We start from the raw sequence: 137539 nt of genomic DNA, 5'->3' as shown, positions 1-137539 counted from the left end.
ATACGCTAAACAGACCAACTCATCAGCATGTTGTGCTGTTGAGACATGACTTCCAGCGAGCGCAGACACGTTCGCTTCCAAAGACATCTTGCAACGGCGCACATTTCTCTGGAGAGTTTCACACGAGTCTCCATCCCATGAGATGTGCAGAGTAGAGCTCTCTCAGAGCAGAGCTCTCTGCTCTGTCAGAGCAGAGCTGAGCAGAGCTCTCTCAGAGCAGAGAACAGCTCTTTCAGAGCAGAGCTGTCTGCTCTCTCAGAGCAGAGCTCTCTCAGAGCAGAGCTCTCTGCTCTCTCAGAGCAGAGCTCACTGCTCTATCAGAGCAGAGCTCTCTGCTCTCTCAGAGCAGAGCTCACTGCTCTATCAGAGCAGAGCTCTCTCAGAGCAGAGCTCACTGCTCTATCAGAGCAGAGCTCTCTCAGAGCAGAGCTCTCTGCTCTCTCAGAGCAGAGCTCTCTCAGAGCAGCGCTCTCTGCTCTCTCAGAGCAGAGCTGAGCAGAGCTCTCTCAGAGCAGAGAAGAGCTCTCTCAGAGCAGAGCTCTCTGCTCTCTCAGAGCAGAGCTCTCTCAGAGCAGCGCTCTCTGCTCTCTCAGAGTAGAGCTCTCTCAGAGCAGCGCTCTCTGCTCTCTCAGAGTAGAGCTCTCTCAGAGCAGCGCTCTCTGCTCTCTCAGAGCAGAGCTGTCTGCTCTCTCAGAGCACAGCTCTCTCAGAGCAGAGAAGAGCTCTCTCAGAGCAGAGCTCTCTCAGAGCAGAGAAGAGCTCTCTCAGAGCAGAGCTCTCTGCTCTCTCAGAGCAGAGAAGAGCTCTCTCAGAGCAGAGAAGAGCTCTCTCAGAGCAGAGCTCTCTGCTCTCTCAGAGCAGAGCTCTCCCAGAGCAGAGCTCTCCAGGGAACAGATCCTACAGCTGTACGTTTCCGGGCCGGGACAGAGCACCGGGTAACCTGACCTGGGAGCCGGCCCACCTCAACCTGCCGTGTGCGTGTGCATCATAACCACAGCCGGTGGCAGTGTTGGAGGGGAGGGGGGGTCAGGTTTCTCATGGGAGGGGCAGGCATCTTTCACAACACCCCCTCATTGGTCTCGTAGGGGTCTGAGGTAAGGTGACACCCTGAGAGCCATCCATTCTGGTCTTCTCTCCTGTCTCGGAGAGCACACTGGCAGATCTGTGGCCGCCCCCCACCCTTTCCCCTCCTCCTCCCTCCCTCCCTCCCTCCCTCCATCTGGTCACATCCCCAGCCCTTGCCGTGCAACGTAGCGTAGAAGACAGGGCGGTATTGTCTCACTGCAACGCCATGCTTTGTTGACGTGCCACAGTGAGATCCCTTCACAAAATGGCTGTGTGTGATTATGTCAACTGACGTTTGGTACGAGCAGAATGGCAAAGCAGAGGCAGTGTTCCAACATGACTCCCTAGCATCGCGGCGTCGTTAGATAACCGGATCCACCAGACCTAGTATATTCATTACACGGATACACACAGTCAAGCCAGTTCCTCATGTCCAAGCAACAAAGCAGATGCGTTTGTGGACAAGGGGTAGACGCGTGCTTGACGCGCTCTTACCCTCACAAATATTCACAGAACACACACCACACACACACAGAACATCCATTCGTGCCTTCCACCCACATTTCTCTAAGTGGTTGTAGAGACAGCTGACCTGAGCCAAGCCCTTCACCAGACACCAGCACACGCAAACACACACGCAAGCACACACACACGCAAGCGCACACACACACAGCTGCTACGCTGAGCTCGTGTCGCACAATAGCCCACGGACACGCCAGCCTCAGGTCAGCCACAAGCTAAGTACCATGTTAATACTTTGGGAGCGTTTGATTAGAGCCTCCAGCTGCATTCAAAACCAGCCGATTGGCCTCAGAAGTACGGCCACGCGCCAATCACGTTTGAATACCTCTGTGATGTTACCGATGTGAGTATCGAACCCAGGTGTGGTGAACACACACACACATCTCATCTTCTCTCTCACATACAGCGTACTGACACTAATGCCCCTAATCACCATCACTAACACACAGTCTGGAAACTAACTTGTTCTACTGTAACAAAGGTCCACTGTGGCAGTGCAGCTGTGTACACAGAGGCGTATTTGCATACAAGAGCTGAAGGTTTACTACAGGCCTACTGTCCGAGACCACAGCTTCATCTGCTAACTTAGACACACCGGTGTAGAGATGACTCTGTTAACCCAGCCCCATGTTTAACTGTCTGTTTCATATCTGTCTACTGGAAAGGAAGGTGTTAAAAGGTCTATAAGGAGCGCCCCAGTGAGGTATCTCACTGGATTATTGTGCACACCTTGTAGGGCGGGTTCGAATCCTGCCTGGGTCCTTGGCTGCATGCCCTCTCCTTTCCTGTCCCGTAACACTTCACTTATAAACTGTCCAATAAAGCGTGAAAAATGCCGCCCCCCCAAAAAAACAAAAGGTCTATATTGTTTTTTGGTGATAATTGGAAAATGTTCTACATTTACATTTAGTCATTTAGCAGGCGCTCTTATCCAGAGCAACTTACAGTAAGTACAGGGAAAATCCCCTGAGGCAAGTAGGGTGAAGTGCCTTGCCCAAGGACACAACGTCATTTGGCACGGCCAGGAATCGAACCAGCAACTTTCTGTTCTAAATAACTGAAAGACCAGGCAGGTGTTGCTCTGCGTTTTAGATCTGCCTGTGAACAAGTCACTACATCTGAAGGAGTCCTTTTCAATTATCTCCCCTCTCAGATTGAGAAAATATAAACTCAGCATATGTGCCCCTGCCAGGCCCCTCCTACTCCCCTCCCCCTTATTCTCCATCTCTTACCCTAATCTGTGTGATTAAATAATTTTTCTTCTGCAGAGATTTTGCCTCCCGACTTGCTAGCTCGGAGCTGAGCGTACTTCCTATTGATTGCCATGTTGAGAAGATTACCCTAATAGCTGGGATTACTCCCCCACATGTTGTCCACACGCGGGGGGTTGGGGATACTGCAACTCGCAGTGTCTGTGTGCTCGTGCGTGTGTGTCTGTTTGTGTGTGTGTGTGTTGCACTGTGTGTATGTGTAAGTGTTTATGTTAATATGTGTGAGCGTGCTTGTGTGTTTTTCCAATGTGAGTGCATACGTGTGTGTTTGTGAGTGTTAGTGTGTGTGGTGACGATATTTTGATAAAACACTCACATATGAATGCAGGCCTATTGTTGTTGTTATTCATCAGATGTACAGCACACGTACAGTATCCGCTTGCTTGTATTTGCTGTCACTTCATCCATCAACAGACTTTTTACAGACATCAATAAATCTGTTCGCAATTCACCTCAGGTACCTGGCATCTCTGGTGGAGAAAAGTAAACATGATTCACTCAATTCTTGGCTAAACACGCTAATTGGGGTCTTTTCTTTCAACTAGGTTATTTTGGCCAGACCTGTGACACTGTCAACTCAACTTGTGATGACCCCTGGATGACCTTTGTTGTACCTTGCTCTGCCTCATGACTCATCAACTTTTGTACATCTTTACAGTCTTTACAATCGTCTGCCAAGCTTGATGTTTAGTACACTAGCTGGTTCTGTTTACCGAGAAGCAGCCGTCCAAATGCACCACTGTCCAAGTTAGTTATCCGATAACTATCAAAGTTAAACATCAGTTTAGATTTTTGGAAAAACACTGTCAGTAGGGTAAAGGCTTCTCCTTTGGGATGATCACACACACCAGTAGCATACCACAAGGAGGACGGGGGGGCTCATTTACATGTCCAGCCCCCCTGGATTTCTGATTGGTTACAATTAAAATTAAGGAATTTTCAATGTTTTTTTGTGGCCCCCTTATTTTATGATGCGGTCCCCTAAAAATAAAATTCAGGCTATGCTACTGACACACACCCAACACACACTCTGAACTGCCATGGTGAATGGTAAACAAACCTCTACATGTGTGATTGATTCAACAGCTTCATTAGAAATGAACATGGCCGCTGTCACTGTTTCCTCTGACCCAACAGTGTCAGCTCTGTTACTAGCTCCCAGCCTAGTGATATGCTCTACGGAGAGATCTCCTGGCCAAACAAAGAGAGTTCGAAGCCAACTGCTGAACAAGATGTGCTTGAACCAACACATAGCTGCCTAACAGAGTGAACATGCTAATAAGACTCATATTAACTATGTACCGTTATTGCATGTCAGAAGTACATGAAGGAACCAAGTTGACAGTTGTGGCTGATAAAAGGTATCTTAACTAAAGTAATTATCCAAACAAAATATAAGCAGGAACTGTTAATGTGTCCATTAGCAATACAACAGCACACATTATTAAGGTATTCAGGTTATTAAAGTTGCAAATGCGGGTTTTTAGACAAGGCAGATGGAGAGACTAAAGGGGTCATTCAGAGTAGACAGAAAAGGAATTCTAGTAATCTGCTGCTGATCCGATACAATAGCAGCCTTGTCGCTTGTGCTAGGGCCACTCACAAACACAAGTTTCTGTACGTGCCTTGACAAGGATAGCTCCGATAGTACGGTTTGGATAGATGAATAGAGGAGCACAAAATAGTGGAACCTGATTGAGACCGGTTAAATGTTTCTGTGAATCGGTGTAGGTCATATAACAAATCAAACGGGAAGGTATCCTTGGAGTAGACTATTGCTGATTGGTGTAGACATACTTGCCAGAACTACACAAACCTAATACGCAATGTCTATTAACACACACAATGCCATCCAATCTAAAGGAAGTAATGCAATCATTGAATGAGCAAATTGAGCACATTTCGAATAATAGTCTCCACATCGTCCTCTGAATCTGATCCGCTGTTTAAACCCCTTACCTCATAACTAAGGCAAGTGTGCTCTAATGGTCGAGTGGGGGAATTAATTTTCCGTCGTTAACGATTGGCACAACTCTGAAAACATCCAATGAAAGTTGTCAAATGGTTTAAAAAACGACAGTTCCTATTGTGTAGTTCCTTATTACTCCGTTGCGCAAAGTGCAAAGTTTTCTTTGGGTCTTTTTATCCCGGTCCCATGTCGTCCACTTACGATTAGATACCCTTGAAAAAGAATCGGCTTATAGTTTTCGTCAGACAAGCGAATGCTCCCAGATGAAGAAAAAAGCATCAAAACAAAAAGTGGCAATTAGCTCCGCCCTATGCTTCCATCAGACCTACAGTTGTTATGCATCGCAATTATCTTTTATAATTATCTTCCTTCCTTCCCAAGGAATGATCTGTTAGCATTAATCCTCTCCTCCATCCACCCCCTCCCCCGTCCCCCACAAAACAACAACGGTGCCGGGCTAGAAGCTATGCAAATAAATACATCAAAAGCTATTATCAAAGTGAGAATAATGGACATTATTGTTAGATCACTCACCGTAACGTTCTTCGGAGTGAATACGGGCAAGGTGGGCTCCGGTACACATCGATGGCATGCGACAAAGTGAAGATGTCTCTGTCTGACGCGCCACCTACACAGTGGATGGATGTGCGAAGTGGCTATCCCAGGGGTCGGCAACCTTTTTGCTGTCAGGAGCCGTTGCAACTAAAATAGGGGGCATTGGGAGCCAACATGGGTGAAAAGCTTGATTTGAGATAGAGAGATTAAACACTGATACATAGGCTATAGCTTGTCAAAAGTGTTTTTTAATGCTATCCATTTTCAAAACAAAAATGTATCATAATGTTTTTTATTCCGGACGAACTTTTTACTGCAAATCAAACAACCCAGCCCAGTTAGTTATGAGTCGGTTCTGCATTTAAATGTCTGCATTAGTCTTGACTTTTCCTCTTGTCTTTGGCCATTTAAACATTTAATTATTAAACATTATTCACAAATCTTCTCATTTACTTCTACGCAGGGTGGGCTAGCCTCCACTGTTAGATGGCACTTTACCAAATTAACGGTTGGTTTTAAAAACAATAGGCCCCATGTTCTTATAGTCTTATTATCCATTTCCCAAATTGAATTAAAATATGCATGTTCTTAAAGGTCCATGATATGCGTTAGACATGCTATGGTTGCATTCCAAATTCCTATTTACGACCCTATTAAGTTTTATGCTTTTTACTATAATTTTATAGCCTATAACTTAACCTAAAATTGCATGAAGCCACATGTGGCTTCGGTGTGTTTTAAATATGGCGCCCCCTCGTGTCGACCACATGCAATAACCGTCGACATAAACTACACTTTTCAAGTGTCAAGTATACACATCTGTATAACGGTTGAATGACGTGTAAATCAGTAGTGTACGGAGTGGATGTGTGATCAGTGGATGTGTAGAGTGTACGGTGTAAAACAAATGTTAATGGATGCCAAAAAGTGTTAAAGAAGTAGGCTGCTATTAATGGAAAGGTCCAGTTCATTAAGGACCGAGGCACAGATGCAGGTAGGGCCTATTCCCCATCAGCAACCACGGCTCCTCCCCCTGCCAGCCATCCTGCACCTGAAAGAGACACAGAAACCGCAGACAGGGAAAATAGGCCATGCTCAGAGCCACCATCAGAACACGGACAACTTCTTTATTCTAGTCATACAGATATTGTTGATGTGGTATTGACTCAGCCTACAGCCATGACCAGTGTCATGTGTATACACACTAGCCGTGGGCAGCGTCTGATAAAGCACACAGATTGAGGAGTTAGGAGGCTAATAGTGGTCCTACCAATAATTGGATGAGGAAATAATCTGTAAGGGGGGAAAAAAAAGAAAAAAAGATTTCCGTTTTTTCAACCCTAACAATTAAATTTAGCGGTCCTGGAGTAATTTACATAAAACAAGACACATGAATGAGCCAGTGACAATCCATTTCCGTATGCCTTCATAGCACGTGACCCAATTCAAAATGAGACACTAAAGACGGCGACGCAGCGTCCAATATAGACTGTTATTACACGTGGCCGCCACAAGGTGGCGCCATATTCACACAACCGCCGCATGTTTGAGCATAGCAAACAAACAAGACGAGCGCCTTAGAGTGTTTTATTTCTTAATCAATGGGTTTTAACTTTCAGTTTGCTGAATGTCTCTCTGGTACATTCGTTTGACAAGCTGTTTGCCGGCTTTTCCCTTTTATCAGGGGTCTCTGTTGATAACAATTAGGTTACATCCCAAATCAAATCGTATATCTTTTGACTGTCAGTACTTTAGAAGTACTCTTGAATGCAGTATGTCGTCGTCGTCGTCGTCCCCGTCCCCCCCCCCATACACACACCTGTATTACAGTTATCGTAAATATGTGTTTTACATTACAGCATTGTCAGCAGATGGCGCTCTGTGCATACTATGTACTACTGAGAAAAAAAACTAATGGCATTCACTAGCATGACTGGCCAACAACAAAACAAAAACCGTTACCTTGAATTCAAAGGCAACACTGTAAGACATTTATCTCCTCTCTCCCTCCCTCTCTCTTCTCCCTCTCTCTCTCCTTTCTCTCTCTCCTTTCTCTCTCTCCTTTCTCTCTCTCCTTTCTCTCTCTCCTTTCTCTCTCTCCTTTCTCTCTGATAGTGGACAAAATTAGACCAGCGACTGTATGTTACCTTGGTCATGGTGCTTTAGAACCCCTACCCCTTACGTGTGTGGGGGGGGGGGGGGGTAAAACGAAACTCAACTGGCATGCCCTCTCAAAAGGGCCCGATTAGCAAGCAGCTAACCATCCAGCCTGGAGATTAGATTCCCAACACATAGCTTCTATTGTACTTTCCCTGGAAATCCATGGATCAGTCATCTCAGCAACAGTCTTAACTCGAACCCCACGCGACCTGGATTCTGGGATAGAGTTCTGGAATGAGCGTGTGCCAATTAGAGAGAAGAGAGAGAGAGAGAGAGAGAGAGAGAGAGAGAGAGAGAGAGAGAGAGAGAGAGGGTTGTGGTGGAGGCTCCTTACAACATATTTCAGATAAGAGATATAGAGCTGGAATGTTCAATGGAAGATTGTGAAACAACTGCAGCTTTTTTCCATGAACGCTCCTTCAATTTTGCCAGGTTTTAATCTGTCAGTGAAGATTTTCAGGTTTGAACACACACAAATAAACTGTACAAATACACACCCACCCACCCACCCACACACCCACACACACACACACACACACACCTTGTTTAGTCTGCCTTGAGGCTGGCAACAACAGCAATCCCTCTAGAACCATCTTTCTCTACTTTAATACCCAGTTCAGTTCTCTACAGCATATTGCAGTGTATGAGAGAAAAGCAGAACCACAGAGCCACACAAGGCAGCACTCTAATAGGGCTTAAGTCTTGATCACACACACTTTCACAATGGCTTCGCCCCCTTTTCTGCTGTTTAGCTATAGACCCCCCCTTGGAGAAGGCAGGTGAACAGAGGAACAGTGAAAGGGCCTTTTCTTTCAGCCTTGCTCTTTTTCATAGCGCAAAAGGCTTAAGCAGCAGACCTTCATAAGCTCCTCAAAAGGTCTCCCGTACACAAGGCGTGTGTGTAATGTTAGCCACTGTTCTTCTTACTGGAGTGTGCAGTCATGTCGTTGGAAAGACAGTGAGGACTTCAATCTAAGTTCCAGAATGAGCAAATGCTGCGTGCACACACAACTAAAGTATGTGTTTTTGAAGAGGTGGAAAACGGGGCTAAGGAAAACAAAACTTATTTAGTTGGAAGGTTAATATGATGCTGTCAAAGAGAGAGAGAGAGAGAGAGAGAGAGAGAGAGAGAGAGAGAGAGAGAGAGCCAAGAAGTCGCTGGAGAGAGGAGGCATGGGGACAAAGAAAAGGAAGGAGATTTGCGAAACAAAGACAGTTACTAAGAGAGGAAGAGAGTGTTTAAACATGCCTACTTTTACACTAAAGGGGCGACGGCTGATTTTAATTGCATTTCAACGTTGCCCACGTTCATCATGAGCTGTAGTGCTGATCATTCGAAGATGATTGTTGGCCCTTTGTACTTGGGTTCAGTGTGTGCGTTGTCAGGTCGTAATTACACCACCAGAACTGCTAAGGACCTTATCATGTCAAGAACTACACGTGCTTTGTAAGAGGAAAACTAGCATTGGGTGAACCACCATAAGCACATGTAAATTATATAGAGAAAATATAACTCCAAGGTATATTTTAAAGTTAGCATTGGTTCTTAGATTTGAATCTGTGGACACTTAGTTTTACTATGTAAAAGACTTGTTTCTATCCGTGGGAAGTATACTGTATAATACAGTTTGTCCGTTTAGATAAAATTTTGAAAAGAAACCTCTACCGCGACACCACATAATTCCTTCTGTGCATAAACTGCAGCTCAGCACCATGAACTGTTAGCTCAGCCTGCGAGGACCTGGGGACCTGGCCCCTTAAATCCTACAGGTATGACCCACCTGGAGGCCTGGGTTCCCTAGGTTACATAGTCTGTTACAGGAGTGGAAAAAACAGCAGCCCTGGATTGGCCTGCTGGATACCCATGGGGGTTGGTCTCCTAGGTGCTTCTGTGTTTGTAATGTCCAACCTTTCTCACCTCTCTCTCACACACACTTATTTTTTCAGTCTTGCTGTAACCCTCTTTCATCCCAGTCTCTCACTCCTCTCCCGAGTCTTTTTCTGTCCATCGATTTATCCCCTCTTCCTCTCACCCTCCTCTTCCACCCCCTCCCACACAACCCGACACACATTTACATTACATTTACATTTAGTCATTTAGCAGACGCTCTTATCCAGAGCGACTTACAGTAAGTACAGGGACATTCCCCCCGAGGCAAGTAGGGTGAAGTGCCTTACCCAAGGACACAACATCATTTGGCACGGCCGGGGAATCAAACCAGCAAACTTCTAATTACTAGCCCGATTCCCTAACCGCTCAGCCACCTGACACACACACACACACTCTCAGTCTGTCTTCCCTTCCATCACTGCTGTCTCCCACTAATCCCTAGAGAAGAATAGACAGGAAGAGCATTGGAAACCTCCAGGTGTCTATTGAAATCGAGTCCTGGCAGCCCGCGTACAGAGGCATATCCAACAATAACCAGTGTGCCGTTGCACTCTGAAGGTCGCTCCTGTCCTCTGGAATAGCCGGGGGCTACCCCATCACACAGCAGCCAACCCCCCCCCCAACACACACCCACCCACCCCCCACCACCACCACCCTCCAAACCATCAAAATTCAAGTTTCGCAAACACCTCACAGCCACTTGTCGCACAGCCAATATATGAAACCAGAACGGGCCTTCGAACTAATCGCACACCTATGTGTGCTCGATTGTCTTCCTGCCAGCACTCACGCTGTGAGGTGAAAGTTACCCTTCTGTCGCTACGCTAATACCCACCCTGCAGTGGAAATGAAGAACAGACGTATGTTTATTTTCCCTTGCTTGTCTTACACTTTTCTGGATGTGTAAATGTTTGACAGAGAACGAAACACAGGATGTAGCATGAGAGAGAGAAAGAGAGAGAATGTATAATGGGAGTCAGGTGGCTGAGCGGTTAGGGAATCGGGCTAGTAATCTGAAGGTTGCCAGTTCGATTCCCGGCCGTGCCAAATGACGTTGTGTCCTTGGGAAAGGCACTTCACCCTACTTGCCTCGGGGGGAATGTCCCTGTACTTACTGTAAGTCGCTCTGGATAAGAGCGTCTGCTAAATGACTAAATGTAAATAATGTGTCACCCTTCTGGAGCTCCAGTGTTCTTGGCCTAACTGATTAAACGCCCCTTGAAGGATTGCCGTTTGGTTGTAATTACTGTAGACTTATTTTTATGTCACTGGTTCAGAAAATCTGCGAATGAAAGTAGTCAACAATTAGTTACTTCAAAAATGCAGCCGGGGGGGGTTGTTGGGAATGATTTTAAGTCTGAAAGCAACGTTTGCAACCTTTTCAGTCAGATAAGTCACCTACCTCGGGCGCCTGGTCCTGTGTGTCAAACCAGCTTCAACCTGGGATTTGGGTTGCTCAACATTTCTCTGCAGGTCCAAACTCAGCTGAGTCAATTGCTTGCGCTCCTGAAGCCTAGAGAATGAGTCACTCATTGTGTCCGCTGAGGAGAAAATGGGATGAAGGTGATTGACGCAGACAACCCTTCCATTTTCCCGCTTGCCAGGCATAGCCGGCTGGGCCAGCGAGCCACCCCGCTGCGAGGCAGTGATTTTGCTCGCTGTAATTGAGGGAGATATGATTCATGGGGTTGTTGGCAGCTCTGGTACAGGGGTCTGGGGAATGAGGAGTGGTTCTCCACAGGATGAAAAAGGACACTCAGAGGTGGTCCTTAAAAAAAGCTGCACCAAGGTTTTCATCTTGGGTCAGGTTTTCCGATATTGTCGCTAAAACAGGTGAGGTTTAGGATTTGTGGCATGGTGATGTTATAGGCCTTGTGGTTTAGTCCAAGAGTATGCCTTTAAAGCCTATTCTTTTACTGTAGTACTTTTGGGTTGCATTTATATAAATGATTCTTAGATCTTAGAGAATATAATCAATTTAGTTTAACATGATTTACATTGTTTCCACAGACGTTGTAATGCAAACATGGGTGTATTGAGTTTACCAGTGTGTTAGCAACCATGACACACTTGCGGTAATAACTAGGCCTATTGGAGAAATTGCCTATTTAACAATAGCCTAGCCTGCTTTTTTCCTTCTCAAGTAGGCCTGGGCTACCTTGTTATCATTTATTATGCGTGCGCGCAGGCGTGCATGCGCGTGTGTTCATGTCCTATCTCAACATCTATTTTCCAACCGTATGTCTATGAATATGTGATGCGTCCCGGCATTGTCATGCAGAGAGAGAAGAGGAAGCTCTCAACCTTGTTTGATTGTTATCGTGCCTAAGCGTAGCTGCACGCCTCTTTCATGTGTCTCGCGCCCAGCGTGAGTGCTCCCCACCCGCCAGCCCTCGCCCCCCATCAGAGGCGCGGCGGCAACCAACAGTTCTTAACTCGCACTGTTCTCCCGACTCCCAAGTGCAGAGCGATATTTTTCCAGCACCCCCCAGAACGCAGTCATCCTACCAATTACATTCCAGCGAGCCTGGCAGCAGTCTCTTTTTCTTGACAGATGACTTTTACCCGCTACGAACATCAGGTGCTTCGCACCGTGGCAGACGGGAACCATTACGTGAAGTGGAAAGAGGGGAGGGAAGGAGAGGAGCGAGGAAGGAGAGTTCAAATACTTAGCCTCATATTCCATCAGTCGTGAGTCACAGACCAAAAGATGAGCAACTCGCATTTATAGCTGGCCTTATAGCTCCACATTTCACATTGAGCCTCCCGTAGACCTTGGTTGAACCTTTAGACTGCACAGAGACTCAAGGTAATGGGCCTATATGGGGATGTAACGTCAGAACGCTCAGGTGACTCAACGGTGATCGAATGTACATTTGCTAGCAGTGATAGTGAAGCCACGAGAATAAACTGCATGTTATCTGAATTACCTGGTCTGACTTTGACCCCCCTTTCCCTAAATGTCTACTAACAAGAAACATTTATACGTCAATACATATACGTCAATACAAAACAGCCGTGTATTTTACCACCGAGCTAAGAGAACGGAGTTGAGGGAACTTTAGCCTACAGCCCTGTTTGACTACGGTAGATTATGCCCCTCCAGTAAAAACACAAATTATATTCTAAGATCATAAATATACAGTTCAAAACTCAGGCCCCCTGGTCAACAATAACATGAATTACCAACTGTGATGAAAATAGGCTCGGTTAAATTCAAACCAACAGGGGTACCGTTCTTCTGGCAGTTGGACAACAACACTAAACTTCACCTTCCCGCTCTTTTGTTCTCTATGTGATATTATTCTCGGCTTGATCTAATAAAAAAACACCCTGTGTTAATCAAGTTAGAATAAGGCACTCAGCTGTTGCTCTCCCCACGCAGTGACTCTCCTTTGTCCTCGCTCCCCGTGTTATTACAACCTCCTGACATTGCAATCAGGCCTCTTGAAGCACTGGAATTTCCACTGCTTTGATTGACCCAGCATGCTCGCACTCTGGGTAAGAGTGATCAAAATATGCCTCGTGCGGTGTTAGCTCACTGTCGGAGGATGGATCCATAGAAATATGATGGAACGCAGAAATCAAAGTGCTTTGAAAGCGGCAAACAAGGGGTGAATAACAACATTATTCGTTGTGCGAACTTTTTGTCAACTGTTCAAACAGCTATTGAGATGACTTAAAGAAACGCGGGTATACAAACGGAAAAAAAAACATTGTTTTCCGACCATACTGTTGGAGACGTCCTGCTCTTGGTTTCTTTGAAGTTATTACGAGATTCAAGATACCTTTTAAAAGCACCGAGAGACGCATCTTGAATTTGGTGAGTGCGTCATCATACGCATGCTTCTCCCATGTTTCTTAATGATAGCTTTCATCCCTGTAATCAAATGGGCTTTTTGCTTTCAAGAATAGATAAACAAGATCAAGCGGCCCTTCATGTTTCAAATGTCGACTTTGGATGTTCAAAAGAAGACAAAAGCGAACATGAAGTGAAACATTACCGTTCTGTCAGAAGCAGTTTGTGAAGCAATAATGTTGTGGCTTTCATTTGTTCGTGTGTAGGGGTTTAGGTAATAAAAAAACGCTTAAAAATAATTAAACCCAACATTTTACTTTTCTGGGACAGTTTCTGCCATATACCTCAGCATGTGACTCACTTCACTGTGTGCCTATCAGCGATATCACTCATCCATTCAGTCATTAGAATGGGGGATCGTTCTGACATGTATTTTGTGCACTGTAGAGTACAGTCACGAGCCAAAGGCTCCAAACTCAATCCCAGAGAGGTGAACGGTAGAGTGGCCGAACTCTTGACAACTGACAGGCACAAAAGGGGCAGCCCTGCCAAGTGCCCGTTATAATTCTACAGATTAAACAGAGAGACACTGTAGGGCCTACGCAGGGATCACGTTCAAATCTACTTCCGGTTTGAAGTTAAATTTAAAACACGGATCTCTAATCACCTTACTCTTCCACCCATAAAACCACTTTAACACGAATGGAGAGATAGGAACCTAATTTATGAGTTAGAGGTGACTTCCTCTCCTATTTTTCCAAAGCCTTGGTGAGAACAGTGACACAGATACAGTTCGCAACTCCCTGGTTCCCTGATCACCAGACAGATGGCATGTGCCAGTTACGAGTCTGAGCACGGCTGTCGGCTGTCACGAGATTAACTACCAGACACCATCAAAATTACATGACCAGTATGCTCCTATGCAACAGTGCATTGGCAAAAGACACCCTCAAAGCCTATGTAAATCATATGTCGTTCATATTCAATCAAGGGGTCTGAGCCAAACAGCGGAAGAGTTTGGTAAGAGAAGAGAAAAGGCTCTGCAAATACAAGCATGTCACGGATACATCCCTAAGTATTTAGACCAAATGTATTTTCCTTGATAGCAGTTGGAAAAATTATGAATAATTGGACTTAAGGACCTAGACAAGATAGTGTGGGAGGACACAATGAAGGGTCATGCAAATCTTGTATTGGCAATCGCACACCTCCCACTTAACATCCCCAATATTCAATAACAGAAATGGCAAGAAAAATAAATGTGTTCTGTTGTAGATTACACAACTGGTGAAACACCGATTTCAAAAGGACCCTCAAACATGAAAATCATGTCTGGGAGAAAGAAACCTATGTTTTACAAATTATTTAAAGAAATGTTGGATAACGAATAAAACGCTTTGACACGTTTCACTTTCCCCTGCAGTCGTACCTAATATGCAGATTGGCAATAAGTGTGGTGTGACCTGATGGTGCTTAGAACATCACACTTTAAAAACAAGCAATTATCCACTCTGTTTCATGACGGCTGTTTTCCGTGTTTGGCAAGTAACAGGAAGTCTTTACAGTACGAGGAACTAGGAATGCAAATCGAACATTACAAATAGGCCTACTGCCTTTGTGCTTACATACTATAATTTCCCAACATCTATAAGCTGCTTCTGAGAAGCTCAGAGATATAAACAGCATGTTTATTTAACCCTTGTGTTATCTTCGGGTCATTCTGACCCATCAGTCATTGTGACCCACCGTCGTATTGCGACAGATTTACCGCATACAAAGACAAAGTGAAGCATTTTCTTTTAACCGTTGGGCTGTCTCAGACCCCCCACATTGCAAAGGTTAAAAGAAAATTATTTTAATTTGTTTTTGTATTGGGTAAAATTGGGTAAACACAACGATGGTTCGTTATGAACCTTTGGGTCATGTGACCCGAAGGCAGCACGAGGGTTAATAAAAAAAGTGTACTCATGATACATACGGACGTTTTACATGAGCCTTACCTGCACACTCAATCTCAGTCTTTATTACATCCCCTTTAACCTTCATGGAGCACAGCACAACCGTGTTGATGACTTTAAGCTGATTCAAGCAGCACGCAATGCTAATTCTCTTTCGACTCACATTGTAGGCTATAGCTTATCCGTGATAAGTGCAGATGTTAAATACAAAACAACCAACTAATCTTCTGGAATATTTGCATAATTTTACACATGGCTTCACAGAATTAAGGAGTTTTTAGTCCTCTGGCCTTGAGAGTACACCGGGAGGGAACATTGTGACCAGAAAAAAATAAACAAACAGGAGAGTTGTGCACAGGTATTAACAGGACATCATTATTTTCTATAAAAATAAATAAATAAAACGCTTTAAGCAATAAGGCATATTACCACAAAATTAAATGAAATAACCCTCCAGGTGTTTGTGTAAGCGACACTAATTGGATTGATGAAAGAAAAGTTTGGTGTCCTCATAAAATATGCAAATGAGAACAACACAAGTTGATAAAGTTTGGGTTCACATTGAAAACTCCAATGCTGCTGGACTTGATTAAGCACAACACAAAACCAGTCCCATGGAACACTGCCCGGACATGCAGATGCACAAACAGGTGCGTCTTGCAACAGAGCAATAGGAAGAAATTGTAGGGCTGACATGTCGAAATCAACGCTTGCGTCCTCCAATCTAGCTGGTTAATAGTCCAACAACTTATAATTGGAAAACACAGCATCTAACTTTGACAGTAGACCAAATATCCCTAAATATAACATCATACTTGTCGCTGCCTCCCCTCACTAGAGAGCCACTGTCACCCTTCTACCTGAAATGACGCACAAAAGAGGGGCCGAGTTGCCATTGTGAGCGACCATTACTCACCCTCTGCATGTCAGGTGCAATCACTGCCTTTCCTCCCCGCCACCGTCTGTTTGCCCAGTGTGGTCTCTGGGAAGAGGAGATTGAGGTTGAATCATAAAACACTCGCGTGGTGACAGTGCTCTCTTTGTTTTCAGTGGCTTTAAAGACAGGCCTGGCAGGCTTTGTGTCTGTTTTCAAGGGTGATTCACTTTTCGTGGGTCTCTAGGAGACAGTTCCTAGAGTTCTTTTGTTTTTTTTTTGTGTATTTTGAGAGATATTTTAGTCTAGTTAACGTTTGATTGGCTGTTAATCACCAGAGCACAGCGCTGCAGGTTTTCTCATAGGTGAACCTTGTGATTACGCTCTAAATTGCAGCTCCACTAGTCTTGGACAAATACTTGTTTCTGAAAATTGACTGTGTGCGCGTGTGGTTAACCTGCAGTTTCTGCACCATATGTCATCCTTCAACCCACTCTCAAGGAGTTTATCATTTGGCAACAACCTGCTCTCTCGTAATAGAGCCATCTTACTCCATCTGCATCCCATGGATGAGAAACACACGCATATACCTGTAGGCAAGAATAGACAATTGCGTACATTTGGGTCTGCTCTGGAATATTGATTGACTCCGCGCTTTAATTTCCAACCATTTGAGAAGGAGGGGAGGAGTTAATATCTGATGATTGTGGTTTCTAACTGAGCCAGATAGCGGGTGGACATAGAGCTCGGTGTCTGAAGAGAACTGGAAGAGCTGCTGTGCCGACCGTTACATGGCCTCGCTGGGCGAGAGGGGAAAGAAATCCTTTCGTTTTCTGCATTCTCCATTTTGGATCCTTGAGAGCAGTAACATCACATGCAACCTTTTCTGATGCCATATGCTCCTACCAATTAAGAGAGAGCCTGATGACCCGGTGCTAGCGTGCGTGAGACACATACACACACAGAGCATAAGTTTTCACACACAAATTCTTAATAAATACACCAAAAGAAAGTGTTCGTACACACACACAGTCCAATCTTTGAAACTTTCCGCATTGTCCTCTTCTAGATCAGATAAAAAAGAGGGTAGGGAGGGGGAAGTTAACTGTGAAGACTGGTCTACGAAGGCATAGCAACTATAGAGGCAGGACTCATACAAAACATTGCTTCACTTAATCCAATGTCGATGGCCTCGACAAGCTTGGCACAGTAAATTTCATACATGAAAAAATGTTGCTTGAAACTATGAATTGATGAAATTGTAGCCAGTGAGGAAGCCAGAGAGAGTGAATGAGTGAACCAAGGCCACACATACAACTAACTGCCTACCCATCTCCAGTTGTAGAGCTATTGAGGGAATAATGAACACGAAAGGTAAAAGAGTCGGCCAAGCCGAGAAGTCAATGTTAACCCTTGTGCTGCCTTCGGATCACATGACCCAAAGGTTCATAACGAACCATCGTTGTGTTTACCCAATTTTACCCAATACAAAAACAAATATATTTTTTTTTATTTTAACCTTCGCAATGTGGGGGGTCTGAGACAGCCCAACGGTTAAAAGAAAATGCTTCACTTTGTTTTTGTATGCGGTAAAGTTGTCGCAAGACAACGGTGGGTCACAATGACTGATGGGTCAGAATGACCCGAAGATAACACAAGGGTTAATAATTCAAGCCCTTGAATTTGACACTGAAACACAACGTGCATCTCACAAGAGGATGTGGAGTGGTTCTGGGAGGAGAGACAAGATGACCAGGTAACAAGCAGGCAGGCAGGCTTCCAGCCTCTTAAGGTGGTGAGATGGTGTAGGAACAGAAATTCAAATATGAGACGTAATTTACTTGATTTGAACAGTTGGTACATTCAATTTGATTAACCTCGTCCGACATCACAAAATTATTTCATATACTGATATGACTTTAAAAGGCTCAATTCCTATTTTCAACAGCTATCTTAAGAGATATTTTGTACTAACAGATGGACTAGTAAAATTGAATTTGTATTTGTACTGTCATGGGATGATGGCTATTGTTGGCTAGTAAGATATCAACTTAAAAGGCATTTTTATTCAAAGGTTAATGCAACAGCAGCATGGATTTCTAACGGTTGAACCTTTAAGGCTAAAGTAACTTGGTCCAGTGCATTAAAAATATTTAGTCAAGACTATTATGACACATGATTCATTTCAATCACCTAGCACTTAAGGCTTGCTTGCATTAAATGCACCTTGAAATTTGTCCATTTAAACATTTTTGTATAAAAATCACAAAGAGATACCCTGCACAGCCACGATTTCAAAGTCATCAAATCATCAACTTCACAGCGGGTTCTGAAATGTTTCACTGGGAGCAGTATCATTTTTGATCTCCACAACACTTTTCAAATGATTGGCAAGCTCCTGGATCACAGACGTCCTGCCGACCTGGTCGTTTCTCCTCTTCTCCATAATCAAGTCCTCCAGACTCTGAAATTCGAGCACGTGTGTCTGTTTGTCTGACATGAATATTTTCAACCTGTATGGTTGTTTTCCTATTCGTATTTCTCCGCCCATTTTGAACTCGCGCTTACCGAATCGACACCAAGCGGCGAAGCACTCCGAATTTCTCCAACTCAGCTCTCGTTCCTTTGAACCAACCTGTTCCATCGCGTTCTGCACAACCATATCAGGACCAAATGGTTTGAACTTGTACAGTTCGTTAACAATCCTGCATCTTCTGCCTTGGCTAGCATCTATCAAAAAGCTGTTCTTGACTTCAGCGCGGTGCAAGTGCACGACCTGTAAGTCTCCTACATAAACAGCCCAGTGTGGGTACTGACCGGTTGCCACAAACTCCACCAAGTCACCTGCTTTGCATATGTTGAGTACATTCTCTGGAGAGTGTGTTTCGAGGTCTGAACTCTTGATGCTTTTATCATAAATGCATTCGTCTCGATTGTAAACGGCACACTCGACCTCGTTGTACTTGTCGTAGTGTTTTTCTTCCTGATTTTGGTTTCCTGTTCCTTCGACATTTTCCTCCAATTCATCGTCATCATTCGAAAAAATGTATGACACTCCGATCCGTGGACCTTCTTCGGTGTCCAACCCGTTTGGGTCCACTGTCGGAACTTCAGCATAACTTAAATGTGACAGCTTGTCCACTTGATTTCCCATGCCACTTCTGCTTTGAAACGTGATAGATGCTGGTGGAGGACACGGCTCCACCTGTTACCACTGGGAGAACGCTGCCATCTGCCAAACCGTAGGCACGACCGCACAAAAGTCACTAAAACCTTGCCAATAGGCTCGAATCCATCGAGAGCTGCAGGTCTCTCGAAATACGCACAGTATCTTAAATTTCCAAGTGGATCTGTTTCCCACGCTGATGAGGGGAAAATTAGGCTTTTATTTCACAAAGTCGTATCTTCATCCAGGTGTAGCTTGGTTCTCAAGCCTCACTTGATTCCTCACGCGAAAGTTAAAACGTTTCCTGCTACTCAATATGTAAAAGAAGGCAGGACATGAGTTACCCTTGGTTGAAAACGATGAACTGGTCCAAATATTACTTCCGAACTGTAGTCTGCATCAAGATCCCGACAGTGAACTGCGTGCGCGAACACGACTGCAGATCTCGCGCTTGGCACAGCTACAGCTGCTCTTACAAACTGGTTCCCATTTAAAGTGGAAGTGTGCAATTTCAGCATGGCACAATCAGATGTCATGTCAATCAGTCATGAAAATCTATGTAAAGTCAGACGCTGTAGCCTTCTGTGAAAATGTAATTCCAACCTAGGTAAAACACAAAACGCTATTATACAAAATGGTCATAGTGTGTTCTAATGGATCTGCACAGTACTGAATTCCATGCATGCAGTATATATTGAGATATATTGAGAGAATTGTGCCCATGGAGAGGATACAGAGAAATACAAATGTGGAGTAATTTGAATAACCATTAGCACAGAGAAAGAATGGTAGATTGACATACTAAAACTAAAATTTTGTATGAACATTGGAATATGTCTGAATAAGTTCAGGTAAGTTTGTTGTACAGAGGTTTATGATATAGCAGGCTGAGGCGACAGCTCTCTGCTACAAGGATTCAAACATCAGAGATAAACCGAAACCAATCAAACCCGCGATTGCATCATGGCTATCAGGTTGGTTTATGATTGGATGCAGTTTATCTTTGATTCACACATTCTCGGATGCAGACATTGACTTCCTGTTGCTTTCGTATTCGTATTCCACTGGAACATTGGTCAGACAGAAACTATCACAGCCACCACTCCTCCATCTAACAAAGTCAAGATGACAAACTGAGATATGTCGTGTCATACTCTGCCACTATCAATTTCTCGCCCAATTTCCTTAAGTTCCACAGTCCTCCATTGTGGGGGCATCTTTCCATGTGACCTCCTTGTCTGACACACCAACCAAACCATCTCAGGTGACTTATTTGTCCTTGCCATGTATAAACAAAAGACAATCACCCATCTGGTCAACAACTGAACGACCTGGGCACGAGAGGTCACATATTTTGATAGCTGTCGTTGAAAATATTCTTCTTACTGTATTTTGAGGGGATGAGTAACCACAGTAGGTTTCAGGCTTCTGGCACTTTCCTAGTAAAAGTTGGCAGGGGGTGCATTTCGTTGCAAGGCCCAAAACAGCCCTGCTTGGAAATATATATATTTTTAAAAGTTTTCGAAAGGTAGAAAATATTTTTGGGGAAGAAAGTTGAGACAGTTTTGAAAGGTTTCAAAATATTTTTGAAAAAAAGTTTCAAAGCTTTCTTCAAAACTGCGGTCTGTGTCTTGGCACAAGAGGTCACATATTTTGATAGCTGTCGTCAGATTGACATTCTATTTTGTTTTTTTGTTTGTTTAAAAAGGTAGATTTTTTTGGGGGGGGGAAGATGGTTGACACAAAACAGTTCATTTGAATCTTCCTTTTTCTTGCCTATCGTCCTTAAATCATCTACATCAATGCGTCATTTCAGTTGGAAGTTTGCGTCACTCATTTATTAAGTTATTTCAGATGTCCTAGTTACTTAAGAGGAATTGACAGGGTGTTGACACCCAGCCCCTGCCTGTGCCTATGATTGTCAGGCCCCAGCATCCTCAAATGAACTGACCCAGTTTGTCAGTGGCCCCTGGTGATACTGTATAATTTGCAGCGCTGGGAAATTGCGGGAACAGAAGGATGTAGTCAATTAGGCTGGCTACATGTGCCTGATGGAGGCACAGCTGGGGGCATCCCGACCCTGCAATCACAATTCTTCACTCCTCTACCAGGAGTTAATGCTTCACTCCATACATTTAAAAGTTCCTGGCTGGTTGAAAAAAACAGGAGATGGAGCAAAATACCAGCAATTTCTTCTTTTCTTTAATCAAGGAAAGGAGGTGTGTTTGTATGCACAATTTGTGCAAAAGAATAGACAATGATAAGCTCCTAGCACTTGAGTCTCTACTCTTTATCTACATGACGCACACAAGAAATCCATCTTACCAAGCTTGAAGTTTTTCATTTGTGCCCAAAACAAAGTGGTTCGAACCGAACAACGTCCTATGAAGAACTACTGGTAGCAACGGGCATGGTTGAAGCTAGCCCTCGATAAACAATGATTGAAAGATGGTTTATCCAATCGACCTGCCAAGTATTTTTGTAATGTATTTATGAAAATGCCTGCCCTTTTCCGAAGTTTCCAAGGATGACTTCCCAGGTTGAATATCGGTTACAAACCAGGAGGGTCAGGTTAGTTTTCAAGAGCCCAAGACAAGGAAAAATAACCGCCCAAAACCAGTGTATTACTGGCTGCGAGGCAAAAGCATTCCACACTTCACAGCCATAGCGACCAGGAAATGAAAACGACCACTGCACACACATTCTGGCAGGGAGGGAATATTTTTGTCTTATTACATATTTATTTATATATTCATATACTTTTTACACATTTGATTTTTTTGTTGTCATTTGAACAAATATCAGGGAATGGGGCGATGGAGGATGTGGTGAAGGAATGTCACCTGTTTTTGAACCTGTTGAATTACAGGATTCTTAATTATTATTATTATTCACACAGTCCCATCAAACAAGCTACAACAAAGAACTTCCTACAATGCAAGGTAACGTTATATAAAACTAGCAGGTTTTTTTTCTCCTAACACTGATGTAGAAGGTGAGAAGAGTCACTGAGTGGATCCGCCAGACCTTCATGGTAGAATGATTGTTGTTTAGGAAGGAGGATACAGGCATGTAGGAGTGTATTGAGTTTTGGGGTAGGTAAAGGTGTGAACATTGCACTATATACACACGCACACAATACATACATACAATGATCTCTACATACACATCATGCTTTGACTGGACTTCATGTTAGGGTTTTTCCTTTTTCTTCCTATTTCATTATTACTATAAACAACCACTACAGGGCTCAAAACAGGCAAAAAAAAAAAAGTCCTTCTGCTTCATTGAAACGAGTGGAATTCTCTGAGCACCATTTCTGACAGACATCACAGGAAACTCTTCTAGCATCAAGCTAAAACTCTAGACAGTAACTGACGCTCCTGTGACTTTGTCCAGTCTGGTGTTCTGGACTAGCGTCTCTATAGGAGACGTGTATTGGAAGTCTGTTTGATTTAGCTCAGAACTGTCTCTTTTCGGACGAGCACCATCGCTTTCGTTTACAACGTAAATGAAACCAAGGGCACCTCCCCTGCGTCTGACAGTGTTTGCGACTCGCGCAGGTGACCCGGCTCTACAGTCTAGATTAGAGCAAAATATTTTTTTTTGCACAACACAGTTGTGAACAAACCCCTTGGAGAGCAGGGGGATCAGGCCAAGACAGCCCCCAGCGGTGCACCGCACATCGCTGGGAACAGGAGAGGAACCATTCTGCTACTTTAGATGCACTTGATTAAAACTTGCCCTGCTTGCAGAGATGGCAAAGGTGTGCCCTTGGATATTGGTTTCATTGTGCTGGGAAAGATAAATGTAACACACTTGAATGTGTTTTAGTACATATTCTTCCCAGGAGGAACTGTCCCAATACAAGATATGGGGCTAATGACGTTATAAGGCATTAAAATAAAAGATAAATAAAAAAAAATAAAACACAAAAAAACAATATATTTGGTCTTTGGTGTTCCCTCAAACAGAGAGAGACATGTTTGATTGCAGTGATTATACAGATGTTCATCAGGGTCACACCGTAACCTATCACTGCTGTGTTCTAGAACAAAACACCACCTACTGGCAGACTAGATCTTCGGAAACCATGCACATAACATTGTAAAAATTAAAACTCCTAATATTGGTACATACTGGTTCTCTATTAAGAAATGGTAGGCCTGCATATTCATATGCAGTATATTCTCTTCAGGCTGGTATGTTACGTACTGTACACGTTATATTTATCCACAGGGTAGGGCACCACAAAGTGAAAATAAAAGAAAAAAACCGATGTTGTCTTTGCTAGAACTTGTGTAACAATGTGTAAACAAGGCAGTTCGTTAAATAGTTGTGCAAAGGAATCATGCAGCAGATCACTGAATGGGTGTGTGTGTGGGGGCAGAGAGTTAGAGGCCTGGTCCAGTTACAGGATTGGTCCTATACATCTTTTAACCAGGTTTCCCAAAAGAGTCTGTCAACACTGGTCAGTGTGAAGGTTTCTTTTTTGTTGTCGAGAACATCAAACAAATTGAGTATTTAGGCAAAATACGGAAAACATCCACTGATATCGTACACTTGGTGGTACTGTGTGACATCTGCCAAAAACACTGCTCGTTTCAGTTGGGGGTTGTTGTTTTTTTTACGTTGTCAGGTTCGGTTGTTACACCAGTACCACTTGAACAGACCATCACAGACTGGGCTAGCAACGCCACAGCAAAGTTCACACAGGCTTTATATAAACACAAGCAATCACATACTGTAGTGGCTTGAGGGGGGTTGGTGTTGATGAGGGTCTGTTCCTTCGGGGAAAGCATGGACAGGACTAGCGGAGGGGCGCGTGGCGGTCATAGCCAGGAGGGCGGCGGGTGTGGTCTAACAGGCAGGCGTGGAAGCGGAGGGGGGGGGGGGTTCGTGTGGGCAGGAGTTCCTTTCTGATGTGCAGGTGTGGGGAGGCAGAGCTTAGGCTGGTTGGTCCTTCTGCAGGGCGGAGATGTGTAGAGGGGGCGGGGCCCGGCCTGACCACTCCCTCAGCGTGCCGTCCTTGAAGAGCAGGTTGAGGGCAGGCAGGGGCACGCCGCTCTCTGCAGGCGGCTGGCTGAGAGGGCCCGACACCCCGCTGTCTGGGTCTGCTGCTGGCTGACTGCCGTCCTGGGGGGGGTGGGGAGAGGGGGAGGGGCGCGTAGGAGGGAAGGAATAATGGGAGGATGGGGGATACACAGTACAAGGTCAACGTCACTAGTCAGGATACCCCAAAATAAATTCTGTGGTATTTAGATGTTGCCTTAGTGAGGAAGTAAGCTATTCTAAGTATAAGTGAAAAATGCAGTCAGTGCCATTGTGCAAAAATGTTCTGTTTCCAGGCGGTCATTCTGTAAGATGGAACTTCAAAGCAAAGAAAGCTCTCACCTGGAACGACTGAACAAAACTCAGGACCTTCAGCGACAGCTTCCGGCTAGAGTAAAGTAACTCTTGAAGGCTGAAATAAATGCATTAAAAAAATATATATCAAACTTGTAGACAGAATCCATTTTTTGTTTTTGCTTGTGCCATTTCTTCCCTAGACAGAAAGCGTCCAGTCTGAAGTTATTTAGCCACCTGTCTCTGCCGCAGAGCTTGTGGGAGGCAATCTTCCGACACACTTTGCGGTTGAGTTCCGAGCTGAAGAGAGGCATCCCAAAACACAACTCCAGAGGGACCCACTCGTCCTCGCTGAATGACCCTGTGTGTGTGTGTGTGTGTGTGTGTGTATATGAGAGAAAGAGAGAGAGACAGAGAAAGATGGAGGGATCAAAGCACACATTTCCAAAACCGGCAATTCATACAGTCATGTAAGAGAATGCTGCGTAAGGCACAGTAAGTCCATAGATGAGCCTTCTTTCAGGTAGAGGCGATCACCCCAGACCATGTGACTCTCCCTGACCCCAGACATCAACCTGACCTACCTTCTGACCCCTTCCCTTTGCCCTCTCCGTTCTCCTCTGTGACCAGCTCAAACGACTCGGTGCTCCCGTTGGTGTCAAAGCCCCCACCCAGGTGAGTGTCCCCTGAACCCGGGGAGGAGACAGAGAGAGAAGGGTAAAGTTAAGTCACAAATAGTGGCTGTGTTTCCAAAGCCGAGATTAGACCAAGCCATTCTCCATTCTTCTTATTTTATTTTTTTAAGTATTCACATCGAGATCTCTCCCTTTTAATGAGACAATTGGTGGCGATAGTTTTGCCCCATGAATGGACAGCTGATTAGGACTTGTTGATCCTCGGTTGTCGGGTGTGTGTGTCTCTCTCTCTCTTTCTGTACCCATGAGCATGCCAATATGAGCAAATGTGTGTTTCAATGCATATATTATTGTGTCTGTGTGTGTGTGTGTGCGTGAGCGGTCCCCCACCCCTGCAGTCGTTGGCGTCGCTGCCCCTCCGACGGTGCCTGTTGTTGGGGTTGAGCATGGTGACGTAGCCACACTGGTGCTCCAGGTCCACCTGCTCCCTCAGAGTCAGCAGGGCCTTGTGAACGCACATGTTGGAGCTGGAGTACTCTGCACAGACGAGACACCCAGTTACTCAGACATACGTTCCCCCTCACCAAGTCATCTCCCTTCACTTCTCATGTCGTTTGTTTTGTTTCTCTTCTTCTTCCCTTGCCGCATTTAAAGGGGTTGGACATCTCTCTCCCTGGAGTTGACATCTGTGAAGCCCTTTGTGCTGGAAAGCGGTGTGCGACAACAAGCCTTTATGCGCTTCTAAAAAAGGTCTATACAAATCGAATACACTTTGATGGTACATTTTGTTGGTGACAAGCCAGACAGCCTTGCTGAAGTCGATGAACTGAGGAACGACAGATGGGACACGCACGCGTGCAGCCGACCTGCATCCCAGCCCTGAGACGCAAATCAAGTGCGCCTAGGCATCAGCATTTGCACTAAGTATTCGAGTTTGTTATAACTGTTTGGTTAAACCAATAGCCTTACACCTGAGTAGTAATTAACTTAAATCTGTCTGGGAGCGAAGTTAGCTCTCCTGGGGATTGTTCACTTGCTTGAGTCATGGCACTGCCAGCACCCTGTGCTGCACAGACAGCCTCAACGGAATCGCTTGAAGAGAATCGATTCAGATCGATTCACAAATTTATGTGAATCTAATCAATCTGAATCGCGTTTCAAATGTGAATCGATTTTTCCCCCCACCCCTAGCATAAAACATCTGATATAGACCATGACAGCCTGTGGTTTCCTCACGGAGAACGTACCTCCTTTCAGGTCGTCTTCGTCGAAGGGAAAGGGAATGTGGAGAGTGTCTCCGTGACCCTGTATGCCGTGACCCTAGACCCACGGAGAAATCGACTTCATTGAGGGAGATTAAGATGTAAACATTGGCAAAAAAGTGCTTACTTGCATTCAATCCTCCTATATTTGTGTGTGTGTGTGTGTGTCCGTACCTGGATGAGGACAGCAGAGTGGGTCAGGGCGTCATTAAGCATAGCTAGAACGTTGGAGGTTGAGACCACGCCAGGGTCATGACCCCAGGAAGTGATCAGCAGCCTGTCGTAAACCTACAACACACCGACCGCATAACTTTCACTTACTGTACATACTGCGTACAAGTAAATGGACAAATATCTTAAAACCATCTTAGATCTCAAATCTATGAGCCATGTGTTTGCAAAGTGTAAAACACACACAACCTTTTTTTATTAAATTGTAATTAATCCCTTGTACCACACATAGCATCTCTTACGTGAGTCTGACACAGAGACATGGATCTTTGACTGCGGACATCAAACACAAACCTGGAAGATGTCTGGAAGCTTCCGGAGGCGAGAGCCCTTGGACAGCAGCAGAGAGGGCGGGCCCTGGCCAGTCACATGGTACAGGTAGAGTTTGAACCAGATGGAGCCGACCTCAGGGATGGCTGGGCCGATGTGCTGGAGGAACACACACACACACACACACACATCAATTGGTTAGATAAATAAAACACCAGACACACACACCACAGGTCTGTGGAATGACTGTTTTGTTGACCCCAGAGGGAGGGGCTGTTGGCTCCAGTATGTTAGTTTGCATTAGAGGAAAAACAAACCAAAACACAAACAACAGGACCAGGAGGCGCAGCGAGGGAACACCGGAGAGAAGAAGAGAGAGAATCGTTTTCTTTTGTTTGTTTTTTTTTTCCAGGTCCTGAATCTCTCTCTTTCTTTCCCTTCAAAGGCTGCCTCCTGACGGGAGGGGCTTAGAGGCTGGCCTGGTGCTGGGGGAGCCTGTGGAGTCTCGGGTGTGTGGAGGAGGAGGAGGTATCTCAGACTGTGCGTTCACGCAGCGCACATGCACACAACTCAGACACGAAGCAAGTAAACACTCATGCACCCGCACACACACACACGCGCACACACACACAGAACTTGTAAAGGGATAGGGACACAAAGCAACCCAACACACAGCCACACACACTCGTTAGACAGGTGTGCGTGACGGGGAGGTGGGGTAACGTGGGTTTACCTGGGGCGTGCAGCTGCTGATTGGCCGGATTTCGTTGCTGAGCGGTGCCATGGAGACCAGCAGTTTGTAGTTCTTGTTGAGGACTCGGCTGCAGGTAGCCGGATCCAGACCCAGTAGACTTTCACAGCGAAGCAGGTCCAGGGGAAGCCCTGGAGAAGGGAAACATGACATTCAGATGTTTTGTTTCCACAAACAACAAGGGAGAGGGTTGTAACAGGGGGGAGGTTAGGACCCTGCACGCTAAAGGCCCAACGCTGTGATTTCAGCGTGGAAGTGGTGAACGATTCTGGGAAGTGTCTACTTCCTACTAGTTATTCAAATCCAACCCGGGTCATTCCCTGCATGACCTCCCCTCTCTCCCTCACATTTTCTGTCTCTCACTTTTTAAAATAAAGTTTGGACTTTATTGCATCACATTACAGGCTGTCCAAAATCAACATCCAGTCTGGTACCAGGGGGTGTGAGTGAGGGCAGAGGCCGGGATAGTTTACCGATGTTGGGCAGGTCAGGCCCCTGGTCGAAGGTGAGCTCCTTGTTGTATCGCAGGAAGAGGATGGTGTTCCTGAGGGTCAGCGCGTGGTCGAAGTATCTCTGGGCCTCCCCCTCTGCTGTACTCTCCACCTGACCCGGAGAGAGAGGGCTTCCTGGTCAAACTGTGTGTGTGTGTTGGTTGCATCTTGGTCTGCTGCCTCTGGCAAAGTGACATCCAACATCCACACAGCATGCTTTCCTTTGCAGAGCTACATAAGGGTTCACAGTGCTTCATAAGGGTTCACAGTGCTTCATAAGGGTTCATAAGGACACACCTTCTCCAGCTCGGCCAGGAAACTGTCCAGGGTCTCGTCTGACAGCTTCCCCACCTCGAACATGGTCACCGCATGGCTCTTTAGGTTCTGAGAAACACAAACACGGGGAGGGGGGTATTACAGAGAGGTTGTACCCAAAGCATATAATGGATCAAATTATAGTAACAGGACTGTGGTTTCTACCAGCAAAGAAACCAGTACACACACACACACACACCCTTCTCCCTGCAGACACTCACAGGCGACAGGTTGCCCATCATGAGGAAGGCGGTGAGGGTGGAGTCGAACAGGAAGGCGATTCTCTTGGTGGGCGGAGCCGGGGCGCTTAGGCTGCCCACGCTGGCTGTGTCTGTGGCAGAGAGAAAACTACATGTCCCATAATGCCTCTGGGCTGGCCCTCAGGGCTACCCATGGGGTTCCATTAGGCAGCATGTGCCTGGGATTACAGTGTACGCTAAAGAGTGACAAAAATAGGGTTCGCACATGCTCACACGCACACATTTATATCCATGTATGTCACTGCAGTAACCCATTACTAGTATAATCATATACAGTGACTGTTATAACATTTAAGATATTATCAACACAACAATAATACATTTAACTGTTAATATTTCACTATCTTGGCCATGTTCAACTTGCTGTAAAGTAGGTGTTGTATTTAAACACCAGGGTGGGGCGGAGGTACCTTGGTCCTCCAGGCTGGTTGTATCCGTGTCTGTGGCCGAGGACCCACCCTCCATGACCGGGCTGCCCTGCTCCCACGACAGCAGCATTTTCTGGGGGTCCATGGTTGTCCTACGACACCCACACAACACAGCATGGTGTTCAGTCTGTCTGCGTGGAAGTCCTCTTTCAGATGCAACCAATCTGTTCTAGACATGTCTGATAACACATCAAGAATGTAACGCAACTAGAGGTTGAAGTTCTTGGCTGACTAGACAGGAAGGACTGAAATATATATATCTCTGTGAAAATGGCTGGTGTTAGACAGTTTGAGTGGGATGTGTGGGGTAACTGCAGGTGTCTGAAAGGAGAACTGACTGCGGTGATAATGGTGCATTTTGCCTCCAAGTACATAAGTGCAAATATTTGATGCACTCAATTGTTTTGTTTTTTTACTTGGGGATGAAGTACACGTAAATGCTTAGTGTCTGGACGCAAGAACGAGCCTTGAGAAAGGATGGATGGAAGAACGAGCCTTGAGAAAGGATGGATGGACAGATAAACGAACAAAGAAAGCATGTGATTATTATTATTATTGGCAGATATGCTTTGAGTAAAAAAAGAAAAGAGCTCAAATTGCTGTGGAAATGTCTTAAGCTTTGCTCTCGTCACTGTGCAAATGTACCAAGACCATCTCCTGAGGGGGTAAAAGGTTGTTGGGCAAGATATGGCCAGACGGTTGGAAACCGCTTGAGGAAAACAACATTTGTCTATCGCAACAAAGTCAAGACCGCCCTGAAATACCTGAACCTGCACAATGTCCTTCAACCACCTCTGCTAACATCGTGCAACAGACGTGATCACGCTAGCCTGCTAACACGCATCCTCGTGCAACAGACATGGTCACGCTAGAATGCTAACACGCATCCTCGTGAAACAGACGTGGTCACGCTAGTCTGCTAACACGCATCCTCGTGCAACAGACGTGGTCACGCTAGTCTGCTAACACGCATCCTCGTGCAACAGACATGGTCACGCTAGAATGCTAACAAACATACTTGTGCAAATGACGTGGTCACGCTAGTCTGCTAACAAACATCCTTGTGCAACAGACTTGGTCCCGCTAACCTGCTAACACGCATCCTCGTGCAGTGATTTAGCAGACGCTCTTATCCAGAGCGACCTACAGTAAGTACAGGGACATTCCCCCCGAGGCAAGTATGGTGAAGTGCCTTGCCCAAGGACACAACGTCATTTTGCATGGCCGGGAATCAAACCGGCAACCTTCTGATTAATAGCCCGATTCCCTAACCACTCAGCCATCTGACCCCTGCCAGCGACGACAACGAAAGCTGGCGCGGGTGGTGTGGATACATACATACTTAAGGAGTGGGTTCAGCAAATTCACATCGGCTACACTCACCTATGAGAGAGGAAGTCACTGAGCTGTACCTCAGAGACTTGGTTAGAGTCTCTCTCCGCTTGAAATTATAAGACATTCTGATTGTTGTAAATTTTTTTCGTCTCTTGGTTCCACCTTCTTCTGAATTCAACAGGTGTAAATACTTCATCGTCAGACGGAAGTATGTAGGCAATCACAAGCAAATCAACGAAAGTAAGGTGGAAAAACGTTAAGACGGAGATGAAATAACAGCATATGGTCAAAATGCCTACTTTAGTCTGTTGACAGAGGGGGCACTTTTCCAGGTGGGGTGGAGCAGGTCCGAACTGAACGCATGACCCTTCTTCAGGGCAAAGCCCAGTCGACAGTACATGGACACTGCATTCTGATGGAACAGAGTAGAAATCACATTAACGGAACATCCAGTCGAGCCCAGTCGAAACTTGCTAAATGTCACTTGTAACTGGACAAAGCATTATCAAAGTTAGCGGTTTTAATAGACTTTGAGTCCCTTGTATCATTGCACTGTATTCATGAAGGTGAATGAACCTTTCATTCACAATGCCCGTTATACAAATGCTAATCCAATTTAAACTGAATATTTTTGAGAGTTTGAGAAAAGAGAAAGGGACATTTTGAGTGGCAGTTTACTCGTCATAGCAGGACTGAATGGTCTTAGAACATTCCTGCTTTGCATGGATCGTTTTGAAAAAGCGTTCAGGAACATTTCTGACACCCAAACAATTAAAGTTCAAGGTACTACCCCCGCTGTGTCACATCTCATCTCAACGTTACTATTAAAGACTAAAAGAACATTTCACCAAATATCCCTGAAGTACAGCACTTAAATAAACAGGAAGTGACATTCAAGGAGGAGAGTGCGTCTCAACCTCTCACTGCTGAGTCCATTTCCCCTGAGGTGGTTCGCTGTCTCGCAGCACAGTGAAAGGAACTGTGGCAAAACTAGGTCGGAGATGGGATTTGACTCAAACGCGTGCTTCAACCTCATAGTTGCCTCTGTAGTCAGGATGTGAAGCCGTGGCCAGTGGAGGTTTTAGACTAATTGGGGGGCCAATGGGGGGACCAGTGTTTGATCAGAGGGGCACATTAGTTCCGCTTTTGGCGCTAGCGCATAAAATCGTAATAACTTGATCAATTTATTTCATTTTCTTATTCAGTCAGCTCAGGGGGGCCACAGGGGGGGCCAGGGACATTTTTACAGGGGCACCGGCCCCTGTAGGCCCCCGTGTAGAACCGCCACTGGCCGTGGCACTCATGTAATGCTTTGAGTGCTCCGTGTGTGTTTCTCATACATGTATATTCCTTTGTACATGATAGAATGGCCACGACATCTGTTTGTCATCCGTTTTGTCTTACGTGATAAGACAGCAATTTATACAGAAACTCACTTTCACTCTGTGTGCAATAGCAAACTGCCCCATAAAACCTACTGCGAGTTCTGTTCTAGAACCTCTTTAGATGGCAGTGGAACCCTTTCAAATTGCCTCACTGTTTTGTTGGCATCAATTTAAGAGTCAGATTCGCCACAGATTCAAATTGTGTCACCAAATATTGCAACTTCAAACAGGGTTCTGCCCGGATACCCTCTTACCACACCCTGCAAGGAGAACCCACCTTCACTAGACCCAAGTCAATCTCCAGCACGTTTGCAAGCTGCATGGAGACAGAGGGATAGTGGGAAGGAGAGAGAGAGAGACAGAGAGAGAGAGAGCCAGACAGAGAGAAAGAGAGACAGGGAGAGAAAGAGAGGGGTGAAAGACAAACAAGAGAAGGTCAAAAGAAGCTGGCGAGACCGTTGTGACATCACTTCTCTTTGTATCAAAGGTAAACGATAATACGAATGATTGTTTACAGGTACTGGACCGAAATCAAGCGTGTTGTGCAAAACCCAACCCACCTCTGATACGTTTGTCTGCTCGTCAATGGAGACAAATATTTTGTAGAGGAGAGTCTCAAAATAATCGCCCTGAACTCTGTTCATCACAAACCCTTCAAGAGGGGGCACTGAAATATTAGATGACATAAGTATGGAGGGGTTAGGCAATGGAAACAGCCAGACAAATGTAGGTACAAAATAAATAAATATTTCAATGGTGTCAGAATGGATTTGGAGCCCTTAACTTTTGCCCAAAATGTTGTTTGCGATTTTTTTGTAATTGGATCAAATTGCCATTTCCCCCCCATTCAGCTACACTTACTTATAGTTAAAGTGAAAACATGTTTTTAGGAATGTTTGCAAATTTATGGAAAATCAAAAACTGATCTCATTTACATAAGTATTCAGACTCTTGTTGTGACAAATTGTGGTCAGATGCATCTAATTTTCTTCACTTATCCTTGAAACGTGTACAAATGACTGAAGTAAAGCACTGAATAAGTATGTAAGTAAACGTTTATATTTTTGACTTTTTCTAAAATTGCAAACATTTCTTAAAAAAATGTGTGTAGCTGAATAGTTACAAAAACAACACTTATCCTTTTACACTTAAATCTACAACACAGTAAATAGTGCGAAAACGGAAGCTACCTTAGGGATCTAAATGGCATCCACATTTTCTTTACCCTGTTCACAGCCAAATGGATCTGTAATGATGCCATTCTCATTGACAATCATTAGGCACTCATTTACCCATAATCCTCATCCATCGGGGCCCTGGACTCCGCCGTGAAATAAAGACTGATTGCTTTTCTATCTAGAACTCTTGGCGGGACATTGATAGAAAACAAGATAGGTCGTATATACACACACACCTGAGATGCAGCTGTCATCAGATATGGGCACATCTAAGTAGATGTAGCCTCTGTTGTATAGACCTGAAGAACACAGGAGAGTCACACTTTGGATGTTTTGAACTGTCAGTCAAATGGTAATTAACAAAAGAAAAAGTGATCAGTTTGTAATGTACCTAGCTTAATTTCATTTCACAACAGAGCAACAACTTCCAAATGAAAGTTTGAACGCCCAGTACAATGGATTCAACAACTACCTACTGTATCTTTTAAACTTCTAAAATTCCCACAAAAAAAGCAATGTTTCATTTTAATGGAAAGAAGCAACCTTCCCTTCTCTCAAACTACTTCTGTTAGTGATTGCAGCCTGTGGCCTGATATGGCCCGCAAGTCTCAATCTCATAAACCCCAAGCACAGCTGCAGTGCCAGTAAATGTAATGCCAGAGACAGCTATTCACTGGAAATTGTTCTTCAATAAAACTCAGTTTAACAGTACAGCCAGGCAGATACAGATAAATACACTAATGCCTTTTTTTGCAAGAAGGAGAGTTGGGTGGAGGAGAAAGCACTTACTAAGAACTACGTTGTACTCCATTGATCCGGCCAGCTGAGGTCCAGAATCTATCATCTTATCGATGGCCTTTCTTTCTGCCGTGGAGCAGATCTGTAATCAAACACAACACACACAGCTGCTGGCATTTTAAGTGTTTGTGTGTGTGTGTGTGTGTGTGTGTGTGTGTGTGTGTGGCAGATGGACAGTGGAGGGAAGAAAAGCACCACGTGAAATCAATCAGAAAGAAGCAGGGTCGAAATCTGACCAGTTTGGATAGTCGTAGTGGTGGCATATAGACGTTTAATAGACGAAAAGCAACAACAAGTACAAGATGTATGCTCAATTTCTCAGTGTTGCTTTTGGTACTTTGCAATTGTGCAACTTTATCAATTTACTTTAAGGTTTGTACCAATTCTTTTCAAATTTATTTTTATTTTTCAAAATTAGCTTGTGGAGCTTGAAAACAACACAAGCATGCTGGTAAGCCGCTTCGTCTTCAAGAAGCAGAGCCAATCACAGAAGGCCCTTGGTACGCGTCTATCACACCAGGAAGCATCTTTGCACATCTCCAAACAGTGCTGTGTGCTCTGGGCTGGTCAGAGTGGACTAGGACTGTGACAGTACCCTGATGTCGTCCTCGGTGATGTATCCTGTCTGCGCCACCCACCAGGGCTCCACAGAGATTTCCACAGGCTTGGAGGGAAGCAGGTCTCGAGCCGATTTCCTACGGAAGAATTTCTGATGGGAAAAAACGAAGGGCAGGTGGTGTGGGCGAGGTCATGGGGAAATTAAAATATTATAATATATGTATATAACTAGTTTGAGGGCAAACATTTTATATTTCTAGTGCTTTCTACAACAAAGTTCAAATTCTATAATGGGTATGAAAGATTTTATGGAAAATATATACATATAAAATGTGTCCTTTTACTACACGTCTCATGAGTTCATTCAAGTAAATAATTTGGTTTATTGTTGAACTTCTGTATAATCCTTGTGTCTAGAGGCAGTGATGAAATACGGTACAGGAAACAGAAGGCGAGTTGTTGACAAATGTCGTTCTTACTTTGGAGGACCTGCACTGGTTCATCAAGTCAATGTACTGGTTTCTTCCTATGCCCATCAGCCTTAGACCTGAGGTGGGAAGGGAACATGAGTTCAGCCTCATTTTCAATCGACAACTCAACAGTTGTAGTCATTAGAGAATTGTTTCTCTGATGGTTAACTTAGTTCAGAAGAAGTTCAAAATTGTTAGTCTTGATTTAACAGAAGGAACTCTTTTGCAGTCAAGGTGTCTCCACAAACTTCTGTCTCACGTTTTGTCAACTTCCTGCAAGTTGTGATATATTCTACCTTGGTCACACGTTACTTTTTACAGATTTGACCATTTTGCGGCAGCAAATGGCAGGGGGAGATATCCTGATTAGTGCCTGCCTACCCAGGCTCAGCTAAGCAAAAGGTAAATTGGAAAAGAATTGCTTTTCCTGAAACTCGAAGAGTCTGATGCACATCTAAACCCTGCCCCCACCCACACACTAAATCACCCTCCATTCCCTGTCCTTGGGAACCTGCGGTGTGATAATGTGTGCGCCGTGGTGAAAACTGGGCAGGGAATCTGCAATCAAGGTTCGAGATTCAAAGAGAAGTTCAAAACAGTGATGTCCATTGCTGCCCTTAATACAGGTCTAAGTGAGTTGCAAAAAGACCACTGAAGCTCCATTCTTTCCAGAGATCAGAGCAGAGAAGCCCTCCGATCCCAGGTTTGGCTGCCTGATGACGGCCCTGATGGCGTCTTTCTGTCAGGCAGTCACAGCGGACAGATCTCTATCTGCCCGCTGCCAAAACCTAGTTAATCTGACGGCTATAAGTTAAATAACCCTGCAAAACTACCACGTTTGAAATTGCAGTTTTGCAACAGTGACTTGGGTCCGTTCAAAGCAAAATGCTGGCTAACTACTACTGTAACTATGAGACACATAGGTTGTGTATGCACAGGGTTAATCAGATAAAGAGAATTGGAGAACGAGAGACTTACAGTCAGCAGCAGTGAAGTTAGGCAGGGAGTCGTAACTTTTCTCGCTGTTCATGATGTCCTAGAAGTGGGAAGCAATCACAGAGGAAAAAAAAAAACATTCAACCAATTTCCCTCCTTGTGTTACCATTTCCTTAGCTTTGATTAATTGTGAACAGATAAAGTCGCAGAGCTAATTTCCAACTTCCCATTTTCACCAAGCACATAAAAGGGATTATCAAAGTATGTCATATCCCTCCTTCAGTCATGTAGATGGTTTGGCAGAATGTGACTTTGCGAGCAAGAAAGCAAATTTCTACATTTTTCCACACAGAACAAAAATCAGGCGGTTTTGAGTTCAGAGCAGCATGACAATGAAAACAGATTCCGAATGTTTAATCAGTCTGTTATTCACTTGAGGTAGAACAATCGCAAAATCAACCTCAACCTCCAATGAGTCACAATCTAGACCTTGGAACTCATTACTAATGCGTTTACCATTTAAGATATGACAGTGGGTCTGGCTTAATAACACTCCTTATGTATTCAGTTACAGTACACTAAGGCACACACACACACACACACACACACACACACACAGAGAACTTGGATAGACAAAGTCCACCCAGTTGTCACATGACATGAGCTGAGGTGGTTGGTCGAGTGTAACCATGACTTCCAGAATCTTGTTAGCGGGGGAATGGTAGACATTAAGTTACAATGCTAAAAACAACCGCATAGTGAGCACACGTGAATAATATTTAGAGGAAAAACTTTTGACCACCTGATACTATAGGTTCAATTCTGCCAAAAGGCCTTTTTGTTACACCAATTTTTTTTACTAATGGTCTTTCTCCTGGGGCTCAAAAGATTGTGTTGACTAAGCAGACTAGCCCTGAAACATTTTTTTCCACACCTGCTTTGTGCCAGCAGCACTTGGCACAGCTTGAGAGTGCCGGTGTTTTTGTTAGTTTTTTTTTTTATAAGACACAAAAACAACATATGTACAAGGGGGGAGGAAAGCACATAAGGGGATTGAAATTAGAAATTACAACCCATGCCAGATTGATTATCTCCATGATGTTGATCATCGCCACAATGTTGTGCATGATCCTCCACAATGTCAGTTTCAATTCAACCGTGTCACAATCTCACTATTACATTTTTTAGCACAAGGCAGTCGCAAGTCTGGCATCGTACCTCCATGATTCCTATGTAGTAGGAGAAAGGGGTGATCCTCAGGCCTTTCACCATGATGTCAGACAGATGGTAGGGGTACAGCATCAGGTGATCCCGGCTGTACTTGAGCAGTTCTTCATAATACTTTCTCTCATCCTTCCTCACGTGTCGCACTGCGCAGACGGGACACATCCAAGGGGAAAAAAAATCAGTTCAAGAGGGAAAATGTACAAGAGGGTACAAATGAATTAGCTAAACAATTATCTGATCAAAAAGGTGCATCTAGGCCTTGAAACTCAATGTGGGACTTCACATGTTGCATTTTTGGAGACAGCTATAATATGACTTGATAAAAATGCATAAAGACATGTATGGCAATTACGTGTGACATCATGCATGTACAACATTACAAGTCATGAGTGTGGATATTATTTATCTCGGTGTTAATTAAGTAGGTATAGTGCAGCTTTGTGTTGAACATAAGCTACTGGTAGGCTATACGAGAATATCTTGTGCTGACATCAATTAATTAGTAGAAGCAATGAGGAGAGCTGATATCTAGGATGCTCACCTAGGTTATTGCGGAATCGTAGTTGATTCCGAATACTGTACAGCAAAACATGCTTCTCATATTCTCGCTGCGAATTTCCCAGGCTCTGTAAAACAATACAGGATACTGCAATGGACAGAGATAATGCAAAAGGACACTCGAGTGCCGCATTTACTATTACTTACTAGCTTGACATTGACAGTGTGCAGTCAAGCACTGGCATGCACCCGCCTCCAGTTAAACACGACATCTTGGCATAATAGCTCGGTGTTGGTGGGATCAGGTGAGATTTACACAAGGAAATCTAGAGGCTATATAGCTTGCAGCAACACTTTTAGCTTGGCAATATCAAAGAAAATACTAACAATATTCCTTCGCTATTATAGCTAGCTAGTTTACGTAAATACAGTTGGTATGCATACGGTATCATCGTATCACTCGTCGAGTCATGTGATGGAGATTAGCTTCAGCTAGCATAGCTAATGTACTAGTGCTTTGAAGATGGTCCGTTGTGGCTTTCGACTGAATGACAAACTCAGTGCCAATGCAGGTGCATATGGTTACACAAACGACGCTCGTGGGGACGCTTACTTCTCACCGTATAAATACAGATTCCATGAATGACAAATCGCTCAAGCGATGGCTTACCTGTTTGACATTTGCTGGTAGCTTGTTCCACGGATAATTCTGCCTAATGTGAAATTCCACGTCAGTGTTCATTGCTTATGGAATCGGGACTCACAATAACAGCAACGGGCTTCTGGGCAAGTCCAAGATGACTATACCCCCCGACACTTGACAAATGAACAAAATAACTTTAAAGTTGGCGATGTTTGCAATCTGTATAGGTTTCCTTTTCAGTAAATGTCCACTTCCTTGTTGTATTTTCGTGCCACCGTTCGTCACGCTTTTAGTTGTGTTCGTCACTTCCGTCGAGGCGTGACCAATAAGGTGTTGCAAACGGAGGGGGTCGTTAACGATCGACCCATTGCGATGACGGGTTGATTGATTTGATTAATGGATGTTTAAGGCACACACATTTTATATCGCCAGAGAAAACCATATAAACTCATTATTCAAATACTGGGAAATGGGAGAGGGATATACGTTCTCAAGTGCCGTACAATCATACTTCTTAAAGCTGAAAACAAATATCCCTTGCAATATTTTAATGCAATTGAATTGTATTACATTTTTGTAGTGTGAGCTTAAAAGTGTACAAGTATATAACGTGTAATGTGAATTTGGCCAAATCCACAGGTTCGGTCGTAGAGAAGCTGTTGTGCGTACACGCAACCTACCAGTAAATTAGGCTGTCACTTGGTAACCATAATAAACAGTATAGAGTTACACTTCAACAGTTGACCAAACCAAAACTGTATGCCCAGACGAATGACGAGGCCTAACCAGCAGACGTCTTACTCATGTAAGACATGTCTTGCTGTGTTATTCAATCTATCCCGCTGCATCTCTGATTCCATCATATGCAGTTAAACAAACACGGTAACTCATCTCATCTCCTCCGGAAAAGAGAGCGCTAAAGGACGGGTGCGTTGCCAGATCAGTAGTCTGCAGTCTGGAGTTATGTTGGAAGATATAGCAGAACTTTTTGTCAGATTACTGTTATTGGAAATAGCCACAAACACTGTACGTTCTAAAGACACCCTTCTAAGCACGTGTGAGGTGAGGAAATGTATTGCTGTAAATACAGTATAACTACCTCTAAGAGATTATGTTTGTACGGTAGGTTCCTTGGTCTTTCTCTTAATTACATGCCTTTGTGGGTGCATCAGTCATTTCAAGTAATTAATCAACATTAATAATTATAATTATTATATTAATCGGCCCCAGAACTAGCCCACTCCAGGTTCACTGGCGAAGCCCCAAAGGCCTCAGAGAGCACTCTCTCTCTCCCTCTCTCCCTCTCTCCCTCTCTCCCTCTCTCCCTCTCTCCCTCTCTCTCTCTCTCTCTCTCTCTCTCTCTCTCTCTCTCTCTCTCTCTCTCTCTCTCCCTCTCTCTCCCTCTCTCCCTCTCTCTCTCCCTCTCTCACTCTCTCCCTCCCTCCCTCCCTCACCTACCACCACCTCTCCAGCCCCTCCACAGGCCCACCTCGAGGCAAACCGAGGCAACTGGTTCTGGAGGCTTCAGCTGTTGCCCTGCCTCAGGACGGGCCATCAGCGCCAGCCTATATTTACCCACTTCCTGGATTGCACAAACTGACAAACTGAGGCAGGGTGGCAACTGGGGGGCAGGGCAGAGGCGGGTGGAGGAGGTGTGTTGGGGGGGTAAGGGTCGGGGGCAGCGGCAGAATCAAACGCCTCCCTGGGTGGGCTTTCAGGGGCTGATCCAGGACCCCATAGTCTTCCTGCCATAGTAAACATAGAGCTGTGATGGATCTGTGCTGAAGCGTTTGCCCTGGAAGTTCGCTATCAAACAGGGGGGGGGGGGTGTCACATGAGAACCCGGGACAGGAGGAGTGTGTCCCGGAAGCTATTATTAGCAGCAGGAATGTACACAGTGGCCTCATGGCAAACGCTGAACTGCAGACCTCATAGTACCTTTCTCTCTCCACACACTGCGCAGTCCCTCGCATGTCATCTCATTAGCTTCGTGAAAGTTTAGTCTCACTGGCTTTTTGCGCAATGTTTTGGCTTTTCGGGGTTCTCTGAGTGTTTCCTGATTCCAGACAGACTTGTGGGAGATTGTGGATGTCATCACTTCACAGTTAAGAGGTAAGAAGACCCATACAAACCTTTGGTAGTTATGAGTTATCAGTCGTAAGTAATTGTTAACTTTAGTCATAACTAGTCTTTGATTTAGTTCTACTGAGTTTATTATGGCATTGTTGGGTTTAGTGAAGGTTACTAAATTGGTCAAAGACAGTGTGTTATGCTCCTCTTTGGTGGGGTCTAGATGCGTTGATCCAGCCCTACCTCATGCCCGTAACCACATTTCTAAGGGTCCTTGTAGTACCAGCTATGTACAGCACCCAGTGATGGGTTTGTCTCAGCGCCAAGAAGAAATGCATCTTCATGGCTGTCATTAATTACCGTAATCATCATAAACATTTCAAATGGAATGGAATTTTCGATTGTCAAATTTAATCGGACTCGATAAAAACATTGAAAGCTACCAGCATGTATCCAAGATTCATAAAAAAAGGTCAAATGCCGAACAACGTGCAAAAAAAATTGATGTTTTATTCATGTATTCTAGAACAGTCCCTAACAAGGCTGGATGAATTTCAGGCTGTGTTCCACAAAGTCTGGGGAATACCACCACTGGTGGGGTGTCACTCATGAGCAACAGCAGTTAATAATAAAGAATAATGATTATGTGCCAAATATAGCTCTGGCTGGGTGGGCCCCATGTTTACCAGTAGCTGTCTCGGGGGTGATTAGAAGACTTAGTGTTGATAATAGCCCTATGAAATGCCCCTGGTCTAAGTGCCAGGGCTGTCAAGGGCAAACCCACTGAGAGGGGGGGAAAAAGACAGAGAGAGAAACAGCTGGGACTGTGACACATCAACTCCGATAAAGTCAGCCGTGATGAGGACTGAGATTGAGATGTGGCTTAGTCCTATATGGAATGCATTAAGATGATTTAGGAGACAGAGTGGAAATAGAAAGCTGTGTCGGCAGCCGTAACAATTCCCATGAAAAGAGTTGTAGTTTAATTGGGAAAGGTTTGCCATTGTGACTCTTCTGTGGCTAGGACAGGAAGGGACTACAATTTCATTTATTTTAGGGCAAAGGTGAAATTCGGGTCATGTAGAAACAAGTTGGCTGCGCTCCCCTTTGACTGAAATGCGTTGCTCCTGGATTCCTTTCTTTCCTTACTTCCTTCCTTTGGATGTGGAAGAATATAGGCCAGAGAGATTTTACGAAGAGATTTTGAGCTCAGTTGATCTAAAACATCTGCAGGATTTCATAAAGTATTACAACGTTGTTCCTGTGAATTTAATATGTTCACCGTCTTAACAACCCTCACATGAATCCTTTCTCTGTTTGCTTCTCGCTCTGTTCTCCTTCGATCCGATAACACATATAGAATGGCCTGCACATCGCATGAGGTCTTCCCGTTTAAAGACCCGGAGCTGTCGAGCCTCCTGCTCTCCCAGCTGAACGTCCTCCGTCTGGAGAGGATCCTCACGGATGTTCTTCTGTGCAGCGAGCACCAGGAGATCCCCTGCCACCGAAACGTCTTGGTCTCCAGCAGTCCCTACTTCCGGGCCATGTTCTGCAGCAACTTCCTGGAGAGCAGCCAGACCCGCGTCGACCTGAAGGGCGTTTCCCCCGACGTGCTGAGCGGCATCGTGGATTACATCTACACGGGCGCCATCACCATCACCATGGAGCTCGTGCTGCCGCTGATGCAGGCGGCGTCCATGCTGCATTACGGACGTCTCTTCGAGGCCTGCTCGGCGTTCCTCCAGGAGCAGCTGAGCCCGGAGAACTGCCTGAGCATGGTACGTCTGTCTGAGATCCTTCACTGCGCCAGCCTGAAGGAGAAGGCCAAGGAGATGGCGGTGCGGAGTTTCTCGGACGTGGCGGCTTCGGAAGACTTCTGCGAGCTATCCCTGCCCGAGCTCATGTGCTACCTCGAGGACGACCGACTGTGCGCCGAGGAGGAGCAGGTCTTCGAGACTCTCTTGGCCTGGATCCACCATGACCCGTTCTCGCGGCGAGGCGCCATCCACGACCTCTTCAAGAAGGTGCGCCTGCGCCACATCCACCCAACCTACCTGTTCCAGTTCATCGCCAACGACCCTCTCGTGCAGTCCTCCACCCTTTGCACCGAGATCATCGACTCGGTCCGGCGCCTCATGCTCTCCGTCAGCGCCAAGTGCGGCCGCGAGCTCAAGCCGCTGTGGACCACGCCACGCCGCTACACCTGCCGGGAGACTCTGGTGGTGGTCGGCGGGCGCAAAAACAACGAGCAGACGTCTCGCGAGGCCCTGCTCTACGACGAACGGACCCAGCGGTGGCAGTGGTTGGCCAAGCTGCCGTTGCGACTCTACAAGGCGGCATACGTCTGCATCCACAGCATCCTCTACGTGGTCGGAGGGCTCAGCCTCAGCATGGCGTCCGGAGACAGCTCCGTCAGTTCCACCGTCTACACCCTCTCCCTGAAGACCAACCAATGGCGGACGGCCGAGCCCATGTTGGAGCCTCGCTACGCCCACCAGAGTGTCTCCTACTTGCACTTTATCTTCGTTCTAGGAGGCATTGGGCCGGACAAACAGATCTCCAACTCAGTGGAGAGGTACAACAGCATGTTTAACCAATGGGAGGCCATGGCGCCCTTACCCACGGCAGTACTCCACCCGGCTGTGGCAGCTAACGACCAGAGGATCTACGTGTTTGGAGGAGAGGACGCCATGCAGAATCCTGTCCGACTGATACAGGTTAGAGAAGTTTCGTGGATGTGTTTTGTGTGTTTTCGGTGTCTACAGTACGTTATGGGCCGATGGGTAATCTATAAGCTTTGATGGCAGCTGATATAATGTGGGTTTCCTTTGCTCAGGTGTATCACATCTCTCGTAACTTGTGGTCCCGACTGGAGACCAGGACGGTAAAGAATGTGTGTGCACCTGCTGCTGTCATCGAAGACAAGATCTACATCATAGGAGGTGAGTCTAGATGGTGATCCTTGTTTTTCATGCTGTATGTATTAAACCTTAAGTTATTGAGCTTCAGTTTCATTGTTTTTGGTGGATTTTGTTTTTTCTTTTCAGGGTACACTCGACGAATGATAGCCTATGACACCAAAGCCAACAAGTTTGTGAAATGTGAGAACCTGAAGGAGCGAAGAATGCACCACAGCGCCACGGTTATCAACAACAAGATCTACGTGACAGGTGGACGTTTCCTCAACAGTCAAGACGTCATTGAGGACTCTGACTGCTTTGAGTGTTACGACCCAAAGACAGATCTTTGGACCTCGAGGGGGACACTTCCCTACAAGCTGTTCGACCACGGCTCCCTACCCTTGGTTTGTGTCTCAAATAGGCCAAATCCACCCTGACCCCTAACTCCTCCTAGGGGCCCCTGCCCATTTATAACACAACCCCACCTACAAACCCCTCAACCCTGACCCCCATGCCAAAGTTATTGGCCTCCCCCAAGCCAGGACGGCAAACCATCTCAAATTGGCGGCGTTCCGTCACGGCTCAGTGATGTCTTTGGTGGTATGTTAGGTTGCAAAGCTAGCAGGCATGCTAGGCTAACTGGCATGCTAGGGCTACAAGGCATGGTAGGCTAGCTAGCATCTGCAGTGTTCTAAATCAAAGAAGACCTCAGGTGGCGAACAGAGGTGTCACACTAGCCTTGGGAGTAAACTATGGACCCCACAAAGAACAGGCAAAGGACACCAAAGACTTACGCAACGCACAGCTGTTCAGACTCAAGCTTGATCCAAAACTATCCACAAGCAGATGGCTGTATTCCTTAGTCAACCTTACAATTATGGATCAATGCCCTGTAATTATTTAGAGGCCTACTGTTGTTGAATTGTACGATTTTTCCCTTGTTCCAATTACCACAAACAGGCTGAGACTTTCAGCCATGTCAATAGCCACTTTATATAGAAATTACATTCCTCCTAAACCCTGATAAAACGTCTAACAATTTACTGAAAAATGGTCAACACTTGGATATGTTTACCCCAAGTCCTGAGAGAAATTTAAAAAATGTGTTGTGTGCAATATTGTTCTTTTCTTGTAGGTGTCTTGACTATTTATTTAAATTAAATAACATTACCAATACATTGCAATCAGCTGAGAAATGCATGGTGTGCCTGTGTTTTCATTAAGAGGTGTTTTGTAATGGGTAGGCCTAAACATTTAAAAGAAAATATATTTTGAGACCTCTTATATTCTGTGGGGCTCAACTTGCAAAACAATTACAAAACCAAAATAAGTAACCTGTATTGCAAACATGCTCTTTCTTTTTGTGTTATCATATCACCAACTTAGAACTCCTGTAGTGAACATGATACAGCTGTTTTTTCAAAGCTGTAAGGCCACTCAATGTTCTACAGTTGCCATATGCTGCTATAGGTGTACTACTTTACATAAAGTATGGCTTCCATATACAGTATTTTAGAAAAATACTTCAAGGTTAAGGCAGCTCATTTGATCTGTTAACAGTAGACTGTTCACAATTCAAAAATTCTTAAAAACACCCATTTTAAAATGGACTTCCCTTACCTTTAGGGAGAATAATAAATATAGGAAACATGCATCTGTGGAGAACGTTAGTAAAATACACCTTTTACCGCCATGTTGAGACTACAAATAACTATTTTACTGACATAATTAATGCTACACTCTTTAACTAATACTACACCTGTTGCACAGTCACTTGTCACTTACAACCGTTGTCACGGGAACCACAAGTTGTGTGGTGAGTAACTTCCTTCTGTTTCACATCTCCATTTAGCATATCGGTTTACGTCTACTGCAGCTAGCCAACCCGAAACGTTATATGTTTATCTTTATTTACTAAACGTGTTAAATTGTTCATATTTATTATTCTTTGTGTTTTATAAAAGAATGAAGTCTTATTTCTATGTGGCTATTATTAAAGAGCATTTTTTGCAAAATGAAACCTTTTCTTCATTGTGTCCTTGGACAGTTCAGCATTAAACCTTGCAATCTGTGCCATGATGAGTAGGCTAAAAGAGTTTCACATTGAGGATTGTCTTTGTAGGTCTCTAAAGCAGGTTAAGTCACATTCTGCGTATAGTTTGACCGCTGTCAACACACAGGTCACGGACATATCCGGTTACAAAACCACAAAGGTCAATTTGTCAGTGAATCTGCAGTTTCCGATCTGTTGCACAACATTAAAGACCACGAAACATTGGAAACAAAGTTAAATTATATTACACAGGGGGATTCGGTTTTCGTTTTGCGCTTTCTGAGAAATTTGTTTTCTATAAAGGATCAACCACTTCACACAGTCGTTGTGCATTTAGCTGTGTGACATGGTATATTTCTTCTATGAAGTGTTTGGCCACATGCTTCACAACACTGGTTTCCATTGCCCCCATGAGAAATGTTCTGGTGAATGGTAACCCTAGAAGCTCCACCCTTTTCTTGTATTTGAATCACCAGCGTAGCAACCAAGGGCTAAAGATTGAACCATTAACATATTTTCCAGTCATTTGTCTCCCACCCCAAACTGCTGGTGTTTGGTATGTCTACGCACGTCCTACACATGCCCTGTTAGTGAACGGAATTAACCAAGTCGACTGACATCAGTCACCTGTTTCTCCTTTGGTTCTGTTAGCCTGTACAGTATTACCTCCGTTGACAAGAACACGCTATCAAATTTTTATTGAGGTATTGCTAAATGCACAGCCTCTTTACTGACGTGTGTCTGTCCACCATGGAACCCTGTGGGTCACCCTGAGGGGAGGCAGAACCAGGCTATTTTGGGCCTTGTCTGTTCTAACCCCCGGGTGTAGCATTACGGTGATGATAGCTCACACACACGCACACACACACACACCTAAACACATACTCTAAAGCCTCAATAATAGAAACTCCATTCCCAAACGACCCTTCTAATGAGGGTCGGCCATGGATCCATAAATACAAGGGTTATCATTAGAAGAGCTTTCTGGTAGGGATGCATTTGGATATTATCATACCAATTAGCATTACCACATCATGTGATGATTATTGGATATTTTTGATCATTTGTGTACTTTAATAGCATGGTTTACTCTGTTGATTTACCATGATTTGAAGATACCTCAATACATTTCTAGCATTGACTGTCAATTACTGTATATGTGCTGTCAAAAGTTTTTTGTTGTTGTTGTGGTGCGCTGAAATCTAAACACATTAAATTAGATTTTAGTTTACGCAAACAAGAATGCCACCGCTGCGATCTTCAAATCACTTTGTTTTGTTCAGGGGGGTCTGGTTTGTTATGAAAGAACCCAGTGCCCCCCTGTAATTCCAGCCTTGTGTAAGTGTGTCAGACAGGGGGATTACAGAGGGTTTACACCTGTATAACTGGCCCAACTCTGGGTCATTAGGATCCGACAGGTGCTGAAAGCCTGTCACTCTAGGAACTGGACCTGGTTAACCAGTGTTTTGTTTTTCTCCCATGTGACATGTTCTGGTTAGGGTGTTTTCTCAAGTTCTAGTTTAGTGACAAGCCTACAATCACTTTACTGAGACTAAAATACTTTTTGTCTAAATGTTTTGGGCACTACATTTCAGTAAACATCTTGTATGCCAACTTAATACTCACCTGAGTAGCATCGGTTTGAATCTGACCTGCCCTGGTTTGATCTTCTGTCCTGTAGAATCAGAATCAGAAGTGTTAAATCACCAAGTGGTCCCAAACAAGGAATTTACTTTGGTGGGCAGGTCCATACAGTGAACATTTAAACATAATGAACAAAATAAAAATGTAGAAAATGTACAACAAAATAAAATACTAGGGATATATAATATAAAATACGATAAAATAATATAGAAAAATAAAAAATAGGTGTCCACTACAGTCCTCATCTGGGATGTTTTAAATAATAAGCTTGTAAGTTGAAAAGCCAATTACAACAGGAGGGTTGCTCTCCAGAGTTTGAGTTGGAAAGCCTATCAAACTTCCCAGCACTTAACACATGGCGCCATCTGGTGGAAGAAATCATTTGATACAAGTCCAGGAATTACCAGCAGGTGGCGCTGCCTGCATATGAGAATCTCACAGTATTGAGAACAGACTATTATCAAGTGTGTTTCTCAATGTCTAGTTGGTCGACTTTTCCATGGTCATTTTTTGGGGGTAAATCTGGTACATGAGTCTAACATGAGATGCATTAAATACTTCAAAGGGTAGACTGTTTCTACACAGACACTGAAGTTCTATATTTGTCTAACAATTTTATTTTATTATTTGAAAAATAACAGATGTACCATCAATGGAATAATGAAAAATCGTTTGAAAGAATTGGATCATTTTATTGTCATTCGTTCATTAAAAAAAAATTACATGGATAGAATTCACACCATTCCTGCCTTACTGGTATCAAAACAAACAAGGTCAGACAAAATATAAAATATGACATCATGATCTTCAAACTGGAAAATTTTGTTCTGGTCAATGTGGACATTGTTCATAGTACCACGGGAATCACCAAGCAATCAACTGATTAGAAAATAAAACTGTCTAAGGTTGTGTGTGTTTTTATACTAGTAAGTAAGGAAGTGTGCAAGCACAGTGTCTGTGCATCAGTCAAAATATTTGTCTGAAAGACACAGTAAAAAAAAAAAAAAAAAATCAGAGGCAATAACACTCTGAAAAACACACAATACCCTGTTACCTACATTCAAATCAGTGTGGTGTGTTTTAATCTAAACCCGTCTCCAGAATGTGTTCACACAATCAACCCTTGTCCGAGAGGAACCCTAGAAATTTTCACTGTGAAACAAACAAATACATGAAGACATTTACTTAATTAAGACAGGAACTTGACAAACAATTTGATCACTCCAGAAACTTATTCCAGATATATAGCTGAGTCAATAACTTAATACTAAGACATAATAAAATAATTTTGAAGAATATCAATAATAGAAACGATGACAATATTAGAATACACAATAAATAATAACAATAATTATAATTATAATAATGACATTGACTTGAGTATTAGAAATAATTCTCTATTTTTGAAGGATTTGGATGTACAGCATTTACAAGGACACAGTCAACAGCCGCTGTGCGCTAGCTAAGAATAGGGCAAAACCTTCCAGTTCAGTTTCCAGCTCCATCACTATTTACAATGTACAACTAGTCAACATAATTACAGATCATTCAGAAGGAGGAATGTAAATGTAATGTAAGGAGGAGCGCTTTTTGGCACCAGGCACATTATTTAAAATACATCATACACACAAGTGGCTAAAACCCACATGAACTCATCCCAGACTTGCACTTCCCAACACACATCTTCAGTTGATCGACGACCTGTAATCAAATCTCCAATTTGCAAAACAAGTTGTGTTATATTTATCATGCCACTTATTAAAGGGTAGGAAAAGAGTGTTGGGGAATGGTAGAGAATCCAGAACCGTGTCAGACCTAACTGACGGATCAACAGTGCATCTGTCAGATAGACGATCGGCTAGTTCTTCCTGAGGGCTAGGGCGTAAACAGGACCTGGGTATTTATTTACATCCAAGATCTGGCAAGGGATCCTTCGCTCAACTATTTACACACAGTAGACTTCCTTCCATGTGACTATTACAAATATACATTCTCTGGTTGGATTCTTCTCCATGACCACAGCAGCTATGCGTGAAACCTACTCACCCCCCAGATAGCTAGAGCCATTCAAATACGTCAGATAAAAATAGATACAAATGGAATATAGTTGTACCTCCATACTGAACTGGGGGAGGAATGTCTTTTACTGGGCACTTTTTAGAAAGGTTTGGTATTTAGAACCTGCCAAAGACGACCACCATTTTGAATATCATCAAAGAAACCAAGTCAGTCAGCTGCAAAGGAGATGCAGTTGAGTGGACCACTGACCAGCTTTTCCAAACTGGATTCTTGGGAATTACTTTGGAATACTCTAGTTACTGGCACCGTCGGTCAGAACAACCGTTACATATCCTACCATCATCGCTCAGAGGACGTTCTCTTACAGACTTGACCTGATAGCCCCTCACGTTCCATCTACAAAAGCCACCACTTCACATACAGTGTTTTAAAGAGGTTTAAGGAGATGTTTCCCCCCCCCCGGAGTAGTGTCTACCATCCACGCGAAGGTTTCACACTTCGTTGATGGTCCTCTCAGAGGGCCGGTAGTCCCTGGCGTTGGCGGAGGACACGTAGAAGGACTGGGTCTTGCGGTTGAGGCGTGCCCGCTTGGTGGCCACGGTCAGGCTGCGCTTGCTGGAGGAGATGATCTCCGAGATGAACTTCTTGCAGTCCACGCACACCTCCATGGTGCACCAGTCCTCCGTAAGCTCCTTGGGGAGTTCTGCCAGGTCCCGTGAGCCGGTATCGCTGCTGTTGTGTTTGGACAGCCTGGGGGTTAGGGGGAGGGATCAGATAGAAATGTTCAATGTTATGTCCTTATATACATCCATCCTTGAACACTGTAGACCAAAGGTGGTGAGGAGATGAGAGACAACATACTTGCGCCGCAGGCTGTTCCGGTGGTGTCCGGATACGGAGGAAGGAGTATCCGGCTGAGCCGAAGCCGCAGTGGTGCCGGCCTCCTCCTTGGCGGGGGTGCTGGGGCCGAGGGAGTAGATGGGCAGGTTGGCGTAGGGCTTGGAAGGCAGCCGCATCTGGAACGACAGCGGAGGATGTGATTGGATGCGTCGGATGAATCTAGAGACCGGTTCTGGGGGTGTGGGAATGGCTTTGCAGGCTAGGAAGCACTCATGTATGAGTTGTGTTGAGTGAAAGGGAAGAGTTAGGAAAGGGAGGGAGTCAGGTGGCTGAGCGGTTAGGGAATCGGGCTAGTAATGTGAAGGTTGCCAGTTCGATTCCCGGCTGTGCAAAATGAGGTTGTGTCCTTGGGCAAGGCACTTCACCCTACTTGCTTCGGGGGGAATGTCCCTGTACTTACTGTAAGTCACTCTGGATAAGAGCGCCTGCTAAATGACTAAATGTAAATGTAAGAAAGGAAGAATTCCTCGTACCTTTTTACAGCATTGAGAGCAAACCGGCCTAAAGGGAAAACAGAAATCTCTCATCATCTCAGAATCGAATATCCTTAATTCGAATACAGATTAACGCAACACTGAATTGAACATAATCTCAACTGTGATGGGCTTTTACCTTTTGCAGAATTGGCAGGTGTAGGACCAGGTGAAGAGGGAAAACCTCTTGGTGCGACAGGAGAAGCAAAGCTGAGGAGTGGGAAGTGTCGTCATGTTAGCAACCACATCCTCCTTTCTTAGTGGGAACAGATTGTCAAACCAAGTCGATGACATTTGTCTTGATTTCAATCTCAAGAAAGATTTGCTAAACTAAATGGAAAATGTGGGGTCAGGGATCGATTTGTGATTTAGTGAGTGAATGTGTGCATGAGTGTGTGTGTGCATGAGTGTGTGTGTGCATGAGTGTGTGTGTGTGTGTGTGTGGACAGACTATATTCCCGACAACTCTGCAGAGCCCAACCCTCATCTTCACACTATTCTTATAAATGTCAAAGTTTCTAAATTACCCATGTCACGTAACTGACTCTTAGTTTTCAATAATTTTTATTTTTAATTTGTTTTGTCTCAATCTGTGTTCTTCTGTCTGTAACTGTGTTTTTATGTTGCTGCCTGTCTTGGTCAGGTCTCCCTTGAAAAATAGATTTTTAATCTCAATGGGACTCTCAAAATACAAAATAAAAATGGTGGTGAAGCCTCCAGAGATCCGGATGTAGCTATGGAGGCTCGGAGGTGGCGTTCTCACCTTTCCTTTCTTCAGGGCGTTGTAGACATCCTTGTACTGTTGAAACTTCTCCAGCTCTGCTTTCACCAGCACCTGTCTGATGTGCATCACCTCCTCCACGGTGAGGGTCAGGCACTCGACAGGATAGCAGAACTCCTCCTGTGAAACACACACACACATTTATTAAACCCGCCCTGATGCATGTGCGCGTGTGCGAGACCAACTTCCCGATCCCACCGTTGAGATGATTGAAAAAGACGGTTGCCATGGAGATGGTTGACCAATGCAGCGTGCGTAGAGTGCATCCCACACATGAACACCACATTCGTGGGACATTCGAGACCGACTGTCAGAGTGAGACACCCATCCACAGCATGAGCCCACATTCCCATTACAGCACACATTCCCATTACAGCACACATTCCCATTACAGCACACATTCCCATTACAGCACACATTCCCATTACAGCACACATTCCCATTACAGCACACATTGCCATTACAGCACACATTCCCAAACAGGAGTACGTAACGGATGATGTGCTCAGTGAGGACAATGACTGGAGTGTTGGATCATGGGAGCGAATGACTCTGAACCAAGCACGAGTCAAGAGTCATTTAATTCCCAGGAACACAGGAAGATAAGGACACGTTATGGTGAAACTATTCAGATTCAGACCTATTCACCTATTCACCCATTTAATATTTGGGTTCTCATCACAGAGAGGTAAGGGTTTGATTATGGATTGTCCATTTTCTCATGTATTTTTTACATTGTAAAATCCTCTCCGATCTACGGAGAGGAGACTAGGCCTGGTTAGTCGGAGATTATTAGTGCTGAAACCTGGTTCCCCCAAAGCAGAGTTAGTATAGGTTCAGAGTTGCTGATGTTTGATGAAGGTGCTGGTGTCGCAGGATGATGATGTCATCACTAGGACCTACCCCGTGAGCACTGCCATCGGCCGCCACCTGATGTTTGGAGGGAACAGAATGATGCTGTGTTCATTTAAGCACAACCAAAGAAGAAGAAAGAAAAGAGGCTTTTTTCAGCCTAATTTGATGTTCCCAGGCACAGAAACACTTACAATGAAGTACTCTGACTGTACCAAGCAAACACGCACACCAAACACAATATACCGTACACAATACACTCATTTCAACAGCCTGGTGTGGTTTTTGACATCATGCCAGCTTATTAAATCTCAGTCCGTCTCCTGATGCTTCGACAGGTATCGATGCGACAGCTCCAGATCACATTCCCATTAACCGCTGTCGTTTACAATCAAAAACCATCAGGAGACATGCACAGAACACGTCCACCTAAAGACAAGCAGACGGACAGCGTGACCAAGTTACCTTGGCACTCGCCTCCGCTGGCATCTGCAGCAGTACGTAACAGCAAAGAAAAATAGTTGTTTTAGATCTATATTCTCAGCAGAGCGGTCAGGCGGGGCCCTAGTCTGTGTGTGGGGGGGGGGGGGGGGAGACCAAGGGGACAAAGGAGTCCCAGTTCTTCTGCACATCGCCACGCTCAGGCAGCCATTGAACGTCATTAACAGATGCGGCGCTCGCCGGATTCCACGAGAGGTAAGAACGTGCCGCGTCAGGAGAGTGAGAGAGGCATCAACTTCAGTTACTCAGAAAAGCTTTTCAGCCGGAGGTTAAAGAAGAGCTGCAAGACTTACGCAAGATTCAACTTAGAGGATCAGAGGCCCAGCACTCATTCCTGGTCCCCTATCACGTGTAGTTGCTGACTAAATTAAAGACAGTAGCCAGACAGGGTGGGGTTAATGATCTTATTAGTTAAGACTCTATTCTGTGAAGAAGCCTGGTCTACTGGATTCACAGGAAGTCAATAATAAGTCAAGAGGCAGATGAATGATAAGCTAGTACCCCCCCCCCCCCCGCCTGTTTCAACTGCAGGTCATGAGGTTTCAATTACGGCTCTCCATTTCTCCTTTTCTCCCACTCCTCACGTGTGCCCTCACATGACCAGTACCAGGTTCATTCAGTCACCCGCTGGCCTCAAGACTGAGGAGTTTGAGAGAGAGGTGGTGGTGAGGGGAGGTTACTGTTATTTATTCATTGTCATCCTCTGGGAATGTCATGTAAATGTCCCCACTTAGATTTTTTTGTATTTATAACCCGATTAAATGATGCTGGGGGATTCTTAATACAAATTATATATAATTCTGAATTAAATGACCAGACTTTAGAATTGGTTGTAAATCATTTTAGATCTTAGGTTTCCCTAGTCAGCTATATCTTTGTTGATGCATAAAACCAGCTAACTATACCCGACAAGTGTTGAAATTCAAAAGACCAGTTCCCCCCCAGTGTTGAGGAGGGGAGGCGGGTTGTGGTAGAGGGGAGTGTTGTCATGGAAACGCACCAGTGATTTGGAGCTTTGCCTGGACGAGGCGACGATGGGCCGCATGCCGATGGGGGCCTCCTCCTCGATGGAGTGCCGGCGCTGGGGGGACCGACGCTTGTCTGTCTGGGGGGTGAAGGACCTGGACATGGGCAGGAACCTGGGGGGGGCTGGGGGGGGAGGAGGAGAGGGAGATGTGGGGGGAGGAGGAGGAGGAGAGGGAGATGTGGGGGGAGGAGGAGGAGGAGAGGGAGATGTGGGGGGAGGAGGAGGAGGAGAGGGAGATGTGGGGGGAGGAGGAGGAGGAGAGGGAGATGTGGGGGGAGGAGGAGGAGGAGAGGGAGATGTGGGGGGGAGGAGGAGGAGGAGAGGGAGATGTGGGGGGGAGGAGGAGAGGGAGATGTGGGGGGGAGGAGGAGAGGGAGATGTGGGGGGGAGGAGGAGGAGGAGAGGGAGATGTGGGGGGAGAAGGAGGAGGAGAGGGAGATGTGGGGGGAGGAGGAGGAGAGGGAGATGTGGGGGGGAGGAGGAGAGGGAGATGTGGGGGGGAGGAGGAGAGGGAGATGTGGGGGGGAGGAGGAGGAGGAGAGGGAGATGTGGGGGGAGGAGGAGGAGGAGAGGGAGATGTGGGGGGAGGAGGAGAGGGAGATGTGGGGGGAGGAGGAGAGGGAGATGTGGGGGGGAGGAGGAGGAGGAGAGGGAGATGTGGGGGGAGGAGGAGGAGATGTGGGGGGGAGGAGGAGGAGGAGAGGGAGATGTGGGGGGAGGAGGAGGAGGAGAGGGAGATGTGGGGGGAGGAGGAGAGGGAGATGTGGGGGGAGGAGGAGGAGATGTGGGGGGGAGGAGGAGGAGGAGAGGGAGATGTGGGGGGGGGAGGAGAGGGGGTGGAGGAGGAGGAGAGGGAGATGTGGGGTAGAGGAGGAGATGTGGGGGGGAGGAGGGGGAGATGTGGGGGGGGAGGAGGGGGAGATGTGGGGGGGGAGGAGGAGGAGAGGGAGATGTGGGGGAGAGGAGGAGGAGATGTGGGGGGGAGGAGGAGGAGATGTGGGGTGGAGGAGGAGGAGATGTGGGGTGGAGGAGGAGGAGAGGGAGATGTGGGGGAGGAGGAGGAGGAGAGGGAGATGTGGGGGGAGGAGGAGGAGGAGAGGGAGATGTGGGGGGGAGGAGGAGGAGATGTGGGGGGGAGGAGGAGAGGGAGATGTGGGGGGAGGAGGAGGAGGAGAGGGAGATGTGGGGGGAGGAGGAGAGGGGGTGGAGGAGGAGGAGAGGGAGATGTGGGGTAGAGGAGGAGATGTGGGGGGGAGGAGGGGGAGATGTGGGGGGGGAGGAGGAGGGGGAGATGTGGGGGAGGAGGAGGAGAGGGAGATGTGGGGTGGAGGAGGAGGAGATGTGGGGTGGAGGAGGAGGTGGAGGAGGAGGAGATGTGGGGTGGAGGAGGAGGAGATGTGGGGTGGAGGAGGAGGAGAGGGAGATGTGGGGGGGAGGAGGAGGAGGAGAGGGAGATGTGGGGGGGGAGGAGGAGGAGAGGGAGATGTGGGGGGGAGGAGGAGGAGAGGGAGATGTGGGGGGGAGGAGGAGGAGAGGGAGATGTGGGGGGGAGGAGGAGGAGAGGGAGATGGGGTGGAGAGGTAGATGTTGGGGGGGGAGGAGGAGGGGGGGAGGAGGAGAGGGGAGTAGGGAGAGCATGACATTAGACTGAGGCTTTGTCGAGGTCCAGAAAAGTCTGGAAGGAGAGTGAAACAGAACGTAACTGATCTTACCCTTCTTTCCGATGAGGGAGTCTGGGGACACGCTGGAGCTGCTCGCTGATTGGTGGCTGGACGACTCCTGTGATTGGACAGCAGATCAGACACAATACAACCAGACACCGAGGGGCTCGGATACACCCACAGAACCAGGAAGCTGCAAAACTCGGATCCAAGGGTTACAAACGTTGTAGCTAAGGTGGATGTGTTTTATCAGACTAGAACAGGCCTCAAAACAGACCCGGATGGGCACTTATACTTTGGCGATCTCTTTCGCCTCAGCCGCAAGATCTGTCGGAGGGGCTAGGGGCTGGACCCGTGGACGTACACCAGCCAGTAAGGCTTGAAAGGGGGTGAAGAGAGAGGAGGATGTGAGGGGAGAGGAGAGCGCTGGTCTTACGTCAGAGTCTGAGCTGTCCAGCTCAGCCAGGGTCGGAGCCTTCAGCAGCCTCTTCCTCTGAGACAGAGGCAGGCCGCTGCTTCCTGGTGTGTGAGTCGGCGTCGCGCCATTGGCCAGAGCCAGCGTGCTGACTGCCAACTTCCTGGGGGCGTCGTGGACATTCATGTCTGCGAGTGGAGGAGGGACGCCACAGAGTCAGACAGGCGTCGCTTTCATACACAATTTTATATTTTGTATATTTTAGATATTTTATATCTAGCATTTTCTCTGGCCTGGACATGCCATTTCCTCTTTTCCTCTGAGCTTCCTTGCATTTGTTTAACCAGACAGCATAAAATATCTGCACCACCCCACATACTGGATGAAGACGTTACAGCAACAGCTTCTCAATGCTGACTGAACGAGGGTGGAAGTTCTTTGTAAAAATCGACCAAAGCCACTTCAGAAGCCACATAAATTAAAACGCATGTCCTGGACAATGCCAACTCGGAGGTGGGCAACATTAATTATTGCTTCGGCCGTGCTTCAAAGTGGCCGAGTTGCTGATTAAATATTGATGTGCCTTAAGTACAGAGATGAAGGAGAGACAGGAAGATTTAAACAGGAGTCAAGGGAGCCCTTTATAGAGCGTTAACCCAACACACACACATACACACACACACACGCCTCATAAACGAGGTTGCTATACTTCACCTGAGCTGCGGAACAAGTCCTGAGGGGTGCTGATGCTTTTCCCAGCACCTACGGAGGAAAACAACCCTCAGTTACCACACGGACGTCACATGACATGTCACATGACCACACGGACGTCACATGACGTGTCACATGACCACACGGACGTCACATGAGCAGACCGCCCCCCCCCCCCCCCCCGCCTGCTGCTACGAGCCAGGTGCCCCTGAGCCAGGTGAAGTCAAGCAGAAGCACCCTCATGTGAGCCACACAGCAAGGGGGAGGGGGGGGGGGGGGTTGGCACGGTGTTAGGCTGTGCAAGCACACACACACACACACGTCTGCACAGGTAGGGGTGTGGGGGGCATAGCTGTTGTATATATGAACTTGACACAGTGTGAAACACAGGGCAACCACCACCAAACTAGTACAAACAGACAGTAACTTAGTGATTTTACCTGAGGAGTCAAAACTGATAGACATGGTTAGAGGTCGAATGACTGAACAGTGTCAGTGTTAGGAGGGGGAATAAAGCAGAAGGAAATAAATGAATAAATGAGAATCTAAAAAGAAACAATAAAGACCAGAAAGTATAGTGATTTCTTAACACCCCCCTTTCACCATTTAAACAAACTAAGCTGTGGTGACATCACACTAATCGGGATCTGAGTTTGAGTGTTCAGACGTATACAATTCGTTGAGGTATTTCACAAATTACGCAACAGTGAAGCACCAGACAATACAAACACTGAAAACATTTACTAGGAGTACAAGCAACTCCATGATTACAACAAACAAAGGAATGTTGTGAGGTATTGTATAGTACACCGCTAAATAAATTGCATTGATCCTCTCAGGGCCTTACAAATATGAAGGTATTACGCTGAAGAAAACAATACAAGCTTAGCAGAGCTCTGTGCTCTCTGTATCACTCAAGTCCTTAATCCCCTTTAACAAGGTTGTTTAGGAAAGATCTATGCTCTCCTTAACTCCTACCCAGACCGACAGAAACTCAAAAGCGAAGAAAAACAACCTCAGCCCTCTTCCTTAAAGTTTGAGAAATTCAAGGTCAAACGGAAAACACCTGACCACGCCCCCCCTGCAGCTGTGACATCACTACTCATCTTGTTCACCAACATAGAAACTACAGTATGAAAGAGCACGGCCAACAGAGATGACAAGTCATGTTTATGTGTGATGGCGGGGTTCACGTTACGAGATTCGGTCTAGAGATTATGAGGGGAGAGAGTTCACTGCGGGTCGAATATAAGGATCTGTGTCATGCAGGGGACAGAGTACATCAGACCGGTTTAGGTTAGGGGCGTTTGATAGGGCTGTCCTGGCTTGACACCAGCTTTCTAAAAGTAGGGTTATCACATGCACACCCTGTAAAGCTGGGCAACTGCCAATGTTTGTTATGTAACAGAGTATTGTTTTTGGCGCAGACAACAAATGGATAAATGTAATCAATCGCTGTCCTGTCAAGAACCTGTAATGTGTGTGTGCGGCGCGCATGTGCATATGTGGCGCTCACCCAATCGGCTGCGGCGGATCATGTCAGGTGACACGGGCCTCAGCTTCCTCTCTGCCTTGATGTCCTCCAACAGGCGCTCGTGGAGGCTCCGGGGCCGCGGGGGGTGGGGCTTCAGCTTGCGGGACGCCACCTGTCGCCATAGAGACGCCGAGGGCTCAGGGGTTGGACTACCCCGGCAGCAGAGTGCTAACTAAGTCTTAACCAACACTGGTCAACTACTGGATTACTACTGGTGGTGATTCTAGTGTCACTAAATTAAATGTTACTTTTGGCCGACATTAATACAATTATTAACAGATGCATTGGCTTTCCTATCAATGAAAAAATGGGCACCATTTTTCTCAGTATTCAGATCCATTTCAACAGCTAGCGAAAGCTAGGATCAAGAGAATCCATGACATGGTATTTGAAAGGAACTAAGGTGTGTTTGTTTTGCCTTGTGAGATGGGTGTGTTGGTTTTATGACACTGGGCAGGACCAACATCAACGCGGGTATGTGTATGTACTTACGGGTTTGAGGGGTGGCCTGGATCGGATGAAGTCCAGGATGACCTCGTGGGCGCTTTTCTTTAACCTGGGAGGGAGGTCTCCGTTCACCTGAAGGACCAGAGGTTGAAGGGGTGGGGGTTAATGTTCAAAGGTGCTTTATGAGTGATGTTGAGATGACCCAAGGACATGGTTAAATAACTTTAGGGATGCCTTTGACAGGACTCAGTAATGTGATTTTATCGTTATCGACTATTGCTTATCTTGTAATTATGTGAAGCTCTGAAGCACACTGCTGCCCTGTTCAAACCAGGAGCCTAAGATACGACTGTGGAGTGAACAAAGGTCAGGCTGTTGTCTGATACGGCACACTTTTTCAGATCTGCCCAGGTGCTTGATGTGGCATTTCTCTGAGAAAGAGGGAGAGCGAGAGCCCTTTGATAGCTTGAAAATGGCTTCTCGAATTTCATCCTACTGGTGGGAACACTGATGAGTCATCTTATTTACTATAAAAGACTTACTACTACTATAGCAATATGTGATAAAAGGTGCCAGTATTCAGCGCTGTCAATATTTCCGCAAACAACACTACAAGTCAAACATGAACAGCACTGTGAAGCAAAAGGAACACAACTCATGCAAACTGTTAGATGTCAAAACAGTGTCATTGATATACAGTAGCTTTAAGGTCTTAAATGATGATTAAAGGCCGTCTCCTGTGGTGTAAAAGCGCAGGCGAGATGACTCACCAAGACCTTGCGCAGCTTGTAGCGTTGGGAGCGGATGTCGTCCATGAGCATCTCGTAGGGCGTGAACTGGAACTCGATGGCGAGGGGGTTGTACTGACGCTCCTGCACCTTCTTCAGCTTGACGCCGTGACGCAGGTCTCGCATCACCTGCACCCAGAACCGGGCCTGGGGGGGAGGGGGAGGGGGAGCGGGAGAGGGGGAGCGCGAGAGGGGGGGGAGGGGTATTTGTTTAGATTAGTTTGTTCAAATGTGGGTGGGACAGCTCTTCTATTTTATTACACAATGTTTTCATGTATAATGAAAGCCACACTCCTAGGGGCGGGAGTCGTGTGTTTTGCTGCATTTAGTTGATTGCTTTGCTGTCTGAACGATCGTTATGTTGGCCGACGTTGGGTCATTTTCGCAGCATGCCATTCTTCTCTTACCCAATCTGCATTCTGCAGCTCGTTCAGGTCTTTGACAGGCTCGCCGTGGGTCTCCCCCTCCATCTTACGCAGGTTCTAGTCAGACAGACAGACAGACAGAGACAGAAAGAGTAAGTGAAATGAAGGAAAGAAGTTGAGGACCATCTAGTTTAAAGAGGACTGTTACAGTGTAGATCACCATCTCCATTGTAGCTCTGGACCAAACCACAACAAAGCCCAGGTTGGTTTAGACCAGTGGTTCTCAATCCTGGTCCTCGGGACCCCCTGCCCTGCATGAATGGTCGTTATCAGGCTTGGATAACGACCGTTCATTTGAATCAGGTGTGTTGGAGCAGGGAAACATCTAAAACATGCAGGACAGGGGTGCCCGAGGACCAGGATTGAGAACCACTGGTTTAGACATCGCACTTCCTGTCTGGCACGCACTTCCTGTCTGGCACGCACTTCCTGTCTGGCACGCACTTCCTGTCTGGCACGATAGTCAGTTGATGGCTACTTCTCGTGTGGAACTATCAGGTCAAATATCTGACCTGTTCGATCCCCATCAGACTGGCACCATCACCCTGCCTACCCAGTGAGCTAGAATCAATGGGCCACTAACGACGCCTTTTAAATATCTGGTGTTCTGCCAAAGACCTCTCTGTGCAGACAGCCATAGACTAAGATTCCACAAAGCTGACAAGTCCATTTGAGCCTAGAACAGACTCATTTGCCCCGGTTTCTTGAAGTTTTGTGGGAGTTGTAGTTTAATAAACTAGAGCTTGATGGCAGGATGTTTCTGACATGTCTTTGGTGACTGTTGTCATAGGAGGCTGGCACACCTGCCCTTTGGTACCAGGTCTCGACCCGGCTTCCTGGTCTTTTACATTTACATTTAGTCATTTAGCAGACGCTCTTATCCAGAGCGACTTACAGTAACTACAGGGACATTCTCCCTGAGGCAAGTAGGGTGTCCTTGGGCAAGGCACTTGCCCAAGGACACAACGTCATTTTGCTTGAACCGGCAACCTTCTGATTAATAGCCCGACTCCCTAACCGCTCAGCCATCTGATCCCCTTTGGTCTTAGGGATCCCACTCCTACAGTATGTCTGAAACCGCCCAGTGTTGGGGCATGGCGTCATTTCTTCCAGCACACTTTATACCCACAGATCAAAGCAAGTACAGCTGTCAAGTCTGTTCCGGCCCTGGGTAACCAAGCAGGATGTACTCCAGGCCTGATTAGTCAGAAAATAGTTTCACAGGGAATCACCACCCAGCAGAGACAGATCAAAGGAACAACCTGAAAACTTTTCCTCGCCTTTTCCTCTCGTCTCCCTCCCTCCCATCTATCCATCATCTTTTTCTACCACTCCATTTTATCCCCTTTTTCAACCTCTTCCAACATTTCTGCCTCTCCTCCATTCCTCCCCTCGCATCTCAACGCTTCAAAATCCCTCCACTCTCGCAACATCTCACAATGAGAAACTGCTTGTTTACACACAAACATCTCAGTTTCATAGCTAGCAGCATTCACACAGACTAACAAATAGCTCAGATAACTATCCTTTGCGCACACACACACGCCTGGGTCTGTATTGGCAGGGCATTGCTGAGAACCATGTCAGTTCCATGACATATGATTTTATCCCTGATTACAGTGGACTACGCTGTACCTCAGAGCGCTAAGCAGCCCCTATCGCCCCCCTTACAGTCCTGTCGTAATCCCCTTACGCAAACGAACTAATAAGACTGGGCTTTGTCTGGCTTTGGAACCATACATTATGTAAGCAGAAAGGGTTAAACCCCCCCACTGCATTCCTGTATTGAACTGTGTACATGTGTGCTTAACTTTAAATAATGGACGCTAACTTTTTATACCAAATTTTAATTGAATAGCTTTGTATCCATGAGCCAATGTAACAGTTTCCCAAACAGCCCTTAGGTAACATCATAATACCTACACACAGACACACCCAGGTTGGAAATTCATTATGGAGGAATGTGAGCAGTCTATAAGGAAGTACTGTAGGGGTGAAACTAAGGATGCACTCAGGTATGACATGTGTTCCAGACAGTCGCACACGGCAGGAGCTACAACCTAGCAGGAAGTCATGACAACCAGGGAGAAGCTAACGGCCACAGAGGCTAGTGTTGGTGGTAGACTGGGTTAATCTCAGACAGGGCGGAGACTGGTCACAGACACAGTGTGAGACTGGGATTATCATCGCTAAGCAGGGAAGAGAGAGAGAGCGGTCGCTATCTGACTGGGATGTCTGAGAGTTCAGACAGGGAGCACAAGTGTGCAGACACACACTTAACACAGACATACGCTTGTGGCCTAAGAAATCTATGGCTGTATTGATGAATGATTTAATGCTTAACTGATTCAAGAATGTGATGATTGATGACTTACTGTAGGGGAGGACATTAAATCAGTGTTTACAAAATGCTAGGCAGTCCTGATGCATTTTTTTAAATCAATGTAGTTGGCAACTACTCTATTGACAATACCAAATACACCAAAACAAATCTAAATTTAGCAGCTGGGGTGGAACTGTGCCCTGGTCAGGACCCTCTCTGGAAGAAGTCCCTGGTCGGGACGGGGACTTCTGGGGAAGTCCACGTCTCAATGACCTAGTCCAACCAATCTTTGTTCTTCAGGCATCATGCTACCCATGCAGGCTTCAAGATAAGCATCAAGTATGTCTTATCTTGCTGTGCAAGTTCCCCAATTCATAACCATGATGCATCATTTAGATTTACACTGTTTGTTTTCATTGATAGAAGCTAGATATATCCACAACTGCAATGCAGTCAAATGCCTTAGTTATGACTCATGCAGTTTGTATGACAACCTCCCACAGAGAATGGAGGGTTGAAACACGAGCAAACAAGATTGATGACGACTATGATTTGTGAAATAGTTCAACCACTCCTGCGATTGGCAATCGAGGACCTGCAGAATTTCCACGGTCGTTTCCACACCAACAGTGATTCAAGTTTCTGAGATTTACCTCAGGATCTTCTGTAGAGACCAGTAAACAGGGGAGGGGGCAGGGTTGCTAATACTAACTGACCAACTGAATCGTAAATGCCCATACAAACAAAGCTTGCCTTCGTTCTAGAACAGGTGTTTGTGAGAAGCAGATGCCGTCTCCATAGTAGAATCACTTGATTCAAATGAATGGTCATAAGCAGACTTCTGCAGAGCTGGATAACGACCCATTCATTTGAATCAGGTGTGTTGGAGCAGGGAAACATCTGAAACAGGGTTCCCCAATCCTGGTCCTCGAGGGCTGCTGTCCTGCATGTTTTAGATGTTTCCCTGCTCCAGCACACCTGATTCAAATGAATGGTCATTACCCGGCTTCCACAGAGCTTGATAACAACCCATTCATTTGGAACAGGTGTTCTGGAGCAGGGAAACATCTTAAAGATGCAGTACAGGGTGCCCTGAGGACCAGGGTTGGGAACCACTGATCTAAAACATGCAGGACAGGTGTTCCCTGAGGACCAGGGACCAGGGTTGGGAACCACAGGACTGGAGGAGACATCTCACCTCCTTGGCACTTTTGATCTTCTCCAGAAAGGTCCGCAGCTCTCTGGTTTCGGTATAAAGAGCACGGCACACCGCCTGGTAGTGGCTGGGTGCATCAGTTGGACTGGGCAGGTGAGACGAACACAGCTGGAGGGAAGGAGTTAGCACGTTAAACTACAGTCAAAACAGAAGTTGCGAGGAAAATATCATATTATAAAAGGAAGGTTTATGTTTAGAATGCACGTTATCAAAATAAAATAAGTCATTTTTATATCGTCTTGCATTGAACAACAAACACAATGTGTACAGTCAACAAGAGGGTGGTTTTGTGTTGGAGGATGCTAACAGCATTAGCCTGCACTCATCTGCCTCCACCTGATGTTCCACGTTTCCTTATCGACACAGAGAAGACGGTCTGACAGAAACACACACACACAGATTCCTGCTTGTCATGCCACTAACACGCTCCATTTGGTGTCCTGACCTCTGTGGTATTCTGGAGTGAAGAACAGACATTTATAGTTTATAATGGAACAATAGAAGGAACCAGACTATTGACATTTTTCTTTTCTTGGTTTGCCTCCAGCACCAGGCCCTCGTCAGGAATGCCTGATGCTGACACCAGCAGAGATGTTGTCTTCTCACAGACTGATGCTCAGGGGAAGGTACATGTGCACTGACACCAGCGCAGTGACAGGCTGAATGCATGTCAAATGTAAAACCCTGATAAACAAGTTAACAAGGCCTGCAGGGACTGTGTTTTTTGTGTTTATTTAAAACCTGATGAATTGGTAAAAGTAAGTCTGGTTTTTGAGTACATAGATGTTTGGGGGAATTACACGAAACTGACACTGCCAGTGGGAGTGTTTCTCACACTTGGGTGGTTTCTCTAGTTTCCTTCTACACAAAAGGTTTTCTCCAAAACCAAAACAGGGAGTAACTCATTAGAGCTGTGAGCGTGGCCTTGCTTAAAATGTGTTTTTACTCTAATCTGGTGATGTAACACAGCCAAAAGCGAGAGATTGTAAAACTGAAAGGACCAAGCATACAAATGATTTGTATGCTTGGTTTTGAAAATCTGGTTTGAAAAATTGAAATCTTTTTTTGCGCTTTTTCAAAAACGGGTTTAGAAGATACATATCTTTATTTCGCATTTACTGTTAATCCAAGTCTTACACTTGCAAATCTGTATTACCCTAATTTATCTTAATGAAAAACATTCACATGCTTAAATGTTATTAATCCTCCTACTCTTTCACTAAGTGAAAAAGGCAGAAAGAACAAGAATAAAATAACATAGAAATCTTCATTAATGCCTATGAACGTTATTTCTTTCATGTAATGACATCACTAGGAGTGGGGTGTCAAAATGTATGGTACAGTTATCTAATAGTAGCAATAACTGCCATACTGTAACCCACTAATATGCCAATTGTTGCCAAACTTACGGCTGGCTATGAGGACACATTCTATTCACAGCGAGCCAGGGTCAGACACTGGGGGCATTATATAGCGAGGGGTCTGAGAGTGCATAACCGTTGCTGGACCTATAAGCCCCCCCCCCCCCCAAAAACGCACACAAGGGTGTTTACATAGCTGAGATTACCAGTGGCCCCCTTGCAGAGATGCTGAGGGATTTGTCTGTGGAGGTCTCTGGAGGCAGAACAGTCAAGACTGTGTGAGAAACTGTGACGGTGACTGGGAGGGTCTCAGGGAACCGTCTCAAAACACCATGGGAGTCGGAGATGCCAAAAATAAAGAATTTCCATTTGCACTTCAACACTCGAAAAACACCTCAAATCCAATCTGAAGTAGTTTCATTCGCAGTATGTTAACAAAACAAATCTACTCATCTTCTCAACACAAACCTCCTTCATAAAAAAAATAAAAAAAATACTCTGGTCTAGCTCGCGAACGCTCGACGGCACTCACCGTGATGATGTCCCGCAAGCCTTTGACGTTGCAGGTGACGCTGGGGTTCTCCTCGCCCTCGTCCTCCTCCTCAGTGGCCTCGTAGCCCTCGTCGGGGCAGAGGTCGCCCTCCGCCTCCGTCATGTTGGTCATGGTGTCGATGAGCTGCTCCAGCGGAGGGCTGAGCTCGCGCTCCTCGTTCTCCTTCAGCCCGTAGTCCAGCGCCTTGTAAATCATGATGCCCAGCGACTCGATCACCTGCGGGGGGGACAAAAGATGGCGACGTTGGAAAACGCTGGTGAAATGTGGGAAAACGCTGGCGAAATGTAGGAAAACGCTGGCGAAATGTGGGAAAACGCTGGCGAAATGTAGGAAAACGCTGGCGAAATGTGGGAAAACGCTGGCGAAATGTAGGAAAACGCTGGCTAACTTTTGGCAAAATCTTGGTGAAAGACTGGACGCCAATGTGGTATAAACATGGGGAGAATTGTTCTGGGGTGATTTTAGAGACTATACAATGATGATGTAAGGACGATATGGGAGATAATGTAAAAGCAATGAAGCGTCAACGTGAGGATAACGCAGCATAGGGATCATGTGGGAGCGATGACAAGGATTACGTACAGTAAAGTGGAGACAGCATTGGGCTAACGTGGGCATAGCAGAGTACTGACATCACAAAATAAGATTCTACCTGAAAGTTATTAAAGTCATGAGGACCATCATCGGATGGGACGGAAAAGGAACCAAACTGCTATGAGTATCATTAATTCTGAAAATACAATTTCCTCCATCATCTCCTGACCAGACATGAATCTATTTTATGCAACTACTTTAACAGTTTGCGACCGGATCTTAACCGTCACCCATAAATCTCTTGACTAATCTCAACTTCGTATGAACCACCAACACAACTTCACACAAAGGCTCCACTGAGGTGATCTGGCCAGACGGGCAGCATTCTGTCCCGCCGCACAATCGAATCATCTTTTAAGTGACCCATTTGTTTACAGGGGTGATCTCAACTTTGGACGTTATCTCATCAATCAGGTGACATTGAGTGTCCCCAAGACAACACAAAAACAATCCTGGACACGTAAGGTCAGGATTGAAACGCTCGTTCAGGGGCGAGAACACAAGCTCCCACAACGCATTTCACCAATACTGGCAATTTTCCATTTACAGTTAGAAATATAAACAAATCTGATAAAACTAAGTCAACACATGCAGTAAAAGTGAGCGAGTAATTTGAGATATCTTTGACAGTTTTCATGCTTTATCGGACAGTCAAGGCAGGAGTCGAACTCAGGCCGTGACAGTAAGGATGCATGGTACGCACATCCTGTGAACTACCGGGAACCCAGAGTTGACTATTTGAAAGCGAAACGGTGAGCAGAGCATGGCTGAATAAGGGCACAACTTTGGAAGGCCTAAATTTAGAGTCCATCTTAATAGAGCACTTTGACAAGTAAGGTTTGGCTCATGCTTACTACTGTAACTAAAGGTCCCATCCCATACTAAAATGCTAAAGGCCATACTAAAAGGACGCAGCAGGCTAGGTAGGTCAGTCAGTAGTGTGTGTGTGTGTGTCCTCTCTCTAAAGGAATGGTTAGTCATAATTTCTTTCCATGTGAGGACATGAAGTGAATGTGTTGTGAAAGGGAGTTGCCCAACAAGTTCTGAGGGTGAGGCTGTGGGTGAGGCTGTGGGTGAGGAGGGCGTGGCCTCAGTGTGTACTGACCTGTCCCTATTCATAAAATAACATTCACTAAATCCCTTAAGAATATAATTGCTTTTTCCAAAACTCAGTACTTAGTAAGGACAAAAAAGAACACCTGGATACAGTCAAGGGATTTTCTTCACCTTTTGAAAGGCCTTTAAAGATCATTGCTTTCCCAAAGTTCTGATGTTATCATATGACATCAGTGTGCCAGCCCATAATTAACATTTACACGTTATTTATTTAGCAGACGCTTTTATCCAAAGCAACGTACAAATAGTGTATACAGCAGAAGGTCTATGACCTGCCTTATGGCTCCCTGATGGCTAACACAAATACCGTCCAACAGTCTTTATCATTATGTAACTTCATAATCCTGTTGTGAGTCCTAGAGGAGTGGGGCAGGGCTGACATGCCAGGAGACCCCGCAGGTCAGCGGCAGGACGGACCGCAGAGACATTTCATCCCCACGCCCGTCTCTAAACGGATACAGAGTGCTCAGAGGTCACGGCCTACATGTCCTATATGCAAACATGGCTCAGTAGGGTTAGGGCTAGGATACAAACTCCAGAGAAACTGAGTAGAATCTACTCAGTTCGTACTACTTGTTTATTTCTATGATACTATTTCTTATTCTAGAATCAGTTTCCCCCTTGATGATAGCCCTCTGAGCAACTGCGCCTAGCAGCCAATTGAACCCTTTCAAATTCTTTCAAAAGACCGTTTAGCCAATCAGGGGCCAGTCAACCAGTAGCCCCCCCCCCCTCCTCCCTCATGGTCCAGAGATCCGATAGGTGACTGTGATTGACAGGCGGTACAGCGTACTGTCAAGAGTGGCACCAGCAAGCCAACTGCCAGACCTGCATTACATAGTGGCCACAGTGTTTGGGTAAAAAAGCTCATGTGCTCTTCGGGAGGGTAGAAAACAACTTGGAATGTTCCAGGACTTCTACTGGCAATCTAGTTGACACAAATCAACAAATGGCATGCGACAGGAGAAAATGCCCAAAAAAGCTTCAGGAGTTTAAAATAAGCATGGGTGGTGTCCACAGCTGTACTTGAGTTAGTGTTTGATATGTGAAAGTCATTTTACACTGGGGATTAAAGAAAAAAAAAAGCTAGAAAAAGGAAAAACAACTACCACAATTAAATAAATACAAATTTAATAAAAGTTGTTAGTATTCTCTATTCTAATAATTAACTATCCCTAATTGCGCAATGTATTTTACAGCCCATCTGATCCCTGTTAATTTATTGTAAGCATACCGTCAAAGACTCTGAGGTAAAAGTGGTTTAATTAAAGGAAGGTGTGGGTGAAGGAAGAGCAGCTTTTGCAGCACACAAGCAGAGACACGGGGGGAAATCCAGGACTTACATCACAGTCCTGCCAAGTCAGAAGTCTTCAAATGAGATTGAGACTCAAAAGGGGGATGGGTAGAGGACTATTAGAACAGATCAACGCCCATGGAAACAAAAAAAGACCAAAATAACAAATGTAATTTGTCACAGAGTAGGCTAATGCTCCATTTCGTGCTAGTCATCGTGAGTGTACAACCGACAAGCCCATACTTACGGTAGAACTCACGCTGCAGTAAGAAAATATGGCGTTTACCAACTTCCAGACATTTTGCACTGTACAGTACGTGATGTAACTGAGGCCTGCAGGAGTTGACGGCTTAATCAACCAGATGTTCAAACAGCCCTGGACACTTTCAACCTGATTAACCTCACCCTGACTCGACAGAAAGCCGAACTATTTGTGACGTCCCACAGGTTTGTTTTGTTCTGAGGGAACAAAATCTCATCGCGATATGAAACGGTATCTAAAGCCAGGGTATGAGGTGAAGGAGCTGTGAGATTAAATCGGAGCCATTAAAATCGCAAACCAAGTGTACATTCATCAATACAAATCGCTCTAGAATTATGGTCTATAGAATTACAGGACTATAGAACACGTTTACAATTCAGCATTCTGGAATGTTTCATCTTCCTGAAAGGGAGTCTTGTGTCCTGTCAGACTGACCCTGTTTCTGTTCTCACTGGGCTACAGTTTCTCTCACACCACACAAGACAATGACTGTTGGTGAAAATGCATCTGCGAGCTGTGTTCTTCACATGACATCACTGCTGGGGACGTGGTCACACTTCCTATTGTGGTCTCAGATGGCAGCTGAGAAGGGAAAATAATTAAATAAAAATATATTTTTCAAACCTATAGAAACTATTTAAAAAATGTTATTAAATTATTTTTTTTAAATGTAAAAAATTCAAAACTTTTTTTCAAAAATATTTTTTACTACAGCCACACCAAGAATTGTGTAAGACCCACCATGAAACAAGCAAGAACATAGTGTATTCTATTGTGCATGTATTCACATTGAAATTCAGACATTGATTTGAGCCCCACGACTGTATGGATTACTTAAACAATGTTGCAAATAACCTAGACCCATGTCAGAATGTCAAAATGCAAAAGCACAAGAATTTACATTTTTGGAAAGGTCAAATTCAGTTTGGTACAGTTAATTTTGCACTTCGGGACGGTACTGGGACAGTGAGGAAAAAAAGTTAGCTGCGAGCCCTGGTTCCACTACTTCAGAAAACATGTTGATTTCCTTTCCTGCTAGGCACAACAGTGGCTGTAATAACCTCCATATTTTTTTGGGGGGGAGGGGGGGGAGTGCAGAACGGGGTCAACAGGCTGCATGCTCAATGGACATATAGGCCATTTCACGGAACAGAAGCCAATAGACACGTAATCAGCAGCATCAATTTCAGTCGCCTTGCAGCACACAGAGAGAGCGAGAGAGGGGCAGGGGAACCTTGCAGCACACAGAGAGAGCGAGAGAGGGGCAGGGGAACCTTGCAGCACACAGAGAGAGCGAGAGAGGGGCAGGGGAACCTTGCAGCACACAGAGAGAGCGAGAGAGGGGCAGGGGAACCTTGCAGCACACAGAGAGAGCGAGAGAGGGGCAGGGGAACCTTGCAGCACACAGAGAGAGCGAGAGAGGGGCAGGGGAACCTTGCAGCACACAGAGAGAGCGAGAGAGGGGCAGGGGAACCTTGCAGCACACAGAGAGAGCGAGAGAGGGGCAGAGGAACCCTGCAGTAGTGCCCTAGGAATGTTGAGGTACATTTTGTACGTGTTCTGCCAAAGTACAACGACTAAACGCACGGCTAATGAAATCACTGCTCCTCACCCTCGCACAGTGTGCGTTTCCCTGAGAGAAGAGGGTGAATTCCAAATGAAAAGCACTGTTTCTGTTCGAGGGAGACTCCCAGAGCAGTTGTGGTGGCCGCTGCCCTGTGTGCTGCTACTGTTGTGCTGCCTGCCTGCAAGGCCTGCAGGACCCCAGGTCTGTTGGTTACACTAACACAGGCGAGGCCTGCAGGACCCCAGGCCTGTTGGTTACACTAACACAGATGAGGCCTGCAGGACCCCAGGCCTGTTGGTTACACTAATACAGACGAGGAAAAGAACGAGACGTTTGTTTCTGGTTTCCACCATCACTCGCTCTCCCTGAAACACTCTCCTTCAACAAGCTCACATATTCATTTACATTGTCATTTAGCAGACTCTCTTATCCAGAGCGACTTACAGTACATGGATACACCCCCCCCCCCCCGAGGAAAGTAGGGTGAAGTGCCTTGCCCAAGGACACATCATTTTGCACGGCCAGGAATCGAACCAGCAACCTTCTGATTAATAGTCCGATTCCCTAACCGCTCAGCCCCTCAGGATTCCCCTGAGACAGACACATACACACAGCTTGTAAGGGGATTGTCAGTCACAGTAGCCTTGTCCTCCAGCCAAACGACCAGTCAGAATCAATAAAGGCACCGACACCAATATCCACATTAACAATGAAAGTGAAAACAGTGGGAGACCTCAAGTTAATATGCATCTAGGTCATTATCGATGCAACATATGACCACAGACGGAAGTGGACTAACAGAATTATGAGGTTCAGTAGAGATAATCAAAGAGTTTTGATCTGGAATCCCATCCATCAATTGGGGGTGGCTAGCGTGGGTTTGGTGCTAATGATGACCTCAGGATACTATAGGCTACATCTGTCCAATACTGTGTGTCTCATGGAACCCTCTGTGCCTTTGAAACAAGGTCAGCTAAAGTCCCTGTCTGCCATTTGGTGGCCTGTGGCAAAACTGAGAGATGATTCCAAAAGACAGACCAGAAAGACAGCCTCCTTGAGCACTCGTAACTAGTTGAGGGGAGCCAATCTCAGGCACACACACACATTGCAGAGAAGTTACATAAGCAGGCTAAATCTAGACCAAGTTCGCCGCAGTAACGGATGCTCCATCTTCCCTGCAGCATCCCAACACCAGTCAGTCAGACAGCCAGTCAGCCAACGCCCTGGACAGAACATTTCGGAGGCAGCCTTAGTTGCCCCTTCATCCTCACATCACCCCTTGCCCCGCCCCTTCCCCAGTCTCGCTGGTGCGAAACTGCTGAGATTGCTCTGGCATCTCCTACAGTGCGTCTGGCTTTTCAACCCGACTTGCCACACACAGATGCTCGTGCACACATACACATCTCATCAAATATTTAAGGTCCAAGAAGCCAGGTTTTACGTTTTTATTTTCAAATGAAACCATGCAATATTTATGAGTGTAGGACGAGCCAGGAGAATTTTAATCCAAATATATGCATTTCATAGCCAAGTACCATTACTGTGACTGGGTGAAGCGTTTTGAGAATGTTAAACTGTCGTTTTACATTGAAACATGTAGCTGATGCCTTACTCCAAAGCAACATGCGAATAGTGCATTTAGTGGCCAAAGTGCAGTAGATAATCAAGGACAATAAGTCCACAGTTAACAGTATTTCAGTGGTTACTGTCATGGGAATGGTTTGTCGGTATGCACTGTTGTCACGCAAAACATTTCAATATTCAATGAGTACACCAAAAGGCCAGATGTAGACACCTTTCTGTAAGGGAATCCCCCTAATAGGATACCTGCTCGTTGTGTAATCTCACCATAATCCCAAACGAGGGCCGAACTGGGTTAAACCAGTTTGTATGGTATAGAGAAGGCTCTGATTGGTCAGTGTGACAAATCATTCAGCTATCTAAATCTTAAAGGGACTGAATTACTGCCTACAAAAACCTATAAATTCTGTACTTCAGTTGGATTCACAAAAGATATTATAATAAAATGTACTGCGGTGTTGAGATGCATTGAGCTAGCAACAAGACATAAAATTGATACTTGACCGACTTATACACATGTGGTTCTGCATATTTTGAGACAATGACACATTTACTGGACTAGTTAAACAAGAAAACAGGGTGTCATTGAGCACTCCAGTCCGTGGTGTATGGAGTCTCTAAATTAGGACCCTGAGAGGGGGAAATGGGTCATGGGCAAGCGAGCGATTAGAGATGAAGACCAAGCTGGCTGCTGACGACTGGCTGAACGGGGGATTGAGATGGATTGACAGAGAACTAACAAACTCTTGGAGTACAGAAACCGACTGTGTGTGTGTGTGTGGGGGGGGTAACATACTGTATCCAATATGATACAACATAATATAAACATAATATACTGTAAATTACAGCAAATGAGATCAGCAGCATTAAATCATGGACCAGAAGCTATTGCAGACATGAGAAGACCGCCAACACTGGTTGGGTCATGAGACCAGGCCTGTCATGAACACTCAGCTACGATCAGCTGAACTTGAACTTTCAAGGCCGAGATTGCCAAGTCGAGGGCAGAGACAATCACATGATCTGAGAAATGCACCAAAAGAGGTGTTTTGGATGGTAAATTGTTTTTTTTTTTTTTTTTAACTAAACAAAGAAATTGAGTCTCCACCGCACACTGAAACAAGTCATCTTGAACTGGCTTAACACTCTGGAATGTTCATGTGATCATGTGATCCGGGAGACAAGCAGAAGGAGAGATGATGAGTGCAAACAAGCTATGAAAACTGAGCTGTCCAACTGGGCTGTTGACAGTGCACACACAAAACACACGCACGGGCACACACAAGTACACACACCCTGTGTAATTACTATGTGCAGACAGAGAGACCGTGAGAGAGTTGCGTCCTTTCTCATGATGGGCAAATCTGAACAAAGACCAGACACGTGTCTCGCCCCTGTTTATTTTGATGCTGCAGTTGGCGTTGTTTACCGAGAGCGCCTACAGGTGTGAGGGATGTGTGTGTGTGTGTGTGTGCTTGTTTGAATTCATTTTCATCAGTCCTGTGTCGAAAGTAATTAAGACTCTATAAAAAAGGTGCTTCACGTGTTCAAGTCAGAAAGAAGTGTGTGTTTGTGTGTGTTGGGTCTAAGTAGCGTCTATGTAGGTCTCCTGGCTCTCCCCATCTGTGCAGGCAGAGCTGGTAGCCAAGCCTTCCCCTATTTACACAGACGTCAGCTGCTGTGGCTGGTATGGAGCTTCTCTCAACCATCTGGGAGTGACGCATTGGCCTGTTATCAAGGCTGGAAAGAACCAAGTAAACAGCCTTTCATGGATTCACTCTGAGGAACTCATGTTTGAGTTCATGTTGGATTCATCTTTGAGGTGATACATTCAGTACATGGGAAAAATTGAGAGGCTAGTTAGAAACTTGTCCTCGTACTTGTCTGTTAGTTAAAGACTAGTTGTTAGCTTAGCATTGCATCATAGCTGTCATGCTAATGTTTTGATGTCTGAAAGGCTACTAAGATTTTCCAATATGGTGACTGGGTGGGTACAGTTATAGAAGAAACCAAAACGTTCTTTCCTTCCTGAGACTGAAGAGAATCCCTGTGGTCATCCACCACTGAAACTGCTAAGTTCAGAAGAATCTATGACCAGACCTAGGTATGGTTGATCAATGCCATGTGACTAAACCATGGTGAAAACTGGGGGTGCACAACTACATTGCAGCTAAATTGCCTCCCTGGATAGATACACCCAAACTAAATCATCCATGACCTTTTGAAAACACTGAAATGTGATGAGTCACACCGGTGGAGAATCCCCAGCTGACACAAAGACAGTATATTTAACTCACCTCTTCTGACGTGCTGGCAGATCTGTATTTATCTGTGAAGAGAAGGGAAAATCGTTGTTATTCACAAGCCAAGCCAAGCCTCTCCATCTCCCCCCCCCCCCCAGACACATCCCACCTTAAGTTTCTTTTGGTGTTGTATTTGTCATGCTGTAGGTGAGGGGGCTAGGGGCAGGCAACACAGATTGCTGCATGTGTAGATTCAGATGAATACACTCATAAAAAAGGTAAAATTACTGACTACACAGAACACAGTGTCTCCCCAGTGACAGTCCTTGGGGGTTCACCCCATAGAGTTACACAGCATCAAATATTAAAACAACACAAGGTCACCAGAGAGAGAATATGCAAGGCTGAACAAGGCACGGGATGCCTTTTTCCTGTCAAAGCACAGACCAAAATCCCAACTCAAAGTATATAGTCAAAATGTTCAATTCAGTCCCCATGTTCTTGGCTAGGAGACGTTTTGGGTGAAAATGCTATGAATATGAAAGAGTTTATTTTACCAGTGTGCCAAGACCACTGAGAAAGAGACAGACACATTATAGCCTGTGTGTATATGAGTTGACAGAGATACTGTGAGTTCAATCATATTGGAGGATTGCTGCCTACACACCCCCCCCCCCCCACCCTCCCCTCTCGCAGCCTACACAAGACTTGTTTCCATGGCAACCCTTTTCTCATGGTGTGAAACTGCCACAGGGGCTCATGCACCGGTCAAAAAAAAGAGACCCAAATTAAAACTGAAGAACTTACACCACGTCCATATCGTCCATAATTTAGCAATAGCCAACAAGGCCTTCAATCATTTTGGACAATGCATCTAATCTAGAACAATTTGTCAATTGAAATGCTTTCATCCCATTAAATGATTATAGAGTCAGATCTAGCCTTACCGATGATTCTATCTAACATAAACAATTGTGTACGTAGGGAGGTCAACATGACAGAAGTCGGAACTCAGATAATTTAAATAACAACATGATGATCCCAATTACTCTCTTTGATACGACATAGAACAGGCATTCTTCTTTTGGCTGTTATTATTTAACATCTTCATTCAATATCGGTCAATAGCCTGCAGAGTCCTGACGCTAGTCATGACGTTCAACAGCGCAGAGAGAGAGGGAGACGAACAGACTGGTTGTTACCTCTCATTCACTGTTAAACAGAAAATTAGAAAAAGAGCGATAAGCTACTCTTTCTACATATGAGCTGTTGGCAGCACTGATATACCCGCCTTCATCAGTCAGATTGCATTCCAAGAGTGAACCATAAAAGGCATCTGAAACACATTTTATTTTAATAACGAAACTGTTTGTTGTATAGTACAGAACAATCAGTTTCAGACAAATTGTACTTTGAATGCGTGAGTCAATTCTGTAAGTAGGTCAAGATGTTGTTCTCTCTCGCGTCGAGAGGAACGCAGGTTGAGACACAGTTGTCAAGATCATTCAGCTTCCCTCGACCCAGGAACACGGCCGCACTTCAGGAGTCAAGGTACACAAGACACTGAGGACTTTGAAGTCAGTCCACAGAGAGAAAACAGGCTTTGATTCTCCTCCAAAAAATGTCAACACAAAATAAGTTTCCCTCTCTTAATGAGCAGTTTCGTTGGATGTGTGATTTCCCTGTCTAACTTACATGAAGAACAACTTTATTTGTTGCCCTGAGCAACACTGTCTGGCTGTAGTTTATGCCTGACTGGGTAAACTCTGCATCAGTCTTTAGTCTTGTCCTGAGGATTTGCAGTTGAAAGGGGAAACAGCCACTGCAATGGAGTTTTAACAATTACCTCAGAAACGCAGGCCTGTTTTTTCAACAGTCAGGAGAGGTTAGGACAGCAACCCTGAAGTTACCCTTTCCACCAGATAAAGCCCGGTTGGCATATTTGAAGCTGCCTAGTGTCGCCCCTGACTATTCATTCTTCAGGCTAACACCAACCTCTTTGTCCTGGTTACACAGAACTTTGTAAAGGACACTTCGGAGGAGTCCGATTTTACTTTTTCCTAGAAAGTCTCATGTTTTTAACCAGGTATTATCAGTGGCCTTGGGTAAACCATTTACTCGAATAGTCTTCTAGATTGTTTGAACAATCTCTATTTTAAGAACATACGTTTAGCAAATGCAACTATACCTAATCTTTTTTTTTTTTTTTTTTTACAAAATAGCCAAGTGTTTCCCGCCCATAGACTAATGAAAACAGCAGAGGAGTAGGCCCACTCTCCTTCCATCTCCATAGTGAACTGCATCACTGGAGCCTGAAATAGCCCCTGACTGCGATTCTGTGGATCAGTTAAATTCTCTCTGGTCATATCAGAATGCATTTAACCCTCAATTCTCCAGGGAGACAGGGAGTCTGGCCTCAACGAGAGTCTGATTCATGACCGGACTAGGTTGTGATAAAACAGAGATCATTGAGGTGAATGTCATCAGTCAGACTATTCGATTGTTGCCGGAAGCCCAATCGAATAGTTAGCACAACTTGCTGAGCGGTATTTACATTAATTCAATTCCTGCACCGATAGTAACCTCCGAAGATACTGTGGCCGTCCAAGTTGACTGTAGGGCTGGGACATGTGCTTAATAGACTTCACGTCTTTCTCATCCGTAGCCCTAATGAGAATCAGGACAGAGAAGAATGTCCCAAAATATCCAAAAGCACCCTTTAAGGAGCAGCAGCAAGTTCAGACTACAACTTTCTCTCCACTTGCGCTGAGTGACTTGTCATTTAAAATGACATGTCTTGTTTTGCAAATCCTACCTACTGCTTTCTGGAAATCTCAAATGAAATATGAGTAAACTTATGGCCGGTTTAAAGCACGTTTTTTTTATGTGTTTGTTTCTAAATGTGACTGTCTCGTCTTGCTTTCAAGGGAACATGGGACGCTTGGAAGTACCATTCTGATCTGGATCGACTAGTTCAACCAAACCAAGAGACAGACGCTTCTGGAATGAATTGCAGACCAAAGAAAGGCTGGGATGGGTTCAGTAGAACGAGTGGACAGAAAGACCAGAGGTGGATAGAGTGAAATAATGGTGGAGGGGAGGGGGGCTTGGCTAATAAGTTCTCAAAAGAGAGAACAGGAAATCAAAACCAATGCCTCGGGCATTGTTATTGCCTCACCTCTCCCCCACTCAGACATTTATGGAAGGGTATATGCGTGTGACTGGCAAACCCTGAAGTACGAAATCCATCTAACTTAAGGTTACGGATAAACAGCATTGTGCCAGCATGTCATCTGATTATGTTTTGAGTTTATTTACGTTATCATTTGAGAGTTAAGGAAAGGTCGTCCTTCACAAACAAAACCCTTTGGCTACAACTGAAATGTAAATACATTTTGTCAAAATATGGCAATGATTAATCAAAGCAGGGAAAGTGCCCTCAAGCCCCTTTTTTATGGTCTTCTCAACTTCACATGGTTTTCCTGATTATCATGGCTGACTGAATGCCACACTTCAAAAATGTGGCCTCTACGGCCTCTTATCAGCAGACTTCGTTTGAACAATTGTCTTTAAATTGGAAAATAGCGTAATAGAATCCTGCCGACTTCTAATAAAAAAACACGGAGCTCTAAACAACTTGTTTGTCACTGGAAATATTTGTAACTTTCTAGAAGCCAAGTCAGTCAATCGTTTGTTAAAATGAAATGCATTCTGGCCTATAATCTATACTACATGATTTCTACTTTGCCAAGTCTGTAAACAAAATCAACACATGGCTGAAAAAGCGACAACATGGCCACTGTTAAGATGCATAGTTTCGTATGCTTCATAATTATGTTGACGTGGTAAATTCAAATCAGCCATTCTATCAAAGGCGTGTTAATTTAACATTTTCAACGCATAAATAAGTCAACATAAAAGGACATCATGCAATGAGTTATTTGTTTACCTGTACTGTCTAGGTAATGCAATTTCACGGTCCCATCTCGCCGAATACGAACATCCCCTGGACCTTCAATTCTTCTCACACAGTCCTCAACTGACGCGCCAGTTGATTTGGAATTCCGATGTTTTTGAGCTAAAGTTTGGCAACACTGGTAACAAACAGCCCATGCCTGTTCTTCATTGATCGGCTGGCTGTATAAGGTAAGAATTTCTTCCAAAGACAGCTCCTCTGCACCATCCCCACAATCCATGTTAACGTCCCCGGCGTTTAAATCGACGCCAATACCTTGGAGAAGCGTTGGTGAGATAAACATTCAATCGTCTGTCCCTGACCCTTTGGTCATTCTCACATCATACCTACGTGAGTAACCGCTGTTATCGACAGAAAATATTAGGAAAAATAACGATAAGATGGTCTTTCTACATATAAAGAGCTGCTGACAACACTGATGCATCCGTCTTCGTCACCCGTTCCCTATCCACCGATTTAGTACAACAGCGGTTTATTGCTAACGCCAATTCGTCTCCAACGCCACGACCTTTTCTGCATGGTCTCAAAGTCTGCCCTGTTAACACCAACCCCAAGCTAGTGACACACAATAAATACCAATTATTCAATCAATAGGGTCGATTTAGTTTCTCCCAAGAGAATATTTTCTGATGTTAATTTTGGTAAATATGAGGCCTCTTTTTAAAGTAGAAAGACAAGTTTAGTCTGTTTTGCTAACGAACAGTCTTTAACCAGAACTTTTACCCAGAAAGAGAAAAACCTAGTTTGACAGTTGTAAGTAACCTCTAAACACATTTATAAATTTTGCTGAACATGTTCATTTGTATATCTAAATACAACATTTGGTTGTAGCCCTTTTTTCACATGGTAATTTAGTCAATTCACAGAACACGACACAGATGGATTTAAAACATGACAAGCTACTTAGATGGATTACCCAATACTAAACCTCAAATAACAGCACAAATATTTCTAGTAATATTTATTTTGATTCAGAAGAATTGTGTGAACTCTGACTAAATCACATGTTGAGCACACTGGTCAAAGCTGAACTGGCCCATGCATGTTGAACTGCCATTAAAAGGACTGAATTTTTTATTTTTAACTTTTTTTACAACATAAAACTGAACAATGCAGGCAAGTTACTTTTGTCGATTCAATATTTTAGAGCATTCAAACATTCAATGTGTCTTTTTATTGAAGTCTGTACCACTCTGCTCTCGCTTCCCTTGTATCTCATGCAGTGAGATCGCCCCCTTCTGGCATACTATGTGTACTGCTGCATGTATTGTCAAATAATAAATACAATTTACAATTGTTATTCTTTATTATAATATTTTTCATTGGCAAATATGCACACACACCCACACCATTTGCTTTGTTTGAAGTCCAAAACGAGCTGGTAAATATCCATCCTTGGTGTATGATTTTCACATAATAGGGTAGCATGGATATAGAGCTATACCACACTGGTTGTCTTCATTCCTCGCCATTTTGACATAGCCTCTGTCCCCGAAGTATACACCCCAACTGCAGTGAAGGGAACACCATTTACTATATACAGCTTTACTGTCTGGATCATGAAAAAACAAAAAGGAAGCCATAAAAACCTGTTCTTGACGAGCCAGTAATCCTGTCCATCTACAGAGCCATAACCCACAACCAAGACAGCGTGATTTACTTTTCTTTTACATGTACGGTCATTGTAAATTCCTGTAGAAGACAGAAATTATATTCATCAGCATTATCACTGTGTAAACAGTACGGTGTTTGGTGCTTCACTATTGCTCATATGTACAGTATAAAATGCATCTGTACAGCATAAAAACATGTCCAACTGAACGTGACATGAAGTGGCCAGCGTAGACTTGCATCAGGGTAGAGAATTGTCAGAGGTGAAGTTGTTAACCATCATCATATGATAAAAGTTCAGTTGCCAACATTTGGAATCGTTACCCTGGTGATAGAAGACAAACTTTGGCCTGGAGCCGTCGATGGCGGCAGAGATGGGACCGATAACGGCCAGACCCTCCTTCAACGCCTCCTCATCCCCCGTGGGTAAGAACTCATAACCAGTGCAGTTAGCGGCTCGATGTTCTGTCTCATACTTGCACCCTCCTTCCTAAAAAAGGAAAACAAATGGAGTAAGATTCAGCTGAGGTCACAAACTTTTTAAAACCACACCGCATATGCAATCTCAGCAACACACACCCGATGACCAATCACAGCCATCTCACACCCATCCGTAATCACAATATGCATCTGAGACCAGTCAATAGATTACCACTAATACAATCACGACCCATTGGTCTGTGGTGTGTTCCTCTTCCTGCATCCCACCCCCACCTTCTCTAATTACATCTGATGATCACTAGATCTTCTAGCTTTTAACAAACTAAGTAAAAGTACTTTATGGCATTATATTTCTGATATACTTAGGGAGTCAGATGGCTGAGCGGTGAGGTAGTCGGGCTAGTAATCTGAAGGTTGCCAGTTCGATTCCCAGCCGTGCCAAATGACGTTGTGTCCTTGGGCAAGGCACTTCACCCTACTTGCTTCGGGGGGAATGTCCCTGTACTTACTGTAAGTCACTCTGGATAAGAGCGTCTGCTAAATGACTAAATGTAAATGTAAATGTACTTACTCTCCGAAATCACTGTTCTAGTAGAAAGTCTACATCAGACTCACCTTACCAACGTAGGGATAGGCTGCCTCTGAAGCAATCCCTTGATTTTTGACGACGTATTTAAAGGCATTGGTCATGAAGCCTCCATTGCAGCCATAGTTGCCATACTTGCCAGAACAGTCCACCAGGTTCTGAGGGCTGAGGTTCACAAGGGTTCCAGTGGTCTTCTTCAGTTGACCTTCCAAGGCCCCTACAGCACTGAAGGCCCAACAAGACCCACAGGAACCCTGCAGAACAGGCCAAATATGAGCCTGATCTATTCCAGCTAGACAACATTTCTACGGTTGACATTCTGAGGAACGCTAGATCACTAGAAAGCATGTCTCCTCAACTAAATATGATTGAGTTTGCAGATATATAGTTAGCCTCAGTTCATGGGATGCCTTTATAATTTTGACAACAAAATGCAGACCAAAGAGCCAGCTATCTTGTTCTACAGTAGTTCTTGCCATGACATACTAGCTCTTTATCTCAGCAAATCATGGCTCCAGTTACATGGACACTAGGGGATTACAGTACAGATGTTGCCCTTCATATCTGAACATGGTTATGGAAGTAACCATATCAATGAAAACGGTTTTCAAAGCCAAAATGCTGGGTTAACCACATGCAGTGGAAGCTTATTTATTTTACCTGCAATTTCACCTCAGAGACCAGACCCTTCTCTCTCCAGTCCAGAGATAGTGGCACAGATATCACTGGCATCCTGGTGAAGGTTGAGGGCCCCCTCTCCAGGTCAGTGGGTACACGGATGTTAGAAAGTGTGCTGGAGATCTCCTCAAGAGTCTGCCAGAAGGACAAGATTACAGAAACCATCCGTAAAAGATAATGAGAAGTTCCATTTAAAAAAAGTATTATTTCAGGTCTTTCTACGCTTGGAAAGCCACAGTATTGTAGCAACATTAAAGTCCATTCACTCACCAGGTCCCCCATGTGGTTCATAGCCAGGTCGTAGGTGTGCATGCCCATTGAGGCCTCCAGGTTATGCAGATTAATCATCTTGAGGTTCTCTTCCCATATCCGCCTGCGCCCGAACTCTTCAATCTGACAAAAGAACATTCAAATTTGAACGCTTCAAAATGCATCGACATTATCCATGTGCTGTAAATGGTGTAGTGCAAAACACCTCATACTCACAAAACAACAAAGACAATTTTCCTTTGGTGCAATGACACAGGTCATTTAATAAAGTAAATCCAATTATTTCATTTCCTTTTGTGAATGCATGTGATTCAGGAAACCAACAAATGCTAATTAAATTTTAGAAACGTTATTCCCCCATACCTTATGCAGGTACAGTTTACCATGCATCTTCATCCAAAGGTTCCATTGATCATCCAAAGTGTATTCGGTGTAGGCGACCCCTGATCCCCACAAAAGGACAAACAACAGGCTTCCGAACATCTTTCCGAATGAGAATAGTGAACAATTTTCACTTCTTAGACAATGTAATGTAGCCTTGGAAAAACGGTAACTGCGGTGGGGGTTGGAAGAGTTACTTTAAAACGTACGCCCGATTGTTGCTTATAGGTTGCGTTGCGTGTAACTTCAGGCCTGTCTATCTCCGTGCCATTAAGTATCCCAATACTGTGGCATTGGTTAAACAGTATTAATATTTCGATATCTACCTCAGACTAAAGGTAATAACGGCGTGAAGTCAGTCAACTATAGTAACTAAAATAATCGTCGACACAATTAATAACTAAAAGCCCAATTGTCTTTGATCACAGTGCCATAGAAAAATTGTGCGCAGTGATTCACACGTGTAAGTAATAAACTTTTACCGATTAACGATTGGTTAAATAGGCCATTGCGGAGCGAGTAGAGCGTCTGCTAAATGACTAAATGTAAATGAGTATCACCCTCGGGATTAAGGTTAGTGAGTTTGGAAGGGTGTAGCCTATTAATTAAAGGAGTTAATGGAAAGGGGGTGCCTCAAACAGCGGTTCTACTGCGCTTGATTATCATAAGCACGGTGTTTGTGAGTGCAATTTTTTGGGGGGGCGCGCACAGTTTGGTTTCTTTGAGAAACTGGGATGGAGGTATTTTTTTGCTTGTTTTATGATTAGTTGAGTTTGTTTCGGTAGGTCGCCTGCCGCACACTCCAGAACAGTAGGTGGCGGCAACACTTCTCAATCATGGCTGCAATCTGCCATTTAACTTGTGAAGAGGACGTTTTCAAGTTTTGAACATGCATTGTTTGAATAAGACACATTACAGAGACGAAGCCGTTAATCACGGATATCATTACCAAAAATTACTAAATGTATTGATGTCGGTGACGTACAGTTTTAAAACTTTCGTTTTTTCGTCATTAAAACATTGCGTTCTGTAACCACCAATATTACTCGCTGCAGTGTTTCTCACAAACACGGCGGCTGCCAAATAAGGAAAAAACTAAACAGATGTGTTCTTGCAACGAGATATTTAATTGTTATTGTGATATTATTTCTCGTTAAGATTTGTCACCAGTCTACAAAACACAATGAAACGTCAGATAGTAGTCCATAGTAAAACATCACAATATAAATTCTCACTCCTAGGCATATGCTACACAGGAGACTTCCAACTTTGCATTGCTCAACTCATTTCCTACCTTGGGGTACTACCGGCCAACGTTCAGACAACCCATCCCAAACCCCATAGCCTACCTCAGGACTCAGACACCAATCATGTATTAATTTCACAGATTCTTTCCTCAGAATAATCTTGGATATTTCTTTCTTGAAAATGCTGTGACAGCTGAAAGATTGCTTTAATAAGTAGAATAATTAAGAAATCGACACATTTTGTATAGTAAATCCTATGTTTTTATTTGATCTATTTTATGAGAGGTGTAGCCTATATTACATAACTTGGACCTATTGTCAGACACTGGTATGAAGACATAGAAACAAAGGGACTGCCCTGCCAAGACCCTTAATGACCTAAATGACATTTGGCAAAAGATGAACTATGCCTGCGTCACCGATCTCTTCCTGTCCACGGGGTATGGAGAGAAAACCCAATGAGTGCGGTTTCCAAGACACCAGATGGCGATTTCCTGATTCATCATTTTCTCCAGTAGAAACCAACTGGGGTGTCTGAGAATATGTAATAAGCGGAGGAAGCGGAGTCTAAAGATTGGGTACAAGGTAGGTCTTTACATATTGCAACCTGAGTAATACATTTAAGGTCAAAGCAAGTATTTGATGCTGTCCTCAAACAGACTAACACATTTTTGTTCATCAAAAGATGAGAATATGGTTTACCTGTACTATATTCAATTGTGACTTTATAAGAAAGTGAGTTCCATATTTTCAAGTCTACTTTCCATCAGTTTTGTAGATGGTAAAATATAACTTTTGCTATCCAAAAGTTTAAGGTCAATTCAAGTTATGGGTTGCAGGTTGAACTTGTTTATAAAAGTAAAGGATGAATCAGAATGCATTAATCAAACCATGGTAAGTGCAATGTTAAAGTCTGCTGATCTGCTTATTTGACAACCAGACTTGATCTTGACCCTAAGTCATGGATCAAGATTTGAAACCAAGTATGCACTGAAAACTCAAACCAACAACTTAATGGTTTACATAAAAAATGGGTTACGAACAAGAGTAGACAATGTTCTCTATATGAAGACTTGAGCTGTTTGTTTGTTTTCCTCATCTTTTCATTACATCACGGATGTTTCAGCGATAAATCGACAAAATAGGGAAGTAATCCCTTCGACAATCAGCAGTGTTACGAAAGGATTTGTCAGCCTAACAGGACCCTGACCATTCCCAGCTTAAGCATCAAATCCTAAGAGGCTGAACAAATAAAAGATTATCTGAATGTGTTTACATTCCCTGTACATTCATTTTGATCTCCAGATATTATATTCAATATAAAGTTAGGTAGACAGACAATAGTACACAATAGAAGTTACAAACTTAAGAGAAATCTGTGAAGCAGACTATGATCATGGTCTGTAGAATACAAAATAGGATTTATGTGTAGTGTCAACAAATACGATTATTTTCAAAAATTACATAAGATGCCTCATTTCATCTTCTGCTATTATTTACATTAAAATGTCCTTTTACGACCTCTGGTTCTCAATACAGATTCCCCTTTTTATAACCAACTGCCATTTCCCTTCAGAGTGTAGGGGAGGAGAATTTGGTCACTGACTAATAATTTCTGGTCCCTTCAGTAGCTTGTTAAGTCTTCTGTTGAGGATGATGTGATCATAGTATTTCACCAGGGGGCTTGTCCTTTAAAAAAAAAATATGGACCAAAACATGTCCTTCTTTTCTTTGGCACACTTGCAGTGGTACTTGTGACGACACCTCTGTCCTATTTTGACAAGGACTGATATTAAGCCACAAGATGTAAAGAGGGATACTTCTGAAACCATCCCCCAGTCCTTAATTCCATTCCCATCTGGTGTTATACCCAAATCTCCATTTGGCTGACCCCTTCCTTGCTTCCCATCATCCCTTTGGAAAATTCTCCCTGAGAAGTAGAGCATTGTGCTGGCTGAATTTCATCATTGCGTTTTATAATCACCCAGCATGTCTCCCGTAGCACAGGAAGAGCTGCATCTCTATTGCCACAAGGACAACAAATACAGGAACTAGGGAATACCAGCATTTTTCTGTCAGCTAATGATGTTGGATATAGATGTGAGAGTTGTTTGCCACGTCTATCGTTTGACTCAGCGTGTGTTAAACGTTTAACAAATGTTTTTGCGCATAAATGGAGCAGTGAAAACGAATTATTGCAGTGCAAAGAAAAAGTGAGATGTAACTGTAGGCAAGTTTGCTTGCTGATGCATGGTCTACAGCAATGGGATGGTCTTTTGCTATATTGTTGTCAAGAATGATTCCATTATGGAAACATGTCTACCTCGTGTCTTCAAAATCCAACAAATGGTGAGTTTTTCCTACCCAGAAAACTTTATATAATCTGTTTTCTTTTGCTTCCCTTATTCTATCCCATGTTATCATTATAGGCTTTTATATTGTTCTTTGTGAGAAATTACCTTTTGTGCACTTAATACTAACTTCAAAAACAAAAAAAAATATATGGACACAATATAATGACCCAGATTCACATTTGTAATAAACACATAACAAACTTCCTTAAATGAAATAGTTTGAAATCATTTTTGTAGTCACAGTAGCAGTAATTGAGACAACAGAACATTTTGTAAAACATCAACTGACATTTTATTACACAACAGACCATTTCATTTTTTTGTCTTTAAATGCAGCATTTGTAGTCACAGTCACGCGTGTATCTCAGTCATAATCCCTGACAGCCTCTGTCTACAATCCATCAAATTGGCACTTGCATTTGGCCCCGCTTCAACACTTATCACTTGAAACTTGGCAAAACACTAAGTGGAACTGAAACTTTAATGGACTTCACTCAAATAGTGACATTCATAACAACACGCAAAGCATTTGATGAACTGGTGCTCCAAACGACCCCAGTACATGGTCTGTATCACTAGCGTAATGATAAGTGACCTAGTACCGTACCCATTACACCCACATCTAAGAGATCATGTTTTATTTGCTCTGGCAAAACAAGTGGCTACACAGATTTCCACATGGCATGGATAATGCCGGGCCAATCACATCTGTTTACCTAACATGGGGCATGACTGATACACTGACTACAGAGGAGTGCCGTTGAGGCATTTTCTTAAACAACCAAGATCACTTTTGTTGCTATGATTGGTTGTATCTATCCAAATGGATATTAAAAGTGAACTGAATTGAAAACAGGGGTGTCTGTCCTTCCAGTGCAGGTGGATATTTTGGCGGAAATGCCATCATCTGTCATCTATCATAATGTGCTGTTATAAAGTGGACTGAGCTTAAATCAGAAGTTAGGTCCATTTAAATAATGTTATGTTTTTTGGAACTGCTATTATTGTGCTACTGCAAATAAATGAATACATAAATTCAACAAACAGCTGTTATTAATACACAAAATGTAAGGAACTGTCAGTGAACCAAAAGTTATTATTATTAAGGTCAATGTCAGGTACAGCAATGATAAATCCATTAGATTATCCACTACAAGTAGGCTTGTGGTCAGCGTTACGCAAGATGAAGAGAACTAAGTACTTTGATACCCAAGTTCTAAGTACTTACTAAGTAATTAGAATCAGAATATGATTAAATCTTTCCCTTAATATCCTGTCCTATTTTTATTCATATGCATATGTACATTGATGTCTAGTTTATCAAAATAATTTCACGATGAGCCTTTTTTAACATATACTATTCTTCTTTTATTACAGGAAATATGCTTATTGCCAGAGAGGGCTGAATCTGCCATCGGGAGTTATCCGGTTATGATAAGATCCAGCCTTCCAGCCCAGTGGTGAATAGCTGTAATGTTCAAGACATGTTCATCAAATTTATTGTTTATCCTAGCTAAGGAATAATTCTTTGGTGCACATCAAATGATGCCTGGGAAATCATTTCAATTTGTCATTAAAACTGAACTGAACGGTGAAAGCTTGCTGCCGACAATGACAGGCATCTCACTTACGCACGCCACACATATGGGACAACAACCATCTGCAAATCAAAAGATTAAAAACCCTATGTTTAAACAGACAAGATCTAAATAGCTTTCGGCAGAATGTGTTTCCATAGAAAGTAAAAAACCAGGGGGCCTCATGGAAACAGGACAAATTAGCACCCAAATGTAGTTAGATCACTAGCCGCTGGTAATTTAATTGAAAAAAATAAAATAAATGAACATGGTTTTCACCATGTGCTAATTTGTTGCTTCTCCTGTGCAGGCAGCTCACCAGATGTTTGTGGAGACCTTGGTCCAGTGGTGGCTGTGCAGGGTCATCATCTACATTCTGGCAGCAAGTGTGGTGCTTGCTGCCGACACCTCATGGCCTTGCCCGCTGTGCTGCCGGTGTAGCTCTGAGGTGCTAGAGGTGAACTGCTCTAGGTGCCAGTTCCCCACGGTACCAGATGGCCTCTCGACAGACTGCCAGCTTCTGAATCTCACCTATAACAAAATAAAAACCTTGGAACGTCAGCAGTTTTCCAGTCTAACCCAACTTTGGGACTTGGATCTAAGTGACAACATCCTGAACATGATTGAGGCAGAAGCCTTCTTGGGTTTGCAAAACCTGCTAACGTTGCGCATCGCTCGTAATCGTCTCAAGATAATCCCTGTCGGGGTATTCTCTGGTCTGACCAGACTGAGGCTCCTGGACATCAGTCAAAATGAGATTCTGGTTTTGCTTGATTTCACGTTCCGTGACTTGGCAGCCCTGCAGAGGATTGAGGCAGGAGAAAATGACTTGGTCTATGTCTCGCAGAGAGCATTTACAGGCCTGTCCAGTCTACAAGAGCTTCACCTCGACCACTGCAATCTGACCTCTGTGCCAACAGAGGCTCTGGCGCAACTAAGTGGGCTGACACGCTTGCGGTTCCGTCAGCTTGGTCTCACGACTCTGCCAAATAATTCTTTCAGATGCCTTGGGCGTCTTAGGGAACTCGTTGTATCACACTGCCCCTGGTTGGAAACCCTGGCGGAAAACAGTCTCTTTGGCTTAAACCTGACATCTCTAACTATCTGCCACTGCAACCTCAGCACTATGCCCTACACTCCACTGCATCACCTGGTCTACCTTCGCTATCTTGACCTTTCGTTTAATCCAATCACGTACATTCAGGGCAACCGCCTCAGAGAGCTGCTACGACTGGAGGAGCTCCATCTGGCGGGGGGAGGACTGCTGCGTATCGAGCCCGGAGCCTTCCGTGGCCTGGCACGTTTTCGTTTGCTCAATGTTTCTGGAAACCTTCTAGCTACACTCGAGGAGAAGGCTTTCCATTCCGTCGGTAACTTGGAAACCCTGCGTATAGACGGGAACCCACTGGCGTGTGACTGCCGGTTGTTGTGGGTGGTGCACAGGCGGCTGTATCTGGACTTCGGTGGGCGTCCGCCAGTCTGCACTGCCCCGGTCCAGGTGCAGGGACGGGTTTTCCGTGACTTCTCTGAAGCTGAGCTCCCGGGTTTGTTCACCTGCCGTCAAGCAAGAATTTTAAACCGAAAACCTCAGCAAGTACGGGTCGACGAGGGACATACAGTCTTGTTTTACTGCAGTGCAGATGGCGACCCCAAGCCTTCAATCATCTGGCTGAGTCCACAGAGCATTCCTCTGTCGCCCACGGGGAGGATACACGTTCTGCCCAACAACTCGCTGGAGGTTCGCTACGCCCAGGTGCAAGACAGCGGCGCATACCGGTGTGTGGCGTCCAATGCTGCAGGGAATGACAGCTTCGCCGTTGGTCTTCAAGTGTGGGGATTTTCCCAGAACCACTCCAGACGGCTTCACCCGGCCTTGTCTTTCCCTGCTGGCAACGGTTCATCTCACGCACATCAACCTTTTCCGTTTGATGCCAAAACACTGTTGATCGCGGTGACCTTGGGATTTCTGTCGTTCATTGGCTCTGTTGTTATATGTTTTATTTTCATGTTTTTCTGGAGCCAGGGGAAAGGTCAGATCAAACACACAGCTACGATCGACTTTGTGCCACGAAGCACCATTGCAAGTAATGGTGCTGGGGGTGGAAACCGCGTGGAATCTGGCAGATTCACAATGAAACTGATTTAAGTCAAGTCATTTTATTTATAGAGCACATTTAAAAACAGCCAATGCCGACCAAAGTGCTGTACATAGTTATCAGGTAAGGCAAAACAACAATAAGTAGGAAAAAACACAATTACAAGGCACGAGTGACCCTAAACTGACTCGAAAGTCAATTGTTTTTGGTGTTAACCGTACTACATAACCAATACAGCTAAAGGCTTTGTGGGATGCTGGAATGATTTTATACATTACTTTTACAATTAAAGACATTTCAGTTATTAAACACAGTGTTTTCTTATATGTACATTACATATCTTGCTTTAGGCTTTCTATTACTGCTTATATTCTGACAATGGTGAACATGCTCCTAAAAACAGTAAATTACCTACATTTGGGCATAATGTTTAAATCATAGGGTGCCCAGGTTCAAAAACTTAATAATTTGCTATAAATCATTCAAACGTTAATTGAATGTGTCAAATATACTTCATGTCCATGCTTTTCTTTATACTTTGTATAATTAAAGAGAAAAAGCAACCGATGTAGGCAGTTGTCTCACAAATGTGTCAATCATAATTAAGAAGGTCAATGAATAAATTGTCAGTCAATTGAGGCTGTTTTAGTTTGTTTTATATTTTCCTTGGTTTTAGAATTTGAATAATCTCTATAATTCTATATTGCTTGGAAAAGGTATATCTCATTAGCTGTTTCGCACCAGACCTGTGCCAAATATTGCTTTGAAAATGTGAACCTTGTCAAAACATTTGAAGCAGTCAGTTACTCACCTTTTTTTGTTAAAAGACTGGTCACTCAAAAAGTGTCCTTTGAGTACTTTTAACAAAACAAAATCTAAAGATGGTTGAATATGTGCAAGTTATCTGAAAACAGAAATATGAAAGGAAAACCTTTTTTATATATATATACTGTACATTTGTAAATATATATTTATGTTTTGTGGTGGTTTTGTGATTATTATTGTGTTGGGTTAATTTACGTATGGAATTCAAAACACCAGATAATTGTCATTGTATATCAGCGTGAACTGAACTGTGAATGATCATTGCACTTGATGAACAATATAATAAAAAATGTGTATCTATTAAAGAAGCAGTCCTGACTGTAATTCTGAAAACTTTCCCTGTGACAATGCAAACGGCTGATTGTTGGCGCTTAGGTTATTTATTTCTCAAGCGGGGCTGGCAACACACTCCTGCACAGTAGGTGGCGCTGTATGCACTTTTAAGTTGGCTCTGATGCGCCAGTCATAGTCAAATTCAAAGAAGAAGAAGACCCGGATCAAGCTAACTTTAGTAGCCATACAAGCAATAGCAAACAAACACGTTTCTTCACTAACAATAAAAAAAAAAGCAGTCATGACTTTAGCATTTAGCAGAGAACCACGAAAGACAGCGGGAAACCGCATGTCGAAGTTACTAGATGCTGAAGAAGAAGATGACTTCTACAAGACAACATACGGTGGATTCAATGACGTGAGTAGCCATATGGCTAATATAGATAGCCTGGACTGGCTCGCACAATAGCTCTATGCATGGTTCCCTAAAGATTATATTATTAATTTAATTCAGTAGAAGAGTGAGCCCTTTGCACAAAAAACTCAAGTTCATTGTCTACTCTAGACAGTATGTGTGCATCTAGCTTGGATTGTGTGACTTGTGTGTACATTTTCCAGTAGACATTGTTCTGTCAGCGCCACAAATGCGTTTTGGACAATTGGCTACTAGCCCCGTACATTGTTGCAAAACATCTGTCGGTTTGCATGTGAACGTGCTTTTTTTAATCGTCTTTTTCCTTAGGAATCTGGAGACGACGAATATCGAGGGGAACATTCAGACACAGAAGATGAGGTGGATAGCGACTTTGACATCGATGAGGGCGATGAGCCTGATAGTGACCAGGAAGATGACGCGCCTCGTAGAAAGAGTCGAGTTGTCACTAAAGCCTATAAGGTAACTGATGCAAACCTAATTCCTACTCCTTATCTAATCCATTGTTAATACGTCACATTTATTCTCCAATGGCACAGGTATACATTTTTCTAGCATATTGGAATTGACATGACCCAATGATTACCAAGTTGAAGTGCTGGCAGTTTAAACTGCCCTAGGACTTTTCTACCCTACAATGGCAGACTGTATTAGTAGAGAACAGTGTGGATGATTCGGTATGAAGGAAAACACCCTCAAGCTGACCGTCTGCACTTGTGACAGAATGCCATGACAACAAAATGATGGTGTATTGAACCAAAACAAAAAAAAAAGTCACTGTCCAAGTAACTCGGGAGGTTAATGTAAAAAAAAAAATTAAATGAAAAAAAATGACTAAATGTAATGTAGGTTGTTTGTTTTCGTAGGAGCCTCTTAAATTGTCCAAGCCCAAACAGAAGAGGCCCTTGGAGGAGGTGAAGAAGACTGAGTGGGCGAAAGTAGAGAGAAGAGTCCCACAGGAGTTTCAGGACTTTGGAGAGAGTAAGAACGTTTCTGTCAGAATAATTTAAAATGTTAAACAAGCACAATTATCCCCGAGAATAAGGATGCATACCTTTTCGGTTTGTTGTGGAGAAATACACTTTGAGATGTTTAATTTATTGTTGGAAGAATCTGAGTTGAATCTATAAGCTGATAGTCATTATTGGTGCATATCATCATTGTGATGTTATTGTTAGCACGTCATTATTTGGTGACTGAGGTTGTGAGGAAACAAAAATACAGAAATGTCACTCATAAATATTGTCAGATGTCCAAAAAAAAGGTATGTACAGTTGTGGATCATGTTGAGGCTATATAATTGTACTTTGACATACAAAGTGGAGAATTTGGGGGATTGTTTTATGTTAGATCTGCTACTAGTTTCTGATAAAAATAAATACTAAATGTTCCAGCTCGGAAGTCTGTACGCCAGTCTACCAGCGAACACACACGGAAGACCAACCTGCGTCTGCAGGAAAGGCAAGACGCCCCTCGACGACGGAGGGGGGCCCACCACGATCAGCCTCTGACCCAGGATGAGCTGCTAGCCGAGGCCAAGATCACTGCCGAACTCAACCTCCGGTCTCTTGGTAAGCCCATCAAACCTAATTAATCATACTGAACGGCTAAGTATTAGGTTCCTGTTACTGATCGAGTGTAGTTCTCTAAAGAGGTTGGCAGCCCTGCTGTACAGAGCCGGAAGGATTTTCAGTTCAGATAAATCCATCCCATTAGTTGTAAATGTTGTCACACATACTTTTGTTAAGTGTGACAACTGTGTTTAACCCAGGGGTAAACACAGTAAAGCAACACCTGACCTTAAGTGTACATTTAATGTCTTCATTGATTATATCGTAAAATGTACATTTGCCTTGAACCGTCAAGATAATCATCGATCTTTCTGAAGTAATTACCCTAAGAGTCTTTCAACCCTGATGGGAGTCAGATGTCTGAGGGCTTAGGGAATCGGGCTATTAATCGGAAGGTTGCCAGTTTGATTCCCGGCCGTGCAAATTGACTGTGTCCTTGGGCAAGGCACTTCACCCTACTTGCCTTGGGTGAATGTCCCTGTACTTGCTGTAAGTCGCTCTGGATCAGAGCGTCTGCTAAATGACTAAATAAAATGAAATAAAACATCTGTTTTGGGGCTTTTTAGAGAACTATGAGCGCCTGGAGGCAGACAAGAAAAAGCAGGTCCATAAGAAGAGGCGTTTTGAGGGACCGACGATCCGCTACCATTCTGTGCTCATGCCTCTGGTGTCCCACTCCATGTTGAAAGAAGAAAACGTTGATGTAGAAGGGTAGGAACGCCGTGACCTGTTGTTCTGTCTGCGGAACATACATCCGTAGAATCATACATTTGGACTATGACACAACGCTCTGTTCTTCTGAACGTAAACAGATCATCCATAAAAAACGTATTGGTTTTCATGACGTTTTTCTGTCAGGCCTGTCTGTATCTGTCTATAAAGTGGGAGGTATTATTCACTACCTCAAATTATTTCACATTATTTCCCTTCCAAGGTTGGACCAGGACACCCCACAAGCAGTGACTCCTTTGACACCAAACCCCGCTACGGCTTCCCAACAGCACACAGGAGGCCTGTGTTCCCGCACCTACATCACGCTGAGCGATGAAGAAGCGTTCGAAGCGGCCTTCCCCCCGGCCGCTCGCGTCGCCGTCCAGCCGCCCGTCCAGGAGGTCTGCCCCGTTACTCACAAGGCTGCGCTGTATCGAGACCCCGTCACTGATATCTCCTACGCAAACACGCGAGCTTTTCGCATTATTCGCGAAGCTTACCGTAAGTATGTGGCCGCTCACGGCTTCCCCAATTCCTCCGGGGGGATTTCGGGACTCGACGCGTCCAGCTCAAGGGGCGCCCGCCAGAAAATGGTCGTCAAGCAGACCGCATGATCTACATGAAGGGTTCTGTCCTACTGTGGTTCTTAGAGGCATTTGTTGGTTATGTTGGAAGTATTTTGTATTAATGCTCAAATACTACTTAATTAATACATCAGCGCCATGAACTCTATTCTGGGGGGTCTACTGACAGTTGTGCAGGTCTCGGAAATGTGTTCTAGTAAGCCTTTTCAAAGATGGTTTCCATGACAATTACAATTGTTTCTCAATGGTCAATCATCTTCGAAAGATATCGATGCTCTCTATTGCAGTTTCGATTGCATTAGGGTTTGTGATACACGTTTTTGTACATATTTGCCTTTATTACTTTTGTCAGAATAGTACATGTGTTTTGTAAAATTATTGTATTTTTTAATAAAAACAACAACTGTATTTCCAAGATGGCAGGAATATGCTGATCATGAGACCTACAAGGGTCAGTTACAATAAACAAATAGGGACTGACTGTGTCTGGGTAATGAGTGAGACCATAAAGGCATGGATTACTGTAAGTCATTTAAGATAAACATTCTAAAATTTTAATTTGAAATCAGTTAAATGTGACAGTGACTATTGACACCAAACTTGCACAATTTTGGCACAATATTATTGGTGAGTGTAAAGGACACTAAATGCAAGATAAACACCATAGAAGAGATTATTTACAAACACTACCCCTCTTATGCCAATACTTAAGTCCCATATCTTACTCCACAGGGTGTTGCTAAACAGTATCCGACACAAACACTTAATTTCTTGTGTGCCAAAAAACAAAATCTAAAAAGTGTCGCTCATGAATCCATTGCTATGCCTTTCATCATTGTGAATATGATTTCAGATTTCGCCAACTAAACTATATCCCCGCTGTTGTTTTAATTCGAGCGCCCTGCTCACATGACCAGTAGACTACCCAGGATTCAGTGTGGGTGAAACTGTCATCATAGAAGATCACAGGAGAATGCCTGTTGGTAAGTTAAGCTACACTGAAATACATGACAATATCTATTCAGTTACAAATAATTTGCACAAAATCATCATGAATATAGCCTCTAAGTCGTTATTTAATTCAGCACGAGAGTCCATTCCAGACAGTTGTCACAATTCAGTCTTGCCGTGTTCTAACTTTGTCATCCAGACACAAGTAGTTAGTGCGGAAGCCAATATCGTAAACTCTATTTCTGAGAAATAATCAAAGTATCTGGTCAAATAAAGCTGTATTATATAAAGAACAGCGTTTTCAGTATGACACCGCATTCCCTCGTTGGAAAGATGATATTGCAGCTGGGTGCTCGTGAAAGGTGATATTGTGGCGCAGACAGTAGTTAGTTTGTTACCATTCTATGTAGCGCACGTCATCTAGTGAGGTTCAAAGGGCTGTTTTGTGGAGCGGGATGGGTGTGGCGTCTTCAGTATTGTGTTTTTAACGATAGATGTGCGGAGTCGAAAACAAAATATAATGGACTTAAAAGCCCCTCGTGGACGCTGAACTGAATTTTGGAAAATGCCTCACTGTTGACGCATCGTAAGGTAAGGAGAGCTGTTGCCAGGCCGTTTGGTTCATGGTATTGTGGGTAAAATACTTTTAAAAAGTTGAAACAGTGGACAAGAGGTCTATTGGTTAAACAAAAGTACCGAAGTCGTATTTTTCCTTGCCAAAACAAGAAATTACGTTGTCAATTGTACTCTTTTGCAATATTAAGATTATGAAAATATGATTTTTTTCGCTACTTAGTAACCTTTCCCCCAATGTTGTGTAAAACCGGTTTAGAATTTTTCATCAGAGATCTTGCTGGCTTCCTTTATTCTTTTTTTTTTTTGTCATCTTGCATAACGATTGCAAGCAGATCCAAATGCATATTTGACATTAGGCAATAGGCCAAGATCTACAGCTTGATCTTTAGCCTACTTACTAAGTTATTTCGATCTGACGTTCACAATCAGTAACCTGATGTTGTAATGACACAGAAGACTCTGGACCCTAAAACTCACACACACACACACACTCTCCTTTTCTCTCGTTCTCTTCTCCTTCGTTTAGTCTCCCTATCATGGACATCCAGGTTGTGTTTACAGCCTTGGAGGCAGTGTGTAAAGAAAACATCACTGTTTTGTCTGGGCCTCCTGACCTGCCATATGGTGACGTTGCCAGGCGTTTGGTGACATCTTTCCGACAGATTCAGGAGCATGGCCACACCCTGGAACCTGTAGTTCTTGGCTTCACCACTGTCTACCATCACTACGATTTTGACGCACATACCCCTGGAAATGGTTACCGCACACTGGTCAAGGTACAGTGCTCCTCAAGTGTTCCAAAGAGAGGTCCTTTCTCTCTGTCTCTCCCTCTCTCTTTCAACCTCTCTCAACCTCTCTACCCCTATTCAATCATCAAATTAAAATCAAACATCACCTGCATGAACCTGCCATTCACACGAGCCATCTCACGAAGGGCCTCCACGGTGTCTCCCTCAGGTGTTGCAGTCCTGCCTCTTTCACATCATCCACAAAGGCCGCTACATCTCCTCCAGCTGCCGCGGCACCTTCTTCCGGGCGGAGCACAACGCCTCAGAGATGGAGGCCTACTGCAGCGCCCTGTGCCAGCTGCGCGCCCTCCTCTACCTCGCCCAGCGGCTGCTCCACGACAACAGCCACGGGGAGCTGTACTCCCTGCAGGACAGCGTCCTGAGCAGGAGGTTCGTGCAGGAGTACACCTCCATGCACAAGGCCTGCTTCTACGGCCGCTGCCTGGGCTTCCAGGTCAGTCGTCACCAGAGGACGGTGTCACTCGCATGTCTCGCCTGTCTTGACGTGTTGCGTTTACGGTTGAAGCGGTTGGTTGTCTGGTTCAGTCAAAGATGGACCGTTGAGGTGAATGCTGAGGAGACCTTGCCTTTTTTTTTTTTATAAAAAGGGAGTAGGGAGTCAGATGGCTGAGCGGTTAGGGAATTGGGCTACTAATCAGATGGTTGTCGGTTTGATTCCCGGCTGTGCGAAAACGCGTTGTGTCCTTGGGCAAGGCACTTCACCCTACTTGCCTCGGGGGAATGTCCCTGTACTTACTGTAAGTCGCTCTGGATAAGAGCATCTGCTAAATGACTAAATGACTAAATGTAAATGTAAATACATTGTTGTGGTGTGATTCTTCTCTTTCTTATTTTCAGTTCTCAACCACGCTTCGTCCATTCCTGCAGACTGTAGTTATAAGCATGGTCTCATATGGAGAGAGTTATGGAAAACAGCAGTCTGGAATAGGTCTGTGGCTCTTAATATGCAAATCTGAGTTATGGAAAAATATTCCCAGGTTTGGTCTTTGTTTGCACTCTATTCTTTTTGTATTTTACATTTCTACTCCTTCTACTTTGTCGCTAATGCTTTAGGTATGGCAGCATTCTCTCTCCTCACATCTGGGAAGTATGTTATTGATCCAGAGCTGAGGGGGGAGGAGTTTGAGCGGATAACCCAGAACCTCGATCTGCAGTTCTGGAAGTCCTTCTGGAACCTCACGGAATCTGGGCTGATATCGGTGAGAGGAGAAGCATGCCAATCGCACGCAAAAGATAAAGAATTCACTGCTTGTATTGTGAACGCCATATCTTTCTATTGATTCCTCTTTTCCCCCCACAGGGTTTTCAGAGAATGGGCTCTAACCAAGTGCAGGTAAACCTCACCCTGACCATACCTCCTCTGCCTTTAAGCCTGCCTCTGGCCTCAGACCCGAGTCTCTCTGCCTCCGTGTCCCCTCCTCTGGCTCACACTGGCCCCGGGCCTGTCCACATGCGCCTCATTTCCTGTGACCTCAGAGAGGGACAGGTCAGTCTTCACTGTCACGTCAGCGCTCGTAGATCTGTCGTAGATCAACCGCGACACTCGTCTTACTCTGTGACTTTTGCGTGTCGTTCCTCAGGACAGTGACGAACTGCTGTCCTTCTCTCGATCGGACGCTCCGCCCCTCTCCTTGTCCATCATCAACAGGCCCCAGAAAAGCCCACGATCACCCTGGCTGCTCATCCACTTCCACGGGGGAGGCTTTGTGGCCCAGACCTCCAGATCCCATGAGGTACCCAGAGTGGAGGAGTGGTGTTAACCACTAAGCTTGATGTAATATCGGTTGGATGGGGGATCTAGGTGCATTAAGTGCCGCTTGAGGCTTTGCATTCAACACAGACCCTGACCTGTCTGCATGAACAGAGTTGTACAGCAATGTATCTTGACATTTTTTCTCATCTTCCTCCCCCCCCTTTCTCTCTCTCCCCCTTACACTCTTTCTCTCCCTCTTACACTCTTTCTCTCCTTTTCTCTCTCCATCCCTCCTCTGTCAATCAAAGAACTATTTGAGAAGCTGGTCTAAGGATCTGTGCTGTCCCATCCTGTCAGTGGACTACTCTCTGGCCCCCGAGGCCCCCTTTCCCAGGGCTCTGGAGGAGTGCTTCTACGCCTACTGCTGGGCGCTGAAGAACTGTCACCTCCTGGGTCAGTCTCACTTCTGCTGCCAAAGAACCACACGGAGATGAGATGCTTAGGGGGAGGGGAGGAGGGGAGGAGGGGGGGAGGGAGGGGAGGAGGGGGGAGGGGAGGGAGGGGAGGAGGGGGGGAGGGGGGTAGTAACTGCTTCCAAACACGCAGTTACAGATACCAAACACGCAGTAGCAACATAGCTATGATTGGTTCATGGATTCCGTAACCACCAATGGGGCAGCCAAAAATCCTGTATGCACTGGAGCATTACAAAAATAATTCTTACTAAAATAAAGACATTTGCATTAAAAAAAAATCGATAGAACTGTGTATCCGGAAAGAATACTAATCTCCTCTAGTGTAAACAGTGAGTGTGTCTGTGCCCTCAGGCTCCACAGCAGAGCGCGTGTGTCTGGCTGGGGACAGTGCCGGGGGGAACCTCTGCATCACGGTGTCTATGAGGGCCCTAGCGTGCGGCGTGCGTGTGCCTGATGGCATCATGACTGCCTACCCCGCTACCCTGCTCACCATCGACGCCTCCCCATCCCGCCTGCTCACCCTCATCGATCCTCTGCTGCCTTTAGGGGTGCTTTCCAAATGCCTCAATGCCTACGCAGGTACAGAAAGTGGAAACGTAGTACATTTACATTTAGTCATTTAGAAGACGCTCTTATCCAGAGCGACCTACAGTAAGTACAGGGACATTCCCCTGAGGCAAGTAGGGTGAAGTGCCTTGCCCAAGGACACAACGTCATGTGTGTCCTTGGGTCTCAGCCACCTGACTCCCTCAGTAGTAGAATGAAGACTCTAACATCTCTGTTAGAATTAGAACCTTTTTTTACTATGCTTGTATTCTTGCCTTTTCATCTTTTTCACCCCCATTTTCTTGTCTTTTTGACTTCCCCCGTCTCCAGGAAATGAACGTCAGACTGTCCGCGCTTCTTCGGGGGTCAACTCGCTGAGTGCTCTGGGCAGAGACACAGCGCTGCTGTTCAACGACCTCAAACAAGGAGCCTCCAGCTGGCTCCAGTCTTTCCTGGACCCCAACTGGACCTTGGGCAACCCAGGGACCCCGTCGTCTTCCCCCAGAAGGACCCCTCAGAGCTCTCCACGTTCCCCCTGCAACTCCTCCTCACCCGCCCACTCCCCGGCGGGTCCCAGAGACTACCCAGAAGGCTTCGAGCCCCTGCGGTCCGAACAGCTCGCAATGATCAGCACGTCCAACTGCCCCGTTGTTAAGAATCCTTTCGTGTCGCCGCTGCTGGCCCCTGACGACTTACTGAGAGGCCTTCCACCTGTACACATTGTGGTGAGAGAAGGACACATTCGTAGAATGTTAGAAGGGCATTTGTGGAGAAAGTACATTAGAATTGTAGTTAAAAAAAAAAGATATACATACAGCTCTTGAAAAAATGCATGTGCAGCGGTGTAGAGCACTTTTTTTTTTTTTTTTTTTTTTATAAAAAAAAAAAGTTGAGAAGGAATGGTTGGGTAGAGCCCACCCTAAATTATCCTTCTCAAAAAAAAAATTCTATGAAAGAAAAAGGTGCAGTGGTCTCTCAATTTTTTCCAGAGCTACATATGTACAAAAACATACTTGATTTAAAGTCTCTAACTGTACTTGAGTAAACGTATGAAATTAACCCTGATGTTTTTTACCTGTCCTCATAGGCGTCAGCTCTGGATGCCTTGCTGGATGACTCGGTGATGTTTGCCAAGAAGCTGAAGACCATTGGCCAACCTGTGAGCCTGACAGTGGTGGAAGACCTCCCACATGGCTTCCTCAGCCTATCACAGCTCTCCAAGGAGACACAAGAAGCCTCTGACATCTGCGTGGCTAAAATCCGAGAGGTCTTCCAGGCACACTTCACATCTTTTCGCAAACGACCTAATTTAGGATGGACCAATCACGCACCCGGATCATCGAATGGAGGGACCAATCAGGATGAAGATTTTTGTCACGGCGGGAACCCTAATAAAACATAGAGGATTATATACGTAACCTCGTTTTGCACATTCAGCCTGTCATGGAATCCATTACTTAAGTTGACTTACTCTGAGTTATAAGCAGTGAGGTTGTTTTATCAGTATTTGATACAACAGGGATTTGTAAATTCACATTTGAGCTTCTGAAAACAACATTTCAGTGAAACTATTAAGTAACTTGAAGGGAAAGGAGCAGGGTTTTCAGGATATATTTAATACATGGGGAAAAAAAGAAGACTTGAGGAAAAAGTTAACTTTAAGGAGACTGGAAATAAATGTGGCCGTGTCAGGGCTGTACTCTTGACACAAAGGAGTCATTCACATCACTAACTATCCATTGCATCTCACAAAGTTTAACCACAAAGGCTTGTGTATAAGTGCAAAGACACAAGCACAAAAGCAATACATTACCATGTCCAGCCATTGTATTAATGTGTGAGCTGTTGTGCCTTCAACCTATTTCTACAGTAGATGAGCCGTATTGCACAAACCCTTCCATGTGGATGCATAGAAAGCTTCTCACAATTTTGTCTGTACGAAGATAGGAGTTATCAAGCTTATATCAAGCTAACAACACACACATACTTTAGGTTAGACATGAGCTGCTGTTATTTCGAGTGTTTAAGGCCTAACACTGTTCACAAAAGTTATACTTACCAGCTACTGTAAATGTGAGTTCTGAATATTTAAGATGTTTTTGAATGTAAATCAAAATATATTGGTTACACATCTGTGTCATTTTCTGTGTTGAATTGTTTAAATATTTATCAGTTAAAGTTCTGATCTAATTTTAAAGGATAAAAGACGTAGTTTAAATACAACTATCAGTGTTGCAGAACATGTGATATCTGCCTCTTCATTTCGACAAGCTGCAAGCACTGTACTTTCGAGTGGGTAATAAATATGTTTGCGTATAACTTCAAACACAACACATCAAAAGTTACCTTTAACACATATTTCCTTACCTTATTTCTGCAATTTTAAAATAACTCTGAAGAAACATTATCTGAAAGATAAAAACACAGCTTTATGCGACAATATAGTGACAACCTCCAGTAATAGTCTCACCACAAGATGGCAGGATTGGCTTAGAACCTCACGGGGGGTTTAAATGGCAAGAACAAAGAAGAAGACGATGAAGCGAAGGAGACCATGTTGAATTAGCAAGAACAAACACAATAGAGACGAATTAATTCGGGTGAATTTAACAATCTAAGTCTTATAGCGAAACAAGTAACTAATCTGCCACACACAGAAGATTAGTTGTAACACCATCATCGGAGAAAGGTGGGTTTACAGTGTGTTTTGAGCCATTTTAATTAGAAAAAATAAGCTCTCTAACCTGCTTGCTAGCTAGCTACATAGCTAGGCTAGTTTACTTAGCTAGCTAAGCTAGAGCTAGCTAAACGACAACAAACTGGTTTGAGTAGGAGCTACCTATAGCAAATTTAACGCAGGTAGTTCCGCTTGCTGTCAGATTTAATATTTAGAATGCAGACAGCATATCACATTGAAGGTTAATCATTTTTACACGCTACATTGTTTAATTGGTCGATACACGTCAATCTTGTTTTGTTAGCTCACTTGATTAGCTCACTCTCTTTCGAGGAAGTTGGCAAGATAGCTAAATGTTAGCAGTTAGATTATGTTGGTCTATTGCAAAGAGCCTTCCGTTTTCCCCATGTTGCAAATCTGAACACAGAAGCGTCGCGTAATGTAGTGAATTGTAACGTGCTTTCTATTACGACTTGCTGTCGGGCTCGATGTAGTTACTAGTGTAAAATTGGGCCCACTATCATACAAGCGTCCTAGGGAATTATTAAACTACAGTTACAGTACAAAATTAGCTCAAGGTTGTTATATCGAATGGCCTTTCATTTTGCACGCAGCTAGCTTCCATGTTTGGCAAAAATTGACACGATCATGATGAATGCACGTTTTACAGTGCGCGTTCGGGTATTCGCAATGATTATGCGTTTGACATTTTTCACCATGCTTAAATGAAACTGAAACTGTCACAACAGATTTTGTGGACCGCAGAAGGTGCAACTTCTGTTTCAAACTGAGCTCCCATACTTTTTGCCATCTTCATATACCGTTGCAGAAATAGAAATGTTATTTTAATCTTAGTTTTTCATTTTTGCATTCATTTAAAAAGGTAGATACTTCGCCCATGTAAACTGAAAATTCTGAAGTGCAAACGTTTGTGTAACAGTATTGTCATGTTACACGCTCTGTTTACTGTACTAACCTCCTGTTCTCTGTGTCTTCCATTTGGCACAGGTTTGGTTTGCTGACTGACAGCGGAGGAAACAACCTGCTCAAGCCCTCTCACACTCAACCACACTCTTAAACACACACACACCGAGAGAGAACCTGTGGCGTCTAGAAGTCAGAGACCCCAGGAGCACCGGACAGGAGGAGCCAAAGGCGAACTTAAAAGCGTTTGCTTTTGGACTGTAGTACCCTTTGTATATTTTGAACATCAGGAAAGGTATTTTTTTCCCCTCAAGTGGAGATCTATAAAAACAGTGGAAAGCAAATATTGATCAAGGATTGTATTTTTTTGGGGGAAATATTTGTATAAAGATTCAAGAACATATTTTCAAGGACAAAGACATTGAGCGTTTCTAAAGGACTCAAAAACATAAGGAAATACTGTTGTTGAAATCGAAAAATAGAAACCGAAGTTAACTAAGATTATAAAATCTGATTCTATCCCCTCAGTGAAAATTGCCTTAGCTGTTCTATTTCAGGACCTAAACCCCTTGATACTTGTTCACATATAATTTTCTATATTGTGTGCAGGTATTTATGCATATGAATGCAAATTTCTCTTCATTTTGAAGAGCTCTTGTATAAAGACTTATTTTTCCGTACGTCAGTCACTCTGTTGTTATAGGGGCCTGAACTGAACGTATCTGTGTATATGTAAATACTATAAATTGACTTCTGTTGTCAGAGCTTTGAACAAAACAGAATAGAAAATATGATTTGTTAATGCTTTAATAGACTTTCTACTTTTTGGAGAAGCTTTTTGAGGAAAGAACTTAAGAGGGGGGAGAAAAGGAAAAAAAAAGATTTAAAGAAGAAAATAAACAAAAGGAAGAAATGGCAACCGCCAGAACAGAGAGTCTTGGCCCTGTTGTCATGGGACTGAACAAGCAGAACGGGCAGCTAAGAGGACAGCCCAAGCCGGCCTCACCTCAATCAGGACCCCTAGCCATGGGAAAGGTGACAGGGCTCGCCCAGAAAGCAGGAGGTGTGCCTCAGGAGGGAACTGGCATCAGGTTTGGGGATGACTGGAAAAAGAGCCTGCAGCTTCCTCCCAAAGACACCAGGGTCCGGACTTCGGTAAGTCATGGTTCAGTCTGGTTTGTTTTTCTGCCTTCTAAAAATTCCAAATTCTGCCCTTTTCATCTCGGTTTCATATATTGTCCTCTTGTAGTGCCTCTAGCATGTTTTAAAAGCACCCGATCGACTTTTGTTTCCTAGGACGTGACTTCCACCAAGGGGAATGAGTTTGAGGATTACTGTCTGAAACGAGAGCTACTGATGGGCATCTTTGAGATGGGCTGGGAGAAGCCTTCCCCTATCCAGGTACGGCAGTTAGGATTTTGGGTCCTTTTTGTGTGATCAGGCGTGTGAATCTACTTGACATTTACATTTAGTCATTTAGCAGACGCTCTTATCCAGAGCGACTTACAGTAAGTACAGGGCCATTCCCCCCGAGGCAAGTAGGGTGAAGTGCCTTGCTTTCAAGAACACTTTATTTTCAAAGCATCTGTTAACCCATGCGTTTGTGGCCCCCCAGGAGGAGAGCATCCCCATTGCCCTGTCCGGCCGTGACATCCTGGCCAGGGCTAAGAACGGGACCGGAAAGAGCGGTGCCTACCTTATCCCCATGTTGGAGAGAATAGACCTGAAGAAGGATCACATACAAGGTAGAACTAAGTCGAATCAAAATCACATTTCGTTTTTTATTTTATTTCCCTTTTCACGAGCACAAAGGCACAGACGACTAAGCATGTCTAACAACCGATACTTCTCGAGAGAAAGTTTGGATTATAGATTACACAATGAGTATTTTATAACATCAATACTTTCTCTGAAGAAAGTCTTCCTTGTCTGTTGCACCACATGCCTCCTGGCTTTATGGATGTTGCCTCCTCCTTCTTACCGAATCTTGTTCTCTGTCGGGTCGGTAGCCATGGTAATGGTCCCTACCCGTGAGCTGGCCCTGCAGGTGAGCCAGATCAGCATCCAGATCAGCAAACACCTTGGAGGGGTGAAGGTCATGGCCACCACCGGAGGAACCAACCTGCGCGATGACATCATGCGCCTGGACGAGACCGGTAATTTCAAAAGAATTGATTCCGTTCTGTGTGCCAAACCAGAGTTGAGACTGATTTGATTGGACGAGCCTTATCAGAGAGGAATAGTCTAAGTGAATTACAGGATTGCAGGGCTTAGTTACGGAATATGGATTTCTTTATGAGGATGTCGGGGGTTGTTGCAGATGTGATCAGTTAGCAGCTTGTTTCCACTGAGTTTGCCAGCCTTCTGACTGCGCCCTCTCCTCCACTCCCACAGTGCATGTGGTCATAGCAACACCTGGCAGGATCCTGGACTTGATAAAGAAGGGTGTGGCCAAAGTGGACCGAGTCCAGATGATGGTGATGGATGAGGTAATGGAAGAAACGGGAGGAATTCAGTAACCAGACAATATTCACAGTATATTTACATTGAATTAGACCCACCAGCTACCTCATATTTGACCACGATGGGCCTTGAAATAAGATGCTGCACCCTATCCAAGGCCCAAGCATGTCTACATAAAATATATCCCCCCCCCCCCACACTTCCTTTCAGGCAGATAAGCTGCTGTCTCAGGACTTTGTGGTTCTTATCGAAGATATCATCAGCTTCCTGGCTAAGAACAGGCAGATCCTGCTCTACTCTGCCACCTTTCCCATGAGCGTGCAGAAATTCATGGTGAGCACAGGAGAAGTGTTCCAAAGCCACATGGAAGCATTCTGGGCTCACGACAGGCCAGACTGTTGTGTGTTTGCCTACACAATTTAAGATTGAGGATTGTTTCACGAATCTGTGTGCGAACCAATAGGAACCCCTTCGTGTTTGTAAATGACGCAAATCTTCCTCTGTATCAACTGTCACTGTCTTCGTCCTGGACCAGGCCAAGCACCTTCAGAAGCCCTATGAGATCAACCTGATGGAGGAGCTGACTCTGAAGGGCATCACCCAGTACTACGCCTACGTTACCGAGCGACAGAAAGTTCACTGCCTCAACACGCTCTTCTCCAGGGTAAGGCCAGTCGCCCCGCCAGAGTGTGTCTGGTTTGGTAGTTAAGGCCAGTTCACACTGTCCCCCACAACGTCCAACAAACACAAAATATTCTGTTGTTGGGTTTAGAATGTCTGGAAAGATAAGGGTCATTTTCACACTGCCACAACAAACGAGCATATCACACCAAACCACCAGAACCAACTGTTGGTGGTTGTTACAGTGCAGGTTTGAAAGCATTTTTGGATGGTTGGGTGTCTTACAATTAATGTTGGATCCACCCAAATCACACCCTGAGAATGGTGTATAACACATGTTCTGCTGTTTTGTCTTTTCCTTACAGCTGCAGATCAATCAGTCCATCATTTTTTGCAACTCCACCCAGCGAGTTGAGCTCCTAGCCAAGAAGATCACCCAGCTGGGCTACTCCTGTTTCTATATCCATGCCAAGATGATGCAGGAGTACAGGAACCGTGTTTTCCACGACTTCAGAAACGGGCTCTGCAGAAATCTGGTCTGCACAGGTATGTATGTATGCCACCGCATGTGGGCTTAGCCAATAAGCATTAGCATAGAAAACTTGCTACTTTAGAGTAAACGCAAGTAGATCTAAGATGTAGTACGTTGAAAAAAGTGTAAATGTTGAAGCTGTCTTGTTTGAAAATTATGTGGTTTAAAGGAGTGTAAAGCAATATGATGTAGCTCTACATTGCTGTCTGAGTAGCGTCACATTTTCTGGGTTTCATCCAACAGATTTGTTCACCAGAGGTATTGACATTCAGGCGGTCAACGTCGTCATCAACTTTGACTTCCCCAAGAACGCTGAGACGTACCTTCATCGCATCGGCAGATCTGGTACGTGGACTGAAGCATCTCCGTTTCAGCTGCCGACCTTTCTAGCTACAACTGCTTAACATCATATTATCAAACATCTAGTCCATTCCCAGTCTAAATCTACATTTCAAAGATGGCCATCGTAACATAAAAGAGTTTTAAGAGTTTTACTCCACACTTACAGCTACCACTGCCCAAACAAACACTAACAGCCAACAGTTGTTGGGTTCGGTTGCACACACCATTTCTCATGAAGACTTGTCTTCTCCCCTATCCACTCTCTCACTCAATCTCTCCATCTCAGGGCGGTTTGGTCACCTGGGCCTGGCCATTAACTTGATCACCTCGGAGGACCGCTTCAACCTGAAGTCCATCGAGGACCAGCTGGTGACTGACATCAAGCCCATCCCCGGTAGCATCGACAAGAGCCTGTACGTGGCCGAGTTCCACACCTCCAACCCAGACTGTGAGGTGGAGGAGAAGGCCGGTCGGCAGCAAGGGGAACCCTAAGCCCCTAATCCAGTGAGTCCCACCCCAAGAAAAGCCTACATTTCCCACATTTTTGCAAAAGTAGTTCTCTTCCTATGTCCCAAAGCAGCTGCTTAGCATTTGCAGAGATGCGATTCGAATGGGATCAGTGTGTATTAAACAATGTTAGTTCCAACCAGCTAAATCACAGGGATCGTTTAGGTCTTCTCCTATTGATTATTCTGTTGAAAACTGTTTCTCATGATTCACAAATACTGCAGGAGGGAGTAAGGGGTTAATTAGCAACCCCTCCTTCCCCCCTTTCCTTGAGCCCTGTGTTGTCCCCCATCTCTCTCTAATCCCTGACATCTTGTCTTTCATCTAGGACAGTAAGACAGAACCAGGCTTTTGTACGAAGTCCTGCTCTTGCACACTGGCTTAAGGCACCTCTTCAAATTTCACAGATGTCAAGGATTTTATGTTTTGTTTTAATTTCTTTTATTTCACTGAGAGCTGGCCGCAGATTGTTCATTGAAATTTTCCAACCGTTCTGTTTTGCACCGAGCTAACTCACCCCATGCACCATACTTTACAGTCTCTTTAGAAGAAGCCTTTTTGTTTTTTTATTTATTTTTTAGTACAGCAGATGGTCCGGGGGAACACGTGCTTGTTAAGTTGTTTTTAACCTGTTCTGAATATGTAGCCCTCCCAAGTTTATGGCTAGCAAGTATAAACTAGGTCTATGGATATTAGAGGTGACTTCCACCAGCCATCCTCCTCGCTCACAGTCCTCTCTCTCCAGTTGTCACTCAAGTGCCTTGATTACTCCCACATGCACTCTCATCCATTCATACGTCTGTTTTTCATGACAACCAGAATATGAGCACAATTAAGCTAAATAGTGAACCTGGAATTTTCTTTGGTATCCGTTATGCAATTTAATTGTTGTACGCAGCGAGGGCAAGTCCCTCTGTCCTTTGAGACGTGCAGTGACCCGGCTCGAGGTTATCACTTTTTAGATGTGAACTTTGCAATAAAAAGCATCTTTATTTTGACGTGACTGCTTTCATGTCACTATGGAAACATTCTTTGAAGTTGGAGCGAATAGGATTTAATCACCAAAAGACAGACTGCCCATAATAAAGCTATTGATGTTAGTCTAAAATTAAACACAACACAGGATTAATTATATGACCAGGTCACGACCAGTATCGTCACAAGTATCGTCTAGCTAATTACTGCTCAGCTTGTGCCATGTGGCCTGATTTTTAACCCTGAACTGGAATTCCATTATTATTTCACAGTGGTGAAGATTTTTATATGACTTCTCTGGGCTGCAATTTGGTAATATGCACAGGGTTTTGTTAAGGTAACTATTAGGTGCTCTGGAAGTTTACATGGTGCAGAACAAAAAGGTTGACACTTTCTTTGCCCCCTCCCCCCAAACCATGTGTAAGCCCATTAGGTTAAAGGCCAACATTTTTCGTCCGTTTCTTCAGACCCATGTTAACTTGAGGTCTTTGAATGTATTTAATGCCAATTTATTATTTCAGCCCGGTGGTAAATGCCAATCCCTCAAAGCTCTCTGATAATTCTCTTCATCCAAACTCCAGGAGAAAAATTGAGGCATTTTGATAGAATGGATAAGGATTGCAAGGCAATCTTCTTGTGTGATTTCATCATACTTCTACTTTATTGATATGAGGCCCCTGTTCGTTTGTTTGTTTTATATATATATATTGAGCAAGTATAATATCATCGCCTGAGGGTCTGGTTTATTTTGAAAGCAAAGTTGTAGCATCTTCAAACTGGCAGCTGTGATTTTTTTTTTTTGACCCTCCTTTAAAAAAAAATAAAAAAAAAACCATAGGTAGAGATGAAAGCAGAAAACAAATCGATACATTTGGTTATTTTCAAACTAATTTTATTGATGATGCTTTGCTGAGCAGGTAGGGGATATTGCTGGTATTTGGGACTTCGGGAAAGCTTTTGGTGGGTTTGTGAAATCCAAGTCTTCAAGATGTCATGTTGCTCTGGCATCTTGAATTTTTTCCTCTCTCCGGTACTTAAACTTTTACCACAACAACAATCGCAACAGTTTTTGTTTTGAAATCCTCATACTTTTAGTTCCAATGTACAGGTTGGACAATTACCATTACCATTGTTTTGCTTTAAGTGCTTGAGAGAATGCTAACCTAGCACAGTCATATTGGGGTGCTTTTTCTGATCTTGTAACCTGATTATCTTCCATCTTTGTGAGAAAGTATCACATTTATAGAAGAAATTCAGGAACACACCCCAGATTAGCTTGGTCAGTCTTTTTACGAGGTGTTCTGAATCATTTTGAGGAAATGAGGTGAAAATGATTCTTAGTTTACACAAGGCGTTTACAAGTACAAAAAGAAATATTTGCTTCATGGTGGTCAAGAGTTAGATTTTTTTTTTTTTTTTTTCATCCTTTTGGTAACTGACTTTCAGGATTTACATTGAAGCAAAACCAAAAAAGTGTAGTGTGTGTGAATGAAAGACAACGAGAATGAGTGTGTGAATGAAAGACAACGAGAATGAGTGTGTGTGAATCAGTTAGAATGCTGTATGTTTCATCAATGTTTTGTGTCTGCGATTGTAAGAGTGGCATATAATGTCTTAATACTCTTTTTGGGTGTTGGCAAATGACTTCCAATTTACTAGTCTCCTCTTGTAACCCGTACCCTGCTAGCACAGAACAGGTCAAAGCACTGTGAAGTACAGAATGCATAAATAGTTAAGGGCAGGTTGCTGCATATTCCCATCTCGGCTCCTATGTCAATGCTTACCAAGGAGACCAGTAAAAGGGGAGCGTTTAGTGTTGATGGAGCTTTTGTCAGTTGGTAAAGTCTGGATGCGTGTCACAATCGAAAATAATGTCTAACTGCATACGTTTGGCTGTTGAGTCGGGTATACCTGTGTGAATGATTATGAATGTGTGAATGGGGGGAGGGGGGGGGTGTAACTTTCCTGGTAACCTTCAGGTATGTAGAGTAACCATGTTCACAGCAACCTGTTTAGAACATGAGTAAGAAAAGCTTTCAACAGCGGGGATTGGGGCTGGGTTTGGGTTTAATGTAATGTAGCAATCATAGTATTGCTGCATAAGGTTTGAACAGAATAAAATGACGACTCCCAAGAAAATCTGAAACCAGAGGGGTCTATTATTCTCATATTGGAGAAGTATTAATTGACAAACAGCATCTCCAAATATTTCCAGGACATTAAATTGGATTATGCAGACATTCGGGACGTTATGAGATCTCATATATCATAATGGACCGAAGACAGTCCTAAGAGGTAACACTGAGACAATAGAAGCAGTCTTTTCTCAATTCAAATTTCTTTTTTAAAATATGTGTAAGTAATCTGAAGTCCTGTTCGCCCGGGATACGCACCCTGTATGTAACAGTTGACATACATTTCTGTTGTCACAAAAGGCCGGTTGAGTATATTATCTAGACTTCAGCTCAGTCCTGTTTTTGATTTTTTTTGGGGGGTGGGGGTTTGGTCAGGGGTGTCATGTACACACCTTTGGTGGCAATTTATCTTATTTGTTGTTTTCAAACCTGTTACGCACCCCAACAACAGTTGAGAAACAAAGAACTTGCGTTTACTTATGAAAAAACGTAACCAGAAAGCCCTGAATTTTTCCTTAAACTGAGCGCCATGTTCAATAGTCAATAAGTATAATAAAGCTACAATTAAAGCATTTTCATCATGTGGAGGTTTATATATGAATTGAATTTGCTGTTTTGATTGGCATATACTCTAGTATTGTTTTGATTGGCTACTATTACAATACAGGTTTTATGCATTCCTTGTGATTTCTCTGTTTGGCTGTATCCCCTCTACTAAAAACTGAAGCAATACAGAAGATTACACTGTAAGTAAATGCAGGCGATCATTGGACTTAATAAATTGAATTGAAATTAAATGTTTGGTGTCTTCGTTTTTCATTTGAGTGGTCCAGAAAGGGCAATACTACCTCTATCAACTGAAAATAAACACACAACTGGGAATCTGATGGTGAGTTGTGGTTAGGGAAAGACTTCACTTCGAATACGGTAGGACAAAAGATTGGAGGATGGTCCGCGCTATTGAATGGAAATGGCTTAATGAACTGTTCCACGGCTGGTTGACTGCCCAGCCCCCTATCTTACACTGACCTTCATAGCTGCACGTTTTCTGCATTGGAACCGTCATGAATTGCAACCAAACTTTGAATGGGTGATGCCCCCACTCTTTACCTCTGAAAAGGCCCACCAATCCCATGAAAATCAACCTTCTTATCCAATGGAATGCAGGCAGACCCAGTTGCTGAAAATGCTGCAAATACGTGTTTAGCTGTTCTTAGAGGCGAGTGCCTAATTGTCGAATCCTATTTAATTCCGCTTGCAAATGACGGCTCTCTGAACCAATATGCTGAAAGTAAAGGAGGGGTCAAAACGGGTAAATCAAGTCCTTTCATAGAGTGAATACATGCTGGTTGCGTAGTCCAAGATTGACAGGTGAGTCTGCCAGCCCTCTTGAGGCAAGTTATAATTTGTCCAATCCAAAACTGTATTTCCTACAAGTAGGCAGGACTTGCTGATGACTCATGACAGTTTCTTCTTCGTTGGTACTGCCGGGTGTTGAATCGTCCTCTGGAAATCACAACGTGAGTAGCCTGTCTACAATTTTATAACACGAGGTTTAATAGAAAACATGCCGCTTATATATAGAATTGTTACTGTACTTGTTGGTTTGCTTTTAGGTCTGTAACTACACAGTCTGCAACACAAACATTCTCATTGTCTTGTTAGGGTATTAGACCACTGGAAGATGTCAGCTAGCATGCTAGCGAGCTAGCTGAGTTAGCTAGTTTGTTAGCTAGCCATCTTATTTGCTGCACAGTTAGCAGAGCAGCGAAGACAGTTTAGCCATGCAATAGCTTAATCTACTTACTAGCCAACTGGCTAGTACTCAACCTAGGGACATTATAACGACCATCGAACATCTAGATTCCTAGCACTGATGGGAAGTTGATGGCTGTCCGATTTCGCAAAGAGCAGTTCAGGATCAATGCCAATGTTAATTCACTTGTGTGTAAAGAAGAAACATTTGAAAATGACATCGTTTGCCGAATTATCCACGATGACGTCTGGAAATGCCTTTCTAGTCACATGCATTGGCTTTAACATACTGTTTTAAAGCGGCACCGCTTCACTTCTCCAAACCCGTCTCCCAGCATCTTCAACAACATCCCTCTTGTTGGTCTGTCCTGTGTTACATTGAGTCCCTAACAGACTCCTATCCTCACCACACCTCCTACCCCTCAATCCCTCTCTTCAGAATGGGCAGTGTTTTGGCTGCCAGCTCCCCTAACCCGCCGCCACCGCCAGCTTCGGCTGGGGCGGTCCCAGGTGGCCCCGGGCTGACCATGCCTCCTGGGTTCACTATGCCCCCAGTGTCACCTGTCCTGCCTGCTGGCGGCTCAGCCTCCGGGCAGCAGGGGGAGTCAGAGCCTCCCCTTCCCAACCCTGGGGCGTTTGAGGAGTGTCACCGCAAGTGCAAAGGTAACCAAAGATGTTTCTGCCATGGCACTGGGGGAATATTGGATGGTATTGCTGTGTGGGAGGGTTATTGGCTGTGTGTGTGTGTGTGTGTGTGTGTGTGTGTGTGTGGGGGGAACATTTTGGACTGTGTCTCAGTTGTCTGCCATTTTCGTTTTCAGAGGTTTTTCCCATGCAGATGGAGGGGGTACGGCTCATTGTTAACAAGGGCCTTAGCAATCACTTCCAGGTCAGTAAGGGTCAACACTTCACTGTCAACAGCATCCATTTAATCTTTTCTTGTTTTCATGCTATGGATTGAACCAATGCTGAAATGAATGAGATGATTGACTGATGCGTGTGTGTGTGTGTGCTGTCTTCCTCGAAAATTAGGTGAATCACACATTAATGCTCAGCACCCTGGGAGAGTCGAGCTATCGCTTCGGGGCCACCTACGTGGGCGCTAAACAGATGGGCCCAGCTGAGGTATTCTGGTGACCTCTGACCTCACATTTACATTTAGTCATTTAGCAGACGCTCTTATCCAGAGCGACTTACAGTAAGTACAGGGACATTCCCCCGAGGCAAGCAGGGTGAAGTGCCTTGCCCAAGGACACAACGTCATTTGGCATGACCGGGAATCGAACTGGCAACCTTCGGATTACTAGCCCGATTCCCTCACCGCTCAGCCACCTGACTCCCTCCACATTTATACATGTATATATATTTTACACATTTGGTCAGGAATTGTTGTTGTCTAAAAGTCAGATTTTGTGTGCAGTCTTTCCCAGTCATGGTAGGAGACATGGACAACAGCGGGAGCCTCAACGCCCAGGTCATTCATCAGGTCTCCGAGAAACTCCGCTCCAAACTCGCCTTTCAGGTAACGCTGATTATCTTTTGTTATTTTCGTTCAGTCTGCCACCACACCAAGGTTTTCTGTGGTTAAAACAACAAAACTAAACAAAAATCCTCAAAGGTGGTACTGCGTGAAGTCATTTTGTTTAGCTGTCACCTTGAACATTGGTCCTCTTTGTGTTTGCTCCCAGACTCAGCAGCAGAAGTTTATGAACTGGCAGGGGGATTTCGAGTTCCGAGGAGAAGACTTCACTGCTGCCGTTACCATGGGCAACCCAGACGTCCTTGTAGGCTCTGGTTGGTCATCTCTATCCCATAACTCTATTCAAGGCCGTCTGGTTTTTATATCCATCGAGTAACTTGGTTGTTTCACCTCAATTAAAAGCAATCTTACTTCAATTCAAAGCAATATTGAATATTGTGTCTCCCACTTTCTCCGAATAGGTATTATAGTATCACACTACCTCCAGTCCATAACCCCGTCCCTGGCCCTGGGAGGAGAGCTAGTTTACCACAGAAGACCGGGAGAGGAGGGTGCCGTCATGTCTCTGGCTGGCAGATACACAGGTAGCTCTGTCCTCTGACAGTACCGGGAATGATTCATATCAGGGAGTCAGGTGGCTGAGCGGTGAGGGAGTCGGGCTAGTAATCAGAAGGTTGCCAGTTCGATTCCCGGCCGTGCCAAATGACGTGTCCTTGGGCAAGGCACTTCACCCTACTTGCCTCGGGGGAATGTCCCTGTACTTACTGTAAGTCGCTCTGGATAAGAGCGTCTGCTAAATGACTAAATATCACATGAACACAATTAGTTCTCTTTTTCCCCCTCTCCTCCAAAAGCTGGAGTTGAGATCCTGGTCTATGGTGTCAATTCTGTATTTCTTCCTCTAGGCAGTAACTTCATTGCTACGCTGACATTAGGAGGAGCTGGGGCACATGCCTCTTATTACCACAAAGCCAATGACCAGGTATCACCCGAGATTCTCTTCTTGTTTGCCCTGGAAGCAACTGCTTTTGTCTTAGTTTGGCAAATGTGTAACTCTATTCATGCTTGTGTGTCCCACAGTTGCAGGTAGGCGTGGAGTTCGAGGCTAGCACTCGTATGCAGGAAACCAGCGTTTCATTCGGTTACCAGCTCGACGTGCCTAAAGCCAATCTACTCTTCAAAGGTAAGGCTGGATGAACAGTTCTCATAACACTCTTTCCCCTCATTAGTAGCTTCCCTGTCACTTCCTGTCATCGTATCAGATCTGTGGTTAACGGCGTCTGATTGGTCTCTCCCTCCAGGTTCTGTAGATAGTAACTGGGTGGTTGGGGCGACGCTAGAGAAGAAGCTGATCCCACTGCCCCTCTCCTTAGTCCTGGGAGCCTTCCTCAACCATCGCAAGAACAAGTTCCAGTGCGGTTTTGGTGTTACCATTGGCTAGGCGCTCTGCGACAGGGGGGGGGGTCACGCCCCCCTGATGGACTTCACAGAAAAGACAGACAAACGTACCAACGGCAGGCATGTTGAAGGCCAGGACTCGCTCCTCAGTCTCGTGTTTCCTCGACTTGTCTCCCAAATCTGACTTTGCAAGCTAATTGTTTTCTTTGTTGTTTTTTTGGGGGGTCACATTGCAATAATGTGTCAAGACTAAATGTGTAATTGAAATGGTATGCCTGGAGTTACATAGTAATCAATGGAACAATCTAAAATAAAATTGAGGGCGCATTCATCCGTCTGCCAGTTATAGGACAACGAGGTGACGAGACTGTGACCACGAACATCAGCGACCAACTTGGCGGACAGCTGAACAGGAGGACGTAAAAACAAATGGTTTCTGGAAAGTCAAATTACAGTAATTGTGTGTTTAATTTGGTCAGTGCCTGTCCAGTTTAATCTGTCTTTGTTTTGCCTATGTTTTATTCCACACTGTTTTGTACTGTACGGTTTGTTTTGGCATGAAGTGAATGACAAAGTTTGTGCAGTTTCTTCGGTTGGTTCAGTTATGTGATGAGAGCCAGGGAGAATGTCGTGGTTTTCAAGCTGTTTGTCTTTTATTTGTCATCTTCTAATGGTCAATATATATTAAACGATATATATTACCTGTATATATCTATTGGAAAAATAATAAATGCCATTTCTTATAAAAATCATTGTCATCTTTAATACTCAGGGTTGAATAAATGACATTGACATTAGCGTTGAAATATGTTTATTTATGCACATAAATACTGGATAGGTTCAGATGAGTTTATCAAAAGAGTTGAGGTGTGGGTAAAGGACAGCAGTTTCATTTGATATATCTTGTATGGGAGGATGTGGATAAGAAGTTATGGTTCTTAACCACTTGTCCAGGTACACTAGATAATGTAATGCATACATTAAATGTGTAATATTGCACTTTTTAACTCTACAATGGCATCCTCATTCCAACAGCAGCATTTTAGAGTATGATGAAAAACTGGAAATGATAACTCAAGTGTCCAGTTCCAGCAACTGTGTTTACTGGCTGCCCTTGGTGAAGGACTCCCAGAGCGAGGCCAGCTGGGCCTTCAGGTCCTGGGCGTTGACCTCCAGCTTCTTCAACTGCTCTCCGTAGGGGGCCAGACTCTGCTGGATCTCCTGGGTCTTCTGGGCCAGCTGGGTCTGGAAGCTCTGGGTCAGAGGAGCGATGCTCTGCTGGAAGGCCTCCAGGTTCTGCTCCATCTTCAGCTTCAGCTCGTCTGTCTGGGGAACCAGCAGAGACTGCAGCTCCGTCACGCTCTTCTCCAGGCTCCCCTTCAGCTCGTCGCTCTTCTGCAGCAGGCTGGCCTTCAGGGTCTCAGAGTCCACTCCCTCTGCGTAGGCTGCCACCTCCTTCCTCAGCTCCTCCACCTGCCTCTGGATGTCTGTGCTCAGCTCCACGGCGTAGGGCTGCAGCTGGGCCCTCATGGTGGTCATGTCCTGCTCCAGGCGGCCCTTCAGCAGCTCAGCCTCCTGGGTGAGTTTAGCCAGCAGGTCCTGAGCCAGGGGGGTCACCTGACCCTGCAGGGCCACACTGTACTGGTTGACAGCAGCAGCACTCTCAGTGATCCTGGCACTGTGGAGAGAGATAGAGAGAGAGACAGAGAGGGAGATACGGAGGGAGAGAGATACAGAGAGTAGGAAAGAGACAGAGAGAGCGTTCAATCCCGTGTTGAAGACATGCCTCTGTAGCTGTGGTTATGATGCTGTGGAGGTTGTTCTACAGTGACACTTACTTGAACTCCTGGCCCAGCTCAGACTGCTTGATCTTCTGCAAGGTGTCTTCAGCAGTGAGGGTTGCCTTGGCAACATAGTCCCAGAATGCATCTTTCACCAAGTCCAGCCTGGCTGGGTCCTGCCACAGAACATTGGCATTGCAGCCTGGAGGAGAGACAGGTAGAGACAGTTAGTGCAAAGTGTAAAGTGTGCTCAACTTAACATTAACATCATGTCAGGAATACATTTCTAAACGATTGAGGAACTCACCAGTAAAAACAGCCAGGGCTAAAACCACGAGAACCTTCATGATTGATCTTAACTGGTGAGAAAAAAAAACATATTTGATCAATTTACGATTTATTATATGATTTCAATGACACAGAGTTCTGGACTAATCCTATAAAATGTAAGCTTGTGTCTTACCTCTGAGAGATATTATGCCTTGTCTCTTGGTCTGTCAGTGAGTGTGTGCTGTCCAGGTGTAAAACCTGGCTTTTTATGAGCGCTGTAGTGCCACCGTGAAGGACAAAGTCTAGCTTCCAGTGCCATGCTGGTTTATGTTGCTGTCACTCCAACCTTGACATCACACTTACACCTTCCCCTGACATGAACCTTTAGGGGACAGAAAGACAGACAGAATCAGATTTTCAACATTCATCCAATAAATACAACTTCACTGCGACACTTGAAGCAGTTGAAAGTCGTTTATCTGTGAAAGTTATCCAGCTTTGGGTATGTGAGGGTGAGCAAACAATCATGTCAGAAATGACACATTCCTGGTTGATTAAATGGCACTTGACAAGACAAAGTTCCCTTTCGGTGACTTTACAGCTCACTTGCTGCCAAGAGTTTGAGACGTAGAAACTTAATTATTTTCCTTTAACTGTACACAGACAAATGGTACCATCTGTTACACACAGATGGTACTTTTCAACCCAACACACATGCATACTGATACGATAACGCTATCCACCACTCAAGCTGTATCAGTCAGTTAAGGTAACATCTGCTTTAAGTCACTGGAGTACAGCACTGTATTGAATGTGTTGAACTTTGGCTCTACAGTTCAACCCAACCCAGTGTAGAGAATCTTGGAGAGTAGTTGTTTTTTCACAGTTATAGTTACACAAGTGACCAGATAGGACCTCCAGCTGTCTTGAGAAGTCATCGATCACCTCATAGATCCATATTCATTCAAGCCTAATTTTTTTAAGGGCAGTAGCTGTCACAGAGATAGCTACATTGATTGATTGGTGTATAGAATTACCATATGTTATAAGTTTATAAAAGACTGTGTGAGGGGTGAACGGGGCCACCCTTCTGAAGGATTTTAGCAATACGTCCTCCGTCATGACTGGTCACAGAGCGCTCTGTTTGCTAATATACCGTACAAAATAAATCAATTGTATTAAGCCGGCATCTTGGCTATTCAAAATACACAGTATCGTCAGATACAGATACACCACAAGCCCCGGGGAGGGCCAGTTCCTCTATAAAGCGACCTGGATAAGGCAGTCTGCTGGGAGGAGGCAGTCTGCTGGGAGGAGGCAGTCTGCTGGGAGGAGGCAGTCTGCTGGGAGGAGGCAGTCTGCTGGGAGGAGGCAGTCTGCTGGGAGGAGGCAGTCTGCTGGGAGGAGGCAGTCTGCTGGGAGGAGGCAGTCTGCTGGGAGGAGACAGACAACACACCCTGCCCAGGGGGGCATCACGGCTGCCGTGGCAACATCCCTGTTTCCTGTCTTTCAGTGTATGTGGCACAAAAACAAACAAAAAACAACATCTGAATCATGATAACAAAAATATTTATTGACTTGTGTAGGATGTTGTCATTGTATGAGGTTTGAATTGGATACAGTCTTGATGAAAGCTGATGGTGTTGGGTGAGTCCTGGTGGCTCACAGGGTAGAGAGCGTACCATATAGGCTAAGGCAATGCCGAACGGAACCCAGGTTCAATTTCAGCCCGGGTCATTTCCAGCACGTCAGCCCCTCTCATTCTAACAACCTTTCCTTTCTCTCTCACTGTCACTATCCACATAAAATAAAGCAGACAATGCCCCAAAAGTAACTTTAAAGAAAAACAAAAACAAAACATGACAGTATAGACAAGCTGGTAGTGACGGGGAGGGACATTTGAACAAGATAAAATACTTGCGATGATACATTCCACAACCAATCACGTCAGAGGTGATGCAATCACTCTTCAGGGCTTTGGTCTGTGACCTTTGACCTTCTGTGGCAGTTCCTACAATACTTGTCCCTTTTACCTTTGTCTTTGCTGCGATTTGTTGATCTGAGATATAGTGGAATGACATGCACACGATTTGACTAGGAGACACAAAAACTGTTTGTCTATTCAAGGTAAAACACATCTGCACAACTGCAGGCAATGCGATCTGAGCATTATTCAGAGACCTCCTGATCTTTGACAATGACTGAAATTGTTTGTGTCACAGAGTCCTGGTGCTTGGACTAATAGGATGTGATGTGGAGGCAGGGGGGACAGGGGTGACAGGGGGACATACAGCACGGCACTCACTCCTGGACTTTGTACCCATCTGCTTCTCCCAGCTTCCTATAAATATCCAGCAACAACCTTTACACACCACACACACTCAGCACCTGGCGTAGACAAGACACAGGCTCACTCAACAAGGTAAGAGATGTGTTACATTCTACAGAACAAGTATGGACTGTTTATATTTCAATATTAAGAGAGATGAGTGGTTGTGAATTGAGTGGATTTATTTTGCCCCAACAGTCAACTGCCATCATGAAGGTTCTCGTGGTTTTAGCCCTGGCTGTTTTCACTGGTGAGTTCCTCAATCGTTTAGAAATGTATTCCTGACATGATGTTAATGTTAAGTTGAGCACACTTTACACTTTGCACTAACTGTCTCTACCTGTCTCTCCTCCAGGCTGCAATGCCAATGTTCTGTGGCAGGACCCAGCCAGGCTGGACTTGGTGAAAGATGCATTCTGGGACTATGTTGCCAAGGCGACCCTCACTGCTGAAGACACCTTGCAGAAGATCAAGCAGTCTGAGCTGGGCCAGGAGTTCAAGTAAGTGTCACTGTAGAACAACCTCCACAGCATCATAACCACAGCTACAGAGGAATGTCTTCAACACGGGATTGAACGCTCTCTCTGTCTCTTTCCTACTCTCTGTATCTCTCTCCCTCCGTATCTCCCTCTCTGTCTCTCTCTCTATCTCTCTCCACAGTGCCAGGATCACTGAGAGTGCTGCTGCTGTCAACCAGTACAGTGTGGCCCTGCAGGGTCAGGTGACCCCCCTGGCTCAGGACCTGCTGGCTAAACTCACCCAGGAGGCTGAGCTGCTGAAGGGCCGCCTGGAGCAGGACATGACCACCATGAGGGCCCAGCTGCAGCCCTACGCCGTGGAGCTGAGCACAGACATCCAGAGGCAGGTGGAGGAGCTGAGGAAGGAGGTGGCAGCCTACGCAGAGGGAGTGGACTCTGAGACCCTGAAGGCCAGCCTGCTGCAGAAGAGCGACGAGCTGAAGGGGAGCCTGGAGAAGAGCGTGACGGAGCTGCAGTCTCTGCTGGTTCCCCAGACAGACGAGCTGAAGCTGAAGATGGAGCAGAACCTGGAGGCCTTCCAGCAGAGCATCGCTCCTCTGACCCAGAGCTTCCAGACCCAGCTGGCCCAGAAGACCCAGGAGATCCAGCAGAGTCTGGCCCCCTACGGAGAGCAGTTGAAGAAGCTGGAGGTCAACGCCCAGGACCTGAAGGTCCAGCTGGTCTCGCTCTGGGAGTCCTTCACCAAGGGCAGCCAGTAAACACAGTTGCTGGAACTGGACAGTTATCACTAGTTTTCCATTATACTCTAAAATGCTGCTGTTGGACTGAGGGTGTTATTGTAGGGATGAAAAGTGCAATATTACATAAAAAGTGTACCTGGACAAGTTGTTAAGGTTCCTGGTTAAGAACAAAAACAAATCTCAAAGAAAATATGCAAACAGTTTTGAACAGTATTATTTATTTCTTTGTGTGACTGTGTTCCTGTCTCAACGTATTCATGCATGAATAAAAAGTTACATAAATTCAAATTGGAGTTTCTAATTGTCATCATTCATGAACTATCATAAGCTAGATAAGTTATATTGAAATATGAATTTAAGTTAGATAGAAGTTTCAACAGAAGTTTTACAGACCTTATTAATATATGTCATACACTGATACACGCATAGCTGACAGTTGATTTATAGAACGCTAATCTAATCTTCCTTGTTTTAAACATTTCAAGTGATTGATTTCATCAAGTGTGTTTCTACAGGTCATCATGAAAACCAGTCTCACTGGAGACTATTGATTAGATTTCTGAGTGGCTCCAGTAGCTATCAACCACATTGCCATGGAGACACATTGCCATGGAGACACATTGCCATGGAGACACATCCCCCAATCAGTCACTGGGTTGTTTATTTTATCTGTCCGGTGCCACGACTGTGGTTCTAAAGATGATTTTCAGCCTTGATGACTCATAACCAAGTTACGTTTACTCTGCATTGCATCCAGCCAGTGCTGACCAGAGATGGCAAAAGTACACACATCCTTCACTCAAGTAGAAATACAGATACTACTAGAAGTAGAAGAAAAAGACTCTGGTAAAGGTTGAAGTACTGAGTACACTTTTTCACTTAAGATGTAAAGAAGTATGGGCATATTATTAAGGGTCAAATTTTTTCGCCTAGAATTTTGTTGCCTCAAATTGTTTTGGGCTCAAAATATTTTGGCTCGTTTTTTGACCATTTTTAAGAGTTTAATTCAAAACCAACAAATTCAGTGGTGTTTAAATTTCAATATTAAGTATTCAATGCCATTTAAAATTCAAAACATTATGACACTGATATGCTTCCATAATAGTGTAATAAGTTCCCATGACTTCCCATCTCTGGTGCTGACTGTTTTAAGTAACATGCCCTTTGTTCCAATGACGATTGACTGCAACACAACAGTCGAGATGGCCATCACACCACAGTGGCATCTTGCATAATGCTACGTTTCTTCAGTGTTCGGACTCTGACCCCACGGACGGCATCTTTCCTCCAGATAGCATACAGGAAATACTGTTGAGAGACGCCCACCTTTTCAAATTATTCTTTATCTCATTCAGACAAGGAGGGGCCAGGTGTTTTCATTCAGCTAATTGTGTCGATGATTTCTATGTTTATCTTTGGGTTCTATTTGACTTTCTATTCTACATGACTGAGGAGGATTCTGTATGACTGAGTGGTTAGAGCATTTGATTCAATGGTGGCAGGTTCAAATCCCCTGGTGCTGTATGTTGCTTTGGATGCAAGCATTAGCTGAATGGATGCATTATTTAAACAGCCATGACAGGATAATTTGGAAATACCCATAAATCCTATACATATACTGTTATATACTGTAACACACTTCTAGTCTCAGTAAGCAGAAACAATTCCATTATTCCACAGCACACTTTGACCAGAAATGGGCCACAATAATTGACACCATAAATGCAGACGGTCAGGTGGACTGTGTCCTGTCTAGTGTCTACGTATCTACGTTTATGGGTGGTGATTATAGGGCATGTCAGCTACAAGCCCATGCAGATGACACTGATATGACAACATTCCGACCGTTGGCCTTTCGGTCTTTAAGATTTAAAACAAATGTAAAATAATAATCTATAAACACTGGTCTATTCCTTACGTGTTCTACGTGTGATTTGAGGCAGTGAACATACCTTCAGTATGATGATATCTGATGAATCATGTAAGATAGTTGTAAGGTGTTAGACTGGTAGCTACATGTAAAACTCGTTTCTCTGCATGAGTGAACATTGGATCTACATGTTGTTTGATACTCAGTAAAGATGATGTACACATTATTAATAAATCCAATAATTTAAAATAAACTTGATCACATTAAGTTACATGCTGTTTTGTGTCCTTTGATACATTGATAGTGCAGTGAGGAATAAATGTCGATACAGCAATAAAATTCCACTAATTAAGCACCTTTGGACTTGGATCAGCAAGTCACCTTAATATTGATACAACCACAGCTATATAAAAACTCTGGTCAATCGCTCTTACCTTGTCTACTCAACACCCCTGAGGAAGATCTCTGGTAAGTAAACGCCTCACTTTTAAGTACATTTCATCTTTATTAAACACAAGTTGTGAGTATTGGATTCACACAATTTGGATGGTGGATACTGGATGGCATGTTAGATATTATGTGAGACAAGTGTACTTGTTTAATTCAAACTTCTCTGTGTGTGGCGACAGCTGCCTTTACCAAACTCACCATGAAGGTTGTGGCCATCATCTTTGCCTTGGCTGTCCTCTCAGGTGACTTAGTTCATGAGAATTTTACCCCCCAAAAGTTGACTAATTAAATAAACTTTTTTTTCTCCATTGCTTACAAGTATTAAAAGCCTTTAGTATTTATTTTAAGATACAACAGAAATACCATGCATTTAAATTAATTGAATTGTATTTAAAAAATACAAATACCAGCTTTGACTGACATTTGGACTGTTTGTTGGTTTGTTCCCATGTGCTCCCTGCAGGTTGCCACGGACACGTGCTGCTTCAAGATGAGGGTAAAACTTACTGGGAAACATCCGTGGACCAGGTCAAGGATTACATCATCAACCTGAACTCCAAGGTTGATGACACAGTCAAGAGCATCAGAAGCTCTAGGCTGAACAGGGAACTGGAGTGAGTATTTAATAGGAGACAGAAAGTTCAGCAGTCTGAATTCACACATAATAGGGGGGGAAAACCAGTACTTAAAAACATAGACTACACAAGGGGGCAGAGATGTAGGAAGCTATGCGATCCACATTCTACACTTTGATGCAACATGCCTGTGTGGGCCATTCTTATGCAGACACACATGACTGATGCCAATTTTCCCAAAGTGTAAATAAATGTAGTTCCACATTATATATATATATATACATAAGTATAATAAAAAGCAACTACATATATTTCTTTCTCCAGTACCCTTCTCACAGACATTGTGGCAGAGCTAAACATCTACAAGACTGACATGGAAACCAAACTGAGGCCCTTTGCCGAGGACACCGCTGAGCGTGTGGGTAGGGACCTGCAGCTGCTGGGAGACAAGCTGAACGCTCACATGATCGAAGCCAGGGACAAGTCAGTCCAGTACACTCAGGAATTTCAGACCATAGTGGAACACAACGCCAATGATGTCATGAGCAGGGTCAATGCCTACACCCACAAGCTGAACAAACGCCTGTCCAAGGACACTGAGGAGATGAAAAAGTAAGGTTCCGATAGTTGCGAGAGCACTAGACTTCATTTAGGGAGGATTTTACAGTAAGGTTCCTATTTCAAATGTATTATGGTTTCTTGGACTTCGTGGAATGCACTTATTGCAAGGTTTGTGTAAATGTGCCAAAGCTTATGTCTTACTTTCACTCAGTATGTAGCTATAATAATAATAATACAGCTTGACAACTATATCAACAAGTAGGTATTGTGTTCATTATTAGATTTCAAATGCATAGTTTAGAAAAAAAAACTACAAAATCCTCCTACCGATTTTTGTCTTCAGGAAAGTGAACACCTACTTGGAGGAGGTATATTCTCGAGCGGCCCACAGAATGGAGTCAGTGCAGGACCGCTTGGAGCCTTACCTGAACCAGGCACGGGAGCGTACAGAGGAGAAGTTCGCCGCTCTCAACCAGAGGCTGAAAATCCACGTCGACGACGTGAAGGACAAGCTGCAGACTCGCGCCGACAACATCCGCGAGAAGTTCGACACGACCACTGAGAACCTGCGCACCACCTTCGATGGCAAGATGGAGGAACTCCGCAACTGGTACCAACCTTACGCCACCATGATCCGCGAGAAGTTGGAGAATCCCACCACCGCCTTGTAAAACTAAGGACAAGTTCCCTCGGTGCTTTACCTTGCAACACCTGACATTTAGGCTGTAATTGCGCTTTTGAATAAGGTAATGTTTAAGTGGCTGTAAGGCTACATCAAATGTCTGCAATAAACAAATCCACCTTTATTCATTTTGCATCTCTCTATGAATGTAATCTTCACAAGACACTATTAAAGGCCATATGCTTACCAACGATGTGTAGCCTATGATTGTTATTGCTTACAATTATAGTAATTTTGAGAGGCAAGAAAATAATCTGTCATGTTCCGATAAGGTTAACTTGATGAATGGACAGACAACACAAGTGAAACTGAGTACATTTTTATTTACAACAAACTTTTAGAGTCTAGATTACCTCGTACAAAAACGGAAATACAATCGTTTCCATGGCCAAGAAAGATGCATCTTAAAACTAAGAATGGTTTATCATAACTAATACAGCATATTCTTAAAAATGTTGGCATTCACAGTTTTTCAAGCATTCTCATTTATTGCTAAACATGTGTTCAAACGATAAACAGGATGTCCAAAGATAGAAACACTTTCAATAGTGTCATTAAGTGATCCTTTACACAATTAAAATTGACATTGTTACATAAGCTCTAGAGACAGTGTTGGTCCTGAGAATATGAGTCTAAATAAGAAATAAGAATCAGTCATTGATAAAATGTTTAAGATAAAAACTCAATGTTAAAAAGCTATCACACAAATGAAGGGAAAACCCCCTAGGCACCTATTCACATGAAATAAAATAAAAATAAATAAAAAGGTTTTCATATTACTCCTCTGGCATGGTGCACATAATGATCATGAAGGTCTGAAACGACTGTGAAAGTGGCCTGGCAAACCACACAGCTGAACTCATCACCCTCTGGCTCCCCTGAAGTTGCAGCAGCAGCTGAAACTTCGACAAGGTCATCGTCCTCGTACTCATCGTCCGCATCTTCATCCCTGGAGACTGCCTGACCACGAGATGGGACATTCCGCACCAGGTCTCTACCCAGGGCACCACAGGAGGTGTGTTTCAAAGGTGTCGTTGCTTGGCGACACAGCTTGGCGTTGACGTCATTGAGGAGAACGGTTGTTGATTTTGTAGTGGGCTGAGCCGACTGTGAGGGCGTCACTTCAGTGATTCCATTTGCATGACCGTTGCGTGTGTGCACGATGTCTGATGGATTGTTGATTGGGGAGCTGGGAGTTAAAGGAGTAGTTACGATAACTTGGGGATCTTCTGCGTCTGAAATAACGACCGGTGGTTCTGAGGACAGAACAGGGACAACATACAGTTGGTCCGGGTGAGGATACCGAAACAGGTTATTCCTCTTGGTGACACGACAAGTCTTTTTTTGTTTGGAGAACACAGGTAAGGCCTTCAGAATCCCTTTCCTAGGAGTTTTGGATTGATGAGAGCTAACCACCGTCTGAGGTGAACTGCTAACAGGTTTACCGCTTGCATTGAGATGGCAGACCTGATGAGCTTGTAGCAAATCTGTGCTCGTGAATCTGGCCTTACATTTTCTACAGTGATACGGATATAGGAAAGGTTCTACTGGCCCTGCAGGGAGGGGGTTCCGAAGAAGGCTTTCGTGGGTCTTCAAGTGGTCTTGCAAGGCAGAGGTGCTGCGAAACGACACGTCACACAGGAGACAGTGATTCGAGTTAGCGCCTTTGTGCAGCCGGCCGTGTCTCTCCAAGCTTTGAAAACTCGTAAAACATTTTCCGCACGTGTGGCATTTAAGGTATTCGCAAGGGTTGTGATGTTCACAAAGATGGGTGCTGAGGTCCTCGCTGGCGATGAAGGCTTTGGGACACAAAGGGCAGACAAAAGGGCTGAGGGCCGCATGCTCCTGCATGTGGTCCCTGTATGACCCAAAATAATAAAACTCCAACTTGCACTGAGTACATGGGAAGCACCTGCCTTTCTGTCGGTGCATCTTATGATGCAGCCAGAGCTTGTTCCACTGGTTGAAGGACTTTCCACACTGCGCACATGCGTATCTTCTACGTGAGGCGTTCGCCAGCAAACCAGAGAGCTTTCCGGCTGGCTGTTTCTTCTGGTGCTCTGAACCACAGCTCATCTCAGAGGAGGAAGCCTGAGACCATGGTTCCTGATGATCGCCGGGCAAAATCTCAGGGTGTCCGAGCGTCCGACTCGGAGACGATGGCGGCTCCTGCAAGACTTCGGACAGGGATGCATTACATGCCCTTTCCTCCCCACTCTTTTTACAACAAACCTTACAATGTATAGTCGTCTTAGAGACCTGGTTATACTGTTGTCGACAGACCTTACATAGGTATGAGTAGACTTTGGTGTGCGTTTGCAGATGAAGTACATATTGACACCAGTGACGATGCAGCTGTTTGCAAATCTGACATTTAAAGAACATGGGGGTGTTGATCGGTCCGTCTACCCCTTGCTTAACCAGAAAACCGTCAAAGTCAACTGCACTCCGATCAGCTTCATCAGTCGTCTCATAACATGCTTTGGAGGTTGGATGTGAGTGCGGGGATGACAAGCCACAGGAGGTGTCATCACAGCGGGCAGCAGAGGACGGCATCTCTCCTGAGTGTGTTCTGGAGTGGGCTTTCAGCTTCCTCAGCTGATTGAAGCCTTCGCCACACACGGAGCAGGCATATGGCTGTGCATGCCGGTGTGTTCGCCCATGAATGTAGTAACTTGAGGACTTGTCAAACTTCATACCACAGATGCTGCAGATGTAAGGCTTCACAAGGCCGTTTGATGGCGACGTGTGAATTTCTAACGTGTCATTGAAAGAAGAGTGACGTATGAGGGAGGCGCTGGTTTTCAGAGGGACAGGGGGGAGAGTGTCATTAGCAGGCATCTGGGCTTGAATGTCTCTTCCTCGTTTCTTGTTACCCATTAAACTGACCTTTTCGGTCCTTTTCATGTGAATCTTGAAATGGACAATCAACTCAGCTTTGTTTGGAAACCCTAGGGAACAGCATGGACACCGGATAGGGTCTGGTCGTCTGTGGATGTTGGCGTGCAAACGAAGTTTAGAAAACCGAGCGAATCTCTTGCCACATTTCAAGCACCTGTAGGGCATTTTGCCTGTGTGAATGCACTCATGAACTGAGTACGCCGAGATGTGTCGATATGTGCAGCCACAGAAACGACATGTTATAAGTTTTCTTAGTTTCACATTTGAATGCAGCAATGTGGAGTTGGCTGTTGACAGTCTATTCACAGCCTCCTTGTTTTCGTGAACTTTCTCTGAAACTCCTGTCTCGCCCTGGGCTCCACAAGTCTTCTGTCTGACCTTTTGAATCTTTATGTCACATAATACATCCATGTTATTAGAAGTAATAGTTTCAGATTGGCTAGAACTTTGATTTCTATTGGGCGAATCTGTGGACTTCCACAAAGTATTGTCTAGTTCAGCCACACTCTCAATGGTACTGTCTGAAAGTATTGAAATGTCTTTGGTATTTCTTCCTGAAGGTGAGGTATAGTGATTGAGGCCCGCCAACATGTTGTTTTCGTGCTCAGCTGTTGAGGCCACAGCAAGGGCATCCTTCACCACTTTTGCAGTAAGCACCTTGTCACTTGGCACTTTCACTGATGCAAGGTGTTTGATTTCTTTTGAGAGATTGTTCCTGTTGTTTACTTTTCTTTTCTTTCGAGGCGGCCTGGACTTTCTCTTAGACAGCTTTCCTCTTTGCTGCGGATGTCTCTTCCCCCCAGCGGACTCTGCCAGCTGTCCTTCGTCTGTAGAAGCCGCTGAAGATGGAAGAAGTGGTGTTGCACTGGAAGGTGAAAGTCTCGACTTTTTATGTTTCACGTTAACAGCAACAGGAGCTAGTTTGTGTTCTGTCACGGTACTTTGCACTAGAGATTCGGGGCATGTACTCTGCATATTTAAGTCATCCGTTTTCCCCATGGAAGCTTTCATTACCCTTTTCTTTTTTGGGTAATTTTCCATCTCATTGAGCATGCCATCCATTTCTGTACATTTGACTAAGTCTTCATCGTTTGAGACATTACAACCGTTATGTAATTTAGGTTTAGAAGTCCTGACCTCTCTCTTCTTAGATCTCATTACTTTTTGTGGTTGTTTTCTTTTCAAACCACGAGCACTCACGGGTTCGGCTACCTGTCCTTTTTCTGAAGGTGTGGCTAGTGATGCTGGAACAGGCCGTGACACAGTGGAAGTTGGTAGACTTGGCATTTTGTGTTTTGTCTTCTCAGCAATGGTTGGATTTAACACAGGTAATAGTACGTTTTCATTTGCTGCATTGGGGTGAGGGAGAGCAGTGGATAGATTCAATTCAATTTTTTTCATCCTGCTTTTTTGCTGGCTCTTCTTTTCTGGGGGGTTTTCAGTCTCCGGATTTGAGGTTAAATCTGCATTATTTAATTTATTTCTTGAACCCTTTCGTGTTTGTGGTTCAACTTTTATTGGCAAACTATCCCTAGTCAGTGATGACACTGCCTCAGTTTGAGGTTTTTTTGAATGACAACTGTTTTTGTTCTTGAGTTTTGAGCCACGAACTGACTGAGAAGAACAAACTGGCATTTCTCCAAGAATAATATCAGCAGTCGATGAGTCAACTCTGTTAGTTTTCGAGGGAACTTTTCTTTTCCTCGATTTCTTTGCCTTTGTTGACATGACACATTTCACATTAGTTTTCTTCTCTGATGGATGAAAATCTGATTGCAGTGGACTCTTGATGTTACACTGCTTCTTAGCTTTTCTGGGGTTTTCTGCGTCACACTCAACAGGTGAATGCAGCACAGGAGACTCAGGTAATGAACAGCACACCCCAAATTGTTCCGTTGTATTCAATAAGGGGATATCCCTTTCTTTTTTGCCTTTCTTGTATTTAGTACGTTTAAGTGGTTTCTGGTGCAGTGAATTGAGAGGGGTTATTACCGTTTGTGTTGAAATGCCGTTATCGTGATCAGCATAAATACCCTCCTGAGGAACTGTTGAAAACATTGGTTCTAAAGCACTAATTCCTTGTTTGTTTTTCTTATTCGCTTCACTGTCCATCTTTCTTCTTTTCGCCTTTGTGGTCTTCTCTACGCCGTTATCTGTAGGCTCAACCTCAGGGAGGGTCTTTGTAGGAATATTGGGAGGATCAGAGCCTTCATAAGTGTTTTTTTTTTTCTTAATTTCACTGATTTTCTTGGGAGATCTTTGCCCTCCTTTTATTTTTCCCTTGTGAAGACTTGGGAAGTCAATTTGAGGGGCAGCCTCTGCACTACACATCCTTGATGGGGAGGCTGTCGAAAGGGTACAAGTTGAATCTTCTTTCCTCAGGAAAGGCTCAATATGTCCTGATGGTGGTAAAATGTGTTCAGTAGGATCCGTTATTTCAACAGGTTTTGTTGTTCTGGAAGATCGTCTTAAGTGTGGAAAATCAGATTCTGTTTTTTTTGTTTCTTTGATTACTTTCTTGTGTTTATGGGAGGTAACTTCCTGCTGAACTGTTGTAACTTTTTCTTCCACCCAACCATCTTGTTTGTTGTTATAAATAGCATCCTCCTTTTGCACCATTGTCATCAGTTTAGCCATTTTAATCAATGTTTTTTTCTTCAATGGTCGCCCAATTTTACGTTTTAATTGCAGCATATCTCCAATTCTCTTTAGTCCGGGCTCTTGAGCGCTCATAGACATTTGACTTGGGATACTTACAGCTGCTGTGCATGGAGATATATCATGCTTTCCCTTCATAGTGTCACTTTGTTCTGCCCTGTGCTCAAGTCAACATGAGGGACATTGTCTCCAACTTCACACAGCTCTGAAGGAAATAAAAACAAAAGAAAAAAAACGATGTAAAGCTTGACCAATTTTTTTTTTTTTTTGGGGGGGGATTAATAATTCGATTAAACGTTGCATCAACCCACCTTAAATTCTGTGATCTTCTGGCTTGAGTTTGTTGATTAATTAGTAGCTGCAACTGTGATGTCATCCAATGAGTGTCCGTCTTATTAAACTGTTGTCCAAACTCTCCATGTTGCCGTAGGCCAACACGAACTCAGGAGGGAAGTCACTAACAATTAAAAAGAAATAAAGAGTTGTGTGTTATTATTAATTTCGCTATGAATACAGTACTTTTCTATCTTATCTTAACAAAAAACTTTTGGGAGCATCATCTGTGATGTTCTTTATGTAAAAATATAGAAATAAAAATACACAAATGTAGTCAGGGCTCAGCAATGTGATGAGATGTTATTATTAATTGCCAATAGAAGATCATTTACTAACTTGACTTAACTTAAAAAAACGTTATTGTTGCATGTTACCGGTGATAAAGGATGTGAAACACGTGCACTTCTATCCCAAGATCACTTCCCCATTCACCAAACACTTACGTATACGTTCGGTCGTCTTGAAAAAACGCACATTTAGACAAACTAAAGCAGACTATCTATTTACATCGCTGGTATGTGTTGGATTTCTGAGATGTTAAAGCCCGGAACGTCCTCTCTTCCTTCCAGTGTTGTTTTCGTACGGTAAAGGAACCGGAAAAAAGTGTTGCAACCACTGCGCGCTTGAAATCAATGTACCGAGTGTTTCCGAATGCTTCCATGTGGGTTCCATGTCGGAATGTTCTTTGGGAAGCCCGCAGTCAATTATTAAAGCCTAAATAACGTAACTACCCTCCAATGAGATAACTGCTATTAAATTAACTATCATGTATAATATAAGAAAACCAATCAATCAAAATGCCGACTTTTATTTTGACACCGTAATCTCAACAATATCGTCTCTTGCTCAGAAAACATAGCAAAAAACGTATTTAATATCGTCAAAATTGTGTATGTGTTTGCGTCACAGGGGGCTACAAAGCATTAATTACATTGTATGACATCACATACAGTAATACTAACGAGTTCAAAAGTATGACTAATGATATCATTGAAACATGAGAAACCCATGTAACAAGCCATCTTCACACACACGACAAAACAGCCAAGGTCTGTGAAACTAAACCACCAAAAGACATGTGACAACGGTACAATGAAGAACAGTTAGGGAACAAATATAACGTTTTTTTTTTTATACACAAAAACCCGAGATAAAAGGATATAATGATGTTATAATGTGACTTTTGACTGAAGAAAACTCAAAAGATACATTGTACTTCTTAGGGAGAGTTCTACACAAAAGACACTATGGCTGCTTCCCAGACATGGATTTAATTTAAGTCTTAAAATGAGAGAACATTTCCGTGAAGATATCCATTGAAAACGTTTTTAGTCTAGGAAAAGGCATAATCCATGTATGGGAAACTGGGCCTAGATGTATAGGGAAGAGAAACGCTAATTTGCTATACATTCAAAGCTTTGAAAATTAAGGCAAACAAAACAAGATACATCCTCTGTAACTAAGGAAATAACTGAAATTCAGGGAAATATTTATGAAAATTTGTTTTTACAAAAATAGCACTTTAAATACAGTCTGACACTTGTTCATCTTATTTCATAGATGATTTATACATTCCTGCGCCTTCCAAACATGGTAAGAAAAAAAAGTATGCTAATGGAAGATCAATGGTATGGGCATTCAGAAGCATGAGTTTCAGTCATAGACTACATTTTATTAACAAAGTTAAACGTGAACAGTTTGCAAGTTTAAAAAGTGTCTGTGGGAACAACTTCATATTAGTAAAAAATAACAAATAAAAACAACCATGAAAAATGTATTATAGACAAACACAAAAAGAAAAAAACATTAACCAGTTAGTCAAGAAAACACAAGGATTTGAGAATGTCATCTTGTTAACCAAAGACAACTCAAAAGTAATGACTACTATGGGTATGTCGTTATAGGCAATTATCAAAAGAAAATACATCACAAGACAGTCAGCAAAACATAAGGAGAGATATCCCATTGAGAAAATGTGAACAAACATCCTTTTTTCAGGGTTTATGTTTTAAGTTCCTTTTTTGAGGCAACTTTTTTGGCTGAAGTCATCTCCCCACCACCCAAGATATCCTAATCCTTAATCCATAGCTGCAACTGCAACACCTCATACCATCTCACTTTCTTCAATTGGAGGGAAGCCCTTTCCATCATCTTTCTCCACTGCCTCTTCAATACTGGCAACCACTGGGGCGATATCTTCCGGCTCTCCTTCCTTCTCTGCATCCACAGGCTGCTGCTCCTCCTCCTCCTTCACCTCCTCCTCCTCCTTCACCTCGTTCGAAACTTCAGCTTTCTTAGCCTCCGCCTTTTTCCTACTGCTCCTTCCTTTAGTCTGCGGAGCTGCCTTGGTTGGAGAGTCGGTTTTCCCGTTGGAGAAGCGACTGTGTTTGGTTGAAGGTGCAACGTCAGTGTCTGCCTCCTCCGTCTCAGTCTTCTTGAGCTTGCCAGAACTTGGCGGTCGGCCTCGCTTGCGTGGCTCCGACCTAGCGGCATTTGAGGGAACGGCGGTAGTTTTTTTTTTGTCTTTGAAAGAACCCAAGGGCCGACCGCGTTTCCGTGGAGACCCGTTACTGGAGTCTAGGGTGCCGACAAGGAAGCTGCGCAAGTGAGCAAATTTCTTTGACTCCGTCTTTTTGGGGCGTCCCCTCGGTCTGGGCTGAGCTGTGGGCGGGGGATCGACTCTGGGGTACTTGCGCGGGCGTCCGAGTGGCTTCCACACCTTCGGCCCTTTCTCCTCCTGCCTGGGCAGCGTGGGGTTCTTCCTGGGCCTCCCTCTCCTCGGTGGACTGGCATCCTTCTTGGCTTGGCCCTGCTTCTTCTGGGCCTGGCTTCGGCTCTTGAGCGTCCGCACCCTGCTGGGAGGGTGGTCAACCACTTTGCGCGGCCTGCCTCGTTTGCTTGGCACCGTGCCGTGGACCTTCAGCCCCGGGGGCTTCTTAGACCCGGATCCTTTAGGTCTCCCTCGTCCTTTTTTAGGGGGTGGAGATTCATCAGCACTCATTTCCTCCTCACTACTGTCGGTGACATCTTGTTTCACCTTTCGCTTCTTGGAAAAGGACCCCTTGGGCCTCCCTCGTCCTTTTTTAGGGGGTGGAGATTCATCAGCACTCATTTCCTCCTCACTACTGTCGGTGACATCTTGTTTCACCTTTCGCTTCTTGGAAAAGGACCCCTTGGGCCTCCCTCGTCCTTTTTTAGGGGGTGGAGATTCATCTGCGCCAATTTCCTCCGCACTACTGTCGGTGACATCTTGTTCAACCTTTTGCTTCTTGAACGACCCCTTGGGCCTCCCTCGTCCCCTTGTCGGTGGTTTGGAGCTGTTGTTTACCATGTCTGTCCCGGACTCTTCTCCACTCACAACTTGAGATTTCTTGGGTCTCCCCCTCCCTCTCTTGGGCACGCTAGGAGTTTCATTCGACACGTCTGCCCCCGACTCCTCACAACTGGCAGCCGCCTCTTCCTGTACTTGAGATTTCTTGGAGCCTTTTGCGGCACCCCTCCCCCTTTTGGGTGTGTCAGCGCATTTGTTTGACCTGTCCGCTCCCGATTCTTCTTCACTGGCCGCAGCTGCCTCTTCCGCCTCCGCCTCTTCCGCTTCCTCCGCTTCCTCCACCTGCTGCTGCTTCTTGGACGTGGAGCCTTTCGGCCTGCCTCTCCGCTTCTTGGACTGCGTGGGGGCGTTGTCAGACACGTTTGCCTCCGTCACCTCTTCGCGGCCAGCCGTCTCCTCGGCGCCGGGCGTCACCTCCTCGGTGCCGGCAGTCTCCTCCTCTGTGCCGGCAGTCTCCTCCTCTGTGCCGGCAGTCTCCTCCTCTGTGCCGGCAGTCTCCTCCTCTGTGCCGGCAGTCTCCTCCTCTGTGCCGGCAGTCTCCTCCTCTGTGCCGGCAGTCTCCTCCTCAGTGTCAGCCAGCACCTCTTGGACAGGTTGCTTCAAGGAGCCCGATCCTTTCGGTCGGCCCCTGCCTCGCTTGGGCATCTTGTCTCCGTCGTTCAACGACTGAGGCTGGGGTTTCTTGGATCCTGATCCCTTTGGCCGACCCCTTTTCCTAAGAGGTGGATCGGGGCTCTCGTCCGCTCCAGAGTGTACTTCATTGGCTGGTACTGACGCAGCTTCTTCTAGTTGTGTCTCTGGAACGATTTCATCTTCTTCCTTCTTGGGTTGGTCCTTGTCGTCACTCTGTACTTCTTCCGCAAGCAGTTTCTTCTCACTGTTGAAGGCGTCACCGTGACCTCCTTCTAGTTTAAGAACCTCCTCCATATCCCTGCTTTTAGTTCACAAGATGCTGAAATGAAACAAATTTAAAGGAAATTAATGTTTAAAAGTGTAACATGACAATAATTGCAAGTAATTCACTGTCAGGTAATTACTAGTGCTGTCAGTTAAACGCATTAACGGCATTAACGCAAAGATTTTATCGCAAGATTAACGTTCTTTTTGTCCTAGCAAACTTTGTAGTTTTTTTTCACATGCTGTTGCAACAACTACTGACGTTAGAAAAACGACAATACCACACCGGATCTAGCTAGACCGGAAACAAAACAACAGGGACGCCGCACACGCTTGTTTGGGCTTGCGAGCCGGCTAAAGAGTAGTAGGCTAACGTTACTTTTTGAGTGGATGGCAAGCACGAGATGCCGAAATGGATGCCAATAAGTTTCTGAAAGTTTACTTTTAAAAAGTTGCCAAATGGTTCCATTGACAAGACCAAAGTGATCTGGGTGTTTTGTCGTTGTGAACTCATCGCAGTACGTCCAGTCTGAAATACTACTTGATGGCCAAGCACACAGCTATGTGAATTCTCTGCCCCCTCGTCAAAGCCAGGCGATGCAATGTTGTTTTCAATTTCAAATTCAAAAAACATTTGCACTAAGAAATACGATCCACTTTTCCATGATGATGTATCTCTCTTATAAGAGCATTAAAATGAGAAAAAAATGAGACAAAAAGAAGTCAAGGGACATTTAGAATAGATAGAAATGTGCGATTAATTGTGATTAATCGCGAGTTAACTATGACATTAATGCGATTAATCGCGATTAAATATTTTAATCGTTTGACAGCACTAGTAATTACATAGATGACGTTACAATACCTTATGGTTTAGCAAAATGAGCTAATTTACACCAATGTTCCAGGATTTGTAAGAGATCATTCTTATGTGACGTTCTAATCTGCAATGGAGAACGTAGCAAGTCGGACACTTTGTTGCAATTAGATTAAAGTTTATACATATATACACACATACATATACAAATTTATAATAAGAAAAAACGCGTTCCATTACATGGTGTGTTTAGTTGGCTAGCTAATTGCAACAATAGAAACCGACGAGAAATGTTCCTTTTTAGAAACACAACCCCTAACGTCGGTCACTCAGCTGTATACAATGATTTATTTAGTATATATCAATTATATCTTAGGGTCAAACTACATTAAGTGGCTAATCTGTTTAGTGTTGTCTAACTGCTATCCTGTGCGAGTCCCAGACGGAGAGGGTTTAATATCGTGATTGTGTGGGCTTCACCAAAAACTTAAATCTTAAGACACCGGTGGACCACAGCACAATTAAATCGGTTAAATATAATAAATGTGCACACAGATCTTTGATGCCGTTGTACTTTGTGTGAATTATTCGTTATTTTTCTTTCGTTTAAAAAAATTACCATTCGAGTAAGAAAATTAACATACGGGGTCTGATTTAGGGGGTCACCAACTTGGGGTAGCAAGCTAAGTTACCTGAGAACAGAGATACTGTAGCTAGGCTACAACAGAGATTCTGTAGCTAGGCTACAGAGATACTGTAGCTAGGCTACAACAGAGATTCTGTAGCTAGGCTACAGAGATACTGTAGCTAGGCTAGTTTGTTCCTGATAAGTGGCTGAATCGCTAACGATGACCATTTTCCAAGTTCCAATGGTTTTCAACCATGGTCCTCAGGGACCCCCTTGTCCTGCATGTTTGAGATGTTTCCCCCCTCCAACACACCGAATTCAAATGAATGGGTCGTTATCTAGCTTTGCAGAAGCCTGGCAACGACCATTCATTTGAATTAGGTGTGTTGGAGGGGACACATCTAAAACATGCTGGGCAGGGGGGTCCTTGAGGACCAGGGTTGAAAACCACTATCCGTGCAAATATACATTTCACAAACTGCTAACCCAATTCTACTAAACGCACACTGGTTCATGTTTAATATGAAACAATAATTTAGCCGGCCTAGCATTATGGCCTTGAACTAGTAGTAGCTACTCTTGTAAGCTGTTGCTTGTTGGTCTGGCTACTGTAATAGCCTACTACTAATGCTAGGCTACTTGCTTGTTGTGCGACACGCACTTCCAGCTATTAGACTGAGCCCTGTGTTCTCAAATCCTTAACGTGAATCACAGTTTGTGAGGTAAATTATTGCATAAAAACACATTGCCTCACCTTACAATTTTTTTTATCAACAAGACGTATGTCTAATGTTAACGTGTCGTCTTTGTAGGTTGGCGGCAAGATATGTTCTTCTTTCGCTTTCCGGCATACTGAGCGCAGAGAGCGCGTTCTACGACAGGAGGAGTTTGATTGGTTAATATTTCCGGAAATCCGTCACTGCTTCTGCCAGACATGCCAGTTTAAATTACTACTCGGTTATTTCAGTAACTGTTATTCATCTGACTTTATTCAACGGTTTGTTGTTGTAAAAACATACTCATGTTAATACAAAAAAGTGGGAAAAACTGGTAACACGCTAAACTCAAATACACAAACAGACACTCAACACACACATACCTTAAGTATTGGAGCTGTAAAACTTATTGACACATATCAATGTAATTAAATGATATATATAATATGACACGCCGATGAAGGACTCTAGTGGGTAGTTACAGTGCTCCCCGGTGGTTGTTATGTTGTTCGATAGTTGCTACCACAAGGATTTTTTGTTCAGTTTGGCTATTTTGAAATGAATTTGTCATTCAAGATGAGATCCCCACAATTTTACTATACAATTAAACCATCAGAAACATTTATTTTTTACATGTATTTTACATTGCACATCTTTTCTGGATTTGTCCACCTAAATATATAATTTGTGGTCTTCAGTCAAAATAAAATCTATATTTAAAAGTCTCTTTAAATGAGTATTTACTCTTTATTAGGATTTACTCACTTAATTTCCTCACTGCTTAGACCTGATATTTATCATAGCGTAAAAGTCAGGAAAGGAAGGGAGGTTGCTGAGAAAGGAACAGAATAATAAGGTTGGAACACAGGCAATTTAAGAGTATTAAAAAGGAAATATGCAAATGTGGCATATGTGGTTGAGAGGTTCAGAAGGAGAGTGAAAGGGAGAGAGACACAGATAAAAGCTGAAGAAGCAATCCCAGACATTGTGCATGAACCTGCTGCCCCCTGCTACCCCCCCCCCCCTCCCCCGTGTGCTTCGCCATGGTTACTGGGCCCCCAATGCAGGCAGTTAATGTTTTCTGCTGCAAGGGTGAGTTGGGTACTAATGGCTCCGTTTGTCTTCAGCACAACTGATGTCAGCCATCCCAGGATGCACTAGCACAGGCAGAGATCCAAAGAAACCAATTAATAGATCATTTGAAACTAAGTGATTCAAAGGGAAAATATTTAGATTTTTTTCATCCATTTGTAAGGATGTTTTCACACAAACAGCGAAATGTGCTCTGTGAAACATGCTGTCATACATTATGTACCTATCGTGTCTTGTGTATGTACTAAGTAAGTAGGAGCAGTTATACAAAAAAAGGCTTCTATTAACAATATAGGATTGATGTACTTCAATTATTTTTGCCAAAAGTATTTTGGTTTGAATAAATATGGATTAAAAGAAAGAAGTACAATTACTTTTCCAGAAGTTTCTTTAT

General features: G+C 44.3%; 16 protein-coding genes across 22 annotated transcripts in view; 8 read left to right on the top strand and 8 right to left on the bottom strand.

The window, feature by feature from the left end:
• LOC134006979 (zinc finger protein 516-like) overlaps positions 1–5749 on the bottom strand; it is a 19429-nt gene extending 13680 nt beyond the window's left edge. Inside the window, exons 1-2 of the mRNA XM_062446092.1 lie at positions 5362–5749; positions 3175–3326 (exon numbers count right to left, since the gene is read on the bottom strand). The gene's annotated coding sequence lies outside the window, so the exon portion shown is untranslated. The remainder of the gene's footprint in view (positions 1–3174; positions 3327–5361) is intronic.
• A 12141-nt stretch (positions 5750–17890) lies between these two features.
• On the bottom strand, positions 17891–19695 carry lratd2a (LRAT domain containing 2a). The gene has a single exon (XM_062486977.1). It carries the CDS (start codon positions 19216–19218, stop codon positions 18382–18384), a length of 837 nt encoding a protein of 278 aa, XP_062342961.1. The 5' UTR covers positions 19219–19695; the 3' UTR covers positions 17891–18381.
• Positions 19696–23799: 4104 nt separating this feature from the next.
• Positions 23800–38547, bottom strand: fam91a1 (family with sequence similarity 91 member A1). Its single transcript, XM_062487146.1, has 24 exons — positions 38275–38547; positions 37648–37732; positions 37098–37249; positions 35922–35979; positions 34953–35020; positions 34511–34624; positions 33907–33997; positions 33354–33416; positions 32500–32606; positions 32217–32255; positions 30854–30966; positions 29202–29311; positions 28753–28862; positions 28514–28600; positions 28199–28328; positions 27708–27856; positions 26999–27133; positions 26648–26761; positions 26459–26531; positions 25602–25748; positions 25161–25262; positions 24814–24937; positions 24625–24694; positions 23800–24366 (listed from the first exon to the last, which is right to left on the bottom strand). The coding sequence occupies exons 1-24, from the start codon at positions 38344–38346 to the stop codon at positions 24178–24180; spliced, it is 2502 nt and encodes an 833-aa protein (XP_062343130.1). The 5' UTR covers positions 38347–38547; the 3' UTR covers positions 23800–24177.
• A 1610-nt stretch (positions 38548–40157) lies between these two features.
• On the top strand, positions 40158–45237 carry klhl38a (kelch-like family member 38a). Its single transcript, XM_062445947.1, has 4 exons — positions 40158–40359; positions 41678–43034; positions 43154–43259; positions 43365–45237. The coding sequence occupies exons 2-4, from the start codon at positions 41679–41681 to the stop codon at positions 43652–43654; spliced, it is 1752 nt and encodes a 583-aa protein (XP_062301931.1). The 5' UTR covers positions 40158–40359; position 41678; the 3' UTR covers positions 43655–45237.
• Positions 45238–47591: 2354 nt separating this feature from the next.
• On the bottom strand, positions 47592–78053 carry spire1a (spire-type actin nucleation factor 1a). The gene is made up of 19 exons (XM_062486965.1): positions 77508–78053; positions 73613–73644; positions 64881–65117; positions 62970–63095; positions 59431–59505; positions 59006–59170; positions 58281–58367; positions 57771–57900; positions 56695–56736; positions 56258–56305; positions 55565–55731; positions 55180–55246; positions 53441–53589; positions 51991–52017; positions 51070–51207; positions 50446–50516; positions 50307–50334; positions 49795–49949; positions 47592–49683 (listed from the first exon to the last, which is right to left on the bottom strand). Exons 1-19 carry the CDS (start codon positions 77815–77817, stop codon positions 49425–49427), a joined length of 2313 nt encoding a protein of 770 aa, XP_062342949.1. The 5' UTR covers positions 77818–78053; the 3' UTR covers positions 47592–49424.
• Positions 78054–78821: 768 nt separating this feature from the next.
• On the bottom strand, positions 78822–81976 carry LOC134041011 (cathepsin S-like). Its single transcript, XM_062487242.1, has 7 exons — positions 81484–81976; positions 81121–81243; positions 80833–80985; positions 80202–80426; positions 79470–79635; positions 79124–79226; positions 78822–79043 (listed from the first exon to the last, which is right to left on the bottom strand). Exons 1-7 carry the CDS (start codon positions 81601–81603, stop codon positions 78944–78946), a joined length of 990 nt encoding a protein of 329 aa, XP_062343226.1. The 5' UTR covers positions 81604–81976; the 3' UTR covers positions 78822–78943.
• A 103-nt stretch (positions 81977–82079) lies between these two features.
• Positions 82080–89435, top strand: lingo4a (leucine rich repeat and Ig domain containing 4a). 2 transcript variants are annotated; one of them, XM_062487240.1, is made up of 4 exons: positions 82080–83333; positions 83588–83642; positions 86480–86562; positions 86990–89435. In XM_062487240.1, exon 4 carries the CDS (start codon positions 87002–87004, stop codon positions 88823–88825), a length of 1824 nt encoding a protein of 607 aa, XP_062343224.1. In that variant the 5' UTR covers positions 82080–83333; positions 83588–83642; positions 86480–86562; positions 86990–87001; the 3' UTR covers positions 88826–89435. The 2 variants fall into 2 exon arrangements, with proteins under 2 accessions (XP_062343224.1, XP_062343225.1); XM_062487241.1 differs by lacking the exon at positions 83588–83642.
• A 633-nt stretch (positions 89436–90068) lies between these two features.
• On the top strand, positions 90069–93647 carry vps72a (vacuolar protein sorting 72 homolog a). The gene is made up of 6 exons (XM_062486787.1): positions 90069–90291; positions 90616–90768; positions 91173–91287; positions 91701–91877; positions 92444–92588; positions 92812–93647. The coding sequence occupies exons 1-6, from the start codon at positions 90175–90177 to the stop codon at positions 93200–93202; spliced, it is 1098 nt and encodes a 365-aa protein (XP_062342771.1). The 5' UTR covers positions 90069–90174; the 3' UTR covers positions 93203–93647.
• A 357-nt stretch (positions 93648–94004) lies between these two features.
• On the top strand, positions 94005–100465 carry lipea (lipase, hormone-sensitive a). 2 transcript variants are annotated; one of them, XM_062486786.1, is made up of 11 exons: positions 94005–94155; positions 95226–95475; positions 95657–95941; positions 96346–96436; positions 96562–96707; positions 96809–96994; positions 97089–97241; positions 97510–97654; positions 98029–98256; positions 98554–98948; positions 99311–100465. In XM_062486786.1, the coding sequence occupies exons 2-11, from the start codon at positions 95236–95238 to the stop codon at positions 99623–99625; spliced, it is 2184 nt and encodes a 727-aa protein (XP_062342770.1). In that variant the 5' UTR covers positions 94005–94155; positions 95226–95235; the 3' UTR covers positions 99626–100465. The 2 variants fall into 2 exon arrangements, with proteins under 2 accessions (XP_062342770.1, XP_062342769.1); XM_062486785.1 differs by lacking the exon at positions 94005–94155 and adding an exon at positions 94375–94714.
• A 295-nt stretch (positions 100466–100760) lies between these two features.
• Positions 100761–110196, top strand: LOC134040601 (probable ATP-dependent RNA helicase ddx6). Of its 2 annotated transcripts, XM_062486567.1 has the most exons (12): positions 100761–100912; positions 101909–102979; positions 103121–103225; positions 103440–103569; positions 103834–103980; positions 104219–104313; positions 104498–104620; positions 104823–104951; positions 105274–105454; positions 105684–105785; positions 106069–106286; positions 106618–110196. In XM_062486567.1, exons 2-11 carry the CDS (start codon positions 102737–102739, stop codon positions 106272–106274), a joined length of 1461 nt encoding a protein of 486 aa, XP_062342551.1. In that variant the 5' UTR covers positions 100761–100912; positions 101909–102736; the 3' UTR covers positions 106275–106286; positions 106618–110196. The 2 variants fall into 2 exon arrangements, with proteins under 2 accessions (XP_062342551.1, XP_062342550.1); XM_062486566.1 differs by having other exon boundaries at positions 106069–110196.
• Positions 110197–110760: 564 nt separating this feature from the next.
• Positions 110761–114826, top strand: tomm40l (translocase of outer mitochondrial membrane 40 homolog, like). The gene is made up of 10 exons (XM_062487283.1): positions 110761–110919; positions 111594–111817; positions 111976–112043; positions 112187–112279; positions 112575–112676; positions 112843–112948; positions 113096–113218; positions 113540–113616; positions 113715–113817; positions 113936–114826. Exons 2-10 carry the CDS (start codon positions 111595–111597, stop codon positions 114073–114075), a joined length of 1035 nt encoding a protein of 344 aa, XP_062343267.1. The 5' UTR covers positions 110761–110919; position 111594; the 3' UTR covers positions 114076–114826.
• LOC134041046 (apolipoprotein A-IV-like) lies at positions 114827–116292 on the bottom strand. The gene is made up of 4 exons (XM_062487284.1): positions 116277–116292; positions 116121–116172; positions 115871–116015; positions 114827–115710 (listed from the first exon to the last, which is right to left on the bottom strand). The coding sequence occupies exons 2-4, from the start codon at positions 116158–116160 to the stop codon at positions 115134–115136; spliced, it is 762 nt and encodes a 253-aa protein (XP_062343268.1). The 5' UTR covers positions 116161–116172; positions 116277–116292; the 3' UTR covers positions 114827–115133.
• Positions 116293–118486: 2194 nt separating this feature from the next.
• On the top strand, positions 118487–119919 carry LOC134040901 (apolipoprotein A-IV-like). Its single transcript, XM_062487066.1, has 4 exons — positions 118487–118505; positions 118611–118662; positions 118768–118912; positions 119073–119919. Exons 2-4 carry the CDS (start codon positions 118623–118625, stop codon positions 119647–119649), a joined length of 762 nt encoding a protein of 253 aa, XP_062343050.1. The 5' UTR covers positions 118487–118505; positions 118611–118622; the 3' UTR covers positions 119650–119919.
• Positions 119920–121923: 2004 nt separating this feature from the next.
• On the top strand, positions 121924–123962 carry apoea (apolipoprotein Ea). The gene is made up of 5 exons (XM_062487293.1): positions 121924–121969; positions 122131–122193; positions 122415–122565; positions 122851–123138; positions 123431–123962. The coding sequence occupies exons 2-5, from the start codon at positions 122151–122153 to the stop codon at positions 123756–123758; spliced, it is 810 nt and encodes a 269-aa protein (XP_062343277.1). The 5' UTR covers positions 121924–121969; positions 122131–122150; the 3' UTR covers positions 123759–123962.
• Positions 123963–124085: 123 nt separating this feature from the next.
• si:ch73-347e22.4 (uncharacterized) lies at positions 124086–130319 on the bottom strand. Its single transcript, XM_062487292.1, has 3 exons — positions 130108–130319; positions 129640–129785; positions 124086–129533 (listed from the first exon to the last, which is right to left on the bottom strand). Exon 3 carries the CDS (start codon positions 129464–129466, stop codon positions 124541–124543), a length of 4926 nt encoding a protein of 1641 aa, XP_062343276.1. The 5' UTR covers positions 129467–129533; positions 129640–129785; positions 130108–130319; the 3' UTR covers positions 124086–124540.
• Positions 130320–130456: 137 nt separating this feature from the next.
• On the bottom strand, positions 130457–136246 carry LOC134040925 (neurofilament heavy polypeptide-like). Of its 4 annotated transcripts, none has more exons than XM_062487106.1 (3): positions 136097–136235; positions 134758–134836; positions 130457–133947 (listed from the first exon to the last, which is right to left on the bottom strand). In XM_062487106.1, exon 3 carries the CDS (start codon positions 133920–133922, stop codon positions 131769–131771), a length of 2154 nt encoding a protein of 717 aa, XP_062343090.1. In that variant the 5' UTR covers positions 133923–133947; positions 134758–134836; positions 136097–136235; the 3' UTR covers positions 130457–131768. The 4 variants fall into 4 exon arrangements, with proteins under 4 accessions (XP_062343090.1, XP_062343089.1, XP_062343091.1 ...); XM_062487105.1 differs by having other exon boundaries at positions 136092–136215; XM_062487107.1 differs by lacking the exon at positions 134758–134836 and having other exon boundaries at positions 136092–136246.
• Between the last annotated feature and the right edge of the window lie 1293 nt (positions 136247–137539).

The sequence above is a fragment of the Osmerus eperlanus genome, chromosome 20 (genome assembly GCF_963692335.1).
Source record: "Osmerus eperlanus chromosome 20, fOsmEpe2.1, whole genome shotgun sequence".
Lineage (NCBI taxonomy): Eukaryota > Metazoa > Chordata > Actinopteri > Osmeriformes > Osmeridae > Osmerus > Osmerus eperlanus.
Note: the sequence above shows the minus strand (reverse complement) of the source record. Positions and strands in the feature narration are given on the sequence as shown.

What these genes read in the sequence shown, in the direction of transcription:
- LOC134040601 (XM_062486567.1), top strand. Translation starts at nt 102,737, where the DNA reads ATGGCAACCGCCAGAACAGAGAGTCTTGGCCCTGTTGTCATGGGACTG. An exon ending in ACACCAGGGTCCGGACTTCG is followed by an intron (nt 102,980 to 103,120) that starts GTAAGTCATGGT and finishes TTTGTTTCCTAG; the next exon opens with GACGTGACTTCCACCAAGGG. An exon ending in AGAAGCCTTCCCCTATCCAG is followed by an intron (nt 103,226 to 103,439) that starts GTACGGCAGTTA and finishes GTGGCCCCCCAG; the next exon opens with GAGGAGAGCATCCCCATTGC.
- lingo4a (XM_062487241.1), top strand. Translation starts at nt 87,002, where the DNA reads ATGTTTGTGGAGACCTTGGTCCAGTGGTGGCTGTGCAGGGTCATCATC.
- LOC134041011 (XM_062487242.1), bottom strand. Translation starts at nt 81,603, where the DNA reads ATGTTCGGAAGCCTGTTGTTTGTCCTTTTGTGGGGATCAGGGGTCGCC. An exon ending in TCTCTGAGGTGAAATTGCAG is followed by an intron (nt 80,427 to 80,832) that starts GTAAAATAAATA and finishes CCTGTTCTGCAG; the next exon opens with GGTTCCTGTGGGTCTTGTTG. An exon ending in GTTTGTCTTCTATCACCAGG is followed by an intron (nt 79,227 to 79,469) that starts GTAACGATTCCA and finishes TGTCTTCTACAG; the next exon opens with GAATTTACAATGACCGTACA.
- LOC134040925 (XM_062487107.1), bottom strand. Translation starts at nt 133,922, where the DNA reads ATGGAGGAGGTTCTTAAACTAGAAGGAGGTCACGGTGACGCCTTCAAC.
- LOC134041046 (XM_062487284.1), bottom strand. Translation starts at nt 116,160, where the DNA reads ATGAAGGTTCTCGTGGTTTTAGCCCTGGCTGTTTTTACTG. An exon ending in AGCCCTGGCTGTTTTTACTG is followed by an intron (nt 116,016 to 116,120) that starts GTGAGTTCCTCA and finishes TCTCTCCTCCAG; the next exon opens with GCTGCAATGCCAATGTTCTG. An exon ending in GAGCTGGGCCAGGAGTTCAA is followed by an intron (nt 115,711 to 115,870) that starts GTAAGTGTCACT and finishes CTCTCTCCACAG; the next exon opens with TGCCAGGATCACTGAGAGTG.
- apoea (XM_062487293.1), top strand. Translation starts at nt 122,151, where the DNA reads ATGAAGGTTGTGGCCATCATCTTTGCCTTGGCTGTCCTCTCAG. An exon ending in AGGCTGAACAGGGAACTGGA is followed by an intron (nt 122,566 to 122,850) that starts GTGAGTATTTAA and finishes TTCTTTCTCCAG; the next exon opens with TACCCTTCTCACAGACATTG. An exon ending in GACACTGAGGAGATGAAAAA is followed by an intron (nt 123,139 to 123,430) that starts GTAAGGTTCCGA and finishes TTTTGTCTTCAG; the next exon opens with GAAAGTGAACACCTACTTGG.
- spire1a (XM_062486965.1), bottom strand. Translation starts at nt 77,817, where the DNA reads ATGTTTATCTCACCAACGCTTCTCCAAGGTATTGGCGTCGATTTAAAC. An exon ending in CTGCCAGCACGTCAGAAGAG is followed by an intron (nt 65,118 to 73,612) that starts GTGAGTTAAATA and finishes TCCCCCCCGCAG; the next exon opens with GTGATCGAGTCGCTGGGCAT. An exon ending in CCGATGGCAGTGCTCACGGG is followed by an intron (nt 51,208 to 51,990) that starts GTAGGTCCTAGT and finishes TGTGTTTCACAG; the next exon opens with GAGGAGTTCTGCTATCCTGT.
- klhl38a (XM_062445947.1), top strand. Translation starts at nt 41,679, where the DNA reads ATGGCCTGCACATCGCATGAGGTCTTCCCGTTTAAAGACCCGGAGCTG. An exon ending in ATCCTGTCCGACTGATACAG is followed by an intron (nt 43,035 to 43,153) that starts GTTAGAGAAGTT and finishes TCCTTTGCTCAG; the next exon opens with GTGTATCACATCTCTCGTAA. An exon ending in CAAGATCTACATCATAGGAG is followed by an intron (nt 43,260 to 43,364) that starts GTGAGTCTAGAT and finishes TTTTCTTTTCAG; the next exon opens with GGTACACTCGACGAATGATA.
- tomm40l (XM_062487283.1), top strand. Translation starts at nt 111,595, where the DNA reads ATGGGCAGTGTTTTGGCTGCCAGCTCCCCTAACCCGCCGCCACCGCCA. An exon ending in GCTCCAAACTCGCCTTTCAG is followed by an intron (nt 112,677 to 112,842) that starts GTAACGCTGATT and finishes GTTTGCTCCCAG; the next exon opens with ACTCAGCAGCAGAAGTTTAT. An exon ending in ACCACAAAGCCAATGACCAG is followed by an intron (nt 113,617 to 113,714) that starts GTATCACCCGAG and finishes TGTGTCCCACAG; the next exon opens with TTGCAGGTAGGCGTGGAGTT.
- si:ch73-347e22.4 (XM_062487292.1), bottom strand. Translation starts at nt 129,466, where the DNA reads ATGAAGGGAAAGCATGATATATCTCCATGCACAGCAGCTGTAAGTATC.
- fam91a1 (XM_062487146.1), bottom strand. Translation starts at nt 38,346, where the DNA reads ATGAACACTGACGTGGAATTTCACATTAGGCAGAATTATCCGTGGAAC. An exon ending in ACTACATAGGAATCATGGAG is followed by an intron (nt 35,980 to 37,097) that starts GTACGATGCCAG and finishes TCCCACTTCTAG; the next exon opens with GACATCATGAACAGCGAGAA. An exon ending in CGAAGACGACCTGAAAGGAG is followed by an intron (nt 25,749 to 26,458) that starts GTACGTTCTCCG and finishes TCGTCTGTGCAG; the next exon opens with AGTACTCCAGCTCCAACATG.
- LOC134040901 (XM_062487066.1), top strand. Translation starts at nt 118,623, where the DNA reads ATGAAGGTTCTCGTGGTTTTAGCCCTGGCTGTTTTCACTG. An exon ending in AGCCCTGGCTGTTTTCACTG is followed by an intron (nt 118,663 to 118,767) that starts GTGAGTTCCTCA and finishes TCTCTCCTCCAG; the next exon opens with GCTGCAATGCCAATGTTCTG. An exon ending in GAGCTGGGCCAGGAGTTCAA is followed by an intron (nt 118,913 to 119,072) that starts GTAAGTGTCACT and finishes CTCTCTCCACAG; the next exon opens with TGCCAGGATCACTGAGAGTG.
- lratd2a (XM_062486977.1), bottom strand. Translation starts at nt 19,218, where the DNA reads ATGGGAAATCAAGTGGACAAGCTGTCACATTTAAGTTATGCTGAAGTT.
- lipea (XM_062486786.1), top strand. Translation starts at nt 95,236, where the DNA reads ATGGACATCCAGGTTGTGTTTACAGCCTTGGAGGCAGTGTGTAAAGAA. An exon ending in GTTACCGCACACTGGTCAAG is followed by an intron (nt 95,476 to 95,656) that starts GTACAGTGCTCC and finishes TGTCTCCCTCAG; the next exon opens with GTGTTGCAGTCCTGCCTCTT. An exon ending in GTGACCTCAGAGAGGGACAG is followed by an intron (nt 96,995 to 97,088) that starts GTCAGTCTTCAC and finishes GTCGTTCCTCAG; the next exon opens with GACAGTGACGAACTGCTGTC.
- vps72a (XM_062486787.1), top strand. Translation starts at nt 90,175, where the DNA reads ATGACTTTAGCATTTAGCAGAGAACCACGAAAGACAGCGGGAAACCGC. An exon ending in TTGTCACTAAAGCCTATAAG is followed by an intron (nt 90,769 to 91,172) that starts GTAACTGATGCA and finishes TTGTTTTCGTAG; the next exon opens with GAGCCTCTTAAATTGTCCAA. An exon ending in GAAAACGTTGATGTAGAAGG is followed by an intron (nt 92,589 to 92,811) that starts GTAGGAACGCCG and finishes TTCCCTTCCAAG; the next exon opens with GTTGGACCAGGACACCCCAC.